The 144,179-nt window shown below is 46.3% G+C and overlaps 1 protein-coding gene and 3 pseudogenes across 2 annotated transcripts; all 4 read left to right on the top strand.

Annotated features, from left to right (window-relative positions):
- The first annotated feature begins 39,218 nt into the window (after positions 1-39,218).
- ERCC3 (ERCC excision repair 3, TFIIH core complex helicase subunit) lies at positions 39,219-127,824 on the top strand. Of its 2 annotated transcripts, none has more exons than XM_089662395.1 (15): positions 39,219-39,318; positions 45,031-45,233; positions 48,890-49,126; positions 51,148-51,197; positions 56,394-56,529; positions 56,624-56,788; positions 64,090-64,294; positions 70,747-71,061; positions 72,260-72,444; positions 89,030-89,232; positions 99,128-99,224; positions 101,491-101,608; positions 119,756-119,874; positions 121,953-122,218; positions 126,765-127,824. In XM_089662395.1, the coding sequence occupies exons 1-15, from the start codon at positions 39,291-39,293 to the stop codon at positions 126,787-126,789; spliced, it is 2,352 nt and encodes a 783-aa protein (XP_089518521.1). In that variant the 5' UTR covers positions 39,219-39,290; the 3' UTR covers positions 126,790-127,824. The 2 variants fall into 2 exon arrangements, with proteins under 2 accessions (XP_089518521.1, XP_089518520.1); XM_089662394.1 differs by having other exon boundaries at positions 121,953-122,108; positions 126,765-127,821.
- On the top strand, positions 89,749-89,864 carry LOC149435816 (U2 spliceosomal RNA; annotated as a pseudogene).
- LOC149435815 (U2 spliceosomal RNA) lies at positions 90,687-90,803 on the top strand (annotated as a pseudogene).
- Positions 91,694-91,810, top strand: LOC149435814 (U2 spliceosomal RNA; annotated as a pseudogene).
- Positions 127,825-144,179: the final 16,355 nt, after the last annotated feature.

The raw sequence follows: 144,179 nt of genomic DNA, 5'->3' as shown, positions 1-144,179 counted from the left end.
GATTGGTAAGCTGCAATATATCACATTTTTGGGTTTAATACCAAATTAACTTTTGTTGGCACCTGGGGCTCTAATGGTCTCATCTGCCATGTGAACCTTCTAGTCTGAGAGACTTCCCATCCCCCTCTGCCTGCCCCTTCAATCCTGACTCCAGACAAATGTTTTATTACTAAAGCCATTGTAATCCAAGATGTTCTTGCAGATCTTGGGAAATCCTTCCGAAATCAAATTACGCATCCATTTATTAAAAAAGAAAAAAAAAAGCTATGAATACCATTCTTCTTTGCCTTTGACCCAAGTCACATGACTGCCTTTCGCTCTCTGATCCAGATAGGCCAGGCATTGGGCAGGCCTGCAAAGAACAGAGGAGCCTCTGTCAATCAAACAGTCTTACCCGCCCATCAGGCTCCCAGCTGCCTTTGTCACCTAAGAGGGGCAGGTAGGAGTGTTTGGTTGACAGCAGCTTCTCCTGTCATTGCAATACATGGCGGGGTAGCATGGTCCCGCCCACCTGGACTGTTGGGATTTGAGAGCTAGGCAGAGTAAGCCATAGATGCAGGGGTTTTATTATTATTATTCAGGATTTATATGGCGCCAACAGTTTGCTCAGCGCTTTACAATATAACGGGAGACAATACAGTTCAATACAAGAGGGATAGGAGGGCCCTGATCCCAGGAGCTTACAATCTAGGAGGGAGGGGCTAGTGGTACAAAAGGTAGTAACTGTGGGGGATGGACTGGTAGGAAGAGTAGAAGATTCCATTATTCGCTGAGGGCAGGATAGGCTTCCCTGAAGAGAGAGGTTTTCAGAGGTCGCCTAAAGGTGAGCAGAGTAGGCGATAGTCTGATAAATTAGGGTAGAGAGTTCCAGAGGATGGGGGATGCTCTGGAGAAGTCCTGGAGACGAGCATGGAAGGAGGAGACAAGGGAGGTTTTTGGGGGTTTTTTTTATCCAGAGCATGCAAGCAGAGATAGGTGAGTCCACAGGTCATTGCCACCTCTGACAAGAAAGAGAAGGTCATTGGCAACACAGTGGGGGGGGGGGGATTTTATTAAAACTGGAGCAACCTGAATATGGAGCAGCCATGCATAACAACCAATCAGCATCTATCTTCATCTCATTCAGTTAAAGCAGAGCTAAGCCCATGAATTTACCTGTTTCCCAAAACATTTATGGCGTGCCAGGTATGCGAACTGTCATGGTTGCTCGTGCCTTCAACTGAACTGTCAAGACCTCAAATAGCTGGTGTCCTAACCAAACTTGTGCTGCACCATGGCCACTGCAGATCATACAGGGGCTCAGATGGCTGCTTCTTTGGCTGTGAAGAATAGGAGGGTTTAGTTCCAACTTAACCCTTTCGCTGCCATTGACATATGCCATAGGCATAGGAGGAGGTGGGAGGGGTTTACACACCGCTCCTGGGAACATGTGTAATACAGGCCATACACGGGTCGAATTCCGAACAAATTTGTCTTTAGAAAATCTGAACTTTCGTGCGTTTTGTAATGCAATGGCGCCACCAATGATTTCGAAATTCGGCCAACCAAGTCTTCAATTTCTCATGTTGCTACAGAAAAGAATTTTCGTGGCCAAGAATTTTCTTTAATTTCCAAGTCACAGCTTTAGATTTCTTGCACAATTCTCCCATCATTGATTCGAAATTCGTTGGTTTTTCAAAAAATTTCCAACATACCCAATCACTCAAATTCGATGGTCACACAAAAATCGTCTGTTTCTGTGACCCACTAATGATACAAAATTCGAACGAAACGTCTTAGAAAGATTTTCTAAAGAAAATTCTTTCGGAATTCGACCCGCGTATGGCCGGCTTAACTCTGGCAAGCCGACTGTCAGGTGTACAGCCGCCAGATTGCTTCTACGCACCCCGGTAACACTGGAAATGGACAACTGCTACTACCAATTCCTTACGGTTTCATGGGCACGCACAATTTTCATGTTTGACAGGTTGGGTATCAATTTGCTTGGCTCAGAATCTTCTTTTTTTTTCTTTTTTTTTTTTTATATTTTACCAAAAATCGGCTAATATATTGCATATGGGTGCCATCAAATGACATTGTATTTGTGAGGCTGTATTTTGTTTTTTCACTGAAACTTACACTAATATGTGTGACCACAAAATCTGAGACTACCACTCTTTTATTCTCCAGGGTCTCTGCTTTCAGAAAATGTATAATGTTTTCAGGGTTTTAATTAATCTTCAGGCTGAAAATTATTATTATTTTTTTTTTTTTTTTAAAACATGCAAAAAAAGAAAAAAAAACTCAAGGTTCTGGCTGATTGGTTGCCATGCGCAACTCCTTCAGAGTCTGGCTGCTCCAATTTTGATGAAAGGATAAGTTCACCTTCGGTAACGTATTACATGTTACAGCTGTATTTAACCTCTTCATGCCGGCCGAACACAAATGTGCGGCCTCCCGGCGTCTGGGCCTAGACGCCGAGCGGCTGCACATTTGCGTTCTATTAAAAAAGGACATATGTGCCGAGAGCGCGCGCCCTGCCCGCTCCCAGCACACATGTCCGGTACTCACGGAAAGGTCCCGATCTCCTCTTTCGATCGGCACCTTTTTCTGATCATGTGACGGCGCATCACGGCGGTTACATGACCCTAAACCCCGCCCCACCTCCCGGCTTCTGAAACTCTTCAAGGGACGGGAGGCGCCGGCGTGAAGGGGTTAAGATGTAACCTATAACATGTTACCAAAGGGCACCTGCCTGCACCCTCCGAAACCCCGCTGTAACAGTGGGCAGGGGAGCTTCTTCCCTCACCTACCGTCACAGTTGTATGGGCCAAGCCCATACAGCCCTGTCATTGATTCGCGGTGATCTGCGAATGAAATCAAACTACCATCTGCCATTGTGGCAGACTGCTTGTAGCTCTCAATGGACTATGGAGGGCGCTGGTGAGCACTCAGTTCATTGATCCCCCTGCTCTATGGTACCTGTCTGCCGGTACAGGAGGTATGGATCTGCTGATCGCAAGTGCAATGCTCTGCATGCTCCAGGTAAAAAAAAATGTCTTAATGTTTTTAAATGGTTAAATTGGCCTTTAATTATTTAGATATATATATATATATATATATATATATATATATATATATATAGGCACACCATGTTATATAAATTTATTGTGGAGTCTATCATTGGTTTTTGGAGGGAAATATTGTGTCTTCTCAGTAGGAGCGTAGATACCAGTAAAACCCTTGCAGAGGCTCTAACCCTTTCTCACTTCAAAGCAGAATCGATTTTGGCTGGAGTTGGGATTTATTCTTCGGTGTGTCGGGGAGCCCAGAAGCAAAATGTTATTTATTGAACCTCACTTCCGGTCTGCTAGTTGTCACGCGATGGATTTTACAATGTTTTTACACTGTTCTTTAAAAACGTAGCGCCATGATTTTGTAGTCTTTGTTTACAGTCAATGGAAAATGTGTATCACTGTTAAATGGTGTCATTGGTATGATTTTGGTGGTGAGGACACACAGTCACATGACAAGTAAGTCACCCATTCCAATCTATGCGACTTTTGTCAATGTCTTTTTTTTTTTCTTTTTAAAGGTTCCTGCGCTACTTTGATGTGACTTGAGTGTCATAGAGTGTAACGTTGCATGAAATGCGCATGAACGTTGCACTCCAAAGTCGCACTGGATAGCGTGCGATCACACTAGTGTGAACCGAGCTTTGATGGTGTTGTGAAATCTTTACATCATTTTCATAAACGAATTAATCTATACTGTCTCCTGAAGTGACCCGCCGTTAGGCTCTCCTGCTGCCCAGGCCAACTCTTTAATAGAAATCACCCCCTGAAGTCTGCTGGGAAGACAACTCTTCTGGCAGCATCGGTCACCCATGCCCCCCCGTGTTGCAAAGTGGTTCCTTCCACCCTCCTTCAGGTTAGTATTGAACACAGTACTGATGTGAAAATTGGCAGGCAGAACCATTGAGTACAGTGGGGGCCATTGTATTGACGCTCACGAAAGTGTCGGCCTCCCTACGGAGACGATTCCTCATCAGAGTAGAGTTCTGAGCCGGGAGAGGTACAGGGGTTGGACAAAATTATGGAAACACCTGGTAAAAAAACAAAATCATGACCCAATATGGAGTTGGACCCCTTTTGGCATCCAAGACAGCCTGAATTGACAAACTATAAGTCTTGGATGGTAGATAATGGAATCTGATGCCACTCTGTATGCAAAAATTGTTCCAGTTCTCGAAAATGAGCCCGGACCTTGTTCTCAATAAGTGACCATAGTGGCTCTATGACACTGAGGTGCAGTGCCCAGGGAAGGTGCGAGACTTCGTCTGAATGCTTGTTAAATTCGCGATTTGATAACATCGTCTTGGTAAATGGCGCTGTCTTCGGGAAACAATATCTGCACCATGGGGTTGCACAAGGTCGGACAAAATTTGTAGTCGCTGGCAGTGACTCTATCTTTCAAGGTGATGATGGGGCCTGCAGAATACCGAATAGGGCTGCCCAATCCATGATTGCACCACCGCCATGCTTTACAGTTGGCACAAGACAGTCTTGGTGGCAAACTTGGGACGGTGGTCACCACACATAAACATGTCTGGTGTTTGGGAACAGTGTGAAGCTCAATGTATCGGATCATATTCCAGTCTTCCATTGATTGATAGTCCACGATTTATGGGTGTTGCACCACTCTCTCCTCTTCTGAGCATTAATATCGGTCACTAGTTGTGTAGTTTTTGCAGACACGGACTTTAGAAGACTGGGATTGAGCTCTGCAGTCACTTTTGAAGCAGTTGTTTTCTTATTCCTGGTCACAATCCTGCGCAATGTCCCTTTTTGTCTTCCGGTCAGTGGACCATGTTTATCAGACAGTTTTCCCGGAGACTCTATACGCCGCCATAACCTTTGATACTGTCCCTCGCAACACGGCAAATAAATCGGCAACTTCAGTCACAGAGGCACCAGCTAAGCGGCACCAACAATTTGCCCTCTTTGAAGCTCGGTAAGCTCTGACATGACCAGACGCAGTGAATGACGAAAGTGATGCTTCCCACCTGTTAGGTGTCTCATAACACAGCGAAAGCAAGGTGTGTCACCACACAGCGGAAGCAAAAGAATGTTGAATCACTACGCAGTGAATGACGACAGTGATGCTTCCCACCTGTTAGGTGTCTCATCACACAGCGGAAGCAAAAGAATGTTGAATCACTACGCAGTGAATGACGACAGTGATGCTTCCCACCTGTTAGGTGTCTCATCACACAGCGGAAGCAAAAGAATGTTGAATCACTACGCAGTGAATGACGACAGTGATGCTTCCCACCTGTTAGGTGTCTCATCACACAGCGGAAGCAAAAGAATGTTGAATCACTACGCAGTGAATGACGACAGTGATGCTTCCCACCTGTTATCAAATCATGATTTAACAAGCATGCAGACGAAGTCTCGCACCTTCCCTGGGCGCTGCACCTCGGTATTATAGAGCCACTATGGTCACTTGTTGAGAACAAGGTCTGGGCTCATTTTCGAGAACTGGAACAATTTTTGCATACAGAGTGGCATCAGATTCCATTATCTACCATCCAAGACTTATAGTTTGTCAATTCAGGCTGTCTTGGATGCCAAAGGGAGTCCAACTCCATATTGGGTCATGATTTCTTGGCAATCTAGATTGGTGATTGGGTCACTTTAGGCGAAAAAGGCCCAAAGCAGACATGGTTATGTACCAGGTAGCTCCCCCTAAATTAGCAATTGCATCACCATTTCCAATACTAAATAAAGTTGATCAGGCTTTGGTAGAGGAAGGCAGGTATGCGGAGTGCAGGAATCTCTGGTGGTGTCACTCGCTGTTTGTGGTGTTTGTGCATTACATTACACTGTCTGGGTCTTTAGCATTTTGCACAGTTTCTGCTCTTCTTGTACAGTTTATGTCCTCACTAAAGATTTGTCAGACTGTTATATTGGAAGCTTTGATCGGTTATTTACACCGTACAGTGGTTTTTTTTTTTCCCAATATCTTGAAAAAGCCAAGTGTCTCCACGTTGAATATTTATTTCAGGTACTTATATAGCGCTGTCAATGTACACAGCGCTTTACATATATATTATAAACATTCACATCAGTCCCTGACCCTCAAGGGGTGTACAATCTAAGGTCCCTGACCCTCAAGGGGCGTACAATCTAAGGTCCCTGACCCTCAAGGGGCGTACAATCTAAGGTCCCTAACTTACATTCATACATACACATACTAGGGCCAATTTAGACAGGAATCAATTCACCTACCAGCATGTCTTTGGAGTGTGGGAGGAAACCGGAGTACCTGGAGGAAACCCACGCAAGCACAGGGAGAACATGCAAACTCCATGCAGGAGGTGCCATGGTTGGGAATCAAACCCATGACCCATTTACTGCAAGGCAGATGTGCTAACCATTACGCCACTGCCATATATTGTATCACATGTACTATTGTCACCTATACATAGAAAAGTATTTTGAGGTGAGGCGGTGCTTGGCCAGTCTGTTTACCAGGAATAAAAGCCCCTTGTTTCTACAGGACCACCACTTTTGGGCTCCTCTTAATCTGGGAAACAAAATTTATGGGAGGGTCTCGGCTAGCTACCCAGGCAGACTTTTTAAAAATTGGTTGCGAGTCTGAGATCGTTGGAGCCCAAGCCTAAATAGACATCTTGGCTATCCAGCCTTACTATTGATGTTTGGCCAGCTTGGCCTTCTAGAGTGGCTTGCACTTGAATTCAGGGAACAAAACCGTCCTGATACCATTTCCATGTAGATGTAGGATGGTGGGCCCTGTGTTCTAGTTGCTCCCAGTAAGTAATGACATAGAGCCTTTCTTTTGTATCTTAGCTTGGGGTGGGCAGAACTGGCGGCTGTAGTAGATCTGGGGGTCCTTTGCATTTGAAGCTATATAGTTATGAGCTGGAAACCTTTACAGAAGTGGGGTTACTCTTAAAGTGGAATTGCCTAAGAACGTCATTTAAAATGTTACCTCCCTCTACTCCTACTTATCCTGCCTACCCTGTAAAAACAGATCTGTGTACTTACCTTTTTTTGTTTTGCTTTTTATTCAAACCTTTTCCAGGTATAGGCCTACATGGATATATACAATTAGTGCTCCAAAATGAATTGTGCATTTGTCCAGGTTACCCCGTATAACACCATAGGAAGAGATCTATGTATACTTAACTTTTTTTTTTTTTTTTAGTCCACCCTTATCTGGTCACGTGAGCAGCTGCTACAGGGAAAAAAGGGGAGTGCAGACATTAGATGGTCCATATGAGTGATGTCAAACTCCTGGATCCCCGGGAAAATTTACCTTGTGGGGTTTTTTTTTTTGCTTGTTTTTTCTTTTTCCTGTCCACCCTGGTCCGGTCACGTGGGCCTACAGCTCCAGCTATCCTGTATTAGTGAGCAGTTGCTGCAGGGAAGCGAATGGGGTGCAGACAATAGATGGTCCATATGAGTGATGTCAGACTCCTGTATCCCCAGGTATATTTACCTTGTGGGGTTTTTTTTCCTGTCCACCCTGGTCTGGTCACGTGGGCCTGCAGCTCCAACTCTCCTGTATTAGTGAGCAGTTGCTGCAGGGAAGCAAATGGGGTGCAGACAATAGATGGTCCATATGAGTGATGTCAGACTCCTGTATCCCCAGGTATATTTACCTTGTGGGTTTTTTTTTCCTGTCCACCCTGGTCTGGTCACGTGGGCCTGCAGCTCCAACTCTCCTGTATTAGTGAGCAGTTGCTGCAGGGAAGCAAATGGGGTGCAGACAATAGATGGTCCATATGAGTGATGTCAGACTCCTGGATCCCCGGGTATATTTACCTTGTGGGGTTTTTTTTCCTGTCCACCCTGGTCTGGTCACTTGGGCCTGCAGCTCCAGCTCTCCTATCTCAGTGAGCAGTTGCTGCAGGGAAGCGAATGGGGTGCAGACAATAGATGGCCCATTGGAGTGATGTCAGACTTATGGATCCCCAGGTATATTTTTTTTTTTTTTTTGTTCGCTCTGTTCCATCATGTGATTTTGTAACAAAAGCGCACCAACCTTGCGCTTTACCTCAGTGAGTAATTTATTAAATTGAGATGCATACTCACAAAGTAGCTATATTAAAAGCATATAAAATCCAATCTCAGCGCACTAGGATAGCAGACACGTGCGGGTCCCATCAAGAGGGGAGACTCTCAGGATGAAGCTGACGCGTTTCAAAGGGTGATCCCTTCTTCCTCAGAGCTCTTAACGTGATCCTCCAGCTCCCCTGTATTAGTGAGCAGCTGCTGCAGGGGGAGGAGGAAGGAGCGCCAACAACGGCTGCATCATGGGAGACATCACAGCTCTCGGCACTCCGTGTTGAATATCCCTCCTGCCGCCGTCCCACAGTTTTGGGGAGCACGGCCCGATCGGTTGTCTTAGCCATTACCCAGCCCTTGTTCAGTGCTCCATGATACAGGAGAGCTGGAGCTGCATAATCACATGAAAGGACCGAAGGTAATTATACAGATCTTTTTTATGCAGGATAAGAGTTAGTGTGAGGCTTGGTGGCTTCTTTAAATATCGGCTTCTCATTAAAGTATTATAGTTTTTGTTGAATTATCTAAATATATCTGTTGTCACCTTCATCCTGTATGTGAAAGTCATCCTGTAGATTGGGTTTATCGGTCGATGTTCTGTTCTGGCGCACTCACAGTTGGTAGTTTTTCTCATTGCAACATGCGTTTATTTAGGAGACCATTGCATCGTTTATCTGACTGACTCTGTGAAATCAGGTTACGTGTAACGGGTTACAGGTCCTCTTTGTTGAAGAATTTCTTGCTTCAAAGTATAATTATTGCTTGGTACAATCCTAAGGTGGCCATACATGTAGCCCTTTCTCATCGATTTTAGGTCCAAGCGATTGCAAACAAATGATTCATCGCTGATTTAAAATTTGGACTAATGCAGCACATGTGGAATTTTTCTGCAGTATTCTATCACCTGAAGATCTCAAAATGCAATGTATTAAAAATGATCACCATGCTAGATGAACAGCAGCGATCGACCTCTCTCTACTACAGCCTGTCGTCTAATTCAGGGGTCTCCAAACTACGGCGGGGGCTGGGGCAAGATATGAGCAGATGATTCTTTTATAAGGGGGCTTTGATGGGGACTCTGATGGGCTCAAGTTTATTTGGAATTTCTTAACTTTGTGTTACTGAAGGTTTTTTTTCCCCAAATAGTGTCTAGACTACAAAAAAAAACTTCGAAAGAAAATTTATTCGTTCATTTAAATTTGCGGTCATTCAGTTATAAAACTTTTTTTACTTTTTTATTTCGGCTCAAGAAATAAATGTTAGTGAGATCTCTACTATTTAGATCAGAGGCTCCCAAACTGAATTGAATGGAAGACCTTTTGTTTGTGATTTCAGGGATTCACAACTCCTTCATCGGGGCTTTACTAACTGAATCGAATGGAAGACCTTTTGGTTTGAGATTCTTCTTCATTTAGATAAGGGGTTCTCCAAACATGTAAAACAAAGGGCCAGTTTACTGTCCTTCAGACTTTAGGGGGCCGGACTGTGGCCATCAGGAGTAGGAAATGTCCCAGCATCCGTGGGAGTAAGCCATGCCCCATCTTTGGTGTCCGTGAGAGTAATTGTACCTCGTCAATGGTGTCTTTTTGGGGAATTGTGCCCCATTGTTGGAGTCATTGGGAGTGATTGTGCCTAATCGATGGTGTCATTGGGAGTGATTGTGTTGGCGCTTTATAAATACTGTATAATAATAATAATTGTGTCCCATCGATGGTGGCATTGGAAGTGATTACGTCCCATCCATGTTGTCAATGGGAGTGAACTGCGTCCCATCCATGTTGTCAATGGGAGTGAACTGCGTCCCATCCATGTTGTCAATGGGAGTGATCGCCTCCCATCGACGGTGTCTAGTAGGAGGGATGGCCTCCTCTCGACGGTGTCTAGTGGGAGGGATGGCCTCCCCTCGACGGTGTCTAGTAGGAGGGATGGCCTCCCCTCGACGGTGTCTAGTGGGAGGGATGGCCTCCCCTCGACGGTGTCTAGTGGGAGGGATGGCCTCCCCTCGACGGTGTCTAGTGGGAGGGATGGCCTCCCCTCGACGGTGTCTAGTGGGAGGGATGGCCTCCCCTCGACGGTGTCTAGTGGGAGGGATGGCCTCCCCTCGACGGTGTCTAGTGGGAGGGATGGCCTCCCCTCGACGGTATCATTGGTAGGAAAAATACCCCTTTGTTGGTGTCAGTGGACAAAATGGTCCCCCGAGGGCCAGATAAAAGCAAGCAAAGGGCCGCAGTTTGGAGACCACTGATTTTATATAATTTTAGTTGCATTGAAATAAATTGTATGATCATATCAATACGTGTGTGGCCACCTTTACATCTTCCAGGGCAGACTCACCATCATGAGAACATAAAGCCGATTTAAAAATGGTAGACACGAAAAGTGAACCCAAAGGGAGCGCAATCTGGAAAACCATTCTAGCAGATGGCACCATTAATATTGTGACCTGATCCCGGCCACTAGTAACCCCACCCATGGTTTGCATTTCATCTGCCCACTTTAATTGGGCCTGGTGAAGCCACACCCACATTAATCGGGCCCGCCTCTAAATATGCTGAGACCCGCTGACACCCCAGATCCCCCACAATGAATGCCTCGTGTACAATAACTCCTATAAGATTGATGCCTTGATCCCAGGACACAGAGGACCAAGATGCAGGACTGCTCCAGAAAATCCAGAACAGTACGCATATGTGCCCGAGTCCTCACTTCCTCATAATGGTTAATAGCCCCTCCCACCGGGGCGGGGCACGGCCCAATCAATTGTCATTGGCCATTATTTCTGAGGGGGTTGAGCTTCCGCTATGAAAATAATGACTTTGAGAAAGTATAGAACAATATTGAATACTGAAGGAGTAATTCCTAAAAGAAAAAAAAAAAATTCTACTGTCCATTATCTGCTCATGTATTCCATGGTTTTCTTCCACGGGTTCGCTTTAAAACGTTACTTTTATATCGAATGACTGTAAGGGCATCTTTTACTTGTGTGATTGCGTTTTGTGGGCGGGGCAAGAAATGTTGCTAGGAATATGTGGGTGGGCTTGAAGATATCGCTAGGAATTTGTGGGTGGGGCTAAAGATATCGCTAGCAATATGTAGGTGGGGCTAAAGATATCTCTAGCGATATGCGGCTCCATCAGATCTTCCCGTTCTGGGCAATTTTTACTAAATGGCTTCCTCCGCTTGAAAATTAACACATTTTAATAAAGGCGTATCGAAGGTTCTGTTATTTTTGAAAGCTAATTCTAGGGAAATGGCATTCTGTTCCGTTTTTCGCATATTCGTTATTAAGGATCCGCTCCGTATAAAACTGATATTGGCGTTTGGGCGGGCATTGGTCGATTTCGATTTACATGCCAGCTTCTTATCGCTCGAAAAGGGGCCATACCTCTAACGATGTAGTCTGATTGTAAGTACAAATGACCAATGATAAATGTCATTTTTTTTATTTTTTTTTATATGTATTACGATTGGTGGAGTCTAAGTCGGTCAAGAGTTCTCAAAATCGATTGGATACAGGGTCCCTAGTTTGCACATTTTTTTTTAATTTGATCAGATTAGTCACATTCAATGATCGATCGACTGATGAAATTGATGTGTGTGGACACCACAAGACCTTGGTGTGGGTTCTGCAGTTTGTCTGCCCGGCAGTAATTGGGGAAATAGGTGATGGTGCAAAAATAATGTTTAATTTCCAGTTCTAGGAGGCAGCTGTATTACCCCCGGGGCTGGGTAGACCTGGAGAAATCCAAAGAAAGTGTAGAGGACAACGTTTATGGTAAGTCCTGCATAGATTTTTTTTTTTTTTTTTTTTTTTTTTTTTTTTTTTAACCTCGATAAAAGATCAGTATTTAAAGCCGACACATTTCAGGGATTCACAACTCCTTCATCGGGGCTTCACTAACTGAATCGAATGGAAGACCTTTTGGTTTGTGATTTTTCTTCATTTAGATCAGGGGTCTCGAAACAAAGGGCCAGTTTGGTTTCCTTTAGACTTTAGGGGGCCGGATTGTGGCCATCAGGAGTAGGAAATGTTCCAGTATCAGTGGGAGTAAGCCATGCCCCATCTTTGGTGTCTGTGTGTCTAATTATGCCTCGTCAATGGTGTTGTTGGGGGGAATTTTCCCCTATCGATGGTGTCAATGGGAGTGATTGCAACCCAATCGATGTTGTCAATGGGAGTGATTGCGTCCCATCGATGGTGTCAATGGGAGTGATTGCGTCCCATCGATGGTGGCAATGGGAGTGATTGGTGTCATTGGGAGCGATTGTGTCATTGGGAGTGATTGTGTCCAATCAATGGTCTGAATATGGGGTGGGTGGGAGTTGGAAAGAAAATAGCTCTAAACCTTGTATATCGGTTTTACTGGTTCCACACCCCTAAGGAAAATAGTTTGGATGAAAGAAACCCTAACCAACTATCAAACTATTTTCCTTAGGGGTGTGGAACCAGTAAAACCGATATACAAGGTTACGTAGAGTTATTTTCTTTCCAACTCCCACCCACCCCATATTCAGACCATTGATTGGACATTACAACTCCCGTTGACACCATCGACGGGACACAAGCGCTCCCGTTGACACCATCGATTGATAGTTGGTTAGGGTTTCTTTCATCCCATCAATCGATGGTGTCAATGGGAGTGGTTGTGTCCCATCAGTGGTGTCATTAGCAGGATAGGATATCATTGGGGTTTTTTTTTCTCTTTATTATGATTGGTGGAGTCTAAATGAGTTCTCAAATTGATTGGATGCAGGGTCCTTAATTTGCACATTTTTATGTTTTGTTTTTTTTTTAATTTGATCAGATTGGTCACATTCAATGATTGATCGACTGATGAAATTGATGTGTGTGGACACCACAAGACCTTGGTGGGAGTTCTGCAGTTTGTCTGCCCGGCAGTAATTAGGGAAATAGGTGATGGCGTACCTTCATCAGGGCTTAATTGCTGACGATGATAGGAGAAAATACTTGGCTTAGTGCAAGGTTCCATGGAATCCCAGGGTTCCTCCAGAGGTTGCCAGGGGTTCCTTGAACAATGAGCAACTGTGTGAGCATTCAGAAAAAAGGGGGGGATGAGCTGAAGTCACACTCAGTGAGGAGAGCTCTGGGAGCTGATTGGGGGGAAGGGACACACCATAGAGCTGAGGCTGTCAGTCTGTTGGAGGTCCCTCCCCTGTCACCATTTTTTTTTTTTCCTCTTGGTGTCAGGAAAACTTGTCAGAAGTGATTCATGCTGATAGCAGCAGACAGAAATGACACTTAGTGCTCTGGAGTGAGACAAGTACACATTACACAAGGATTGGCTTTGTTCATATTTCATGTCTGAGGTTTACACCCACTTTAAGGGGGCAGTAAAAAGCGGCTCAACCACAAGTTTTTACCGACCACCTAACCACAAGTGTAAACTAGGCCTGATCCTCAGGGTAGACAGGTGTGAATGTAGAGTATAAAGAGGTCTGTAAATTGTTGGCGCTATATAGATACCTACAGTAAATACTGGACAATGTGAGGAAAGGTTCGAGGATTCGTGACGGTCTGACATCATACTAATCCTTGAACCTTTGCTCACATCATCCAGTTTTGTTTCCTATCACCACCAGCATTAAGCCCTGATGAAGGGGGGGCGTCGTGAGCCACCCGAAACGCATCAACTATACCAGGGATGGGCAAACTGCGGCTCTCCAGCTGTTGTAGAACTACATTTCCCATGAGGCATTGCTGCCCATCCCTGGACTATACTGATCTTTTATCAGGTTGAATAATTCTGTACTAGCCGTCCCATAAACTTGTCCTTTACACTGTCAATAGACAGAGGCAACATTTTCTCTTAACCCCTTCACGCCGGCACCTCCCGGCCCTTTAAGACTTAGTTTCAGAAGGCGGGGTTTAGGGATCATGTGACCGCCGTGACGTGTCGTCACGGCGGTCACATGATCGGGAAAGGTCCCGATCGAAAGAGGAGACCGGGACCTTTCCGTGAGTACCGGACATGTAAGCTGGGAGCGCGCTCTCGGCACATATGTTTTTTCTTAATAGAACGCAAATGTGCGGCCGCTCGGCGTCTAGGCCCAGACGACGGGAGGCCGCACATTTGCGTTCGGCCGGCGTGAAGAGTATGGAAAACACCGAGGGCTGTGGGGTAATACCATGGTTTTTTGGCTCAATGCTTTCAGCCTTCTAACAGAACGGTGCAAAAAAAAAACCACACACTAAAGTACCTGAGACGTCCAATAAAAACATTCCGCCAGGTGAACCGCCTCGCCAGCAAACGCACGGAACAGTAGGATCAATTTTGAGCGTCAGCCTTTTATGCAGTTCTACTTCTTGTGATTGTATGCCAGTCTTTGGGCACTAGATATGTATATCTTACTGTACAGCATTTTTATTACTCTGTAAACGTTTTGCACTTTAAAAAAAAAAAAAAAAAAAGATTTTATTTGAATGGATTCATTGATTGTAAAAAAAAAAAAAAAAAAAATAGGAAAAAAAAATTCCGAGCAGCAGCAAATGTTGTGCGAATGGAAGAGATTGTGCGATGTACTACTGTCTATGCTTGTTGGAAACATGGAGATTTTATTATACTGAGCTACTTCATCGCTTCTGGGTGTTCTTGTACCTTCATAATGTACTGAGGTTTATAATCGGACTTGCTGCCGCGACGGCCGGCGTTTAGTTGGCCGCCGTTGTGGCAGCAACCGGAAACCTGTCATAGCGAAAAAAACTTAATCAACTTGAATACATATTATATAATGTGTCTAAGGCTGGATCCAACACTATTTTGTTATGTTTTATGATGAAAATGATGTTTTTGTTTTTTATAAAAACTTATTTTTTTTCCCCGTTTTTCTTACTTCTTACTGAATGGTTGCACTTGATTGAACTGCTTGGCTGAATTAATATAGCAAAGTAATTTGACATGCAAGCGCCCTTATGTCCTGTTGTGTTTTATTAGCATTAAATAAATTGGATTTACCCCCCAAAAGTGTCTGTTGGTGATTGATAAATATTCTACCTATCCATTCAGTTCGACCCTTGGCGATTGCACGGACCGTCCCTCGTAAACGACCTTTTCCATGAATTCTCTTAGCAGTTATCTTACAGGGTAGGTTGCCAGGTCTTTCCCCAACCCCCTTCCATGCAGGAAATCCTGTGTGACCAGGGATGAAACTAGGGACAATTTAGACAGGAGTCAATTAACCTACCAGCATGTCTTTGGAGCGTTGGAGGAAACCCACACGAACACAGGGAGAACATGCAAACTCCATGCAGGAGGCGCCATGGTTGGGAATTGAACCCATGACCCAAATACAGCAAGGCAGAAGTGCTAACCACTAAGCCACTGTGCCGCCCTGATAAATATTACTGATGGGATTTCTTTAAAATATACAACCTCTTTCAGAGTTTGTATATCGGTCAAAGAAGAATTCCAGGTATGGATATTTGTATATGTAGTTTCTGTGCATTGGTCCAGCTTGCCATGCCTGGCTGATGCTTTTGCAAGCTGGAAATCGCTGAAGTAGACTCCGCTACTACACCTCTACTCCAGTGATCTCCACCAGCTTCCAGGTCTCGCGTCCAGAAGCCAGCCTGGTGAATTCTGAATACAGGAGGTCGGCCGATCAGCACGGGTACCAGAGAATGCTTTGCATTTTCTGAATGAATACAAAACATTCTCTGATTGGATGAGGTGGAAAGGCAGGGTGGTGATGTCTCGCACTTCACCTCATCCAATCATTCAACCAAATATTCTCTGAATGGTGTCTGTGCCAACTGACCGATCTCCATGTCACTGTGCTACCTCTTCACCTCCTCCAATCAGAGAATGCTTTATGTGTTCAGAAAATGCAAAGCATTTGCTAAAAACGGTGGCCGAGCTGAGCAGCTGACTTTCTGTGTTCACAATGCAACAGGGCATTCGTTCTGCATGGGATCCAGAAGTGAAGTTTACTAGGGCAGTGGTGTCTACTTCAGTGATTTCCAGCTTCCAGGGGCACCAGGCCAGTTATGCTATATACATAGTTACATTGGTGCAGCTTGGACCATTATATAAAGTATCCATACCTCAAATTCCTCTTTAATTCTATTTAGATCTGGGTTCATGCACGATTTAGATGTGTTTCATGATGCCTTGCCATTCCTATCCAAAGCCCAGATAACCGGGGTGGTCAACTTCCTTTATATAAGGGGCTCAAGTGTGGCCTCTGACATCACCAAAGGCCAGCACACAAGATAGGGCATTCTTCCCACTGACCACCAATGTAAGGGACATTCTTCCCACTGACCACCAATGTAAGAAGCATTCTTCCCACTGACCCTTAATGTAAGGGGCATTCTTCCTACTGACCCCCAATGTAAGGGGCATTCTTCCCACTGACCACCAATGTAAGGGACATTCTTCCCACTGACCACCAATGTAAGGGACATTCTTCCCACTGACCACCAATGTAAGGGACATTCTTCCCACTGACCACCAATGTAAGGGACATTCTTCCCACTGACCACCAATGTAAGGGACATTCTTCCAATTGACCACCAATGTAAGGGACATTCTTCCCACTGATCACCAATGTAAGGGACATTCTTCCCACTGACCACCAATGTAAGGAGCATTCTTCCAATTGACCACCAATGTAAGGGACATTCTTCCCACTGACCACCAATGTAAGGAGCATTCTTCCAATTGACCACCAATGTAAGGGACATTCTTCCCACTGATCACCAATGTAAGGGACATTCTTCCCACTGATCACCAATGTAAGGGACATCCTTCCCACTGACCACCAATGTAAGGGACATTCTTCCCACTGACCACCAATGTAAGGGACATTCTTCCCACTGACCACCAATGTAAGGGACATTCTTCCCACTGATCACCAATGTAGGAAGCATTCTTCCCACTGATCACCAATGTAAGGGACATTCTTCCCACTGACCACCAATGTAAGGAACATTCTTCCCACTGACCACCAATGTAAGGAACATTCTTCCCACTGACCACCAATGTAAGGGACATTCTTCCCACTGATCACCAATGTAGGAAGCATTCTTCCCACTGATCACCAATGTAAGGGACATTCTTCCCACTGATCACCAATGTAAGGGACATTCTTCCCACTGACCACCAATGTAAGGGACATTCTTCCCACTGACCACCAATGTAAGGGACATTCTTCCCACTGACCACCAATGTAAGGGGCATTCCTCCCACTGATCACCAATGTAAGGGACATTCTTCCCACTGACCCCCAATGTAAGGAGCATTCTTCCCACTGACCACCAATGTAAGGAGCATTCTTCCCACTGATCACCAATGTAAGGGACATTCTTCCCACTGTTCACCAATGTAAGGGACATTCTTCCCACTGACCACCAATGTAAGGGACATTCTTCCCACTGTCCACCAATGTAAGGGACATTCTTCCCACTGTCCACCAATGTAAGGGACAGTCTTCCCACTGTCCACCAATGTAAGGGACATTCTTCCCACTGATCACCAATGTAAGGGACATTCTTCCCACTGTCCACCAATGTAAGGGACATTCTTCCCACTGATCACCAATGTAAGGGACATTCTTCCCACTGATCACCAATGTAAGGGACATTCTTCCCACTGTCCACCAATGTAAGGGACATTCTTCCCACTGATCCCCAATGTAAGGGACATTCTTCCCACTGTCCACCAATGTAAGGGACATTCTTCCCACTGACCCCCAATGTAAGGGACATTCTTCCCACTGTCCACCAATGTAAGGGACATTCTTCTCACTGATCACCAATGTAAGGGACATTCTTCCCACTGATCACCAATGTAAGGGACATTCTTCCCAATTTTTCTTTATTAAAATTCTTGCAATCAATAAACATAAAATAATATACAAAAATAAATTATATACATATTTACACAAAAACGGAAATAAATATAGCAAAATCAGCTGTCAGACAAAAGCAAAACTCAGAAATGAACCTGTCATTACTGGGGGAAATATATCTTACTACAACTCCCATCACTACACCAGACATCAAACCTGAGAGGTCAAAAAACAACCTCACCCCCATTATGCATGCAGCCCTTCTTCAAAAAGAAGTTTTTAACCAACAAAAACGGAGTGAAAAGAACAGCATACGAAATGAGCCCCTCACCCAGAGATGGACAGTTCACAATAGGCAGGTCTGATATTTCTCCACGCCCTTATCCAGATCGCCCGAGACTCCCTGCCCTTCTCAAGACCCCGAATCTTCCCAACCTCACCCAAAATATTGTGCCACCTCCTCTACAGGGAGGACTTTCTTCCGCAGGGTGATCTGACACCGTGCGTTCCATGTGAAGTAACGAAAAACTATACTGATTTGGATACACTTTTTCTAAAGTCCCAGCGAGGTGGGAATGCCCCGTACACCCACTCTGCATAACTCATGCAATAGAGAAAGGGGATGCCCAGAACCCTCACCACCCTTTTATACACCTCTATGTTAAAGGGACACAGGAGCAGAAAGTGGTCCATAGACTCCACTTTACCAACACACTCTGCTCTAGGACAATCCCGATCATCCACAGGGTGGAGCTTCAGGTTTCCTCTCACATAGAGCCTTCCATGGAGAGAATCCCTTTGAAGTTTAGAGATCAAGCCTGGCTCGCTTTCCAAGTTAATTAAACACAATCCCTCCCTCGTTACTGAGCCTGGGCAATCCTTTAAGGCCAGTGACACACTGAAAACAGAAGCCAAAATCCTCTTCTCCAGAAGCTTCCTGGGAAGGGACCTGATCTTCTCCAATGTCACCTGCCACTGCTGAAATATTTTCAGACACGGGGCAACATAAGCCTGGAGCTTGCCATGTCGGACTCTCAGACTTTTCACTGGCCTGCCATCTTCCCAGCAATGCAGAAAAGGCCTAAACCAAGACTGAAAAATACCCACCCATCCCGGCGGGGTCTCTGTTACCATATTACCAAGATTGCTCTTTTTAAAGTATTTTCTGGTTAATATTTTAAAGTATAAAGAAAAGTATCAGGTTGACCACACCTAGGCCACTCTCCCGCATGGACAGGTAAGTTGCATTGCGTTTGATCACGCTGAGCCTATTTCCCCATAACAGTTGGAAAATAAAAACCCGTGCATAGAGAGATATCGGCAAGATACAGACGAAGCTGACATATAAAAAGATTGGGATCAGGTACGTTTTGATCAAGTCAACCCTCTCCCTCAAGGAGATCCTTCATCTCTTCCAGCTCGCTACTTGGGAAAGCAGGTTGGTAGATGCCAATGCCAAAGTTTGATGACCATAGTCGCAGAACCATATTTGATGCCCAAAACTTTAATATCCTGCTGGGGCTCCGGGAAAGCATCCGGAAGTTTGAAACTTTCACCCATCCAGAAAACTTAACTTTTCATGGTTAACTTTACTGCTCTATCACAGAGACCACCTCCTGCGCCTCCTCAGTCCCAGAGATAACAGACACATCATCAGCATAGGTCATGACCTTCAATGGCGGCACACCAGCAATGCCCAGAAGCACCCCGCACAATGATGCACCCTCTAACCTTCTAACAAAGGGGTCAATTACGAAAGCATATAGCAGGGGGCGCAAAGGACCTTCCTTGTGCACACCAGAGCCAACTTCAAAAGGCAGTCCAAAACAAGTGGGAAGCTCTTAACCCCTCTATATAATGTCTTCAGCCAATCTATAAACCTCCCCTGCAGCCCGTATCTACCAAGTAGCAACCACAGATTTATATATTTTATGAATAACAACATGCAGCGCTCAGCTGGACAATAATTGCCATAAATAGTTATTATTATGATGTGCCTCTAAAAACCGTGTATTCTACGGATATAAATAACGTCTCTAAATACGTGACAGTCTTGCCGGAAGTCAGGATATTAATGGTGACATTGGTGGTAGATATAGATTGCACTAACCAGATAGCGCTTATTATTGCGCATATAATTGATGATAATGGGTCATCTAAGGTTGTACATCTGGTATTCGGATCAATTGATGAAGAGCCCCCGAGATTGTAGCATATCCGCCAGTGTTTCCAGATACTGGAGATGCGGTCTGAATCCACCAGAGGGAACCAGCGATCAAGTTGTCATCAAGGATCTTTAGCCCAGTGTCAAGGTGAGTGTAGTGCAAAGGAAATCCACCAGAGGGTACCAGTAGTTTAAGGTGTCATCAAATGGTCTCCTTAAAAAGCAGGCTCATAGGGAAATGAGCCCAAGCACAAAAAATTCCATAGTGCAACACAGCTTTATTGGAGTGAAATAATAGTAGAAGGAATGCCACTTACATTTGCAAATGCCTATTTGGCACCTGGCCAGATGAAGAGTCCACGTGGTAGGGTCACTGAGAGCAACTTCCTTAGGAGAGACCAAAAGGAGGGACCACATCTCCACTCCCTTTTTGCTAGATAGACATTGGCCAAAGTATTGAGCCAGCTCTCCTGCAAAAATAAAATCTCAGCATCAAATTCACTGGGCAAAAATAAGTCTGAATCACGAGCTCTTGCAGATTTAATGCTGGTGACATTAATGGTCGCAACCTTTAACAGAGAGGGAACTGTGTAACGGAACCCAGACACCCACGACTGGGTATCTCCATCAAGAATCTGCTTCTCAGGCTCTGGAACATGAGACTAGTGATTCTGGCTATTGCTACCTTAAGATCCAGACGACACCAGATTTGAAGTAAGCCAGAGGTGGACTAGCTTATTTTAACACAGATACAAGATATATACACTCAAGGGAACAATCCCCCCTTCCCTGCATAATGACACAGGGCGGGGCAATCTACATTTAGTAACAAGAGACATACCAACAGACAGTCCCATCAGGAGGGAGGGCTGCTGGAGACACCCTCCACCAAGCCAATACACATAAACACATACATCCCATAATAGTTTGCTCCCAAGCAAGACACACAATAGAACAATGGGATGCAACCACATAACATCAAACAACAACCCCCCACCCCAATATTAGGACAGATCACCCTGTACCCCTAACAGGCACAGGGTGATTTACACATAAGAGGGATATGGGAAGCTGAGACAGGGGTCTCCACACCTCTCCAAAGTGAGCTTGGTTCCATGGGCCCCCCACCCAAAGCGACTCCCGTCACAAACTGCCATCAGGATGATTAGGGTAGTCAATTCTTAACCTCTACCACACTCTCATCACCCAAAACAGCTCTCTTCAGAGTATCCGACTCCCCCCACATCCATAGATGATAAAGAAATTTATAAATCAGACTCCATCTCATCACCTGACAAAATTGACTAGGTGTTGCCAAGAGGTACCCATCCTGGGTCTGATTCTGAGGAAGAGAGGACCGCTCTTCTCATCCTCTTCTTCACCCTCTCCCACCCCTCATCAGCTGAACCCCCCCCCCCCCAGCAGGAAGTGAGACATGGGACGTGGACACCCCTCCCTGAGCCCCATCGGCTCCCCCCCTATACTCCTGACCACATCTGCGCTGTCGTGGGACAGGTACCGGAGGTGGAGTAGGCCGAGAGGGAAGATCTGTTAAACCTGCCCCCCCACCAGCTTCCGCTAGTCTGGAGGATCATTACTATAGGAATAATCAAAATCTGACACAACAGATGGAACAGATTCAGGAGGGGCAACAACAGTTTCCTCCCTAGCACCAGCTGCCTCATCTTCTTTATCCAGCCTCTGCAGCTCAGCCTCCGATCCCGGTAGGTTGTGTAGTGCCTCTGGGCACTGATTATGCGGATGACCCAGCTGCTGGCACAAATTGCTCCAAATCTGGGTGCATTCTTTGGCCAAATTACCTAAATCCTGGCACAGCGAGCACCTCTTGATGGTGCAGGATGATGCAAAGTGGCCTTTCTCTCCACATTTATTACAAACCCTAGGATGACCTTGATAGAAAATGGTCAGCCTATCCCTCCCCAGAAAGGCTGAGCAGGGCAGGTGCTGAACAATTACCCATTTGCAGTGACACTGTCCAGGCCCCTCTCCATATCCCATGCCAAATCAGCTTCTGGTATGAATTCATTACAGAAAAGGATCGTCACCAATTTTATCCAAGGCTGCCTTAAAACCACCTTAGCCACCAAGCCTCTCCACTGCTGAAGGCTCCTGCACTTCCTATACCTCTCCCAAAAAAGATCCAGACCTTCAGGTTTTACAAACTATAAATCATATTCATAACTGCCAACTGGGCAGATCAGCACAAAAACATCACAGGCTTTAAACCCCATCTCCAGAATCAACTCAGCCACCCTCCCCTTTACTGGTGGGGTTCCTTCCCCCTCCCACCTCAACTGCACAACATTCCTCCTTCTGAACCCACCAACCATCCCACCACCAAACCTCCCCAAATTGTGACCATTAGCATTTCCAACACTCCCTCCACTCCCCAAAACAGACATAGCTCCCCACATTCCTCCCAGCAACAGAAACATTTGTGTGTTTGGAAGCATCTGGTGCAACTCTAGCAGATAGCAGATACGAGATTGGATGGTGAATCCTCTCTCTGCTGAGCAGGGGGAGAAATTACATTTTTACTCTCACCAGCAAGATTAACCTCTTCACCACCGTCCCCAACCACCAACACATCCATTGCTTTACCAGTCATATTACTTGCTGGCACAGCCATAGAGTTCACAGAAATGTACGTACTTCAGCTTCTGCTGTCATCTCCTCCTCCAGGAAAGAGCTATCAGCCCAGAAATGTATGGGCTGTTCAGAAGCAGCAACAGGTAAAACATCACAGACATCCATGTTTGCTGCTTGCTCTCCACGTGGTGCAGTGTGCTGCTCCCCTCCCAAACCAGCATCAATCAGCTCTGGAACACATGGGAGTTCAGGTGCAGCAGACTCCTTACCGCCAGTGGCCATCTTGCCTGCAGCATTCCCACAGGCACTACTGGTCTCAGCAAAGGCAGGAGCAGCAAAATCCATATCCGAGTTGTTTGTTGCAGATCCATCCATATTCCTATGATGGTCTGAAGACATCTCTGTCAGGGATTTTCCCTCCATGTCTGCAGAGGGTTTCCCCACAGCAGAAGCTTCCACAGCAGGTTGTTTGCAGAGTTCCTTCTCTTTCTGTTTCTCAGCCGGGACACCATCCACCCCAGCCGGTGGGGCAGACATGCTGGAAGCAGCCTTCTTGGTGTAGTGGGACCTCTCCACCATTACAGGCTTTGCTGATCTGTACCTCCTCTGTCCATCCTCAGGAACCTCTGAAGGGTCATCAGAGAATGCAAACTTGTCTGCTCTCAGGGGTGACTCCATCTGCTGGATGAACTTCAAGGTTCCATGCTCACTCTCAACCCCCTGGCTGGTTGCCGATGGTAATTCCGCAGCCTGACACGGGGGGAGAGATGCTGAGGTAGATGGAGCCGGGTCATCCATTACTTGAGGCTACTGATCCACAGAACTCACTGATGTCTGGCTGGCAATTCTCCTCTCAGTTTCAAACTTTTCTGCAAATGCTCCACTTCTTTTCCTCCATCTGCTGTAGCTCTGGCTTCATGGCTTATCTGTTCTTACTCCAGGCCTGGCATTATTTGTTTCTGAAGGACTTGTGCTCAGCTTTTAAAATTTGAAGTTTTTCGTCAGCTCTCCCAATAGCCAAGAACCAATCGATAATCCTCTGACTGAAGACATCAACATCCTCACCAGGGCCTGGACCCACAGTCAGGTCCTCTACCTCCTCCTCCTCACTAGGCCCGGTGTCATCAGGGGAATCCCTCCCAGGGCCTCCCCCTGGATCAAGCATGGTTCCTGGGACAAGCTAGCAGGCAAGGCTCAGGTTTGAAAATGCTGGTTCTCAGGGAGAGATCCTTCAGTGGGTCTTCCTCCTCCCACTGACCACCAATGTAAGGAGTATTCATCGACTGACCAGTGACCACCAATGTAATGGAACATTCTTCCCAGTGATCACCAATGTAAGGAGCATTCTTCCCACTGACCACCAATGTAAGGGACATTCTTCTCATTAACCACCAATGTAAGGGGCATTCTTCCCACTGACCACCAATGTAAGGGGCATTCTTCCCACTGACCCCCAATGTAAGGAGCATTCTTCCCACTGACCACCAATGTAAGGGACATTCTTCTCATTAACCACCAATGTAAGGGGCATTCTTCCCACTGACCACCAATGTAAGGGGCATTCTTCCCACTGGCCTCCAATGTAAAGAGCATTCTTCCCACTGACCACCAATGTAAGTGGAATTCTTCCCAATGACCACCAATGTTAGGGGGATTCTTCCCAGTGACCCCCAATGTAAGGAGCATTCTTCTCAGTGACCACCAATGAAAGGGACATTTTTTTCTATTGCCCCTTGGTTTTATTAGAGGTTCCTCAAGACCTTAATGTTTTTTAGGGGTTCTTTTGAGGGTAAAAAGGTTGAACTGTTACGTTTAGGCCCCGTTCACACTTGAATGAAGTTACCACAACACGTTTTTGAAGCATTTTGGAGCAGCACCATTTATTTGCATGGGTCTCCTTACTCTCCAAAAATGCGCTAAAGAAGTTTGTGTACCAAATTTTGGCACTGACGCAAGCGTGTTTTGTGTAGTACATTTTTTTTTTGCACGGCAGCTACCTGCATTTGGTGTGCCACTATGTAATAAGCGTTTTGTGCCTTTTTTTTTTGCCCACATTTCTGCTCCGCCCAGGTGTGAACGGGGCCTTAACAATCAAAAAGCAAGGTTTTCTATTTTTGAGGCTTACCACTGTCATGGAAATTTTCTATTTACAGGTTGAACTTTAAATGTGTCATATATGAGTGTTATTCATATGTCTCTCATGTGGCTTCATTAAAGCTCTGAAGGCTGCAAATAGGCCATGCGCATGTACAATGTATGTATTACAGTACTCAGCTCGGTAATGGATGAGATGGCAGATATGCGCTTATAGACCGGCGTGTATACCACCACGGCATTCGATGCGAATGCTGCCGGCGGGAGGCCGCGGGCCTGTATCCACATATCAGCAGCATAGTACCACATGGAGTTTGTATAGCCAGGCGCCGGGCAGTGCAAACTCCGCATGTAGGCTCATGGATATCTCTACAAGCCACTACTGACCTGAACTGTATCTGGATGGATGTGTTTTAATAAAGATCGTATCGGGCCCATTCAGATACAGACTGGCACTGTTTAATCTAGGGGATGCTTGTACAGAGAATGAACATACTGCTAGGAACTGATAGCATGTAAAGGATGGGAAGCTTGCTCTCCAAAGAGAGCTCACCAGAGGGAGGGGGAGGACTAGTTTGACTGGCTTCCAGTATAGGTAAGAGGAAACGTTACACTCCAACCAGGATGGACATTCTTGTGTATGGACACTCCCTATACATTGTTCTGTGGGAGGGGATTGACCTGACCCTCGTGTGGGGGGGGCGTGTGTGTTTCTTTGTAAGTGAATAAAAAAAGAGTCTGGGGTTAGAGCCGGACAGAGAGTGGATTCAAACTCCAGCCTGAGAGTATCGTCTGATTATTCCTGGGTCACGGGAGCTCCATTTTTCCCCACATCTCAAAAGAGCTAAACTTTTGCATACCCGCTGGAAGCGCAGGAATCGTGGGGCTAGTCGCGGTAAGTAGAGGGCGCAATACGGCTGCAGCAAAGTTCGCCCAGCTTTACGGGGGATTGCTGCGCATCCAACTGCGGGTACTCACGGTAAGGAAAAATTTGTTGATAGCGAATTTCCAAGACACCACCCTTTCAAGTAATAAAAAGTTCAAATAAACGTCAAAAAAAAAATTAAAGAATCCCTCAGACTCTGACTTTTCCTTCCACATTCAGGAGGCAGCGGTGATATTACTCTGCCTTACTAATGCCTTTTCGGATAGCTGGGTGCTAGAAATTCCCTGAGACAGCACTCACAGGCAGTGCAGGAGCACATTCTGAGGGATTTTGAGCACCCAGTGTTCCCTGGAGACTGCAGTGCCTCCAGGAAGCGGACAGAAGAGGAGTCCAAGGTAAGAATTTTTACATTTATTTTATTCCACGGTTTTTCTCTATTGCTCATTTTTTATTTGGGGGGAGCTCCAAAATAAAGCAAACCTTGCATTGTAATGTGAGGTTTGCTTTAAATGCTGCGTACTCTCTGAGCAGAACTGAAGAAGTGGTTTGGATAATCTAACTAACGTCATAATTACAGAATGTGACCGACTTCTAGATATTTCTTCCCAGAGTTCTACTTTCATCCAAATGTCATTGAAGTTCACTCCGCTTCCTCCAGAAATCCGAGGGTGAGACCTCCTAAGTAGCACCATCACCTGGCTGGGTGTTCCCAATTAGGCTCTGCTGGTGTCACCTCCCTGAGCTTCCTTGGTCTAGGCGGCCTGGCTCCTCCCCATCGCTCACAGCGCCGACCACTGGCATGCAGGAATCCGAGCGACGATGCGGTCCACACTATTTGGACCTACAGTGATATGGAAATACAACTCCTGTCTTGGAAGGAATCTCAAGATAAACTGACTGGACTTTATCATCACCAACTGACTTTATAGTAGCCTGGAATCTCCTACTAAAGTAGGATTCTGCCCAAAGCACCTTCAAGGGCTCGTTCTCTCTGAAGAGTAATCCATGCAGATGGTATGGAGGCAATACAGTGCCACCTGCTTGAACCTGGTGAAGCCCACTTGTAGTTGTGGGGCGCTTGGAGAGCAGCCCCATTCATTTGAATGGGCTACGTTCGGTGGGTGCTTCGCAACAGGTGGTATAATTCAAGCCGTGGTCGTGAAGCAAAGCATTGTGGCCTCAGCATGTGAACATTGCTGGTTGCTGTAGCTAAAAGGGGCGGTGGTTGAGAGGAGATAAAAGCACAGCTCATCCACTGAGTTTTAATGCTCCCCCCCTTCAATCGTATGTTGTGTGTGAATGAGCCCTTGTCATTTTTCTGGGGAGTGGGGAAGGGTTAGGACCTACGTCACACTTGTATTGCTGTCTGTGTCCCCAATGAGGAAATCTACCCCTTACTTTCTGAGGGGACATCTGAGACAAGACATGAGGGCAACATGAATACATACTGCAATAAAAGCCCCTTTTTATAGTGGAGCGTGTTTTTTTTCTATTGTCCGTGGCTCTGTGCCTCCAGAGACACAAAAAAAGTGGAACTGCATTGTATCGGAGCACCACCAATCAAAAATGCTATTTAATTTATTTATAACATTCAAAGCAAACTCCTCCCATCCATCCCTGTCCATGCTTTATTTTACTGAGAATTGAAAAACTCCCTCCTAGCATTGCTGGCCGTGGCCATCTTGAGTAAGGGCAGATGATTCATGTAGCATTTACTTCCTGGAATCCATCTTCCCTTAACTCAGGCATAGGCTAAGCTGAGAACCCTCCCTCCCCTCCTGAAGACTGATGGAATGTATGACATCATTTGTCTAGGCATGGAAGTAACTGTATCATATTTACTTGTTTCAAACTTTTTATTTTTACACATTTCTTCACTTTCCTGCCTATTTATTAATGCTGTAAGGATTAAAAATGTCCCATGTTGATTCAGAGAGTGAAGGTCTGATTTAAATTCACCGCAGTGGGGGCAAAGGAAGCATTACACATTAGTATCCACTATCCAAAATTAACTGATTACCCGCCGCTGTATAGCAGATATACTGCTACACAGCAGCACAGGTGCGCGAAATCACACACATATATATATGTATATATGTGTGTGATTTTGCATTTCTGGGTAAGGGGTGCGCATGAGCCCTACCCGCGCCGCCATTCGCAGCCATGGATGTCAACTGAATGGTGATTACCCGCCGGCGCCCGGTGGTTACCGACAATTACCGACTGGGGGGAAGACTGTTATGATTACAGTCTTTCTCCCTGTCAGCTCGGGCATACTGCACAGCACTGCCATCCCAATCAGTGTGCTTACAGTGAAGCACACAGACACCGCCCCCTAGTAAATCACTCCCTGTACACAGTTAACCCTTTGATCGCCCCTCACATTAACCCCTTCCTGCCCAGTGCCATTAGGACAGTATCAGTGCTGTTTTTTAGCACTGCTCACTATATTGGTGTCACTGGGGATGTCAGTGACACCAAGTTAGTTCCCCCCCCAGTTTCAGAATGCCCGCCGCAGTCCCGCTAAAAGTCGCTGATCGGCGCCATTACTAGTAGGAAAAAAAAAATCCCAATATCTATACCGCCATTTGTAAACGCTATAACTTTCACGTAAACCAATTAATTTACACGTATTGGGATTTTTTTGTTAGCAAAGACACGGAGCAGAATACATTTTGGCTGAAATTTATGACAAAATTTGATTTTTTTAAATTTTTTCTACTGGACATGTTTTATAGCAAAAAGTCCAAAATATATATTTTTTTTTTTTTCAAAATTGTCGGTCTTTTTTTGCTTATAGTGCAAAAAATAAAAACTGCACAGGGGATCAAATACCACCTAAAGAAAGCCCTATTTGTGGGGAAAAAAAGGACGTAAATTTCCTTTGGGTGCAGCGTTGCATGACCGCACAATTGTCAGTTAAAGTAATGCAAAAAATGGCCTGGTCAGGAAGGGTGGTAAATTTTCTGGAGGGCAAATGGTTACAAGAAAAAAAGTTTTTACTTCTATATTATACATTCCCCGGGAGGTAAACAGATTTAAGCAACCCATAGATTATGCAGTCAGTGTTGGTGGGGGAATCCCTCCCATGGAGCTATTGTGTTCTGTCGGTGGGGAGCCTTACCTGCCGACAGAACACACCAATCACCGCTGGCACGTATAGCCACCGGCAGTGATCACATGAAAAAAAATCCAACAGGCTGGTTGTACTGAATACGATCGATGGGTTGCCTTCAGTACAACCAGCCTTCCCGTAGACTGATGGAATCTCGGCTGGTCCCTGCTCAAGGGACTAAGATTCAGTCCATCGATGGATGACTTTATTTAGCAGAAGGCACGCTCCTGTCACACCCGCACAATCACCAGCCACTTTTTTTGGTACACCTTGCTAGTCCCGGGTTGGACCCCTTTTTGCTTTCAGAACGGCCTTCATTCTTCATGGCATAGATTCCACAAGGTGTTGGAGACATTTCTCAGAGATATTGGTCCATATTGACATGAGTTACTGTTGCCTTTCTATCATCTGGAACCAGTCTGCCCATTCTCCTCTGACCTCAACAATGCATTTTCCTCCACACAACTGCTGCTCACTGGATATTTTCACTTTTTTGGACCATTCTCTGTAAACCCTAGAGATGGCTGTGAGTGAAAATCCCAGCAGATCAGCAGATTTTGAAATACTCAGACCAGCCCATCTGGTACCAACAACCATGTTCAAAGTCACTTAAATCTCCTTTCTTCTCCATTCTGATGCTCGGTTTCAACTTCAGCAAGTCGTCTTCACCAGGTCTCCATCCCTAAATGCATTGAGTTGCTGCCATGTGATTGGCTGATTAGTAAAGTGTGTTACCAAGCAATTGAAAAGGTGGACTAAATAAAGTGGCTGGTAAGTGTACATCATTTCATTCCCATCAGTACAGCTCTCCATATACCACAGACTGGTCTTCACCAGCTACAGACACCAACAGTCGGGGTTAGAGTTTTGGCCCGTAGTTATGACTCGGACATCAATGGGTGCATTTGACAGAGGCGGTGCCACCTGTCATACTGAACAAGTCAGGTTAAATTAATTATGTCATGTGAACAGTCCCTTCCAGCTGCCATGTTGGGCTTTTGGGGGATGGTAAAAACATGACCAGACAGCCTGCAATAGTAGTACTGTTCAAGTACACGGCTCAAAAAAACTGAAAGGAACACTTTGAAAACCCATCAGATCTCAATGGGGAAGAATCTCCTGCTGGATCTCTACACTGACATGGACGGGGTGATGTGTTAGGAATGTAATGACGCCCCATCGTTTGATGGAAATGAAAATGATCGACCTACAGAGGACTGAATTCAAAGACACCCCGAAAGTGAAAAAAATGATGCAGCAGGCGAATCGATTTTGCTGAAATGTCATTGCAGAAACTCAGAATGGTCCTCAATAGTTTGTATGGCCCCTTGTATGCATGCCTGACAACATCGGGGGGAGGCTCCTAATGAGACCACGGATGGTGTCCTGTGGGATTTCCTCCCAGATCTGGACCAGGGCATCACTGAGCTCCTGGACAGTCTGAGGTGCAACCTGGCGGCGTCGGATGGACCGAAACATGACACCCAGAGGTGTTCTATTGGATTTCGGTCAGGCGAGCATGGGGGCCATTCAATGGTATCAATTCCTTCATTCTCCAGGAACTGCCTGCATACTCTCCCCACATGAGGCCGGGCATTGTTGTGCACCAGGAGGAACCCAGGACCCACTGCACCAGGAGGAACCCAGGACCCACTGCACCAGGAGGAACCCAGGACCCACTGCACCAGGAGGAACCCAGGACCCACTGCACCAGGAGGAACCCAGGACCCACTGCACCAGGAGGAACCCAGGACCCACTGCACCAGGAGGAACCCAGGACCCACTGCACCAGGAGGAACCCAGGACCCACTTCAACAGCGTAGGGTCTGACAATGGGTCCAAGGATTTCATCCCGATACCTAATGGCAGTCAGGGTGCCATTGTCTAGCCTGTAGAGGTCTGTGTGTCCCTCCATGGATATGCCTCCCCAGACCATCACTGACCCACCACCAAAACGGTCATGCTGAACCATGTTACAGGCAGCAGAATGTTCTCCACGGCTTCTCCAGACCCTTTCATGTCTGTCACATGTGCTCAGGGTGAACCTGCTCTCATCTGTGAAAAGCACAGGGTGCCAGTGGTGGACCTGCCAATTCTGGGGTTCAATGGCAAATGTCAATTCAGCTCTATGGTGCCGGGCAGTGAGCACAGGGCCCACTAGAGGACGTCGGACCCTCAGGCCACCCTCATAAAGTCTGTTTCTGATTGGTCAGAGACATTCCAACCAGTGGCCTGCTGGAGGTCATTTTGTAGGGCTCTGGCAGGGCTCATCCTGTTCCTCCTTGCACAAAGGAGCAGATACTAGTCCTGCTGATGGGTTAAGGACCTTCTATGGCCCTGTCCAGCTCTCCTAGAGTAACTCAGTATTATAACCTTTTTGAAATTACATAAACCCACTCCTAAAATAAATATTAAAATTCAAAAAATTCGAAAAAATTCAAAAAAACAAAAATCAAAAAAAGTCCAATATAAAGTGTCCCAAAAAAATGTCCTAATATAAACAAAAATACAAATAAAAATAGTGTCCAACAGATTAGTGTCCAACAAATTATCCCAATGTTCAAACTTTATTCTCCAATAGGAAGAAATTCCATTTCATCCCGTGGTACCTCAAAAAAACAAATTTGAAAAATCTAGTGCATTACCTTTATAAATGATATATTCACTCTGTGCAAAAACACAAAACCATAAAACTGTGCAAAAACTATATATATATCTCTCCTCCGTGCACATATGAGTTAGCTGTGACCACTCTGTGAACACTGCAACACTGTGTATCCACCAACACCAATAGTATTAGATACTATTACCCTCTGTATCCATATACCAGCATCCAATGAGATCTTCTAATTTGCTTCAAAGAAATTATTCCAAGGTCCTCAAAAGACAGGAAGGGTCTCAAGGCTCATATTCAAGGTATGGTAAAGAAATTTTAATAGCCACTTACATTAAAAATTCATTAATCCAGCTTCCAACATGTTTCTCCTATGAGTTCCATCAAACAAATGCAATCTGCCATGTGTTGATAACCCACAAAATGGCCGCGGCGACACTTCCGGTCTGCGTGCGGGCGTCACGACGTCACACCCTTAACGCGTTTCGTCACTTCCGGACTTCGTCTGAAGGGATCATGTAATTTCAAAAAGGTTATAATACTGTGTTACTTTCTGGGGAGAAAGTGTGACTTTTTGAGGGGTTTGGGGGAAGGTGATTATACATATACTTAACTCCTAGAGTAACTGCCTGTCTCCTGGAATCTCCTCCATGCACTTGAGACTGCTGGGAGACACAGCAAACCTTCTGGCAATGGCACATATTGATGTGCCATCCTGGAGGAGTTGGACTGCCTGTGCGACCTCTGTAGGGTCCAGGTACATTGGACTACATTGTTTGGTTCTATGTGGATTTGGGAATTTATGCCATAGTGCATTTTTTTTTTTGGGGGGGGGGGGTTAGCACTTTTATGTGCAGTCCTACTTTGGACTCCTTGCCATACGGTATTATTTTCACATCACCTTTAGATCCAATTAAGATCTTTTTGGGCACTATTGATTCCATGGTCCCATTTGGACTTTTTCTTGGCACTTTCATTGTTTGTCTTTGTACCCAGGTTGGTGTGAGCGGCACTTGTCATTGTTATCACCTCGCAGGATTTGTGTATTCAGATTTTTTATTTTTCATATATTGTTACTATTTTGTATTCACGCTTGTGGGTTTCACATGGTATTGGTGCCACATCATTTTTTGCACTGTCTTCCCCATGACACCCCCCCCGTCACTGTCCTCCCTGTGTCACTTTCCTCCCCATGCCACTGCCCCCCCCCCATGTCACTGTCCTTCCAAAGTGTCACTGTCCTCCCCATGTCAGCCCCCCCATGTCACTGTCCTTACAAAGTGTCACTGTCCTCCCCATGTCACTGTCCTCCCCATGTCAGTCTCCCCCCCCCTCATGTCACTGGCCCCCCCATGTCACTGTCCTCCCCATATCACGGCCCCCCCCATGTCACTGACCCCAGCACGCCACTGTCCTTCCCATGTCAGGCCCCCCCCCCACCACCACTGTTTTCCCCCCACGTCACTGTCCTCCCATGTCAGTCCCCCCCCCCATGTCACTGGCCCCCCACATGTCACTGTCCTCTGAATGTCATGCCCCCCCTTGTCACTGCCCCCCCCCACATGTTATGGCCCCCCCATGTCACTGAACCCCCCCACGTCAGTGTCTTCCCCATGTGTCACGGCCCCCCCATGTCACTGAGCTCTCCACATGTGACTGTACTCCCCATGTCAACACCCCCCCCCCCCCATGTAACTGTCCTCTCTCCGATCCATGATGCTCCCCAATACCCATCTTGCTGGAGCGGCTAGTGATCTGCGGGATGAGCGGCGTGTCAGTGTAATCAGCGGTGCAGCAGAAAAGGGGGTAACTGTGGCAGCTCTGTGCTATGGATGGCGATCGGCTTCTGATGCCTAAAACTGTGACATGCGCAGTTGCTTCAAAGGGGACAGATCTACATGGCGAGACAGAACTTGCCGCTACAAGGGCAGGGATGTGGTTTTTGGCTGCATTTGAATTCCAGCTGCCTGGATCCGGGGTGTCCGACCTTCTGGCCTTCCATCGGGAGAAGACTAATCGATTTGGGCCTACACATAAAAAGAACAAAAAACATTCACAATTTTTAATCGCGGGCAAAAATCATCACCCTCAGCCCATAATCCTGAGTCGCTCCGCAATCGCTGCAAAATGCACCACACATGCTCCATACCTCCCGTCACTGATTCCGAACAAGTCCCGCTGTCCTCATTTGTCCCCCTGCGTCCTCCTGCCCCTCTGTCCTCCTGCCCCTCTGTCCCCCCGTCCCCCTGCCCCTCTGTACCCGTCTCTCTGTCCCCCTGCTACTCTCTCCCTCTGTCTTCCTGCCCCTCTGCCCTTCTGTCCCTCCGTCTCTCTGTCCTTCTGGCCCCCTGCTCCTCTGTCCTCCCTCATTCTGGTCTGATCTCTGTAGTTGTATATAAAATGTACTACTTATCAAAAAGTGTTTCCCAGTACAAATCTTTCATCCATCTTTTATTTGGAGGGGAGATTTGTGCTAGGAGGGGGGAATTGGGGGGAGGTTGTGCTATGAGGGGTGATTTGTGTTAGGAGGGGTGATTGGGAGGAGTTGTACTGGGAGGGGGGATTGGGAGGGGTTGTGCTAGGAGGGGGGATGTGTGTTAGGAGGGGGATTGGGAGGAGTTGTGCTAGGAGGGGGGGATTGGGAGGAGTTGTGCAAGGAGGGGGGATTGGGAGGGGTTGTGCAAGGAGGGGGGATTGGAAGGAGTTGTGCAAGGAGGGGGGATTGGGAGGAGTTGTGCAAGGAGGGGGGATTGGGAGGAGTTGTGCTAGGAGGGGGGATTGGGAGGAGTTGTGCAAGGAGGGGGGATTTGGGGGAGGTTGTACTATGAATGGTGATTGGGGGGGGGAAATTTGTGCTAGGAGGGGGGGGGGGATTGGGGGAGAGGATTTGTTCTAACATTTGAGGGTAAAGAGCATGTGTGCTAGGAGGGGTGAAGTAGAACTATAGGGGAATTTTTTTTTTCTTGGTGGAGGTGGGGATTTGTGCTAACAAGGGTGATTGGGGGGATTTGTGCTTGGAGGGGGATTGAAGGGAGGTTGTGCTAGGAGGGGTGATTTTTTGGGGTTGGAATTTGTGCTGGGAGAAGGGATTGGTGGGAATTTGTGCTGGAAGAGGGGATTGGTGGGAATTTGTGGTAGGTGGGGAGATTTGTGGTAGGAGGGGGGATTGGGAGGGAATTTGTGCTAGAAGGGGGGAATTTGTGTCAGGAGGGGGGATTGGGAGGGGTTGTGATAGGAGGGGGGATTTGTGCTAGGAGAGGGGATTTGTGCTAGGAGGGGGGATTGGGAGGGGTTGTGCAGAGGGGGGGGGATTTGTGCTATGAAGGGGGATTGGGAGGGGTTGTCTCCATAGACCTGCATAGTTGCCAACTCTCATGAATTGCCCAGGACATGCGCAGATTTTTGAATGCTGTCCCGAGCGGTCCTTGTCCCGGGCAGCATCCCAAAAATCAAAGCAGGTCACAGACAGTGAAGCGCTGGCTCCTGCACCTACGTCCAGATAACAGACACATGGGGCAAGCTGCGACTGTGTGCTCCATCCACACTGCCTAGAGGAGTTTGCTTTCATGCTGACACTACTCTCCAGGGTCCTGAAACAACCCCCCCTCCCCCACATCTCCCCCACCAGCGATCCTTATCTATATCTCTACATTCCTTGTATACAGAGGGAGGAAAGAAGATTTCTGCCTCCCCCCGCCATGCTCTGTAATCTCTGGATGGCTTCAGCTGGAGGGGTGAGTGTGGAGGGGGGGCAGAAATTAAGCTGCTGAAAGCATTGGGGGGAGTGAATGTTCCAGGAGCCGGCTGGAGTTTGCAAGCAGAGAGTAGGCCGGGATGGCTGTGCCCCCATGCAGCCGGCTGCATTTGCAGTATGTGGGTGTCACTGCAGCTCAGGGGGTCAGTGAATGCGCCTCTCCCTCCCATTTACAGACATATCTGCCCAGCCATTTCCGTCCATCACCTCCAAGGGCTCTTTCACAGGGGGGCTGCTGAGCCGCAGTTTTACCGCCACCCCTGGCTGCATGCCCAATCATGCTTTACTCTGCAGCAGCTGCATGTTGAAGACTGCAGGGTCTGACAGCCGGCATTGCTGGTCAAACTCTCCCATGGAGGAGAATGGGGCTGCTCTGTAGATGTGAGACAAATGCCTGGCTCACAGTCCCAGCACAGTCCCGCAATGTGACACTGACATTCTGCAAAAAAAAAAGTAAAAAAAAAAAACAGGCATCAGGAGGTGGTGGGAGCACCCGCCTGAAAGCATCTCAGCTGCTGCTATACCGCCCTCTGAAAAGTGATCACAGATCGCTTTTCAGTGAGCGGCAAGCAGTACCACAGATGTTAAAGAGATACAATCTGACATACAGGAGAAACTCGGAAAATGAGAATATGGTGCAAAAGTTCATTTATTTCAGTGCAGCAACTTAAAAGGTGAAACTAATATATGAGACTCATTACATGCAAAGCAAGATAGTTCAAGCCGTGATTTGTCATCATTGTGATGATTATGGCTTACAGCTCATGAAAACCCCAAATCCACAATCTCAGAAAATGAGAATATTACATGCAATCAATAAAACACGGATTGTACATAGAACAATATCGGACCTCTGAAAAGTAGAAGCATGCATATGTACTCAGTACTTGGTTTGGGCCCCTTTTGCAGCAATTACTGCCTCAATGCGGCGTGGCATGGAAGCTATCAGCCTGTGGTGAGGTGTTATGGAAGACCAGGATGCTTCAATAGCGGCCTTCAGCTCTTCTGCATTGTTCGGTCTCATGTCTCTCATCTTTCTCTTGGCAATGCCCCATAGATTCTCTAAGGGGTTCAGGTCAGGTGAGTTTGCTGGCCAATCAAGCACAGTAATCCCACGGTCATTGAACCAGGTTTTGGTGCTTTTGGCAGTGTGGGCGGAGCCAAGTCCTGCTGGAAAATGAAGTCAGCATCCCCATAAAGCTCGTCTGCGGAAGGAAGCATGAAGTGCTCCAAAATCTCCTGGTAGACGGCTGCGTTGATCCTGGACTTAATGAAGCACAGTGGACCAACACCAGCAGATGACATGGCTCCCCAAATCAACACAGACTGTGGACGCAACGCGTCAGAATGTGGTGACGCACTTCCGGTCTGGACGCCATATTCCTTTAATAAATGGTATTACACTATGGAAGTGTTTATGTTTCATGATGGAATGATTGGCCGTCACAAAGGGTTTATTATTATACAGATTTCAGGTGTTATTCATCACTCTGGACTTTTCATTTGCAGTTTGTGTTCAATATACACATTTAGTGGGATGCGTTTTTTTTTCTGTGATTTGATGCACGTTTATGTGATTATTTGTTGTTTATTATCACGTGTGCACCAATTAGGTGCGTTATGTTAGTTCTGTGTCACATTGTTTGTTTCTATGTGGATTTGGGAATTTGTTAATGGGGGGTTAGCACTTTTATGTGCAGTCCTACTTTGGACTCCTTGCCATACGGTATTATTTTCACATCACCTTTAGATCCAATTAGGATCTTTTTGGGCACTATTGATTCCTTGGTCCCATTTGGACTTTTTCTTGGCACTTTCATTGTTTGTCTTTGTACCCAGGTTGGTGTGAGCGGCACTTGTCATTGTTATCACCTCGCAGGATTTGTTCAGATTTTTTATTTTTCATATATTGTTACTATTTTGTATTCACGCTTGTGGGTTTCACATGGTATTGGTGCCACATCACTTCCCCATGTCAGCCCCCCCCCCCCCATGTCATTGCCCCCCACATGTCACTGTCCTCCCCATGTCACTGCCCCCCACATGCCACTGTCCTCCCCATGTCACTGCCCCCCACATGTCACTGTCCTCCCCATGTCACTGTCCTCCCCATGTCACTGCCCCCCACATGCCACTGTCCTCCCCATGTCACTGCCCCCCACATGTCACTGTCCTCCCCATGTCACTGTCCTCCCCATGTCACTGCCCCCCACATGCCACTGTCCTCCCCATGTCACTGCCCCCCACATGCCACTGTCCTCCCCATGTCACTGTCCTCCCCATGTCACTGCCCCCCACATGTCACTGCCCCCCCCACATGTCACTGTCCTCCCCATGTCACTGCCCCCCCACATGTCACTGTCTTTCCCATGTCACTGCCCCCCACATGTCACTGTCCTCCCAATGTCACTGCCCCCCACATGTCAGGTCCCACCATGTCACTGACCCCCCCACATGTCACTGTCCTCCCCATGTCATGCCCCCCCCCCAATGCCACTGTACTCCCAATGTCACTGCCCCCCATCATGTCACTGTCCTCCACCTGTCACGGCCCTCCCATGTTACTCCCCCCTCATGTCACTGTCCTCCCCATGTTGCAGCCCCACACATGTCACTGTCCTCCCCATTTCACTTCCCCCCCAAATGTCACTGTCCTCCCTATGTCACTGCCCCCCCCCTCGTGTCACTGTCCTCCCCATTTCACTTCCCCCCCAAATGTCACTGTCCTCCCTATGTCACTGCCTCCCCCCTCGTGTCACTGTCCTCCCCATGTCACTGACACCCCTACATATCACTGTACTCCACATGTCACTGACCCCCCCCACATGTCATGGCCCCAACATGTCACTCCCCCTTTCATGTCACTGACCCCCCCCCCAAATGTCACGGCCCCCCCATGTCACTGTCCTCCCATGTCATTGGCCCCCCTCATGTCACTGTCCTCCCATGTCAGTTCCCCCCCCCATGTCACTGTCCTCTCATGTCAGTTCCCCCCCCCATGTCACTGGCCCCCCACATGTCAGTGTCTTCCCCATGTCACTGACCCCCACACATCACTGTCCTCCCCATGTCACTTCCCCCCCCCCCAAATGTCACTGTCCTCCCTATGTCACTGCCCCCCCTCGTGTCACTGTCATCCCCATGTCACCGACCCCCCTACATATCACTGTACTCCACATGTCACTCTCCCCCCCAACATGTCATTCCCCCTTTCATGTCACTGACCCCCCCCAAATGTCACGGCCCCCCCATGTCACTGTCCTCCCATGTCATTGCCCCCCCTCATGTCATTGTCCTCCCATGTCACTGTCCTCCCCATGTCACTTCCCCCCACACACCACTGTCCTCCCCATGTCACTTCCCCCCACACGTCACTGTCCTCCCCATGTCACTTCCCCCCACACACCACTGTCCTCCCCATGTCACTTCCCCCGTCATGTCACTGACCCCCCCCCCCCCAAATGTCACTGTCCTCCCCATGTCACTGTCATCCCGTGTCAGTCCTTCCTTCCCCCCCCACGTCACTGTCATCCCATGTCAGTCCCCTCCCTCATGTCGCTGACCCCCCCACATGTCACTGTCCTCCCCATGTCACGGCCCCCCCACATGTCACTGTCCTCCCCATGTCACAGCCCCCCCCCCCCCCCCATGTAACTGTCCTCTCTCCGATCCATGATGCTCCCCAATACGCATCTTTGATCCACCTTGCTGGAGCATCGGCGGCTAGTGATCGGCGGGATGAGCGGCCTGTCAGTGTAATCAGCGGTGCAGCACAAAGGGGGTAACTGTGACAGCTCTGTGCTATGGATGGCGATCGGCTTCTTATGCCTAAAACCGTGACATGCGCAGTTGCTTCAGGGGGACAGATCTACATGGCGAGACAGATCTTGCCGCTACAATTGTATAGAAAGCACAGCGGAGCGCGCTGTCTCGCAGTGCGCATGCGCCCGTAGGCAGAGTAGACAGCGCATGCTATCCAGACAGTCCAGCCCGACAGGCGGAGAAACACGGACCCGGCCACGCCTCCTCTCTGAAACCTGCCTAGCGCACGTGACCGCTCATGCCTCTGAAGCCGGAAGCTGTCAACAAGGGGGCGTGGCATTCATAGGAAGTGCATGGTTTGCGGAAGACGTTGCTACGAGGAGAGGAGACACCGGCGGCCAGTGTGATGGGGAAGAAGGACAAGTCTGATAGGGGTACAGCGAGGAGGGAGCCTCGGCCTACATTACATCGTCCTGTCTGGTGGAGGCTGAGCAGTGCATGCTGGGAGCTAGAACCCGCAGTGGAAGCTGAGACTTGGGGGGGTCACATTAGTGGCTGTAGAGTCAGAGCATACTGGGAGTTCTAGGGGGGTCGGAGCATGCTGGGAGTTGTAGTGTGTCGGGGGATGGGGGTTGGAGCGTGTTGGGAGTTGTAGTGTGTCAGGTGTCACCGTATACTGGGGATTGTAGTGTCAGAACATGCTGGGAGTTGTAGTGTCAGGAGTGGCGTCACCGTATACTGGAGGTTGTAGTGTCAGAACATGCTGGGAGTTGTAGTGTCAGGAGTGGCGTCACCGTATACTGGGGGTTGTAGTGTCAGAACATGCTGGGAGTTGTAGTGTCAGGAGTGGCGTCACCATATACTGGAGGGTGTAGTGTCAGAACATGCTGGGAGTTGTAGTGTCAGAACATGCTGGGAGTTGTAGTGTCAGAACATGCTGGGAGTTGTAGTGTCAGAACATGCTGGGAGTTGTAGTGTCAGGCATCACTGTATACTGGAGGTTGTAGTGTCCAAACATGCTGGGTGTTGTGTGTCAGATGTCACCATATACTGGAGGGTGTAGTGTCAGAACATGCTGGGAGTTGTAGTGTGTCAGGAGAGGCATCACCGTATACTGGGGGTTGTAGTGTCCGAGCATGCTGGGAGTTGTAGTGTGTCAGATGTCACAGTATACTGGAGGGTGTAGTGTCAGGACATGCTGGGAGTTGTAGTGTGTCAGGCGTCACAGTATACTGGAGGTTGTAATGTCAGAACATGCTGGGAGTTGTAGTGTGTCAGATGTCACAGTATACTGGAGGGTGTAGTGTCAGGACATGCTGGGAGTTGTAGTGTCAGATGTCACTGTATACTGGAGGTTGTAGTGTCAGAACATGCTGGGAGTTGTAGTGTCAGATGTCACAGTATACTGGAGGTTGTAGTGTCAGAACATGCTGGGAGTTGTAGTGTTTCAGGCGTCACCGTATACTGGAGGTTGTAGTGTCAGAACATGCTGGGAGTTGTAGTGTCAGATGTCACCGTATACTGGAGGTTGTAGTGTCAGAACATGCTGGGAGTTGTAGTGTGTCAGGAGAGGCATCACCGTATACTGGGGGTTGTAGTGTCAGAACATGCTGGGAGTTGTAGTGTGTCAGGCGTCACAGTATACTGGAGGTTGTAATGTCAGAACATGCTGGGAGTTGTAGTGTGTCAGATGTCACAGTATACTGGAGGGTGTAGTGTCAGAACATGCTGGGAGTTGTAGTGTGTCAGATGTCACAGTATACTGGAGGGTGTAGTGTCAGGACATGCTGGGAGTTGTAGTGTCAGATGTCACTGTATACTGGAGGTTGTAGTGTCAGAACATGCTGGGAGTTGTAGTGTCAGATGTCACAGTATACTGGAGGTTGTAGTGTCAGAACATGCTGGGAGTTGTAGTGTTTCAGGCGTCACCGTATACTGGAGGTTGTAGTGTCAGAACATGCTGGGAGTTGTAGTGTCAGATGTCACCGTATACTGGAGGTTGTAGTGTCAGAACATGCTGGGAGTTGTAGTGTGTCAGGAGAGGCATCACAGTATACTGGAGGGTGCTGTAGCACAGATCAGGCTGTCGAACGCTGGGAGTTCAGTGGAGCTGTTCAAGGTAGAAATTAAAGCGGAGTTCCGGCCCCCGCCACCTCCAGGAAAAAAAAATTAAAAGCCGCTACAAATCCTGTAGCTGCTGACTTTTAATATTAGAGCACTTACCTGTGCAGGGATCCAGGCATGTCCTCACCCGAGCCCATTCTACAGTCGGGTGCTGGCTCCTCCATCTTGACTAAGAGAAACTAGCAGTGAACCCAAACTGAGCGGGAGGTGGGAGCGAGTACCCGTCAACAGGCACCCCCCCCCCCTCGAAGGTACCAAATGTGGCAGCAAAGGGGGCAGAAAAGTGGAGCTTCCACTTTTGGGTGGAACTCCGCTTTAAAATACTCTGAATAGCATTGGGATTTATTGCAACCTCTGTCAGGTTTTTATTGCTGTCTGTGGCCCCCACTGGATAGATCCTCTCCGTTCTGGTGACTGTTGTCACTGAGATATAAATCGATGAAACATTCACAGTTTACGTGTCACTAGAAGTAGAGGTGAGAGGAAATCTTTCAGCGGGGACACCTCTTCTGGTGACCATTACCCTCCGATGGGATTTCGTCTCACTTTTCTAGAGGTTTCTTGTGATTTCTGTCAGAATGTTTGCTCTGCGAAAATAATCTGTATATAATTTATGAAGACAGGAATCTGGAATTGAGGACATTTCTTACTAATTTTCAAAAACCAACTGATAATTCGAGTTCTTTATTTGCACTAATTGAAGACAAAATAAAAAGTAATAATGTGCAAAAATATATATTAACCGCCATAGAAGAAATTCTGCTACAGGGCGGCACGGGTGCGCATAATCACGTATATATGCGTGATTTTTGCATTTCCGGGTAGGGGGGCACACGGTCGTGGCTATCAATCACCAGGTCCCAGCCTATGATTACTCGCCAGCGCCTGGTGATTGCTGAGTATCTCCAATGGGGGGGGGGGGAACTGCTTGTTAACAAAATAGTTCTACCTCTCGGCTCCTGCACTGCTTTGGATGGCTGTGAAGCACACAGACACAGCACATAGTAAAACAGCACACAGTTAACCCTTTGATTGCCCGAGATGTTAACTCTTTCCTGCCCAGTATCATTAGTACAGTGTCAGTGCTCTTTTTTTTTTTTCCAAAACTGATCACTGAATTGGTGTCACTGGGGATGTCAGTGACACCAAGTCAGCCCTCCCCAGTGTCAGAATGCCCGCTGCAGTCCCACTATAAGTCGCTGATCGCCGCCATTACTAGTAAAAATAAAAAACTAAAATATATATATATATCGCCATTTGTAGGCACTATAACTTTCACGTAAACCAATTAATTTACACGTATTGGGATTTTTTTTAGCAAAGACACGGAGCAGAATACATTTTGGTCTAAATTTATGCCGAAATTAGATTTTTTTTTTTTTTGCTGGACATGTTTAATAGCAAAAAGCCAAAAATATTTTTTTTTCTCAAAATCGTCGGTCTTTTTTTTTTTAATACACAGACGATCAAATACCACCGAAAGAAAGCTCAATTTGTGGGTAAAAAGAACATAAATTTCATTTTGTGGGTAAAAAGAACGCAAATTTCATTTCGGTGCAGCGTTGCGTGACCGTGCGGTTGTCAAAGTAACGATGCGCTGTATCTCAAAAAATGTCCTGGTCAGGAAGGGGGGGGGTTAGTAAATCCTCTGGAGGGCAAGTGGTTAATAATAGAATCAGTGCAAAAGTTAATTTAGATCTAATAGGTGAAGATAAATAATACAATCAAAATAAAAGTACAGTTATCTAATTAAAATGTATTGGTTACAAATTCCAACCAGAAAATATCCGATATTAATGAAAGTGGACACATTCTACAATGCAGTGTAGGAAACTCGGTAACATATGACAAAATCGACCGCGTGTTCTCTCTACAACCAGATATTCAAAAGCTCAACATGTACCTTTTGTATTAATTGATTTAGAATACCTTACACAGGACAATACAATAAACTTAGAATCTATCTGTGGTCAAGAAGAAATGTTACACTAAGTTATCTACACGGCTCAAAAACATGAAAGGAACACTTTGTAATCAGAGTCTAGCATCAAGTCAATGAAACTCCTGGGACATTGATCTGGTCAGGTAAGTAGCAGAGGGGGATGGTAATATGTTTCGGCTGCTTTGGTGTTAATGAAATTGACAACAGGTGCACTAGGTGGGCAACAATGAGACGACCCCCAAAACAGGAATGGTTTTACAGGTGGAGGCCACTGACATTTTTTCCCTACTCATCTTTTCTGACTTTTTCACCAGTTTTACATTTGGCTAGGGTCAGTGTCACTACTGGTAGCATGAGGCCATACCTGGATCCTGCAGAGATTGCACAGGCAGTCCAACTCCTCCAGGATGGAACATCATTATGTGCCATTGCCAGGTTTGCTGTGTCTCCCAGCACAGTCTCAAGAGCATGGAGGAGATTCCAGGAGACAGGCAGTTACTCTAGGAGAGCTGGACAGGGCCATAGAAGGTCCTTAACCCATCAGCAGGACCGGTATCTGCTCCTTTGTGCAAGGAGAAACAGGATGAGCCCTGCCAGAGCCCTACAAAATGACATCCAGCAGTTTGCTGGTGTGAATGTCTCTGACCAAACAATCAGAAAGACTTCATGAGGGTGGCCTGAGGGCCCGACGTCCTCTTGTGGGCCCTGTGCTCACTGCCTGGCACCATAGAGCTTCATTGGCATTTGCCATTGAACACCAGAATTGGCAGGTCCACCACTGGCACCCTGTGCTTTTCACAGATGAGAGCAGGTTCACCCTGAGCACATGTGACAGACGTGAAAGGGTCTGGAGAAGCCATGGAGAACGTTCTGCTGCCTGTAACATGGTTCAGCATGACCGTTTTGGTGGTGGGTCAGTGATGGTCTGGGGAGGCATATCCATGGAGGGACACACAGACCTCTACAGGCTAGACAATGGCACCCTGACTGCCATTAGGTATCGGGATGAAATCCTTGGACCCATTGTCAGACCCTACGCTGGTGCAGTGGGTCCTGGGTTCCTCCTGGAGACAGTGCCTGGCCTCATGTGGGGAGAGTAAGCAGGCAGTTCCTGGAGGATGAAGGAATTGATACCATTGAATGGCCTCCACACTCTCCTGACCTAAATCCAATAGAACACCTCTGGGATGTCATGTTTCTGTCCATCCGACGCCGCCAGGTTGCACCTCAGACTGTCCAGGAGCTCAGTGATGCCCTGGTCCAGATCTGGGAGGAAATCCCCCAGGACACCATCCGTGGTCTCATTAGGAGCCCCCCCTGACGTCAGGCATGCATACAAGCACGTGGGGGCCACACAGACTACTGAGGACCATTCTGAGTTGCTGCAATGACATTTCAGCAAAATGGACTCGCCTGCTGCATCATTTTTTCACTTTGATTTTCGGGGTGTCTTTGAATTCAGTCCTCTGTAGGTCGATCATTTTCATTTCCATCAAACGATGGGGCATCCTTACGTTCCTAACACATCACCCCGTCCATGTCAGTATAGAGATCCAGCAGGAGATTTGTCCCCATTGAGATTTTCAAAGTGTTCCTTTTCATTTTTTAGAGCAGTGTACTTTGTCATCTATACCTAACTAAACCATTGACTAGAAACTGAAATCGACTTTGGGGATATTTAAAAGATAATCCTCACCCCAGAGGATTAAAATGAAGATAATTTATACTCCGGAGCGAACCATAACTGATATCAGACTAAACTGTTTAGCTGGAGATATAAGGCGAGTACAAATTGCCTGAAGGAAAATGAAAGTTCTACGTTACCAATATAAATGTCAGGGATGTCCGCTTTCGGTCTGCTCACTTCTATGTGTGTGAGTCCATCTGTTGTCTTCTGTCCTCTATTATCACCCCAAAAAACGTAGGCAGGCACAGCTTATCTCGCCGTGGTTTTTTGGGAAGGAACTCTCCCCGATGGCTTCAAAAAATAATCTCGAAGGGGTCATCACTCTTCCCTACTCTGTCCAAATCTAATAAAAGTTTTGATTCTTCATATAACTGTATTTTTCCTGTGTTCCAGAGAAAAAAAAGTCCAAAAAGCGTCACTATGATGAGGAGGACGATGATGATGAAGAACTCCCAGGCAATGATCAGGAGGCTGTGCCGTCGGCGGCTGGGAAGCAGGTGGATGAAACCGCCCAGAAAGTGGACGAGTATGGAGCTAAAGATTACCGATCCCAGATGTCCCTGAAGGCCGACCACTCCTCCCGTCCGCTTTGGGTGGTAGGTGTCAGAGGAGACCTACAGACTGTCATGGCTGACCCCTCCTGCGCTAGTCGTCCGGCTCTCACGCCGACCTTCTTGGCTCAGTATTTTGAGTCACGGACACTTTGTATACTCTGAGCAAAATGACAGCCAGGAAACTAGCATTTTCAGGAGGTGGTCAGCAATTTAGTACTTGTATTATTCCAATGAAAGGTTTACATTTATCTGCTATATTTTGCTCTGTCCGGCTCCTCCATTCCTCATCAGTATGCTAATGAAACATTTTTTAATAAAACCTTTCCATTTTCATTAAATGCATCATTTTAGATACAGTGCCTTGAAAAAGTATTCATACCCCTTGAAATTTTGTCACGTTACAACCAAAAACGTCAATGTATTTCATTGCGATTTGATGTGATTGACCAACACAAAGTGGCACATAATTGTGAAGTGGAAGGAAAATGAGAAATGGTTTTTTGAACATTTTTTACAAATATCTGAAAAATGTGGCATGCATTGGTGTTTAGCCCCCTTTACTCTGATATTCCTATCTAAAATCTAGTGGAACAAATTGCCTTCAGAAGTCACCTAATTAGTAAATAGAGTCCACCTGTGTAATTTAATCTCAGCATAAATACAGCTGTTCTGTGAAGCCCTCAGGAGTTTGTTAGAGAACATAAGTGAACATACAGCATCATGAAGGCCAAGGAACACACCAGACAGGTCAGGGATAAAGTTGTGGAGAAGTTTAAAGCAGAGTTAGGTTATAAAAAAATTATCCCAAGCTTTGAACATCTCACAGAGCACTGTTCAATCCATCATCCGAACATGGAAAGAGTATGACACAACTGCAAACCTACCAAGATATGGCTGTCCACATAAACTGACAGGCCGGGCAAGGAGAGCATTCATCAGAGAAGCAGCCAAGAGGCCCATGGGAACTGTGGAGGAGCTGCAGAGATCCACAGCTCAGGTGGGAGAATCTGTCCACAGGACAACTATTAGTCGTGCACTCCACAAATCTGGTCTTTATGGAAGAGTGGCAAGAAGAAAGCCATTGTTGAAAGAAAGCCATAAGAAATCCCGTTTGCAGTTTGTGAGAAGCCATGTGGGGGACACAGGAAACGTTGAAGAAGGGCCTCTGGTCAGATGAGACCAACATTTTGGCCTAAATGCAAAACATTGTGTGGTGGAAAACTAACACTGCACATCACCCTGAACACACCATCCCCACCGTGAAACATGGTGATGGCAGCATCATGTGGTGGGGATGCTTTTCTTCAGCAGGGACAGGGAAGCTGGTCAGAGTTGATGGGAAGATGGATGGAGCCAAATACAGGGAAATCTTAGAAGAAAACCTGTTAGAGTCTGCAGAAGACTTGAGACCGGGGCGGAGGCTTCCCTTCCAGCAGGACAACGACCCGAATCATCCAGCCAGAGCTACAATGGCATGGTTTAGATCAAAGCATCTTCATGTGTTAGAATGGCCCAGTCACAGTCCAGACCTAAATCCAATGGAGAATCTGTGGCCAGACATGAAAATTGCTGTTCCCAGACGCTCTCCATCCAATCTGACAGAGCTTGAGCGATTCTCCAAAGAAGAATAGGCAGAAATGTCCCTCTATAGATGTGCAAAGAGACATCCCCAAAAAGACTTGCAGCTGGAATTGCAGCCAAAGGGGGTCCTACAAAGTATTGACTCCGGGGGGCTGAATACAAATGCCGCCACACTTTTCACAGATTTATTTGTCAAAAATGTTGAAAACCAATTTTTCATTTTCCTTCCACAATTATGTGCCACTTTGTGTCGGTCCGTCACATCAAATCCCAATAAATACATTGATGTTTATGGCTGTGACATGACAAAATTTGGAAAATTTCAAGGGGTATGAAGACTTTTTAAAGGCACTGTACAGTGGGTATCATCGCTCCTCTATGCAGTGCTGCAGATTATGGCAGGCGGGAGATAAACCTACTACCTTTTTAAACTACTTTAATTTCTCATATGTTGCCATCCATGGTTCCTTCCTCCCCCCCCCCCCCCCCCCCCCATCAACATGCCAATGAAACATTTGCATAAAACCTTTCCCTTAGTGATGCACAGATATATCAGCCACCAAAAAGTGGACTATTGGCGTCCTGATGGGAGGAAGTGCCAGTAGTGATTGACAATGCAAAATCGTATCTCATTGACTTCAATGCAAAATCTCGTCTCATTGACATCAATGCAAAATTGTGTCCCATTGACTTCAATGCAAAAATACCTTTATTTTAAGTTTTATACATATTTCAGTTTATTTTCTGTCCAATTTTTGTGTTACTTTAAATAAAAGTTATTTTACAATATTGGTTTGTATTTTTGAAATTCATATTCATTTAAATTCATGATATTAAATAGTCGAATATAATACAATTATTTAATATTAAAAAAAATATTTATTTTTTTTTTTCAAAAAAATGTCCATTTTGGTTTTTGGCAAAGTGCATCCTGAGGCGGTCTCTGTCTGACTTGCTGCAGTTTCTTATGCACATTATGAGAAGCTCACAGTGTGCAGTGAAATCATAGTAAACTATCTCAGTCCAGAAGAGCCGGTACACCTGTGCAAGACTGAAGGGAGGGCTGGAGGTCAGATTTAAAACTGAACCTTGCCTAAGTATAAAAAAAAATTGTAGAGGCTGTCAGAGCATGCTGGGAGTTGTAGTGTCCCGGGAGAGGCTGTCAGCATGCTGGGAGTTGTGTCCAGGGAGAGGCTGTCAGCATGCTGGGAGTTGTGTCCAGGGAGAGGCTGTCAGCATGCTGGGAGTTGTAGTTTCCCGGTAGAGGCTGTGAGCATGCTGGGAGTTGTATTGTCCAGGGAGAGGCTGTCAGCATGCTGGGAGTTGTAGTGTCCTGGGAAAGGCTGTCAGCATGCTGGGAGTTGTAGTTTCCCGGTAGATGCTGGCAGTTGTAGTGTCCAGGGAGAGGCTGTCAGAATGCTGGGAGTTGTGTCCAGGGAGAGGCTGTCAGAATGCTGGGAGTTGTAGTGTCCCGGTAAAGGCTGTCAGCATGCTGGCAGTTGTAGTATCCCGGGAGAGGCTGTCCGCATGCTGGGAGTTGTAGTGTCTGGGAGAGGCTGTCAGCATGCTGGGAGTTGTAGTGTCCCGGGAAAATCTGTCAGCATGCTGGGAGTTGTAGTGTCTGGGAGAGGCTGTCAGCATGCTGGGAGTTGTAGTGTCCCAGGAAAAGTCAGCATGTTGGGAGTCGTAGTTTCCCGGGAGAGGCTGTCAGCATGCTGGGAGTTGTAGTTTCCAGGGCGAGGCTGTCAGCATGCTGGGAGTTGTAGTGTCCCGGGAAAAGCTGTTAGCATGCTGGGAGTTGTAGTTTCCCGGGAGAGGCTGACAGCATGCTGGGAGTTGTAGTGTCCCGGGAAAAGCTGTTAGCATGCTGGGAGTTGTAGTGTCCCAGGAGAAGCCGATTTAGAAAACTTGTCTGACCGCTATCCTTATTTCCTCCATGATGATTGGCCCCAGGGATCATCTGCCCCCCTATGCTTAACCCTGTACATGCTGAGAGTTGCAGTGTCCCAGGAGAGGCTGTCAGAGCATGCTGGGAGTTGTCCTGCTCTGCACCCTATACACCAGATTCTGATTTTTCCATCTGATTTCAGCATTCTTAATGTTCTTTCTCTTCACAGGCACCAGACGGGCACGTCTTCCTGGAGGCCTTCTCCCCGGTCTATAAATATGCCCAGGATTTCCTGGTGGCCATCTCTGAGCCGGTCTGCAGACCTCAGCATGTTCATGAATATAAACTCACGGCGTATTCGCTGTATGCCGCAGTCAGTGTGGGCCTACAGACCAGTGACATCATTGAGTATTTACAGAAGCTCAGCAAGACTGGCGTCCCGGAGGGCATCGTACAGTTCATCAAGGTGAGGGCCCGCTCCCACTGAGGGCCCCTTTGTTGTGTCTGGCACTTTCTTGCATTGGGTTCCCTCTTGTAGCTGTATCCTGCACTGGTCAGCAATGGAGGGTGCTGGGGAGGGTTTCTCCTGCAGAACATACTATGAAGTGGAGGGTTCTGGGTGGGTTTTTTTTTTTTTGTGTGTTCTCAACATTGCATGCTAGGTGGATTCATTTTCTAGGTATACAGTGGATATAAAAAGTCTACACACCCCTGTTAAAATGGCAGGTTTCTGTGATGTAAAAAAATGAGGCAAATCATTTCAGAACGTTTTCCACCTTTAATGTGAACTATAAACTGTATGACGCAATTGAAAAACAAACTTAAATCTTTTAGGGGGGGGGGAGTAAACATAAACAAAATAATGTGGTTGCATAAGTGTGCACACCCTCTTATAACTGGGGATGTAGCTGTGTTCAGAACGAAGCAATCACATTTAAAATCATGTTAAATAGGAGTCAGTACACACCTGCCATCATTTAAAGTGCCTCTGATTAACCCCAAATAAAGTTGTTCTAGTAGGTCTTTCCTGACATTTTCTTAGTCACATCCTACAGCAAGAGCCATGGTCCGCAGAGAGCTTCCAAAGCATCAGAGGGATCTCATTGTTAAAAGATATCCGTCAGGAGAAAGGTACAAAAGAATTTCCAAGGCATTAGATATACCATGGAACAGAGTGAAGACAGTCATCACATGGAGAAAATATGGCGCTACAGTGACTTCACCAAGAACTGGACGTCCCTCCAAAATTGAGGAGAAGAAAAATGGTCTGGGAGGCGGCCAAGAGGCCTACAGCAACATGAAAGGAGCTGCAGGAATATCTGGCAAGTACTGGCTGTGTGGTCCATGTGACAACAATCTCCCGTACTCTTCATATGTCTGGGCTATGGGGTAGAGGGGCAAGACGGAAGCCTTTTCTTTCTTATGAAGAAAAACATCCAAGCCCGGCTACATTTTGCAAAAACACATCTGAAGTCTCCCAAAAGCATGTGGGAAAATGTGTTCTGGTCTGATGAAACCAAGGATGGACTTTTTGGCCATAATTCCAAAAGCTATGTTTGGCACAAAAACAACACTGCACATCACCAAAAGAACACCATACCCACCGTGAAGCATGGTGGTGGCAGCATCGTGCTTTGGGGCTGTTTTTCTTCAGATGGAACTGGGGCCTTAGTCAAGGTAGAGGGAATTATGAACAGTTCCAAATACCAGTCAATATCCGCACAAAACCTTCAGGCTTCTGCTAGAAAGCTGAACATGAAGAGGAATTTCATCTTTCAGCATAACAACGACCCAAAGCATCCATCCAAATCCACAAAGGAATGGCTTCACCAGAAGAAGATGGAAGTTTTGGAATGGCCCAGCCAGAGCCCAGACCTGAATCCGATCGAAAATCTGTGGGGGGATCTGAAGAGGGCTGTGCACAGGAGATGCCCTCACAATCTGACAGATTTGGAGTGTTTTTGCAAGGAAGAGCGGGGAAATATTGCCAAGTCAGGATGTGCCATGCTGATAGACTCCTCCCCAAAAACACTGAGTGCTGGAATCACATCAAAAGGGGCTTCAACAAAGGATTACTGTAAGGGTGTGCACACTTATGCAACCAGATTATTTCAGTTTTTTTATTTTTACTTCTACCTAAAAGATTTCCGTTTGTTGTACAGTTTATAGGTCACATTAAAGGTGGAAAAAGTTCTGAAATTATTTTTCTTTGTCTCATTGTTTTACAACACAGAAACCTGACATAGTTACATAGTTAGTCTGGCTGAAAAAAAAAAGTCCATCCAGTTCAACCATTTAAAAAAATGTTTTTTGAACAGGGGTGTGTAGACTTTATATATCCACTGTAAATGCATTTCAATCAAGCCTCACTGAGCAGTGTAAGGGCTCTTTCACCCAGACCGCTGGGGAAGGGGGGGGGGGGGGGTGGTAAAAAAAACCCAGGTTGTTGGCTCTTTTCATCATCTATATTTCCTTTTACTTCTGCAGCTCTGTACTGTCAGCTATGGCAAGGTGAAGCTGGTTCTGAAGCATAACAGGTAATTGTTACCCCCCCCTTTTCTGATGCAATAATATTACAGATTTGATTATTCAGAATACTAAATTCACATAATTCACATGATCTCCGCAAGATTCTACATGAGAAAACCAGTCAGGATACAGAGAACAGATCCAGTAGTTTTGTCAGATGTACATTTTGGTCTTGGCTTGTCTCTAAGCTGGAATTGGGAATGAAATACAATGTGGAAATAAATGTATGTTTTTATGTAAGATCATAGATGCACAATAAGGTGTTACTAAACCCCCAACAGTACAATCAGTCTGTAGATGCAGTAAAGCATGCTTGTTATACTCAATGTGGAACCTAAGGGGTTAATCCTCTGCATTGTGTAAAAAGGCTGTTTGATCCTGCCTTCTCTGATCCTCCCCTTTTTCCAGTGTCCCCCTCTTATCTTCTGATAAGACATATTGTGTGGAGACACTCTGCAATTGTTCAGTTTGGTGTGTATTGCTAGAGAGGTTTTTTTTTTTTCCCCTTGGGAGAGTGCATGTGATCAGCACAGGCCCAATCAGCACTGTCCAGAGATCAGGGGTTCTGCGTCCTCCTAGAGCAGAAAGAAAACGCCTCCTACGAGCTTTAACCAGTACTCTGCTGAACCACTGATAGAAGTCACAAGATTGCTACATACTGCTGATGAGAAAAGGCATTTAGAAATTTATGTTTACTAAAATAATTGCATTTCCACGTTCTGTGTACTGTGGGAGACCAGATATAGTGAATGCAGGGTCCGGGGAGAGCGGATATAGTGAATGCAGGGTCCGGGGAGACCAGATATAGTGAATGCAGGGTCCGGGGAGACCAGATATAGTGAATGCAGGGTCCGGGGAGACCGGATATAGTGAATGCAGGGTCCGGGGAGAGCCGATATAGTGAATGCAGGGTCCGGGGAGAGCGGATATAGTGAATGCAGGGTCCAGGAGAGCGGATATAGTGAATGCAGGGTCTGGGGAGACCAGATATAGTGAATGCAGGGTCCGGGGAGACCAGATATAGTGAATGCAGGGTCTGGGGAGAGCAGATATAGTGAATGCAGGGTCCGGGGAGAGCGGATATAGCAAATGCAGGGTCCGGGGAGAGCGGATATAGTGAATGCAGGATCCGGGGAGAGTGGATATAGTGAATGCAGGGTCCGGGGAGAGCGGATATAGTGAATGCGGGGTCCGGGGAGAGCGGATATAGTGAATGCGGGGTCCGGGGAGAGACCAGATATAGTGAATGCGGGGTCCGGGGAGACCGGATATAGTGAATTCAGGGTCCGGGGAGAGCGGATGTCGTGAATGCGGGGTCCGGGGAGAGCGGATGTCGTGAATGCGGGGTCCGGGGAGAGCGGATGTCGTGAATGCGGGGTCCGGGGAGAGCGGATGTCGTGAATGCGGGGTCCGGGGAGAGCGGATGTCGTGAATGCGGGGTCCGGGGAGAGCGGATGTCGTGAATGCGGGGTCCGGGGAGAGCGGATGTCGTGAATGCGGGGTCCGGGGAGAGCGGATGTAGTGAATGCGGGGTCCGGGGAGAGCGGATGTCGAGAATCCGGGGTCCGGGGAGAGCGGATATAGTGAATGCGGGGTCCGGGGAGAGCGGATATAGTGAATGCGGGGTCCGGGGAGAGCGGATATAGTGAATGCAGGGTCCGGGGAGAGCGGATATAGTGAATGCGGGGTCCGGGGAGAGCGGACTTAGTGAATGCGGGGTCCGGGGAGAGCGGACTTAGTGAATGCGGGGTCCGGGGAGAGCGGACATAGTGAATGCGGGGTCCAGGAAGAGCGGATATAGTGAATGGCGGGGTCCAGGAAGAGCGGATATAGTGAATGGCGGGGTCCGGGGAGTGCGGATCTACTGAATGCAGGGTCCGGGGAGACCGGATACAGTGAATGCAGGGTCCGGGGAGAGCGGATATAGTGAATGGCGGGGTCCGGGGAGTGCTGATCTACTGAATGCAGGGTCCGGGGAGACCGGATACAGTGAATGCAGGGTCCTGGGTTTAGTAACACTTTAAAGTTTTCTCTTAGTCCTCTTGCAAGATCTTAAAAATACATACTGATTCCACACAGCTTCTTGTGATGGGGTGGCAACTTGGCTGCACTGCTCCTGAATTCAGTGCAGCGTTGTCACCTTCCTGTGCCTGCTTACATCACAGTGGCATGAAATGATTTTGCAGAGGGCATAGCTATCTGCATTGTCACTGCGGATTGACAAGCCTGTAGTTTATCAATCAACAGCAGGGCATATCTAGCCCCGCCTACTGTGTTTTAGAATGACAGGATCATCACTGCTGATTAAACCCCCCCCCCCCCCCTCCTACTGTAAGCTGTCATGGGGTAAGCACGCTTTGATAACTGGTGAAGTATTGTAGAACCCACAGGAGAGGAGGAGGAAGTACAGATCCACAGAATGGATGAAGCAGGAAGATCCTTGCACTGCAGCTCCTGAGGTACAGCTTCCTTTCCAGCAAGGAGAATAGAGCGCGGCACAGTAGTGACATCACCAAATCTCATTCCAATTCTGGTGACACTAGCAGTCAGAAGCAGCAGTGCCTTGGATGATTTCACGCTGCAGATATACAGCTATATATGAGGCTCAAGTGACAGTTGTGTCTAGGTGTGCTGCTATTTTTTAGATGGAATGAAAGGGAAAAAAAAGCACATTGTTTAGAGTACTTTTTTTGTGCACAATTATCATTTTCTAGATGTCTTGTAAGATAGCAGATCTTCACTTTTTGCATTCAGGTCCACTTTAAGTGTAGTGACCACACTGTCCATAGGGTCTGCTTTAACACCCCGGTCACACTGGGTGCGATTTGCATGCCATGCGACTTGCAAATCGTAGGCCAAGCCGCACCCTATTGTCCTCAACTACAGCAGTTCCAACTTGGTCGGAACCGCACCGATTTCTAAAGTAGTACGTTCTCTACTTTTGGTGCGATCTGCATAGACATCTGTGTCAGACGTCTTGCAAATCACACCTGAAATCGGCATGTCCCCCGACTTTGAAATCGTGCGACTTCACTGTAAGTCGCACGATTTCAAAGTTCTGGCTTGAGGTGACCGGGGTGTAAAGTGGAAGTCAAGCCTATACCTAACAAAGCTTAAATCTGCCCTCACCCCCCCATTCTAAACCTTTTCTATATATCCTGTAAAGGAAAGATGTCCATGCTTTTTTTCATGGTCATGTGATCTCCCCAGCGGCTGGCGTCCGTGAATTGGAGAGATCGCTGACAACTTTTAGGCTTGGTTCACATCTGTGCGGGTGGTGCCGTTGCGGATCCGCATGAAAATCCACCCACACAGAGGAATGCGGACCCACGGGCGGGTGCCATTAGTTCTAATGGCATGCCGCCCGCACTGGAAAACGCAACCGTAGTGAGAACCGAGGTTCCCGTGCGGTCTGCGTTTTCAGAAGACATGCAGGGACTCTTCCCTGCGTGTCATGGGGCACGGGAGTCCATTCAAATGAATGGGCTCTTGTGCCCGGTCAAAACGTGGCCCGCATGTATGTGAACCCGGGGTTAGGGGTTGTGTTGTCGGCTGTCCCTCTACACTGAAGCCGTCGCTGACAGCTCTCACATGGGTGACCGGAGCAGATTGCTCTCAGAATGGGTAAGTATGGACATCTCTTCACAGGGTAGATAGAATAGGATTTAGAAGCGGGGTGGGAGCAGGCATGAGGTTAGTTAGGAATAGGCTGTAGTGATCAGGGATTTATTTATTTATTTTATTTCAGGTACTTATATAGCGCCGTCAATTTCCGCAGCGCTTTCCATATATATTGTACATTCACATCAGTCCCTAACCCTCAAGGGGCGTACAATCTAAGGTCCCTAACTCACATTCATACATACACATACTAGGGCCAATTTAGACAGGATCCAGTTCACCTACCAGCATGTCTTTGGAATGTGGGAGGAAACCGGAGTACCCGGAGTAAACCCACGCAGGCACGGGGAGAACATGCAAACTCCAGGCAGGTGGTGCCGTGACTGGGATTCGAACCAACGACCCGAGTACTACCAGGCGGAAGTGCTAACCATTTAAAAGTTCATAATCATCATCTTGCCCCTCTGGCAATTCGACAAATGCGTCCAGGGCCTTGCCTCGTAGTCCTGGTGTCAGGTACCGAACCCATTGAGCTTGGGGCACATGGTACTGACGGCACGTTTTTTCAAAGGACATTAAGTAGGTGTCAATGTCACTGTCTTTGTCCATCACTGGAAATTTGGCTGCGCCCACGGAAAGAGTGCCGTCCCTGTGATCTAGGGACCCGAGGTTCTGACCCGGTCGTTGTGGCTGGAGCCTTGCCATCTCCAGCTCGTGCCGACGATCAGCTTTCCTCTGCACCGCCTCTCTCTCAGCCGCCCTTTCAGCTTGGCGTTCCGCAGCTTCTCTGTCAGCTGCTGCTTGGCGTTCAAGGAACTGCAAGTATGCCATAGGATCCATATCCATAACACGTTTCAGGGCTTTCTGCATCTGAGAAGAGTCCCTGCTGGTTACAAGTACCACGGTGCTAACGCGCTGAGGCGGTGGTGTGACGCTAACATTTGGTGATCCTCCAGTGTCCGTCTCTGTATGCCCATCCTGTGAGGCCGTCTCTGAGCCACTGGCAATGTGGGTATCGGGAACCCCTCCATGTTCAAGTTCCCCCGAGTTCTGATTTCAGCACTTTACATATATATTGTACATTCACATCAGTCCCCAACCCTCAAGAGGCGTACAATCTAAGGTCCCTAACTTACATTCATACATACACATACTAGGGACAATTTAGACAGGAGCCAATTAACCTACCAGCATGTCTTTGGAATGTGGGAGGAAACCGGAGTACCCGGAGTAAACCCACGCAGGCACGGGGAGAACATGCAAACTCCAGGCAGGTGGTGCCGTGGCTGGGATTCGAACCAACGACCCTAGTACTAGCAGGCGGAAGTGCTAACCATTTAGCCACTGTGCTGCCCCATTGAATATCGCTGTCCATAGACACAGGAAGAAGCAGCCACAGAGCACTATGGTAAAACTGGCTGCTGGCTTTGCAGTTCAGGCTATACACTGGATACATTCACTCGTGGTTCTCTGTAATGAGTGAAAAGTCTTCACTGGTGGAATCAAGGAACACAAGTCATGTGAAGGTGCAGTAATGTTGTAACATAAGAGTTTCTTACAATGCTCACATATTCCCTTCTCAGGTACTTTGTAGAGAGCACCCACCCAGAAGTCATCCAGGACCTCCTACAAGATGGTATCATCCGTAGCTGCAGACTGCGCAATGCGGAGGGCGAGGACACGGAACTGATCACCGAAACCTTTACCAGCAAGTCAGCTGTAAGTGATGCCCATTGATGGGCTCTCCTTACCCCGGGTTGAACGGCTTCATCCCATTATTACTTATAACTCTGCCTGCGCTCTGGTGTTGCAGATCTCCAAGGCCAGTGACCCCGCCAGCGGACCCTCCACCTCCCAGGTTCCCGAGGAGCAGAACAAAGCCGATGTCCCTGCCGACTTATTTGACTTTTACGAGCAAATGGACAAGGAGGAAGAGGAGGAGGAGGAAACGCAGACCGTGTCCTTTGAGGTCAAACAGGTAAAATTCGGTGGCAAATGGCAGCTCTTTTAACCATTAGCCGCCCGGCCTATAGCCGTTTGGCGGCGGCAAAAATGCTTCACCATTCCGGGTGCACGCCATTTGGCGTGCTCCCGCACATGCGCAGTTTGCGCGGTTGCAGAGGCGCGCAGCGGCGCGATCTGTCACCGGCTGTGTACCTCGGACACGGCCGATGACAGATCTGAGTACCAGCCCCCGTTGCCGGTGCCATGTGACCTGCTGTGACCAATCACAGCAGGTCACATGACAGTTGTACACAATGGATGGCTTCATTCATGCCATCCATTGTATACTAGTGCCTAGCTGTGAATGGTCACAGCAGGTCACATGCACATGTCATGTGATTAGCTGTGGCCAAATCACAGCTAAGCACAAAAAAAAAAACAAAAAAAAAAAAAAACGGGAATGAATCGATTTCATTCTGGTAAATGCTTGCTTATAGCAAAGTAATTCTTTGCTATAAGCAAATTCTGTAAAAAAAAAAAAAAAAAAAAAATACTGATCACTTCCCCAAAGTAGTACGTTACTATGGTAACATTGTACTACTTTGGTCATAGTAAAACATGAAAAAAAAATCTTAAAAAAAATTAAAGTAATAAAAAATATTTTTTTTTTTTCATACTGTCACCAGTCAGTGTCCCTGTTCACCGCCATGCCAGTTATATGATGACGCTGTACTGCACTGGTGACAGTATGTAAAAACAAAATAGTGAAAATAATTTTTTTCATTTTTTAATTTTCCGAAAAAGTATGACAAAAAAATACAACTTCAAAAAATGCGCCATGCCTCTTATGAAGTACGTCGGACTGTCTACTCTGCAAAAAGGGGTCATTTGGGGGATATCTGTACTGTCCTGACATTTGGGGGATATCTGTACTGTCCTGACATTTGGGAGATATCTGTACTGTCCTGACATTTGGGGGATATCTGTACTGTCCTGACATTTGGGGGATATCTGTACCGTCCTGACATTTGGGGGATATCTGTACCGTCCTGACATTTGGGGGATATCTGTACCGTCCTGACATTTGGGGGATATCTGTACTGTCCTGACATTTGGGGGATATCTGTACTGTCCTGACATTTGGGGGATATCTGTACTGTTCTGACATTCTTGGACCTCAAGAAATTAGATTGGCTGTCAGTACTTCAGGATTGATCAATATTCAGATCTATACCATAGTTTGTGAGCTCTATAACTTTCCTACAAACTAAATAATACATCCTAATTTGGGTTATTTTCACCAAAGACATGTAGCAGAATACATCTCGGCCTAAATTTATGAAGAACAATTATTTACAAACTTTTATAACAGAAACAAAGAAAAACGTGTTTTTTTTTTCAAAATTTTCTGTCTTTTTTTGTTAATTTAGCAAAAAATAAAAACCCCAGCGGTGATTAAATACCACCAACAGAAAGCTCTAGTTGTGTGAAGAAAATGATAAAATTTTAGTTTGGGTACAATGTTGTATGACCGCGCAATTGTCATTCAAATTGTGAGAGCGCTGAAACCTGACAAATGGCCTGGGCAGGAAGGTGTAAAATTGCCCGGTATTGAAATGGTTAAGGCAGGTGTTGGTTCTGGTTGGCTACAAATTGATTTGGCTCTGCCCTCTTGAAGGGGCACTTCAGACCAAAATTCGTTGTCGAACTAGACACAGCTGGACAGAATGGTGCCAGTAATATTCATGCTGACATTTACATGATTTTACTCACCTGGCCTCTCAGTTCTGCAAATACCTCTGATGGTATTAGACCACTCAGATCACAGACGCAATGTACAGAGCTGATTGGAGTGGCTCCATGCCTTGTGATCCATGTGATGACCAATCACAGAGATCACAAATGTAAACACACTCTAGTGTAAGAGGAACTCCTAAACGAAGGATCATTCATTAGGATCAGATCACATCCTATCTCTGTATGTGACCTGTATATTAACCCCTCAGCTCCCTTATCCTGCACATTAACCCCTTCACCTCCTGCTCCCTCTGTTCCTGCATGTAAATTTGACCACTTGCCCTCCTGCGGACTTACCCCTCCCCCCCTTCCTGACCCGGCCACTTTTTGCATTACGGCGCTGCATTACTGTAACTGACAATTGTGCGGTCATACAACGCTGCACCCAAATGAAATTTATGTCCTTTTTTTCCCACGAATTGAGCTTTCTTTCAGGGGTATTTGATCACCTCTGCGTTTTTTAATTTTTGGGCTATAAAAAAAAAAAAGACCAACAATTTTGACTTTTTGCTATTAAACATGTCCAGTAAAAAAATGTTAATCTAATTTCGTCATAAATTTCGGCCAAAATGTATTCTGCGGCATGTCTTTGCGAAAGCAAAATCCCAGTACTTGTAAATTAATTGGTTTATGTGAAAGTTATAGCATCTACAAATGGCGGTATATATACTGGAATTTATTATTAGTAATGGCGGCGATCAGCGACTTATAGTTATTCCTTGTGTGCTCCAAATTGTAATATTAATATGCGCTCACCTGCATGAAAGCCTAATATTAAATTTAGGCAGACATTACTTTGTGTCCTTAATTGTGGTTTGGTATATTCAGTTGCTGTACAATTGGGATCTGCTAGGTCAGGGGTAGGCAACCTGAGAGCCGCAGGACTACAAGTTCCATCATGCCTCTGCAAGTCATAGCTGTAACTGTCAGTTTTGTAATCTTTGCAATGCCTCATGGGAAATGTAGTTCCACAACAGCTAGAGAGCCGCAGGTTGCCCACCCCTGTGCTAGGTGATGGATTTCCTAAGTAATCCACTCCTTAATTGCAGGTATGGGTGCAGAGACCTCCTCCCTCCTTGCACTGCGGGATTACTCCTCCGTCCCTCCGTTTTTTCTCCTTAATTCTCCACCGTTTTGAATATGTGAAAGAGAGGGAATATAGTGCCTTATCCTTTTAAAACGTTTTATCTGGTGCCCAATATACTTATGCACTCACATTGTATAAAAACATAACACGCTTTGTAAACACATGAGAGCCTCCTCTGTGTGTGTACCGCACACAGCCTATATTCGCCATCTAGTCCTTGGGTGCGTGGTGAAATCAGAGCTCCTCCCCTACGCGTTTCGGCACTGGGTCACATGGCTTCGTCAAGGGGATGTGATACGCAAATGCGAAAAAAACGCCGCTAAACAATAATGCAAAAACGCTGAAAAACTCACCTTTTTAACTCGACTTTTCACAGCTAACATTACCAGCATTATTAATACGCCCCGTGTGCATGGAGCCTTAATGTTTGGTCGTTTTTTCATTTGTATAGTAAGAAAACAAAAACAAACAAAAAAAAAAAACCTTGGTTATTAAACACCAACTAAAGAAGACTCTGTTGGTCTCAAAATCATTTGGGTACAGTGTTGTATACTCAAATAATTGTCAGAACTGTGAAATGTTCTGTAATGGAGGGGGTATTACAGGCTAGTGCTCAAGTGGCTGAAGCTGAACTCTGGGGGAGGGGGGGGGGGGGGGGGGTATTCAGCTCCTTTGTAAAAAGTGAAGGCCCACAGAGTTAAGTCTAAGGAGGTGCATAACCTCTCCTGGAGTTATCGCTTCTATTTATATCTGACCGGTTTATAGAACCCTCGGAAGACAGCTATCTCTGTATTTCCAAGAGCCTGGCGCTGATCCTTCTGATCTCTCCATCATTAAGTTAATCACAGCAGCTGCTGTGCCTGCTTCTCCACTCCTCCTGGCCAGTCACAGAAGCCTTTGTATTTTTTTGGAATGTGCTCACATAATACCAAGTCTTCTGTGGGCATTAGAGGGGAGGAGGGGTGCTCTGTGTGCTTCTTTTCTCAGACCCTGGAGTGTCTCTCTGGCAGAGCAGTAAACCTGTCAAATTTAAACAGAGAGAAGTCCAGGAGATGTCATGCACCTAATTAGACTTAACTCCTAGCGTACCTTCACTTTTTACATAGTAGCTGAATTCCTGAAATTCAACTTTTAATTGCTTGTTATACTTCGGGAATAATGAATAAATGCGATATACTTACATTATTCATCCCTCTCCTCGTATCTTCCTGGGATGAGAGTGGACCAATGCTGTCCTCTCGTACAATGCAGGACTGCTGGTTCTCCATTGTATGGGATGATGACGGAGAGCTGTGACCGGCCAGGCAGTAAAGGAAAGAAGCTTTGGGACCAGGAGAAACTGATGCTGCAGACAAGTTACAAGATTCTCTGAAAAAAGTGAAATGATTTGAAGCAACTACTCAGAACTGTAGGAATAATTTACCATAGAGAAGGCCATGCATGCTAGAGCAAAGAGTAGGAATGACATTGTGATTAGGCAGGTCGGCAAGGGAGGAAGTGTTGTAGTCCTTAACCACTTGACCTCCAGAGGATTTACCCCCCTTAATGACCACGCCTCTTTTTGCTACTCGGCGCTGCACTAATTCAACTGATAATTGCGCGGTCATGCAATGCTGCACCCAAACAAAATTTACGTCCTTTTTTTCACACAAATAGAGCTTTCTTTCGGTGGTATTTGATCACCTGTGCGCTTTTTATTTTTCACGCTATAAACAAAAAAAGGGCAAAAATTTTGAAGAAAAACAATATTTTTTACTTTCAGCTATAAAAAATATATAGTAAACTCAAAGTTGGTTATAAATTTAGGCCAAAATGTATTCTGCTCCATGTTTTTGGTAAAAAAATCCCAATAAGTGTATATTGATTGCTTTGTGTGGAAGTTATAGCGTCTACAAACTATGGTATAAATACTGCAATTTACGCCATTTTTTTGCTATACAGCGCTGCGCTAGTTTAACGGACAATTGCGCGGTCATGCAATACGGTACATAAATGAAATTTACATCCTTTTTTTTTCCCACAAATTGAGCTTTCTTTCGGTGGTATTTGATTGCCTGTGCTTATTTTTTGCACTATAAAAAAAAAGGCTGACAATTTTGAGGAAAAAAACTATTTTTTGGACTTTTTGCTATAAAACATGTCCAGTAAAAAAAATTTAAAAATCAAATTTAGTCATAAATTTCTGCCAAAATGCATTCTGCGATATGTCTTTGCTAAAAAAAAAAAAAAAACCCAATACGTGTAAATTAATTGGTTTACGTGAAAGTTATAGCGTTTACAAATGGCGGTGAAGATACTGGGATTTTTAGGTTTTTTTTTTTTATACTAATAATGGCGGAGATCAGCGACTTATGGCGGGACTGCGGCGGACATTCTGACATTGGGGGGTACTGACTTGGGGTCACTGACATCCCCAGTGACACCAATACAGTGATCAGTGCAAAAAAAAAAAAACAGACACTGTACTAATGGCAGTGGGGAGGAAGGGGTTAAGTTTATTTTTCAGGGAAAGGGTTAACTGTGTGAGGGGAGTGTTTTACTAGGGGGAGGCGGTGTGTACTGCAGGGGGCACTGCTGATCGGGAGAGAGAAACTCTTCTGTCCTGATCAGCTTGTTCTGGAGCTGTCAGGCAACTGACAGAAAGCACAGCTACTGCAGCTGTGCTCTCTGTTAGGGATTGCCGCCGATCGCCGGGAAACAGCCGGTAAGGACCGGCTGTGACCCGGCGACTGACATCCGCGGCTGTGATCGGCGAGAAAGGTAGGGCGCCTCGCGCGCGCGCCCCCCCTACCTGTTTACAAAACACACATTTTAAAACGTGGTTTTGCCCAGCCGTGCCGCCCTGCCGCCGTATTTATACAGTGACTGGGCGGCATGTGGTTAAGCCCGCGTTCACACTGATGCGGTGTGGAATTTGCAGCAGTTTCTGTGCGAATTATGCACTGCATCAGAATTGCACCCCGTTCATGCGAACCGCTGCAGGTGTGTATGTTAAAGCGGAGTTCCACTCACTCTGTCAAAAAATAAAAGTCAGCATCTACAAAAACTGTAGCTGCTGACTTTTAAAAAACAGCCACTTACCTGTCCCTCTTTCCCGTGGTGTGTCCCCCGCAGCCTGTTTCACCTGCCGTCCTGTATTCCAGGAGGCCGTTATCTTCAGTGTGGGCACCCGGCTGTGACAGCTTGCAGCTTCACAGCCGGGTACCCACTGCGCATGCGCGACAAGCGCTGCGCTTCATAAATGGTCCTGTAGTCTTCTGGGACCTGTCACATGTCCCAGAAGACTATGGGGAGGGAAGGAGGGAGGACAACTTCCGTTTCCTTTCGCCTAGGCAGTCCGACCGCAACGGGGAGCCGGTACCTGTCAAATTCAGGTACCCGCTCTCCCCCCCCCAAAGGTGCCAATCCTTAATGGGGAGCGGGGGAGCAGTCCTTAAAGCGGAACTTCCCCTTTTGGGTGGAGCTCCGCTTTATGTTAACAACACCCTGAAATCGGTCCTCAAAATATGGTTCAATGTGCGGAATCGTATCACATAGGTGTGAATACCCATGCGATCTGATTCTAGTGCAGACCAAAAAAAGGGTCCTGCACCTTTTTGGTGCGAATGCGGTGCGATTTGAGCCATACAAAATGTATGGTTCAAATCGCACCACACACAAATCGCATGTGATTTGCACAGGAATGCGGTGCGGTTCCTGTGCGAATCACATGCGATACGCCATACAAGTGTGAACCCGGGCTAATACAACGCAGGAATGAAGCCATCAAGCTTCTCTCAGACAAAGATACTTACATTTTCTAAAGATCCTAAATATTTGTGTATAAAATACGGATAAAATGCAGTCTGCTTGAGATTTACGGAATGGGATCTGAGCCTTATGGTCACTGAATGCTGCTGTTTACCTGCATTAGAATGAATTATGTTGTCTATCTATCCATTCAGTCATATCTGACCCTTGGCGATTGCATGGACCGTCACTCGCAAGCAACTTTTTCCATGAATTCTGTTAGCAATTATTTTTACAGGGTAGGTTGCCAGGTCTTTCCCCAACCCCCACCATGCAGGAGATCCCGCATGACCAGGGATGGAACTGGGACAATTTAGACAGGAGCCAATTAACCTACCAGCATGTCTTTGGAGTGTGGGAGGAAACCGGAGCACCCGGAGGAAACCCACGCAAGCACAGCGAGTACATGCAAACTCCATGCAGGAGGCGCCATGGTCGGGAATCGAACCCATGACCCATTTACGGCAAGGCAGACGTGCTAACCACTAAGCCACTGTGCCGCCCGAATTATGTTGTATTGTGTTTTAAATCCTTCGATCTGTAGACAATACCAGCTACCGTATGACCATTATTACCAAATGGTATGTAGTAATATAATATGGACTTGTTTCCTGTATTGTGAGTTGCTGATCACTTGTTTGGCGCTCTTCTTTATCCAATAGGAGAACATCGAGTTGCTCCAGAAACAGTGTATCCACCTGGAGTATCCCTTACTGGCTGAGTACGACTTCAGAAACGACACCATGAATCCCGACATCAACATTGACCTGAAGCCCACCGCTGTCCTCCGCCCGTACCAGGAGAAAAGTCTGCGCAAGATGTTTGGCAATGGGCGCGCTCGGTCCGGTGTCATTGTCCTGCCGTGTGGTGAGGCATTTAGTATTGTGCTTATGGCATGCATGCCATTGGTCACATGATCTCAGCTAGGCGGTTTAGGCAAACCCAAATGCTCCTATGCTTAGGGATGATCTCTGTGTGGGTAGGACCACATCACAAATTTCTTGGGATATACAGTGGGGCAGTCAGCCACCAATTGTGCAAGTTCTCCCACTTACAAAGATGAGAGAGGCCTGTAATTGGCATCATAGGTAGACCTCAACTATGAGAGACAAAATGAGAAAACAAATCCAGACAATCACATTGGCTGATCTGGAAAGAATTTATTTGCAAATTATGGTGGAAAATAAGTGTTTGGTCAATATCAAAAGTTCATGTCAATACTTTGTTATATATCCTTTGTTGGCAATGACAGAGGTCAAATGTTTCCTGTAAGTCTTCACAAGGTTGGCACACAATGTTGCTGGTATGTTGGCCCATCCTCCATGCAGATCTCCTCTAGAGCAGTGATGTTTTGGGGCTGTCGTTGGGCAACACGGACTTTCAACTCCCTCCAAAGGTTTTCTATGGGGTTGAGATCTGGAGACTGGCTAGGCCACTCCAGGACCTTGAAATGCTTCTTACGAAGCCACTCCTTCGTTGCCTGGGTGGTATGTTTGGGATCATTGTCATGTTGGAAGACCCAGCCACGTTTCATCTTCAATGCCCTTGCTGATGGAAGGAGGTTTGCACTCAAAATCTCACGATACATGGCCCCATTCATTCTGTCCTGTACATGCATCGGTCGTCCTGGTCCCTTTGAGGAGAAACAGCCCCAAAGCATGATGTTGCCACCCCCATGCTTCACAGTAGGTATGGTGTTCTTTGGATGCAACTCAACATTCTCTCTCCTCCAAACACGACGAGTTGTGTTTCTACCAAACAGTTCTATTTTGGTTTCATCTGACTATATGACATTCTCCCAATCCTCTTCTGGATCATCCAAATGCTCTCTAGCAAACTTCTGACGGGCCCAGACATGTACTGGCTTAAGCAGGGGGACACGTCTGGCACTGCAGGATCTGAGTCCCTGGTGGCGTAGTGTGTTACTGATGGTAGCCTTTGCTACGTTGGTCCCAGCTCTGTGCAGGTCATTCACTAGGTCCCCCCGTGTGGTCCTGGGATTTTTGCTCACTGTTCTTGTGATCATTTTGACCCCACGGGGTGAGATCTTGCGTGGAGCCCCAGATTGAGGGAGATTATCAGTGGTCTTGTATGTCTTCCATTTTCTAATTATTGCTCTCACAGTTGAATTGTTCACACCAAGCTGCTTGCCTATTGCAGATTCAGTCTTCCCAGCCTGGAGCAGGTTTACAATTTTGTTTCTGGTGTCCTTCGACAGCTCTTTGGTCTTCACCATAGTGGAGTTTGGAGTGTGACTGTTTGAGGTTGTGGACAGGTGTCTTTTATACTGATAACAAGTTCAAACAGGTGCCATTGATACAGGTAATGAGTGCAGGACAGAGGAGCCTCTTAAAGAAGAAGGTACAGGTCTGTGAGAGCCAGAAATCTTGCTTGTTTGTAGGTGACCAAATACTTATTTTCCACCATAATTTGCAAATAAATTCTTTCCGAATCATCCAATGTGATTGTCTGGATTTGTTTTCTCATTTTGTCTCTCATAGTTGAGGTCTACCTATGATGCCAATTACAGGCCTCTCTCATCTTTTTAAGTGGGAGAACTTGCACAATTGGTGGCTGACTAAATACTTTTTTGCCCCACTGTACACGCCTTGCTTCCCTCAAATGACCGGGGATGTCCAAGTATACTGAGTGGAGAAAAACAAAAAGAGGGCGCACCAGCTAAGTGCATTACCTTAAAAAATGTGTTCATTAAATGTTAATGACAATACAGTCAAAGGTACATCAAATTGGAAGCGCTCAGTCAAATCTGCACTACGTTTGTGTCCATGATGAACTCTGGACCTCCACCAGGTTGACGCGTTTCGAGGACTTGCCTCTTCCTCAGAGCCAACTCTGAAAGCTCTGAGGAAGAGGCAAGTCTTCGGTATCATTTAATAAACACATTTTTTAAGGTAATGCACTAGACCGGTGCGCCCTCTTTTTGCTTTTCTCTACTCAGGAGGTTTAGGCGCCTGGTGTTCAGGCAGAGACACTGTGTGGCCATCTTTGTTGGATTTCCGGTGCCCAAGCCAGAGACTCCCTAGTGCCGTAATGCTGGTCTCCTGAATTGTGCCAGAGCAGGGGCTACAGAAGCCAAGAGCTCTGCTTGAAAACTGACCACTAAACATCCCCCCTGTGTAATTTCAGAAGATGTGGATGGAGTTGCAGGGCTTCTAACAGTCACACGTGGATTACAATGGAGCTCCAGGGGAAAATCACATCACACAGCAAAACGCTTTTCTGAATCCCCCTGTAACGTTGTTTTATTACCCGGTGATCCTGCCAGAAGGTCGCTTATTTTTCTACTTCCTTTAACCATTTCTTGTCCGGTCCATGTACATAAATGGCGGGACGGGAGCAGTGCAGGAGCGGGTTGCCATTCGTAAACGGCGCCCGCATTTACAGCCTGTGAGCGCTCCCTGGGAGTGCACGGCACCACGATCTACTGGAACACAGATCACTGTACGGGACCTCTGTGTGAGGTCCCGATCATGTGATCATGGATTGGCCAATCCGTGATCACGTGAATAGTAGTAAGCAAGATGTCACTTCTGACATCATTGCTTATTACGTGTGAAATCTGTGAATGATCACAGAGATCACATGTTACAGGGCTATTCACAACAGCCTTGTACCATGTGACAAGCTGTGACCAATCACAGCTCTCACAGTATTTCTCAATGGCTGCAAAAATGCAGCCAGAAAGAAGGAGAAATGATTGCTTTTACAGCCTTTATGGGTGTAAAAGCAATCCGTGTAATAAAAAAAAAAATCTTCTTCACCCCCCTCAAGTAGTACAGTGTCACTATGGTGACACTGTACTGCTAGTATGTTAAAAAAATATAAATAATAATATACAAAAATAAAAAAATTTTGAAAAATTATAATTTTTGGTCATAAACTAATTTGGGTTAGTTTTTTTTTTTTTTTACTAAAAAGATAACGGAATAAATTTTGGCCAAGATTTATGAAGAAAGATTATTTATTTGCAAAACTGTATAAGAAAAACACTCTTTTTCAACATTTTTGGACTTTCATTTATATAGCACAAAAAATAAAAATCCCAGTGGTGAATAAATACCACCAAAATAAAGTTTTATCTGTCTCAAAAAATTCATATGGGTACAGTGTTGCATGACCGCGCAATTGTCATTCAAAGCGTGACAGCGCTGAAAGCCTGGACAGGAAAGGGGTGAAAGTGTTCGGACTTGAAGTGGTTAAGGTTAAGATGTCCAGCCAGAGACATCTATGTGAAACAAATCCTATAACACTGTTGTGGTGCTAACAATGGTCCGCTTTTATTATGTGTCAACCTTCTTTTCCCCCTTTAACCACTTCCAGTCCGGACACTTTCACCCCCTTCCAGTCCGGACACTTTCACCCCCTTCCAGTCCGGATACTTTCCCCCCCTTCCAGTCCGGACACTTTCCCCCCCTTCCAGTCCGGATACTTTCACCCCCTTCCAGTCCGGATACTTTCCCCCCCTTCCAGTCCGGACACTTTCCCCCCCTTCCAGTCCGGACACTTTCCCCCCCTTCCAGTCCGGACACTTTCCCCCCCCTTCCAGTCCGGACACTTTCCCCCCCTTCCAGTCCGGATACTTTCCCCCCCTTCCTGTCCAGGCCAATTTTCAGCTTTCAACATTATCACACTTTGAATGACAATTGCGCGGTCATGCAACACTGTACCCATATGAATTTTTTTGCATTTTTTTGAGACAGATAAAGCTTTATTTTAGTGGTATTTATTCACCGCTGGGATTTTTATTTTTTTTTGCCATTTAAATGAAAAAGTCCAAAAATTTTGAAAAAAAGTGTTTTTTTTCTTATAAAATTTTGCAAATAAATAATATTTCATCATAAATCTTGGCCAAAATTTATTCCGTTCTCTTTTTAGTAAAAAAAAAATAACACAAATTAGTTTATAAACAAAATTTTTTTTTTATTTTTACATACCGTCACCCTAGCAGTACAGTACAGCACTGTACTACTTGTGGGGGGGTGATGAAGATTTTTTTTTTTTTTTTTTTTTTACACTGATTGCTATTACACCCATAAAGGCTGTAAAAGCAATCATTTCTCCTTCTCTCTGGCTGCATTCTTACAGCCATTGAGAACTACTGTGTGAGCTGTGATTGGTCACAGCTTGTCACATGGTACAAGGCCGTTGTGAATAGCCCTGTACCATGTGACCTCTGTGATCAGTCACAGATTTCACACGTAGTAAGCAATGATGTCGCAAGTGACATCTTGCTTACTACTCTGCATATGATCACTGATTGGCCAATCAGTGATCACATGATCGGAACCTCACACAGAGGTCCCGTCCGACGATCGGTGCTGCGCGCTCCGAGGGAGCGTGCACAACTAGAAAATGCGGGTGCCGTTTATGAACGGCAACCCGCCCCTAGAGTGACACCGCCCTGCCGTTTAAAAACAGTAGGTGGACGGCAAGTGGTTAAAAACAAACAAACAAACTAGTGTTGCACCAATAGCAACATTTTTTGATCGTCGAGTACGAGTACTAATACTTTCAGTCAAATGCTTGATACTTTGCGGTGCGATTTGCGTCAATAAAAAATGTGGTCGTAAATTGCACTGCAAAGAATAGCATACAATTTGAACAGGAATGTGATTGCTGTCCAAATCGCATGTGATTTCCCCACGGCTCCTGTGTGAACCCTGACTTGTCATATCCTGAGTTCACACAGGAGCCGTGATGGAAACCTCCCTGCACCAATCCCATATTGAGCGGAAAGTGGGAGAGAAGGGTGTGGGGCTGTATACCCTTGGTGTCAGAGGATGGAGGCAGATGTTCCAGATTCTCAGTAACAGCTGACAGAGCTGATCCCGGGCGATCGGTGGTTCCCCGGAGAGATCGGCGGGGCGCACACTGCACAGAGCTGTGTAAGGAGGACGATAGAGATACTGCTGTCCACTGAGGATTCAGAGAGGGAACCCCAGACCAGGCTGTGCATACCCTTAAGAGGATCTCTGGCTGACCATTGAGAGTTTATATCTTTAATGCGTGATTTTATTGCGCATCTGGTGAGTGCGCAATTCTTCTATTTACCCGGCACATCACCATATTATTGGATATAAAAAGTCGATCACTTTACTCTGAGATCATATTACTGGATCTTCAATTGCATCACTTTCCTTTTTGGACATTGTCACTTTACTTAGCACCATTAGTCACCTTGAGTGACAGTATATACAGTTATCACTTTGTCACTTTTTGGACTCATTTATGTCATGATTTATGGTCACTTTACATGCACTTCTATCACTTTACTTATTATTTGATACAGTGATCCAGGGGCGGACTGACCATTTGGAAACTCGAGCACTGCCCGAGGGCCCGGGGTCAGTAGGGGGCCCCATGAGATGCCCCTGATACCTTTTTCATAGGCTTTTTTGAGTTTGGGCAAGGACACAGGGGCCCCATGATCCCCTATTGCCCGGGGGCCCCATGAGTTGTCAGTCCACCCCTGCAGTGATATGTATATTATTAATACTTTTTGCTGGTTGATATGTATTTTAATATTGCCTCTGCACTTTTTGACTTATTGCACTTTATTTGATATTTTGACTTTCTGATCTCAGCGCTGCACCTGCTTTTTATATTACTGGTTTGGAAGGTTTTTTGGTACCTTTTTGGTGTCACAGCAGCTAGCCTATAGCGCTCACTTTCTCATTCTGTGTTTTTAGCTCCAGATTCTCAGCTGTAGTAGAAGAGAGAAAGCCGCGGCAATGCTGCTGTTTCTCCGTAGAAGAGGATAGAAAGCCTCAGGGATTTGAAATCCCCACGGCTTTCTCTCCTTTCGTTGCATGGATGACAGTACGGGCTTGACAGCTTCCGATTGGTCAGCAATGTGGCAGTGCTGACCAATCGCTGTGCTGTCATCCCTGGACATAAACCCATGGGGATTTCAAATCCCCGCAGCTTTCTCTCCTCTCCTACTGCTTAGAATCTGGAGCATCCTCCGCCTGATAGCCAAGCTCCAGTTTATACATCCCCACACGCTCTTCACTCCCACTCTTCGTTCAGCATGGTTTCTTTGCAGGGAGGTTTCCCCCACTTCTCTTGTGTGAACTTAGGCTATGTTGTTGCTGGGCTCACGCAGGAGCAGCGGGGAAACTGCATGCGATTCGGACAGGAACTGAAGAAGTTTTCTAAGGAACTTAAAAAAAAATTAAAATTGAGCCCAGACTTTGGCCTCAACCACAAAGCCGCCATGGTCTGATTATTTCTGCAGTCCAGTTACTAATAGTAAGATATGGGAAAAGGTAAAATTGTTGACCTCTGTATTTTTCCAGGCGCGGGAAAGTCTTTGGTTGGCGTGACAGCCGCCTGTACAGTTCGGAAGAGGTGTCTCGTGTTGGGGAACTCTGCCGTTTCAGTGGAACAATGGAAAGCACAGTTTAAGATGTGGTCAACCATTGATGACAGCCAGATATGTCGTTTTACCTCCGACGCCAAAGACAAGCCCATCGGCTGCTCTATCGCCATTAGTACCTACTCTATGTTGGGACATACCACCAAGAGGTCATGGGAGGCCGAGAAGGTGATGGAGTGGCTGAAAAGTCAGGAGTGGGGACTCATGATTCTGGACGAGGTGCACACCATTCCAGGTAATTTTAAAGCAGACCTTCACCCTAAAGAATGTCATGTTGCCCTTCCCATTCACTTACAAATGGACACCCCTTCTTTTTTTTTTTTTAATGAAATTTATTTGTGCTGCCACATTTTAGTGTAGGCCAGTGGTCGGCAAGCCGCGGCTCGCGAGCCACATGCGGCTCTTTACACACTTTAATGCGGCTCTTCACACACTTTAATGCGGCTCTTCTGTGTGCCGGGCGCCCGCTCCCCTCCCTCCTCTCGGGCGGCTGCTCCAAAAGTCAGGACTCTGCAGCTAGCCCAGCAATGGGCAAACTACGGCCCGGCGGACCTTTTAATCCGGCCCGCGGAGCGTGATCCAAAAAAAAAACAGCCAGGGCAGCGCGCTCAAATGCAATGATTGGCCAGTCTCGCTGCCACTCACATCCTGATAGCCAGTGATTGGCTGTCAGGATGTGTGTAGGCGGGGCAGCGTGACAAACGTGAGAGGAGCTAGGCTCCTCTCACAGTCCGCCCTGAAGACCAGAACGGCGCGGGAACACGGCGAGAAGAACGTGCGGAGCAAAGGTAAGTGAATTGACACAGGGGGGACTTGGCTTACTACTTGCTACTTACTTACTACTACTATATGGGGGATGAATTACTATGGGGGGGATGAATTACTATATGGGGGATGAATTACTATATGGGGGATGAATTACTATGGGGGATGAATTACTATGGGGGATGAATTACTATATGGGGGATGAATTACTATATGGGGGATGAATTACTATGGGGGATGAATTACTATAGGGGGGATGAATTACTATATGGGGGATGAATTACTATATGGGGGATGAATTGCTATAGGGGGGATGAATTGCTATAGGGGGGATGAATTGCTATAGGGGGGATGAATTGCTATAGGGGGGATGAATTGCTATAGGGGGGATGAATTACTATGGGGGATGAATTACTATATGGGGGATGAATTACTATATGGGGGATGAATTACTATGGGGGATGAATTACTATAAAAACTTATTGAAACTAAAAACAGTGTACCATCCTATGTATTTTCAGTTTTAAAAATGTGGCTCTCAAAATAAATTTCAATCGTGGTTTTGGTGAGATTTGGCTCAGTTGAAAAAAAATGTTGCCCACCACTGGTCTAGGCGAAAAGGGTAGAGTTCTATTGAATAATATTTTGTTCTATTTGCCCTCATCCAGCAAAGATGTTCCGTCGTGTCCTGACCATTGTCCAGGCTCATTGTAAGCTTGGGCTCACCGCCACATTGGTCAGAGAAGATGACAAAATTGTTGACTTGAATTTCCTGATTGGTCCTAAATTATATGAGGCTAACTGGATGGAACTTCAGAACAACGGCTACATCGCTAAAGTGCAATGCGCTGAGGTGAGCATAACAGCAAGGCTAGGCCAAAAAAAGTTTTAAAAGTTTACACATTTGCACTGATGTTTTCTATCCCTTTTATTTAAAAAAAAAAAAAAATTATGTGTGTGTATGTATATATACAGTTGTGTTCAACATAATAGTAGTGTGTTGAAAAAAGTGTATGTATATATATATGATGTATGTGTGTGTGTGTGTGTGTATATATATATATAGAGAGAGAGAGAGAGAGATATGATAGATATATCATAGATATATATCTATATATATAATATATGCTAGGCCAGAAAAAGTTTTAAAAGTCTACACATTTGCACTGATGTTTTATATCCCTTTTATTTAAAAAAATAATTGTGTGTGTGTATATATATATATACAGTTGTGTTCAACATAATAGCAGTGTGGTGAAAAAAGTGAATAAAGCTGAAAATCCTTCTAATAGCTTTTATTTCCATCCACACAAATGCATTGGGAACACGACACATTCTATTCCAAATCAAAACATGTAGAAAAAGACATCAAATTTGTGTTGTTCCTCTAAAAAAATGGAAGAAAAGTGAATATTAGACGGTTCAAAAAAATCGCAGTGTTTGTATTCTTCTTTACAAACTCAAACATTCACTATATAAACTGAGAAATGTTTGAAGATTTTGCTTTCCTTTGAATGACTTCATGAATATTTGGTTGTAGTCGCACTGTTTCTGAGAACTGCTGTACATCTGTGTTGTATGGAGTCACCCAACTTCTGGCCCCTGTGATCAGGTATTCCAGCCCAGGATGATTGGACTACATTCCACAGTTCTTCTCTATTTCTTGGTTTTGCCTCAGAAACGGCATTTTTGATGTCACCCCACAAGTTTTCTATTGGATGAAGATCCGGGGATTGGGCTGGCCACTCCATAACGTCCATCTTGTTGGTCTGGAACCAAGATGTTGCACGTTTACTGGTGTGTTTGGGGTCGTTGTCTTGTTGGAACACCCATTTCAAGGGCATTTCCTCTTCAGCATAAGGCAGCATGACCTCTTCAAGTATTCTGATGGATTCAAACTGATCCATGATCCCTGGTATGCGATAAATAGGCCCAACACCGTAGTATGAGAAACATCCCCGTATCATGATGCTTGCACCACCATGCTTCACTGTCTTCACAGTGTCCTGTGGCCTGAATTCAGTGTTTGGGGGTCGTCTGACAAACTCTCCGGCCACTAGACCCAAAAAGAACAATCTTACTGTCATCAGTCCACAAAATGTTGCGCCATTTCTCTTTAGGCCAGTCAATGTGCTCTTTGGCAGATTGTAACCTCTTCAGCACACGTCTTTTTCCCAACAGTGGGACTTTGCGGGGACTTCTTGCAGATAGCTTGGCTTCACATAGGCGTCTTCTAATTGTAACAGTCCTCACAGGGAACGTCACACCTTCTTTCATCTTCCTGGGGCTGATTGTTGGCTGAGTCCGCGCCATTTTGGCTATTCTTCTATCCATTCCAATGGTAGTTTTTCGCTTTCTTCCACGTCTTTCAGGTTTTGGTTGCCATTTTAAAGCATTTGCCATCATTTTAGCTGAGCAGCCGATCATTTTCTGCACTTCTTTATATGTTTTCCCCTCTCCAATCAACTTTTTAATCAAGGTACGCTGTTCTTCTGAACAATGTCTGGAACGACCCATTTTCCTCAGAATTTCAGAGAGAAATGCACTGTAACCAGCATGTCCAACATTTGCTGCCTTCCTTCCTTAAATAAGGGCAATAATTGCCACCTGTTTTTCAAAGAATGAATGACCTCACTAATAGAACTCCACACGGCTATTATTTTGAACACGCCCCTTTCAATGAGTGATTCAATGACACAGAATCAGCAGCATGCATGTCATGACTGTTGGGTCTGTTGGATTTCTATTACTCTACTACACCTGCTAGGAAATGATTTGCCATGTAGAAATATCATTTCTACCAAAAACAGCGATTGATCCGGTTAGTGATGTCTGACTGCTATTATTTTGAACACAACTTGTATGTGTGTATATGTGTGTGTGTGTGTGTGTGTATATATGTGTGTGTGTGTGTATATATGTATGTATGTGTGTGTATATATGTATGTATGTGTGTATATATGTATGTATGTGTGTATATATGTATGTATGTGTGTATATATGTATGTATGTGTGTATATATGTGTGTATGTGTGTATATATGTGTGTATGTATGTATGTGTGTATATATGTATGTATGTGTGTATATATATATGTATGTATGTGTGTATATATATATGTATGTATGTGTGTATATATATATGTATGTATGTGTGTATGTATGTATGTGTGTATATATGTATGTGTGTATATATGTATGTGTGTGTATATATGTATGTGTGTGTATATGTATGTATGTGTGTGTATATGTATGTATGTGTGTGTATATATTGCATGCCATTATTAAGCTTGTGATCTACCAGAACTCCCAGATCCTTCTCCACCATATATGTTTGTTTTACTTGATTTTGGATCTTGTTTGATATTCATGCAGACGACATATGGGAGTCTATAATTGACACACATTAATTTACGTCCTAGTAATTGAGGGGATTTGTTTCCTTCACTTTATGTGAGGAAAGGATTTGATATTTATTTTATGGAACTTAATTTTTTTATAGCATACATTGGTTGGTTTATGGGATTATATATTAAACCATGTGCAGCGCTACCCTTGAGAAATTATTTAGAATAGGTTGTAGATTTAATACAACAGGGAGGCAGCAGCATCATTTGTATTTTTGTGAAGGTGGTAAATACATTTTGAATTCATTAAAGTATACCACAAAAATGTAGTGTGGCGCAAATCCCTGATTTCTTTTCTTGACAAAAGTTTTTTCTATTAAAGTTTGCAAAATGGTAAAGTATTTTACATTCTTTTTTATAAACTGTAATACTGCAATAACTGCAATATGCTATCCCACCATGAGAGGGAGCAGTGTGTCTGCACATTTCCTCTCTTGGCTGCGGGTGTATGAACATGTTCTGGGAATCTTTTCCCGCATGCTGAGATTGGCTTTGTTTTCTTTTTCTGAAGCTATGTAACTAACGTTTCCAAAGTCTCACCAATCCCCTTCCTTTCCACTCTGTATTAGTCAGTGTAAGGGCAGACCAGCCGACTATAAGACATGAATGTAAACGGCTTTATATACCTGAGGGGCAATATAACTATTGTTATTAAACCAGAGGCACCCTGTCATTGTGTCCGGCTGACCCATCTGTGAACCAATTGCCCTCCTGAGGATTCCCCCCCCCCCCGCCCCCTTCCTGACCCGGCCATTTTTTGCGTTACGGCGCTGTGTTACTTTAACTGACGATTGCACGGTCATGCAACGCTGCACCCAAATGAGATTTGTTTCTTTTCCCACAAATTGAGCATTCTTTCGGTGGTATTTGATCTCCTCTGCGTTTTTTGTTTGCGCAATAAAAAAGAAAAGACTGACGATTTTTAGAAAAAAAAACACTTTTTGCTATTAAACATGTCCAGTAAAAAAATGTAAAAATTCAAATTTCATCATAAATTTAGGCCAAAATGTATTCTACGACATGTCTTAGCTACAAAAAAAAAAAAATCCCAATACGTGTAAATTAATTGGTTTATGGGAAAGTTATAGCGTCTACAAATGGCGGTATAGGTATACTGGGATTTTTTTTATTTTTACTAGTAATGGTGGCGATCAACGACTTGTAGGGAACTGCGGCGGACATTCTTACACTGAGGGGCAACTGACTTGGTGTCAGTCACAAGACTGCTCTAACTGCTGATGAGAAAAAGTATTTAGCAGTTTATATTTACTAAAATAATTGCATTTCCATGTTCTGTGTACTGTGGGAGAGCGGATATAGTGAATGCAGGGTCCGGGGAGAGCGGATATAGTGAATGCAGGGTCTGGGGCGACCGGATATGGTGAATGCAGGGTCCGGGGAGAGCGGATATGGTGAATGCAGGGTCCGGGGAGAGCGGATATGGTGAATGCAGGGTCCGGGGAGAGCGGATATGGTGAATGCAGGGTCCGGGGAGAGCGGATATGGTGAATGCAGGGTCCGGGGAGAGCGGATATAGTGAATGCGGGGTCCGGGGAGACCGGATATAGCGAATGCAAGGTGTGGGGAGAGTGGATATAGTGAATGCAGGGTCCGGGGAGATCAGATATAGCGAATGCAGGGTCCGGGGAGATCAGATATAGCGAATGCAGGGTCCGGGGAGATCAGATATAGCGAATGCAGGGTCCGGGGAGAGCGGAGATAGTGAATGCGGGGTCCGGGGAGATCAGATATAGCGAATGCAGGGTCCGGGGAGAGCGGAGATAGTGAATGCGGGGTCCGGGGAGAGCGGGTATGTCAAATGCGGGGTCCGGGGAGAGCGGAGATAGTGAATGCGGGGTCCGGGGAGAGCGGATATGGCAAATGCAGGGTCCGGGGAGAGCAGGTAAGGCGAATTCGGGGTCCGGGGAGAGCGGGTAAGGCGAATGCGGGGTCCGGGTGAGTGGATATGGCGAATGCGGGGTCCGGGGTGAGTGGATATGGCGAATGCAGGGTCCGGGGAGAGCGGAGATATTGAATGCAGGGTCCAGGGAGAGTGGAGATGGCGAATGCGGGGTCCGGGGACAGCGGATATGGCGAATGCGGGGTCCGGGGGCAGCGGATATGGCGAATGCGGGGTCCGGGGACAGCGGATATGGGGAATGCGGGGTCCGGGGACAGCGGATATGGGGAATGCGGGGCCCGGGGACAGCGGATATGGGGAATGCGGGGCCCGGGGACAGCGGATATGGGGAATGCGGGGTCCGGGGGCAGCGGATATGGAGAATGCGGGGTCCGGGGAGAGCGGATATGGAGAATGCGGGGTCCGGGGAGAGCGGATATAGTGAATGCGGGGTCCGGGGAGAGCGGTTATAGTGAATGCGGGGTCCGGGGTGAGCGGATATAGTGAATGCGGGGTCCGGGAAGAGCGGATATGGTGAATGCAGGGTCCGGGGAGAGCGGATATAGTGAATGCAGGGTCCGGGGAGAGCGGATATAGTGAATGCAGGGTCCGGGGAGAGCGGATATAGTGAATGCGGGGTCCGGGGTGAGCGGATATAGTGAATGCGGGGTCCGGGGTGAGCGGATATAGTGAATGCGGGGTCCGGGGAGACTGGATATGGTGAATGCTGGGTCCGGGGAGAGCGGATATAGTGAATGCAGGGTCCGGGGTGAGCGGATATAGTGAATGCGGGGTCCGGGGAGACTGGATATGGTGAATGCTGGGTCCGGGGTGAGCGGATATAGTGAATGCGGGGTCCGGGGAGACTGGATATGGTGAATGCTGGGTCCGGGGAGAGCGGATATAGTGAATGCGGGGTCCGGGGAGAGCGGATATAGTGAATGCAGGGTCCGGGAGAGCAGATATGCTGAATGCAGGGTCCTGGGTTTAGTAACACTTGAAAGGAAGTAGTAAAATAACAGACTTACTGACAGCATCCACTAGTGCTAATAAAGGGGGAAAAAAGCCTTTAAAAAAAAAAAAACTAATATACTGTATATGTACTGAACATAGTGCACTGTGTTGTCTTCTAAGTATACATTATACAATTTTTCCTTTAGATTTACCAAAACCACATAATATAAGGTCAAACCTAAACATTCTCCATTTGTATGCCATCAGGCAGGCCCTTGCAGTGCATAGCTGAAGGTAAATCTAAAGGAAATTGAAATTGGAAGAACATTTGTATAATGTATGGCCAGCTTAAGGGTGATAGCATAGTAGCCAGATAGGTAGCCATGTTGTACACCACCATCTCTTTTCCACATAAAATGCCACTTTAACATCTCTGCCCCAGCAATTTGGCAACCATTCACACCTTTTGGCCATGTAAATTAAGAAACAAACACCTATGCAGGCTTCCTGACACCAACAATGGGGTCATGTCATTAGGACAGGATGTCACCACAACTTCCTTCCCAATCAAACATTTACACATTCCATGGTGGTTGGATAAAGGTGCGAATACAATGTTGGAGTCATTTCCTGACACACCAGGAACTGAGGAAGCGGCTTGGTGAGCTCCGAAATGTTTTCACCTTTTGTGTAATGAGTCCAGTAGAATGTAGCTTATATCTCCTTAGAGTACATTATGGGACACAGGTTAAGGCTGACCATGGATGGATCGAAATTTAGCTGGTTCATCAAGAACAGGCCAAATTTCGATCCATTTATGGGCAGGCTGATTGTACTGAGTTCGGTCGATAGACTTCAGTACAATCTATCAATCGACTTCAGTATAATCAGCCTGTCGGGGGGGGTTTCTTGTACAATCACTGCCAGTGGCTATAGCTGCCAGCAGTGATCATTGTGTCTTGCTGATGGATATGACTCCCCGCCAGCAGAACACAATAGAGCAGTGGGAGGGAGATTCCCCCATCAACACCAACTGGGAATTGAACAATTTTGTTTCCTTCAACAAAATTGGAAAGAATTGTGCATAATGTATGGCCAGCCTTAGTCTTCATGTACTTTTGGTTATGCTGCTGCCTTCTAGAGATGGGGCCCTGGAAAAACAAAGCTGCAAGGTCAGTTCATATAACCCTTCCCACTTCTAGCACATCAGGATTTTTGCTAGTGTCCTATGAGCACTCTGAAAGAAGAAAAAACATTTATTAAGATTTATTTTTTAGCACGTTTCTTAAAGCGGAGTTCCACCCAAAAGGGGAAGTTGCGCTTTAAGCCTTTGTCCTCCACTCCCCATTAAGGATTGGAACCTTTGGGGAGCAGGGGGGAGCGGGTACCCAAATTTGACAGGTTCTCACTTCTGCTTCGATTGCCTAGGCCAGTGGTGGGCAACCTTTTTTTTCAACTGAGCCAAATCTCGCCAAAACCACGATTGAAATTTATTTTGAGAGCCACATTTTTAAAACTGAAAATACATAGGATGGTACACTGTTTTTAGTTTCAATAAGTTTTTATAGTAATTCATCCCCCATATAGTAATTCATCCCCCATATAGTAATTCATCCCCCATATAGTAATTCATCCCCCATATAGTAATTCATCCCCCATATAGTAATTCATCCCCCATATAGTAATTCATCCCCCATATAGTAATTCATCCCCCATATAGTAATTCATCCCCCATATAGTAATTCATCCCCCCTATAGTAATTCATCCCCCATATAGTAATTCATCCCCCATGTAGTAATTCATCCCCCATGTAGTAATTCATCCTCCATATAGTAATTCATCCTCCATATAGTAATTCATCCCCCATATAGTAATTCATCCCCCATAGTAATTCATCCCCCATATAGTAATTCATCCCCCATATAGTAATTCATCCCCCATATAGTAATTCATCCCCCATATAGTAATTCATCCCCCATATAGTAATTCATCCCCCATATAGTAATTCATCCCCCATATAGTAATTCATCCCCCATATAGTAATTCATTTCCATATAGTAATTCATCCCCCATATAGTAATTCATTCCCATATAGTAATTCATTCCCATATAGTAATTCATCCCCCATATAGTAATTCATCCCCCATATAGTAATTCATCCCTCATATAGTAGTAGTAAGTAAGTAGCAAGTAGTAAGCCAAGTCCCCCCTGTGTCAATTCGCTTACCTTTGCTCCGCGCGTTCCTCTCACCGTATTCCCGCGCCGTTCCGGTCTTCAGGGCGGACTGTGAGAGGAGCCTAGCTCCTCTCACGTTCGTCACGCTGCCCTGCCTACACACATCCTGACAGCCAATCACTGGCTATCAGGATGTGAGTGGCAGCGAGACTGGCCAATCATTGCATTTGAGCGCGCTGCCCTGGCTGTTTTTTTTTGGATCACACTGCAGAGTCCCTGCCGCCCGAGAGGAGGGAGGGGAGCGGGCGCCCGGCACACAAGAGCCGCATTAAAGCGTGTAAAGAGCCGCATGTGGCTCGCGAGCCGCAGCTTGCCGACCACTGGCCTAGGCGATCAGAAGCGGAAGTTGTCCTCCTCCCCCCTCCCTCCCCGTAGTCTTCTGTGACACGTGACAGGTCCCAGGAGACTTTGGAGCCATTCACAAAGCACAGCACTTCTCGCGCATGCGCAGTGGGCACCTGGCTGTGAAGCCGCAAGCTGTCACAGCCGGGTGCCCACACTGAAGATGCCGGCGCCAGGGAGAGAAGATGGCCGGTGAAACCAGCCGTGTTGAGGACACCGCTGGACCGAGGGACAGGTAAGTGTCTGTTTTTGTAAAAGTCAGCAGCTACAGTTTCTGTAGATGCTGACTTTTATTTTTTTTTTTCCAGGTGAAACTCTGCTTCAAGTTGCTGTACAGCCAGAAGGGGCTTATCTTGTAGTTTTCCAGATCGGCTCAACCTTGCCATTACCATGGAAGCCGTACTGGACCCCACTGAGAGGAAGAAGTGGGGCCAACATTTAATGTATATTTGACAACGGACTCAAGTCACTTGCCTCTTGTGCAACATGTTGAGTCAGCTACAGAGTGCTTTACAGGTCAAAGGCCGCAGAGTATCCATTTCTGAAGATCCCTTAAGGGGGTATACCTGCTGGAGGGGTGAAGACTGCTCAATGGATCCTGCCAGTCTCTCCTCTATTGTCCTTGTAGGGGGTGTGGTAGGACCCTTGGCAGAGCTCAGCTGCTGTACGTAGGTTTTGCCTATGTTTCACAGGAAGCCTGTTTTAGTACATTCAGTCCAGTTAAGGAGTTATTTCGCTGGGCTGCAGACAGGGGCGGACTGACAACTCATGGGGCCCTCGGGCAATAGGGGATCAGGGGGCCCCTGTATCCTTGCCCAAACTCAAAAAAGACTATGAAAAAGGTACCAGGGGCATTTCATGGTGCCCCCTACTCACCCCGGGCCCTCGGGCAGTGCCCGAGTTTCCAAATGGTCAGTCCGCCCCTGGCTGCAGTCACAACACAATTTGTTGCATGGCTGGTGGGAAAAAGGGAGAGCTGCACAAATGTTTTAGTTTTGCACTTAAGTGATCCGCTTTCTTTTGCTGTGCGGTCTCTGGGCCCTTCTTCTCCTGCGCAACTTCCCCCTGTGGTGGTCGTACTGCGCATGTGAGTGCCATTTTCTAGGAGCTGGTGCAGACCTCGTTGCCATTCTTCTCTCTCCTTTTGCACATGCATCAGTTCTAAGCTGGGGTCTCTTACAAGTGTCTGGTCACAGGTGGCATTAACACTTCCTATTTTAGCAGCAAATTTTGAATATTCAGGCAGGCTCTCAGTCTATATTATTATTATTATTATACAGTATTTATAAAGCGCCAATGGTTCGCTCAGCGCTGTACATTACAAAGGGGGACAGAACATGTGACAGAACAATACCAATACAATGCAATACATGAGGGGATCGAGGGCCCTGCTCTTTGGAGTTTACAATCTAGGAGGGAGGGGATGGTGGCACAGGAGGAGATAACTGTGGGGGATGGAGTGGTAGGAAGAGTGGAGGAGGTCGGCAAGTTAGCAGGGGGTGGGGTAGTCTTCCCTGAAGAGATGGGTTTTCAGGGTGCGCCTAAAGGAGAGGAGAGTAGGTGATAATCTGATGGGTTGGGGCAGGGAGTTCCAGAGGATGGATGACACCCTGGAGAAGTCCTGGAGGCGGGCATGGGAGGAGGAGACCAGGGAACTAGAGAGAAGGAGGTCTTGTGAGGAGCGGAGTGTGCGTGTTGGGCGGTACTTGGATTTTAGGTCAGTGATGTAGTTCGGGGCAGTATGGTGGACGGCTTTGTACGTCAGTGTTAGGATTTTGAATTTGATCCGTTGCGCAATCGGAAGCCAGTGGAGGGATTGGCAGAGGGGGGTGGCGGAGATGGAGCGGTTGGAAAGGTGAATGAGTCTGGCAGCCGTATTCAGGATGGACTGAAGCGGGGATAGCCAGCGGCGAGGCAGGCCAGTGAGGAGGGAGTTGCAGTAGTCGAGTCGTGATATGATGAGGGAGTGGATGAGCTGTTTAGTGGTTTCTGGGGTTAGGAACGTGCGGATTTTAGCGATGTTGCGGAGGTGGAGTCTGCACGAGTTAGTTAAAGATTGGACTATATGTCTCACCCTGTACTAGTATGGCAGATAATAAGCGCAAGGACTGCGATCCTGGAGGTCTAGCCAGTTTGTGTCCTGCTACTAGTGCGGGGGAATCTTTGGGGTGTCCCCTCTATAAGATCTGACACCAGTAGCCCAAATCGCTCTCCCCTACATTAGTTGCAACACTCCTCTGAATATTCCTTAACCTCCAGGGGTTGAGCTTTTTCTTAGTATTGTCTAGGGAAGAATCCTTAGCTACCAAGTCTGCGTTTATGGGCAATATTGAAGCCATGATAGCTGACTCAGGACGTAGGGGACCCAAGTCTGCTTCCACAACCTCTCCTCTAGAGTCTGTTTTTCCCTCAGACTGCAATTGCTTCTGCACAGTCGGCTGAAGGTGAAGAGGATTGTATCTTATCCTTAATGCAGACAATTTAAAGATACCGTCTTGGTCCTTTTTGATGCAGTCCACACATGCCTAGATTTGGAGCTGCCTATGTTGGTGACACCTTAAATGACTAGTCTTAGTTCTCTAAAGAACTCTCAACCTCTTTAAGACTTTTCTGGTGCATTCCCTACTGCATCCCGTCCTTTATATGATTGGCTAAACCTGACAAAGGTCTCTCCACCCCCTAAGGGTTTTGCCCCGCAATACCCTTTAAAGGAGGTTTTCTAAAGTGGTCTGTCCTCTTTGTAGACCCAGACATTTTTTGTCTAAGGCTTTATTCTCACTCACAGGTCTTGCCCTACAACCTGCTGTTGGCATCTGCCAGACCTTAGCTGTCTGGTCCAAGGTTATGTTTTGGGATTCTGGCTCTATCCTGATGAATCCTTCTGTCCTCCAGCAACTGGAGCTCATGCCATTAATCATACGTTACTGTGTTGATGGGCTAGTGGATTATTATATGCCAAATAATCATAATGGGCCTCTTTTTAGGTACATATGCAAAGGATCATTTTGGTCAATGGTTGGTCTGCGTAGCATCCGTGAAGGAAATGCCTCCTGCATATGCCTTTGATGGGGAACACCCTTTTGGCGAATCCCTGGACTGGTTCATCAAGGAGGCCACTGAGTAGGGAAAGTACCCTTTTGCCCTAAAGAAAGGCAAAATCTTCATCTGGGAAACCCTCTACTCCTAAGGCTAAACAGAATACCTTTTGTTTCTCTCAGGTCCAAGGCAAAGCCTGAAACTCTATAAGGTCCACCATAAGTCCTGGACCCCAAGTCCTCCTCACAATGAGGGGATGACGCCTGCTGGCCATCATGGTACTCTGGTTCCAGGCATTTCAGATGTTTGGGTCCAGAAATTTGTATCCAGGCTCTACAAAGTGTAATTTTAATTTCTGCCTCCAACCCAGTTCGTGTTGTCAAACTTGCGACATCCCTGCAATGATTGGAGGGCCTTCTTGCTGCTCTTGAGCATTTCCTCTCTCTATGGCTCATAGGCTTTGTCTTGGAAAAAGAGAGGTTTCTAATTCAAACCTGTGTTAGGCCCCCAAAGCAAAAGGGGGCATCTGCCACCTACTGGATCTGTAAGTTCTCAACACCTTCCTCTGGATACAAAAATATATTGATGACCATCTGGGAGAACAGTTAATTTAGGCTGTCAGCCACTGTCCAAGAGACCATGCAGACCCAACAGGGAATTAGTTGGGCCATAAATCGCCAAAAATCTGCACTGTAACCATCTCATCCCTAAGGGTGGTCCTGATTCTAGGCTTGGCCCTGTCCACAATTTCCTAGCCTTGGGCAAACTCCATATCCTCTACTCCCATGTTTGGACTCTGCAGTCAAGGAGCCAAGCAACCCTCTTTTTTTGCATGAGAGTCTTGGGCTTAGTGGTTTTCGCCTTTTGCAACCATTACATATGCCCACTTTAATTGACTCCGGGGGGCTGAATACAAATGCGCGCCACACTTTTCACAGATTTATTTGTAAAATATGTTGAAAACCATTTCTCATTTTCCTTCCACTTCACAATTATGTGCCACTTTATGTTGGTCTATCACATCAAATCCCAATAAAATATATTGATGTTTTTGGTTGAAACATGACAAAATGTGGAACATTTCAAGGGGTATAAATTCTTTTTCAAGGCATTGTAAATACTCATTCTGTGTTCTGTAATTTACAGTTAAGGTCCCTCCCTTGTGTTCTTATGATCCACTCCTAGTATTTCCAGCTAACAAAACTGAGCCATGTTATGAGTGGTAGGACCTATAGTGGGCTGGCCTTACCACTTTGGTTTTGTTAGTGTTCAATTGTCTGAAGGCAGCAGCATAACCCAGTGTACCTGAATATTCATCCTGAGTCTTGTAATGTTCTCCAAGAGAAGAACTTTATGGTAAGTTAAAAAAATTATTTTTATATCGTTGATTAACCGCTTCCCGTCCGCCCTATTATTATTATTATTATACAGTATTTATAAAGCGCCAATAGTTCGCTCAGCGCTGTACATTACAAAGGGGGACAGAACATGTGACAGAACAATACCAATACAATGCAAAACATGAGGGGATTGAGGGCCCTGCTCTTTGGAGCTTACAATCTAGGAGGGAGGGGATAGAGGTACAGGAGGAGATAGCTGTGGGGGATGGAGTGGTAAGAAGAGTGGAGGAGGTCGGCAGGTTAGCAGGGGGTGAGGTAGGCTTCCCTGAAGACATGGGTTTTCAGCGTGCGCCTAAAGGAGAGGAGAGTAGGTGATAATCTGATGGGTTGGGGCAGGGAGTTCCAGAGGATGGGTGACACCCTGGAGAAGTCCTGGAGGCGGGCATTGGAGGAGGAGACCAGGGAACTAGAGAGAAGGAGGTCTTGTGAGGAGCGGAGTGTGCGTGCTGGGCGGTACTTGGATATTAGGTCAGTGATGTAGTTCGGGGCAGTATGGTGGATGGCTTTGTACGTCAGTGTTAGGATTTTGAATTTGATCCGTTGCACAATCGGAAGCCAGTGGAGGGATTGGCAGAGGGGGGTGGCAGAGATGGAGCGGTTGGAAAGGTGAATGAGTCTGGCAGCCGTATTCAGGATGGACTGAAGCGGGGATAGCCAGCGGCGAGGCAGGCCAGTGAGGAGGGAGTTGCAGTAGTCGAGTCGTGATATGATGAGGGAGTGGATGAGCTGTTTAGTGGTTTCTGGGGTTAGGAACGTGCGGATTTTAGCGATGTTGCGGAGGTGGAGTCTGCATGAGTTTGTTAAAGATTGGACTTGGGGCTGGAAGGATAGGTTGGAGTCTAGAATGACACCAAGTACTCTGGCCTGCGGGGCGGGTTTGATGGTAGCGTTGTTCGTTGTGATAGAGAAGTCAATGGGGGGTGGTGTCTGGGCTGGGGGGAAGACAAGAAACTTGGTTTTGGAGAGGTTCAGTTTAAGGAAGTGGAGCGACATCCAGTCTGATATGTCGCTCAGCAGGTGTGTGATTCGGGCGGAGACCGAGAGGGTGAGGTGGGGGGTTGAGAGATAGATTTGTGTGTCGTCGGCATAGAGGTGGTAGTTGAAGCCGTGGGAGTGTATGAGTTGGCCAAGGGAGGAGGTGTAGATGGAGAAGAGAAGGGGCCCGAGGACAGAGCCTTGAGGGACCCCAACAGAGAGGGGGAGTGAGGGGGAGGTGGTAGCATTATAGGTAACGCTGAAGGAGCGTTGTGACAGGTAGGATGAGAGCCAGGAGAGAGCAGAATCTCTGAGGCCGAGGGAGTGTAGTTTTTTGAGGAGGAGGGGGTGGTCGACTGTGTCGAAGGCTGCAGAGAGGTCAAGGAGTAGGAGCACTGAATAGTGGCCATTAGCTTTGGCGGTTAGCAGGTCGTTGGAGAGTTTGAGTAAGGCGGTTTCGGTGGAGTGTAGGGGACGGAAGCCGGACTGTAGGGGATCGAGGAGGTTGTTGTCGTTGAGGTGAGAGCATAGGCGGGTGTAGATGAGGCGCTCAAGGAGTTTTGATGTAAATGGGAGCAGGGAGATGGGTCTGAGGTTGTTCGGGTTATTGGGGTCCAGGGAGGGCTTTTTAAGTATGGGGGTGATGTGTGCATGTTTCAGAGGGGAGGGGAAAGTGCCAGAGGAGAGGGAGAGATTGAAGATGTGGGTGAGGGAGCGTAGGATGGAGGGGGAGGGAGGTCGTAGGCGTTGTGAGGGGATAGGGTCGAGGGGGCAGGTGGTGAGGCGGGCATCAGAGAGGATCTTGGAGACTTCCTTGATGGTAGTAAGGTCAAAGGTGCGGAGTGTTGGGGTGGCTTCAGTATGAGGAATGTAGGGTGGGGTGGAAGAGGAGGTCAGAGCAGTGGTGGGACCGTGGGAGAGGGGTGATGAGGGGGTAGCTGAGTGAGGGGGAAGGGGGTTGGAGGGAGTTTGAGCAGCGACGAAGTCCCTGCGGGTTATGTCGAGGGGGAGGGGGGATGAGGGGGTAGCTGTGTGAGTTGCGGCGATGTCCTTGCGTATTGTGTCAATCTTGTTTTTGAAGTGATTGGCAATCTCAAGGGCAGTGAGTGAGGTGCTAGCAGTAATACTGCTACAGGGCGGCACGGGTGCGCAAAATCACGTGTGTGTGTGTGTGTGTGTGTGTATATATATATATATTTGTATGTGTAATTTTTGCATTTCCAGCCAGGGGGCGCGCGATCCCTACCCATGCCGCTTTTCACGGCCTCGGCTGTCAATCACCGGGTCCAGTCCGGTGATTACTCCTGGTGATCGAGGAGCTTTACCGACAGAGGGAGAGAACTGTAAGTAAACAATACATATCTCTCCCCTGTCAGCTCCTGCATACTGCTATCCATGGCTTTGCATAACAGAGCCATACAAAGCAGTGTGCTTACAGTGAAGCATGCACACAGTTAACCCTTTGATCGCCCCAGATGTTAACCCCGTCCTGCCCAATGCCATTAGTACAGTGTCAGAGCTTTTTATTAGCACTGCTCACTGTATTAGTGTCACTGGGGATGTCAGTGACAATCAGTTCCCCCCCCAGTGTCAGAATGCCCACCGCAGTCCCTCTATAAGTCGCTGATTGCCGCCATTACTAGAATTTTAGAAAAAAAATGCCAGCATATATACCGCCATCTGTAAACGTTACACGTATTGGGATTTTTTTTTTAGCAAAAACATTTATTTATTTCAGGTACTTATATAGCGCTGTTAATTTCCACAGCGCTTTACATATATATTGTACATTCACATCAGTCCCTAACCCTCAAGGGGCGTACAATCTAACATGGAGCAGAAAACATTATGGCCTAAATTTATGACGAGATTTGATTTTTTAATTTTTTTTTACTGGACACGTTTAATAGCAAAAAGTAGAAAATAGTATGTTTTTTTTTCTCAAAATTGTCGGTCTTTTTTTTTTTTTTTCTTATAGCACAAAAAATAAAAACCGTACAGGCAATCAAACACCACCAAAAGAAAGCTCCATTTGTGGGAAAAAGGACACAAATTTCATTTGGGTGCAGCATTGCATGACCACGCAGTTGTCAGTAACATAGCGCCATAATGCAAAAAATGGTCTGGTCAGGAAGGGGGGGGGGGGAATCCTCTGGAGGGCGAGGGGTTAAAAACTCCACACTAAACACTTCTAGCTCCAGGTTAGCACCACTAAAACTAATGGACTGATTGAAATTGCAGTATAAATAGATGGATGTGTTTCTATAAAACTATATGATTTTTTTTTTATTGCTTTGAGGTTAGCTTCAACTATTTCCCCTTCCATACCTTTCTCCCCTTTTTTTTTTTTTCTTCTTTTTTTTTCTTCTTTTTTTTTCTCCTTTTTTTCTCTTGTTTCCTTAATTTTTCTTTTTTTTTCTCCTTTTTATTCTTTTGTTTCCTTAATTTTCTTTTTTTTCCTCCTCTTTTGTTTCCTTAATTTTTCTTTTTTTTCTCCTTTTTATTCTTTTGTTTCCTTAATTTTTCTTTTTTTTTCTCCTTTTTTTTCTCTTTTGTTTTCTTAATTTTTCTTTTTTTTTTCTCCTTTTTTTTCCTCTTTTTTTTCTCTTTTGTTTCCTTAATTTTTCTTTTTTTTCTCCTTTTTTTATCTTTTGTTTCCCTAATTTTTTTTTTTTCCCCTTTTTTTTGCTCCTTTTTTTTCTCTTTTGTTTCCTTAATTTTTCTTTTTTTTTTCTCTTTTGTTTTCTTAATTTTTCTTTTTTTTTCTTCTTTTTTTTCCTCCTTTTTTTTTTTCTTTTTTTTCTCTTTTTTTTCTCTTTTTCTTGTTTTTTTTTTTTTTTTTTTAATTTGCATGGATTTAATCAGCTTTTTTGTGTTTTTTCTATTTGTTTTGCTTTTCCACTCCATTGTGCGTTTCTGAAAACATTGTAATCGCATCTTCAGTCACCGTTCCAAGTTAAGCTCCTGAAAGCCGCGATTAAGATATTTATATTCTCCGCCACCCGGGAAGGCTGTTACCGCAATAGAAAACGTTATTGTCCCCCGCACTTATCTTCCATCCCCAATTAGGCGATTGCCGGCTTCTATTCACCCACATCCTCTCCCGTACAAATTAAAGTGTTGTGCCTAGGATGTCCGCCCAACTTCCGTTAACCAGGCCGTGCTCCCTGCCTTGTCTTCCCTCCGCAGGTCTGGTGCCCTATGTCGCCCGAATTCTATAGGGAATATGTGGCCATCAAGACAAAGAAGCGGATTCTTTTGTACACCATGAATCCGAATAAGTTTCGTGCTTGCCAGTTCCTGATAAAGTTTCATGAAAGAAGAAATGACAAAATAATTGTGTTTGCAGATAATGTGTTTGCTCTTAAGGAGTACGCCATCCGACTAAACAAGTAAGTGGACCTGCATCTCAACGAGATTCGGGGGGGGGGGGGGGTTGTGAGCGGTTTTAACCATGAATAGTTACTTTGTATTTTAGGCAACGGCTTCAAGGGGGTCCTTGTGTTGGCTGGCAGTCTCCTGGAGGTGGAGGGCAGGAGGATCTTATTTTTGCCTGAGATTCGTGGGCCGCCATTCACTTTGAAAGAAAGGCCTTTGCAACCAATTTGGGAAATCTCAATTTCCTTTTTTTTTTTTTTTTCTTTTTTCTCTTTCTGTTGAGCTATAAATAGGAGCCACCGCTGGCTTTGTAAGGAAAGTAGATCCTTCAATTGTCTATTTAAAGGCCACTATTCTGTTTATAGGGTGCCAGCAGTGTGGTGTCAACAAGATGTAATTAGGTGGAGCAAATGTTTTATAAGCACGCCCGTCAGTCTCCCTGGGTTTAAATAGCCCTCAGTAGTGTGAGCATTCTAAAGGGGTTTACGTAGGCAGAGTTGGTGCTTGTCTGGGCTATAGAGCTGAACTCCATCGCTTCTCCGCCTTTTGGCTAAGATCAAGTGTAGTATCTGTTCTTATCAGTGTCCAATGGGGGTGCTCCCGGCCATTCTAGCTTTGCGGGGATGGCTGTTGTATAGTACCCTCACTGGTATGATGGGGGTCTGGAAGGCTAGTACTGGGGGGACAGAAACTGGGGAGCGCCACAAGTTAAGCTGGGGCCCTGGGAGTAATTCCCCTGAGAAAACTGGAAGGACCAAGTACCTCCTGATTTGGACGGATCTACCTTGGTCTGGCCAGGGGCTGAGGAGGCAGAAAGTCCGCAAACACAGTGCCCCCTGAGTAGTCGCCTCAGGGGTGCTCTGAGTAGCACTTGGGTGTGGGACCCCACGTTGTGAAAGAGCACATGGTCACCGAGTTTAAAACACTTTTTGCACTACGCCTCTAGGACCGGGCCTTTTGGCCAAGTCCTGGGCAATTTTTTTGCTACAGGCCTAAGGGCCTGGTCAGTGCACAATTTGGGCACAACACTTTTTTATTATTTTTATAGATTATTTAATTATTTATTTATTTTTTCTCACCCCACGTTTGTCACTTTTACTTATGTGTGTGTTTTTCTCACAGGATGGAGGGTGTGGGTCCTCGGGCCTGCCCTGAAGTCTAGGGGGAGGATGTGTGGCCTTTTGGTTCCTTCCTCCCCTTTCCCTGGGGGGTTTTCTCTTCGGGAGAGCCCCCCGACCAAGTACTGGATGTCCGGCTTCGGCTGGACATAAGGAAAGGTGGTCCACCAGGCCTTTTGGCCAGGAGGACCAAACTGGAACCTTGTCCCTGTCAGGAGCTTCGTGCCCCGGGGGATCAGGGTAGTGGTCCAATCCCTTTTTTGTGAAACACTTACGGGTTTTTCGTTCTAGTTTGCACGTTTGCAGACTTAAAAAAAAAAAAAAAAAAATAGGACCAAATACACAAATTAATCGCTTCTCGGCCTTTTGGCTAAGATCCAGTGTAGTATGTGTTCTTATCAGTGTCCAGTAGGGGCGCTCCACCATTATTCCTGCTTGCGGGGATGATTGGTTGTATAGTACCCCTGCTGGTAGGATGGGGGTCCTGATGGTTAGTACAGGCTGGAACAGAAACTGAGGTGCCCACAGGCTGTTGGGACCCGGAGTAATTCCCCCTGGAAAACCGGAGGGGCCCAGTTCCTCCTGATTTGAACAGATCTACCTTGTCTGGCCAGGGGCCGGGAGGCAGAGAGTCCGCGAACCAGTGCCCCCTGAGAGTGGTCGCCTCAGGGGTGCTCTTAGTAACACTTGAGTGTGGGACCCCAACGTTGTGAAAGAGCACATGGTCACTGCGTTTAAACACTTTCTGCACTGCGCCTCTAGGACCGGGCCTTTTGGCCAAGTCCTGGGCAATTTGTTTGCTACAGGCCTCAGGGCCTGGTCAGTGCACAATTCGGCACGACCACTTTATTATTTTTATAGATTTATTTGATTTATTTAATTATTTATTTATTTATTCACTCCCACGTTTGTCACCTTTTACTTATGTGTGTGTTTTTCTTCACAGGATGGAGGGTGTGGGTCCTCGGGCCTGCCCTGAAGTCTAGGGGGAGGATGTGTGGCCTTTTGGTTCCTTCCTCCCCTGATCCCTAGGGGGTTTTCTCTTCGGGAAAGCCCCCTGACCAAGTACTGGATGTCCGGCTTCGGCTGGACATAAGGAACGGTGGTCCACCAGGTCTTCTGGTCAGGAGGACCAAATGGGAACCTTGTCCCCGTCAGGAGCTTCGTGCCCCGGGGGATCAGGGTAATGGTCCAACCCCTTCGGGGACAAAGCACACCCCTAAGTGCACTTTTTGTGTGGTGTTTTTGCACTTGCACTTTTTTGTGAAACACTTACGGGTTTTTCGTTGTAGTTTGCACGTTTGCGGACTTTAAAATTGAGCTGAACTCCAGGCAATAGGACCAAATACACAAATTAATCGCTTCTCGGCCTTTTGGTTAAGATCAAGTGTAGTATCTGTTCCTATCAGTGTCCAGTAGGGGCGCTCCACCATCATTCCTGCTTGCGGGGATGACTGGTTGTATAGTACCCCTGCTGGTAGGATGGGGGTCCTGATGGTTAGTACAGGCTGGAACAGAAACCGAGGTGCCCACAGACTGCTTGGGCCCGGGAGTAATTCCCCCTGGAAAACCGGAGGGGCCCAGTTCCTCCTGTTTGAACGGATCTACCTTGTCTGGCCAGGGGCCGGGGAGGCAGAGAGTCCGCGAACCAGTGCCCCCTGAGAGTGGTCTCCTCAGGGGTGCTCTTAGTAACACTTGGGTGTGGGACCCAACGTATGAAAAGGCACATGGTCACTGTTTCAACACTTTTTCTGCACTGCGCCTTTTAGGACCGGGCCTTTTGGCTAAGTCCTGGGCAATTTTTACTATGGGCCTCAGGGCCTGGTCAGTGCACAATCTGCACGGCCACTTATTTATTTAATTTATTTTCTCCCACGTTTGTCACTTTTCACTTTTGTGTGTGTTTTATTTCAGGATGGAGGGTGTGGGTCCTCGGGCCTACCCTGAAGTCTAGGGGGAGGATGTGTGGCCTTTTGGATCCTTCCTCCCCTGTCCCTAGGGGATTTTCTCTTCGGGAGAGCCCCCTTACCAAGTACTGAGCGACTGGCTTCGGCTGGCCACAAGGAACGGGGTCCGCCTGGTCTTTTGGCTAGGTGGACCAAATGGGAACCTTGTCCCTGTCAGGAGCTTCGTGCCCCGGGGGATCAGGGTAGAGGTCCATCCCCTTCGGGGGAAGGACAAAGCACACCCCTAAGTGCACTTTTTTGTGTGGCGTTTTGCACTTGCACGTTTTTTGTGAACACTTACGGGTTTTTCGTTTTTCGCACGTTCGCGGACTTAAAAAAAAAAATTAGGACCAAATACACAAATTAAATTTATAGATGGCTGTTTTGCCTGCCAAAAGAATGTGTATTTCATAGTGGTGCACCGAAATGAAAATTCTGGTGCCAAAAACAAACATTCAAAATGCACTTGGCCAAAAACCGAAACCGAAATGCGAAGTTTTTAAAAATGAATACATACTTTTTGGGAAAACAAATACACTTTGATTAAAAAAAGCAATATATACCCCCATTTTTTTTGTAAAATATGGATGTTACGGCAAGTAAATAGATACCCAACATGTCACGCTTTAAAATTGTGCACGCTCATGGAATGGCGTGAAATTGCGGTACTTAAAAATATCCATGGGTGATGCTGTAGCCTCCCTAGCGGTCTGATTATGTCAGTATTTCTGTGCTCAAAGCGGTACTTTTTTTGCATGGAAATATCTTTTTTTTTTTTTTTTTTTTTATTATTGTAGGCCTGTAATTTTTAGGAATAACTCACTGAAATCTGTCCGAACAAGAGTCTAGTAAACATCCCGGGGATGATAAAATTTGAAACACGAAATCATAAATTATAATTTAATAAATAATCATAAAAAATAATATAATAATACATTTAATTCAATAATATAATCAAACCAAAAACACTGAAATTTGAAATAGAGCGCCAAGTTCGCACATCGCTGAGCAAAGTCGCAGAATCGTTTTCAGTGTCTGATGAGGAATTTCCCCCACGAATCATTATCACTCAATTCTGCAAGTGGTTCTGATTTACTATCGCTGTTCTCTAGCTGGTGTGTGTATGTATATATGTGTATACACACACGGTTTGCATCAGTTCATATCCGTTTTTCGTCAGTTCACATCCGCTTTTCGTCAGTTCACATCCGCTTTTCGTCAGTTCACATCCGCTTTTCGTCAGTTCACATCCGCTTTTCGTCAGTTCACATCCGCTTTTCGTCAGTTCACATCCGCTTTTCGTCAGTTCACATCCGCTTTTCATCAGTTCACTTTCGTTTTTTCATCAGTTCGCATCCGTTTTTCGTCAGTTCGCATCTGTTTTTCATCAGTTCGCATCTGTTTTTCATCAGTTCGCATCCGTTTTTCATCAGTTCATATCCGTTTTTCGTCAGTTCACATCCGGTTTTCGTCAGTTCACATCCGGTTTTCGTCAGTTCACATCCGCTTTTCGTCAGTTCACATCCGCTTTTCGTCAGTTCACATCCGCTTTTCATCAGTTCACATCCGCTTTTCATCAGTTCACTTTCGTTTTTTCATCAGTTCACATCCGTTTTTCGTCAGTTCACATCCGTTTTTCGTCAGTTCACATCCGTTTTTCGTCAGTTCACATCCGTTTTTCGTCAGTTCACATCCGCTTTTCGTCAGTTCACATCCGCTTTTTGTCAGTTCACATCCGCTTTTTGTCAGTTCACATCCGCTTTTTGTCAGTTCACTTTCGTTTTTATCAGTTCACTTTCGCTTTTCATCAGTTCACATCGGTTTTGCATCAGTTCACATCGGTTTTGCATCAGTTCACATTGGTTTTGCATCAGTTCACATCGGTTTTGCATCAGTTCACATCTGTTTTGCATCAGTTCACATCTGTTTTGCATCAGTTCACATCTGTTTTGCATCAGTTCACATCTGTTTTGCATCAGTTCACATCTGTTTTGCATCAGTTCACATCTGTTTTGCATCAGTTCACATCCGCTTTTCGTCAGTTCACATCCGCTTTTCGTCAGTTCACATCCGCTTTTCGTCAGTTCACATCCGCTTTTCGTCAGTTCGCATCCGCTTTTCGTCAGTTCGCTTCTGTTTTTCATCAGTTCACATCTGTTTTTTTTTTTCACATCCTTTACCAATGCAAAAACGAACCGTATGTCCGCTGTACGTCCATTTACATCTGTTTTTCATCTGTTCTGGGTCTTTTTTTGGGGAAGAAGACTAGGGTTTTCTTCCATTCAAAGAAACGGATGTTAACCGATGTAGGCATTAAATGAATGATCATCCATTTACATCCACTAGTCTATAGAAATACATGGGTGTCATATGGAACGCCCGTGTTAAAGGGCCCTTTATGTTACTTGTTGGCCCTGATGAAGGGGAGGAGGTACAGCCCCGAAACATGTTGGAATTTGCAAACAATTAGCCATTGGAATAAACCTGTGTTGGATTTGAACATCACAATGTGGCACTTCACTTCAAATTACTTTCATCCATATCACAATCCATGGTGACTGGCGGCCTTACGGTGTGCAGAAGCTTCCAACCCAACAGTCAGATTTTCTACATTGGAACCACCAAATGCAGAATCTTCCAGGTTCCAGCACCTCTTATCCACTTTCGTAAGCATCCTCACTGGATGGCCGAATTTCCAAGCTTCTCACCCCTCCATAGAGTGAAAAAGCAGCACAAAAATATGGGCAGCACAGTGGCTAAATGGTTAGCACTTCCTCCTGGCAGTACTCAGGTCATTGGTTCTAACCCAAACCACAGCACCTCCTGTCTGGAGTTTGCATGTTCTCCCTGCGCCTGCGTGGGTTTCCTCCCGGTACTCCGGTTTCCTCCCACACTCCACAGACATGCTGGTAGGTGAATTGGCTCCTGTCTAAATTGTCCCTAGTATGTGTATGTATGAATGTGAGTTAGGGACCTTAGATTGTACACCCCTTGAGGGTTAGGGACCTTAGATTGTACGCCCCTTGAGGGTTAGGGACCTTAGATTATACGTCCCTTGAGGGTTAGGGAACTTAGATTGTACGCCCCTTGAGGGTTAGGGACTGATGTGAATGTACAATATATATGTAAAGAGCTGCGTAAATTGACGGCGCTATATAAGTACCTGAAATAAATAAATAAAAACACTTCCCCCAGAATCTGGCAGTCTGTGAAGATGACACATTTATGCAAGCCATAGGTAGGTCGAAAACCGTCCGTTTAAAAAAAACCAAAAAACAAAACATTGGTCGTTCAATCGGCCGTTGTTACCACCAACGGTAAAAAAAATCAGCCGATTTTCGCCCCGTCTACGGCCGGCATTTTTACTTCTGTCCCTTGCAGAGAGCTCCGCTATTATGTTTTACATGAAAAAGTCTTGCGGTTGTATCCATTTTGGATACAGATGTTTTTATTCAGATACAAATGGATACATTGTTGCAACCGCAAAACTTTTCATATAAAATATAATAGCGGACTGGAATTCTTCTTCTTTTTCTTCTTCATTTTCTTCTTTTTCTTCTTCATTTTCTTCTTTTTCTTCTTCATTTTCTTCTTTTTCTTCTTCATTTTCTTCTTCATTTTCTTCTTTTTCTTCTTCTTCTTTTTCTTCTTCTTGCAGGTCAATGCTCATGCACAGATTTTTTTATCGGTAAAACGATTGGCCGATTTGCCCACCATTGCTGGGAAAATCGGCCGCAAATTTTCCAACTTGACCGATAAAAAAAAAAAAATGTGCCAAAACCCCAAAAAATGGCCGACCACTAACGGTGCGAATATTGTCCGATTCTTTTTTTTTTTTTTTTTTTTTCGGCCGATTTTCGACTCGTCTATGGCCTGCATTAGACAGATGCGGGTGGCCCATGTAGGTGCCAACCCCCCCCTCTTTGTTTGGGGGGGGTCAACACAGCGACTATTAAAGCCCCCTAATGACTGCCTGATTTCAGATGAAATATCCCTCAACGTTTTGCTGCAGATAATCTGCTTCATCCATGACCACTTGTATCCCCCATCCGCTGACCCATAGAGATGAGAGCAGATTGTGTTCGGGTTTTGTTTTTTTGTCTCATGCACCCATTTATTTTTTTCTAGTTCCCAGATGGAAAGTTTCAATGCTGAGGAAAAAAAAAAAATCATAATTCGTCTGGCAATCTTTTATTTTCTGCCCGCAGTATTGATTTCCAGGTGCAATTTCCAGTCATTTAAGTTCTGCTTTGTGCGGAATTCCAGCTGAGATGGATCCTGTGTGAGACCCTTTAATCTGTCTGAGAGGAGATTAGAAATGCAACTCGAGGAATGTCAGTTTGGTGTGATCACTGTTCCGTGCAAGTGGGCAGACGGTGAGCTGGAGCCTCTGAGTTTTATAAAGTGTCACATTTACATCCCACTTTGGGGCCCCGGAGCTGCCCATCCTCCGTTCCCCAACACAGACCAACTCACAGGGAAGGTTTGGCTGAAGATGAGACTTCTGAGTCCCCCATGGTATAGTTTTATTACCCGTCGATTCTATCATTAGATCCCGTCTTGTTTAATTTCCTTAACTCTATGACAACGCTGTTCATTTTGCAGTGAAATCACACGGCAGTGTTGTCACCCTATAGCAGGGGTGGGCAACTGTGGCCTGCCAGCTGTTGGTGAACTACAAGTCCCATCATGCCTTTGGGAGTCATGCGTGTAACTGTCAGTTTTGCAATGCCTCATGGGACTTGTAGTTCTACAACAGCTGGAGGGCCACAGTTGCCCACCCCTGCTATAGGGTGACAACACTGCCGTGTGATTTCACTGCAAAATGAACAGCGTTGTCATAGAGTTAAGGAAATTAAACAAGACGGGATTGGTTGCCCACCACTGCCCTATAGACAGGGTAGTCTCAGACTTACTCAAAGTGTTATATGAAGTTATCTCGTGTAAAGCATCATATGACATTCAAAAACTCTGACATTGTCAACTATTTTATTTAGGCTTCATGCACCCTGGATGTTTTACCCCAGTGCATGAGATCCCAGCATTTAGTTGGCGATGGAAGGTAGGAGGCAGGGGCGGACTGACCATTTGGAAACTCAGGCACTGCCCAAGGGCCCGGGGTCAGTAGGGGGCCCCATGAGATGCCCCTGGTACCTTTTTCATAGGCTTTTTTGAGTTTGGGCAAGGACACAGGGGCCCCATGATCCCCTATTGCCTGGGGGCCCCATGAGTTGTCAGTCCGCCCCTGGTAGGAGGTTGACAAGTTTATTTCCAGAATGCCTGCTGCTAGCCCTATGGTAGTGAGTCGCACAGCCATTTGTGCTCGAGCAGGTTCTGACTTGCACTCTCTTGGGCCGCAGACTAGCGGACTCGGTCTATACGGAGTAGTCGAAGAAATAACACGTGTGTGTGTTGCACTTTTGGCAGAAAACGACAGACAGGACTCTGGAGCAAGAGATTAACATGAAATTTGCATGAAATTTGGCAAGTGTGAGTGGATCTTTATCTCTTTCACCCCCTTCCAGTCCGGACGCTTTCCCCCCCTTCCAGTCCGGACGCTTTCCCCCCCCTTCCAGTCCGGACGCTTTCCCCCCCCTTCCAGTCCGGACGCTTTCCCCCCTTCCTGTCCAGGCCAATTTTCAGCTTTCAGTGCTATCACACTTTGAATGACAATTGCGCGGTCATGCAACACTGCACCCATATGAATTATTTAGCATTTTTTTGAGACAGATAAAACCTTATTTTGCTGGTATTTACTCACCAGTGGGATTTTTTTTTTTTTTTTGCTATATAAACGAAAAAGTCCAAAAATTTTGAAAAAAAAGTTTTTCATAGAAAATTTTGCAAGTAAATAAAGTACTCGGGTCGTCGGTTCAAATCCCAACCATGGCACCACCTACCTGGAGTTTGCATGTTCTCCCTGTACCTACATGGGTTTCCTCCGGGTACTCCGGTTTCCTTCCACACTCCAAAGACATGCTGGTAGGTGAATTGGCTCCTGTCTAAATTGTCCCTAGTATGTGTATGTATGAATGTGAGTTAGGGACCTTAGATTGTACACCCCTTCAGGGTTAGGGACTGATGTGAATGTACAATATATATGGAAAGCGCTGCGTAAATTGATGGCGCTATATAAGTACCTGAAATAAATAAATATGGGCCGATTGGCTCACCCCGGTGCGCATGAAAACCCGAACCTTTGTGCGCATGAAAGCCCGAACCTCGGTGCACATGAAAACCTGAACCTCGGTGCGCATGAAAATCCGAACCTCGGTGCGCATGAAAATCCGAACCTCGGTGCGCATGAAAATCCGAACCTCGGTGCGCATGAAAATCCGAACCTGCACCATTTTATGAAAAGATGCACTCTGGCTCCCAGTGTGAGTTGTGGTATTTCGTAGTGCTGTGGTCATGTCAGCTCTTTCATGTGTCATAGCTGCTCAATCATATTGGATAGGCTGTTTGGCGCACCTCGGCGCGCGTGACGACCCGAAATCTCGGCGCGCGTGACGACCCGAACCTGCAGCATTTTATGAAGAGATGCACTCTGGCTCCCAGTATGAGTTGTGGTATTTCGTAGTGCCGGGGTCATGTCAACTACTGAATCTGTACAACACGCATAGTACTGCACAGTACACACACAAGGCATGTAGTGCCACATTAGCATGTTCTGCGTTAACACATTCTATGCAGCAAGTTACCATAAAGCCAGCCGAAAGGGCCAATAGGGACACTTTCGGGGGATGGGGAGCGGGGCCAGGTTTGACTTTTACAGGAAATTTTAATGCGTTCTAATATCTTTTTCTCTGCATATTGCCTCAATGTTGGTTCTGTTCATTTTTCAGGCCTTATATCTACGGCCCGACCTCCCAAGGTGAGAGGATGCAGATCCTTCAGAACTTCAAGCACAATCCGAAAATAAACACCATCTTTATATCGAAGGTGAGTGAAAGGGGTGAGAGAACCAGATGGTGTAAGTGTCAGATACGTAACTAGAACCGTCAGGGCCCCGATGCAAGACACCACAAAGGGCCCCCCTGACCCACTGGGCTCCTTTCCATCGGTCCCTTCCCACTGATCCTGTGGCTCTTTTCCCCTGCAGCGGGACCTTTCCTGCTGTCTTGGGCCCCCCACAGTGGTGAAACCTCAGGACCCAGTCGCACGTAAAACCTTTGCAACCTGGCAGTTCCACCAGTCTCACCTCCAATGAACACACAGGGCTCACCTCCACCGATCGCTCAAACACATACAGTGAAGGAAATGCGTATTTGCTCCCCTGCTGATGTTGAATGTTTGCCCCTCACAAAGAAATGATCGGTCTAAAAATCGATTGTTCAGTGTATTGTAACACTGAGAGACAGAATAGCAACAACAAATTCAGCAGAAATGCGTCTAACAAATGATGACTGATCTGCATGTTCATGAGGGAAATAAGGATTTGATCCCCTTCACAAAACATGACTTAGTACTTGGTGGCAAATCCCTTGTTGGCAATCACAGAGGTCAGACGTTTCCTGGAGTTGGCCCCCAGGTTTGCACACATCTCAGGAGGGCTTTTGGCCCACTCCTCTTGGCAGATCCTCTTAAGGTTTGGTGGCTGACATTTGGCAACTCGAACATTCAGCTCCCTCCACAGATTTTCAATCGGATTAAGGTCTGGAGACTGGCTAGGTCACTCCAGGACCTTAATGTACTTCTTCTTGAGCCGCTCCTTTGTTGCCTTGGCCGTGTGTTTTGGGTCACTGTCATGCTGGAACACCCATCCACGACCCATTTTCAATGCCCTGGCTGAAGGAAGAAGGTTCTCACCCAAGATTTGAGGGTACATTGCCCCGTCCATCGTCCCTTTGATGCGGTTCAGTTGTCCTGTCCCCTTAGCAGAAAAACATCCCCAAAGCAAAATGTTTCCACCACCATGTATGACAGTTGGGATGGTGTTCTTGGGGTCATAGGCAGCCTTCCTCCTCCTCCAAACACGGCGAGTTGAGTTGATGCCAAAGAGCTCGATTTGGTCTCATCTGACCACAACACTTCCCACCCGTCCTCCTCTGCATCATTCAGATGTTCAGTAGCAGACTTCAGACGGGCCTGGACATGTGCTTTCTTGAGCAGAGGCACCTTGCGGGCACTGCAGGATTTCAGTCCTTGTCGGCGTAGTGTGTTACCAATTGTTTTCTTGGTGACTGCGGTCCCAGCTGCCTGGAGATCATTGACAAGATCCTCACGTGTAGTTCTGGGATGATTCCTCACTGTTCTCATGATCATTGACACTCCGCGAGATGAGATCTTGCATGGTGCACCAGACCTAGGGAGACTGACACTTGTTTTGTGTTTCTTCCATTTGTGAATGATTGCACCAACTGTTGTCACCTTCTCACCAAGCTGCTTGGCGATAGTTTGGTAGCCCAGTCCAGCCTTGTGTAGGGTCTACCATCTTGTCCCTGACATCCTTGGACAGCTCTTTGGTCTTTGCCATGGTGGAGAGTTTGGAATCTGATGGTTTGATTGCTCCTGTGGACAGGTGTCTTTTATACAGGTAACACAATGAGATTAGCAGCACTCCCTTTAAGAGACTGCTTCTAATCTCAGCTTGTTACCTGTATGAAAGACACCTGGTATCCTGCAGAAACCCAATCCTTTTTTTTTTTTTTCCGTTTTTTTTCCCTTTTTCCTTTTTTTTTCCCTTTTTCCTTTTTTTTTTCCCTTTTTCCTTTTTTTTTCCTTTTTTTTTCCCCTTTTCTCCCCTTTTTTTTTTCCTTTTTTCCCCTTTTTTTTTCCTTTTTTTCCCTTTTTTTTTCCCCCTTTTTTTCCCCTTATTTTCTTCCCTTTCCCCCCTCCCCCCCCCTTTTTTTCTCTCCTTTTTTTCCCTTTTTTTCTCCTTTTTTTCTCCTTTTTTTCTCCTTTTTTTCTCCTTTTCCCCCCTCCCCCCCCCCCTTTTTTCTCTCCTTTTTCTCCTTTTTTTCTCCTTTTTTCCTCCTTTTTTCCTCCTTTTTTCCTCCTTTTTTCCTCCTTTTTTTCTCCTTTTTTTCTCCTTTTTTTCTCCTTTTTTTTTCTCTTTTTTTCCCTTTTTTCCCTTTTTTCCCCCTTTTTTTTTGCGGTTTTGTATCCCCAGTTTGGTGAAATGCTGCCTATATGTTAATGGTGTCAGAAACCATCCTCCTCCTCCATGTGGATTTTGAAGATTTCTGTACTCTGTTCCGTTCCCCAGGTTGGAGACACATCCTTTGATTTACCTGAAGCTAATGTTCTAATCCAGATTTCCTCTCATGGTGGATCCCGCAGGCAGGAAGCTCAGCGTCTGGGCCGAGTCCTAAGAGCAAAAAAAGGTAAAAACCCAAAACATTTGTTTTTTTTTTATAATTCTATAACAATCAGGACAAGGGATCTTGCATCTCATTTAAAGGGTCCGTTGTGCTGATACCAACTGTACTAAAGGAAATCTTGTGACCTGTGATAGCAGGCACAGCTGCTGTCATATTTGAAATCTGCATAACAATGTGGGGCTCCACCCACACAGCCATGTCACTCATTCACAGCAATCTGTGAATGAATAGACTACCAGTCCCTTGTATTTCGGTGGATCACAAGCATGCTGATCAGCGCGCCCGTAGTCCAATCAGACATCCTCCAGCTTTCTAACTGAAAGGCCATACAGAGGTACGGGTAGAAAGCTGGAGGATGTCTCTGCAGGAGCCTGACATTGCACCTGCGATCAGTGCAGCTTTGCAGGCTCCTGTAAAAAAAAATAATAAATGCACTTATATTTAATTTTTTTACAAATGATGACTGATCTGCATGTTCATGAGGGAAATAAGTATTTGATCCCCTATCATTCAGCAGGATTTCTGGCTACCAGGTGTCTTTCATACAGGTAACAAGCTGAGATTAGAAGCAGTCTCTTAAAGGGAGTGCTGCTAATCTCATGTTGTTACCTGTATAAAAGACCTGTCCACAGGAGCAATCAAACCATCAGATTCCAAACTCTCCACCATGGCAAAGACCAAAGAGCTGTCCAAGGATGTCGGGGACAAGATTGTAGACCTACACAAGGCTGGACTGGGCTACCAAACTATGGCCAAGCAGCTTGGTGAGAAGGTGACAACAGTTGGTGCAATCATTCACAAATGGAAGAAACACAAAACAAGTGTCAGTCTCCCTAGGTCTGGTGCATCATGCAAGATCTCACCTGGTGGAGTGTCAATGATCATGAGAACAGTGAGGAATCATCCCAGAACTACACGTGAGGATCTTGTCAATGATCCATTGCATTCAGTCGCCCGTAGTCCATCCATACATCCTGCGGCTTTCTAAGTGAAAGGCTATTCAGAAGTTCGGGTAGAAAGCTGGAGGATGTGTCTGCAGGAGCCTGACATTGCACCTGAGATCAGTGTAGCTTTGCAGGCTCCTGTAAAAAAAAATAATACATGCACTTATACTTTTTTTTTGTTTACCTGCAAAAATATTACGCATTCATTTTTTACTAAAAGGTGAACTTTGTCTTTGTTGATATAATGAGGAGCATCTCAGAAAAACGACGCTGTTGCTGTATAATGTGACACGTTGTTCATGCAAACCTGTAAAGATGATAAAAATAATTACAGGTGTACCTCAGTTTACGAACGCCTCGGTTAACGGAATTTTTAGTTTACGAATGAAAATCCATTGAAAATAATGCACTGGTTTACGAATTTTTTTCGTAATACGAAGTGTAGGTCGGTGCCAATTTTTTAATGCAATTGCTGGCTTTTTTTTTTCTTCACTATAACTCACGGAATTAGCTGTCACTTTCTCTGGAGCTAATGGAGACTTTGTTTCTTTTATCTCAGGAAACAAACTAGAAGGAAACATTGTTCCTTTTAACATGGGGAAATGAACTAACAGGAAACGTTTTCTTTTTCGCGGGGAAATAAACTAAAAGGAAACGTTGTTTCTTTTACACGGGGAAATAAACTAAAAGGAAACTTTTTTTTCTTTTTCGTGGGGAAATAAACTAAAAGGAAACTTTGTTTGTTTTACGTGGGGAAATGAACTAAAATGAAAGTTTGTTTCTTTTTTGTGGGGAAATAAACGAAAAGGAAACTTTGTTTCTTTTACGCGGGGAAATAAACTAAAAGGAAACTTTGTTTCTTTTACACGGGAAATGAACTAAAAGGAAACTTTGTTTCTTTTACGTTGGGTAATGAACTAAAAGGAAACGTTGTTTCTTTTACGCGGGTAAATAAACTAAAAGGAAACTTTGTTTCTTTTACGCGGGGAAATGAACTAAAAGGAAACTTTGTTCCCTTTAACGCAGGAAATAAACTAACAGGAAACTTTGTTTCTTTTATCTGTGGGGACAGTGACAGCTGATTCTCTGAGCTATAGTGAAGAAAAACAAAATGCCGGTAATGACATTTAAGAACTGGCACTGAACTATAGTGACAGCCACTTTTTTAAAACTTTTTTTCTGACCTCCGGAACGGATTAATAGTTTTTTTAATGCATTCCTATGGGAAACCGCGTTTCGGGTTACGACTTTTTCGCAATATGAAACATCCCAGAGAATGGATTAAATTCATAAACCGAGGTACACCAGTACTAAATATTTTTGCTTTTAAGAGTATGTAAATCCAACGTTTCATATTCCCGATATGCGCCGGCTGTACCATGTACTTGTATGAAAAAGTCTCCTGTTCTTTGTATTGCTTCCGTTGTTTGAAATCCCTGGTAGGCCCGCCAGTCCCTCTGCTTTCCTAATAAAACTGACCACACTAGACATGACAGCACAGCATGATCAGTACTCTAGCTGTGCTGGGAGCTCTCCTCCAATCATCAGACCTGTTCTGACATGCCCCCTCTGCACAGTCATTCACTGGGAAGACCAGTGTGCTGCTGTTTTCCTCCCCCCGCTGTTATGCAGCTGAGAACAGAGGGAATATGATCACTTTTTTTTTTTTTTGTTTTTATATCAAATCGAATGGCTGGTTTTACAAGGTGAAGGTTTATAATCCCTTTAATGTTCCCCACTACATTTACACAAGTGCATGCTCGCTTGTATCCCTCGTAGTGTAGGCTTTTAAACTGGTGGTATGTTTACGGTTGTGGAAGGCGTCGTTAACATCCAGAGAAGTCCACACAGTTTGGGGAAGAGCTCAGCACAGATACTGCCCTGGGGGGCACCAGTCTGAGGGTCTGTATGCCACAGTGCTGGTCATACATACTGTATATAGGGTTGCATCTTCCTGCCACTTCAAGGATGGGGTTTCTGTCCTGCCGCAGCAAGGATGGGGTTTCTGTCCTGCCGCAGCAAGGATGGGGTTTCTATCCTGCCACTTCAAGGATGGGGTTCCTTTCCTGCCACGGGAAGGATGGCGTTTCTTTCTTGCCACTGCAAGGATGGCGATTCTTTCCTGCCACGGGAAGGATGGCGTTTCTTTCCTGCCACGGCAAGGATGGGGTTTCTTTCCTGCCACGGCAAGGATGGCATTTCTTTCCTGCCACGGCAAGGATGACGTTTCTTTCCTGCCACGGCAAGGATGACGTTTCTTTCCTGCCACGGCAAGGATGGGGTTTCTTTCCTGCCACGGCAAGGATGGGGTTTCTTTCCTACCACTTCAAGGATGGGGTTTCTGTCCTGCCACTTCAAGGATGGCGTTTCTTTCCTGCCACGGGAAGGATGGCGTTTCTTTCCTGCCACAGGAAGGATGGCGTTTCTTTTTTGCCACTGCAAGGATGGGGTTTCTTTCCTGCCACGGGAAGGATGGCGTTTCTTTCCTGCCACAGGAAGGATGGCGTTTCTTTCCTGCCACAGGAAGGATGGCGTTTCTTTCCTGCCACTTCAAGGATGGGGTTTCTTTCCTACCACTTCAAGGATGGGGTTTCTTTCCTGCCACTTCAAGGATGGCGTTTCTTTCCTGCCACTTCAAGGATGGCGTTTCTTTCCTACCACTTCAAGGATGGGGTTTCTGTCCTGCCACTTCAAGGATGGGGTTCCTTTCTTGCCACGGCAAGGATTGCGTTTCTTTCCTGCCACGGCAAGGATGGCGTTTCTTTCCTGCCACGGCAAGGATGGCGTTTCTTTCCTGCCACGGCAAGGATGGCGTTTCTTTCCTGCCACGGCAAGGATGGCGTTTCTTTCCTGCCACGGCAAGGATGGCGTTTCTTTCCTGCCACGGCAAGGATGGCGTTTCTTTCCTGCCACGGCAAGGATGGCGTTTCTTTCCTGCCACGGCAAGGATGGCGTTTCTTTCCTGCCACGGCAAGGATGGCTTTTCTTTCCTGCCACTGCAAGGATGGCTTTTCTTTCCTGCCACGGCAAGGATGGCATTTCTCAGGCTGTGATTTCAGCACATCTGCCAAGTCTTATCTCACATTTGACTCCCTGTATTTATGTCAGGAATTTATATAGTGCCAACAATTTAGCATTTTTACACATTGTACATCAGTCCCTGTCCTCAAGGAGCGTACAAGATAACCCCTTCACACCTAAGGGTAAAACAAATCTTAACGCCTAAGCACAATTTTGCAACATTAACATGTGTTAGTAAAACCGTCCATATCATCACAACTACTTTGTACATCCAGGTGGATTATACCGCGTTTTTTTCAGGACAAATTGGGCTTTCATTTGGTGGTAAATGGTAATGGATATCTCCTGATTTTTTTTTTTATTAGCAAAGGAAAACTGGCCCAAAATAGTAAAAAAAAAAATCATTTTTTTTTATTTAGCTGTGTGTTTCTTGTTACTACCATAACCTACCACCAAAGAACAACCCAAAATAAATTCTCCAGCTCTTGACGATCGCAGCGATACCATATATGTGTATGTTATTTGTTGTTTGTATCCGTAGTACAGCCCAGAAACAATAGTGCGCATTTTGTTTTTGTCTTTTTTTTTTTTTTGTTACCTAAAACACGCCGACACTGATACCAATTTTTTTTTAAATCCTGACTTTTGACCTTGACCTTGACCCAAACACTAACCCTGGTACTGAACTAGATCAAAGCTTGATCTAGGTATTTTTTTTCTTTTATTTTCTATTTATTTATGGTATTTTTTTTATTTTATTTTTATTTTATTTTCTAATATTTATTTATATTTTTTTTTTTCTTTTTTTTTTTTACAAACTTTTTTTTTTTACAAATTTTTTTACAAACTAACTTTTTTTTTCTCTCTATGCCAGGAGTTAGAGAGATACAATGTATCTTTCTTCTCCATTCATAGAGAGAGAAAAAAAACAAGGGGGCCCGGCTGTACAGTGACTGATCATTGTGATAGCCAATCAGAGGCTATCACAGCGATCATGTGACCCGGAATCGGGAGTCCCGGGTCCTGTTCATTAGAACAGGACTCGGGGCTCTCAGTGACACCGCGGTCTTTGTGCTGGGAGTGTGCAGTGCTCTCCCGGCACAAAGACAGGTACACAAATATGCGGCCGCACGGAAAAAAGCCAGATCTGTGAGGCCGCATATTTGTGTGACGTCGGTGTCAAGGGGTTAAAGTGGTACTTCGGTCTGAAAAAAAAAAATACTGTGCAAATACTGTAGTTGCTGATTCTTTAATAAACACGTACTTGCCAGTGCAGGAATCTATCGCGGTCCTCACCTAGTTCAGTTATTTGTTGGTCTTTAGGTCGCTGGCGCTGCCATTTTGGATGTGGGAAGCCAGCTTGGACATCCTGCAGGGTCACGCTGTGAATGCGCGAGTCGAGTTGCGTATTTTTCATAGACCAGCAGCCTTCTGGGACCAGAAGGTTGCGGGGGGGGGAGTTGTATGGGGTGGCAAAAACTTCCTATCAGATCGCCTAGGTCAGGGGTGGGCAACTGCGGCCCTCCAGCTGTCATGGAACTACATGTCCCATGAGGCATTGAAAGGCTGACAGTTGCATCATGACTTGCAGAGGCATGATGGGACTTGTAGTTCCACAACAGCTGGAGGGCCACAGTTTGCCCATCCCTGGCCTAGGTGATCTAAGCAAAAATGGAGCAGGTACCTGTCAGAAATGGGAATACACTTCCTTAAAAAAAAGAAAGTGTTACAGGAGGGGGAGGAAGATAATAAAAAGCACTTCTGCTTAAGTTCCATATCTCACATTCATTCATACACATAGTAGGGCCAGTTTAGACAATTAACCGCTTCCCGACCGCGCTATAGCCAAAAGACGGGTACAGCGCAGTTGTCCAGTCCTGGGAGGGCGTCCATGGACGTCCTCCCAGAACATGCCCCCTGCGTGCCCCCAGCGGTGTGCACCCGGCGCTGTCGGTGATCACTGTATCCTGCGGACAAAGCTGTTCATGTTATGAGGTAAAAGGTCAATCACAGCGCCCTTTTACCATGTGATCAGCTTTGTCCAATGGCACAGCACCAGGTAAATACAGTTGCCGGTTATCGTCTGCACATTCCTCACTGTCACAGCATGAGCAAAGTACTGCAGATAACCGGCAAATGTGATAGGGGAGATCTGCTCTGATCAGGGCATGGATGATCAGTGTCCTAATTATCAGTGCCGCCCAGCAGTGCCACCCATCACTGTCACCCAGCAGTGCCGTCTGTCAGCGTCCATTAGTGCCGCCAGTCAGTGCCGCTCATCAGTGCCCATCATTGCTGTATATCAGTGCCCATCATTGCTGTATATCAGTGCATCATCAGTGCCCATCATTGCTGCATATCAGTGCCCATCATTGCTGTATATCAGTGCCCATCATTGCTGTATATCAGTGCATCATCAGTGCCCATCATTGCTGCATATCAGTGCCCATCATTGCTGTATATCAGTGCCCATCATTGCTGCATATCAGTGCATCATCAGTGCCGCTCATCAGTGCCCATCATTGCTGCATATCAGTGCATCATCAGTGCCGCCCATCACTGTCACCCAGCAGTGCCGTCTGTCAGCGTCCATTAGTGCCGCCAGTCAGTGCCGCTCATCAGTGCCCATCATTGCTGTATATCAGTGCCCATCATTGCTGTATATCAGTGCATCATCAGTGCCCATCATTGCTGCATATCAGTGCCCATCATTGCTGTATATCAGTGCCCATCATTGCTGTATATCAGTGCCCATCATTGCTGTATATCAGTGCATCATCAGTGCCGCTCATCAGTGCCCATCATTGCTGTATATCAGTGCCCATCATTGCTGTATATCAGTGCATCATCCGTGCCCATCATTGCTGCATATCAGTGCCCATCAGTGCCCATCAGTGCTGCATATCAGTGCCCATCATTGCTGTATATCAGTGCATCATCAGTGCCACTCATCAGTGCCCATCATTGCTGCATATCAGTGCATCATCAGTGCCCATCATTGCTGCATATCAGTGCATCATCAGTGCCCATCATTGCTGCATATCAGCGCATCATCAGTGCCCATCATTGCTGCATATCAGCGCATCATCAGTGCCCATCATTGCTGCATATCAGCGCATCATCAGTGCCCATCATTGCTGCATATCAGTGCATCCGTGCCCATCATTGCTGCATATCAGTGCCGCTCATCAGTGCCCATCATTGCTGCATATCAGTGCCTCCTCATCAATGCCCACCAGCGCCGCCTCATCAGTGCCCATCAGTGTTGTCTATCAATGCCCATTAGTGCTGCGTATCAGTGCAGCCTCATCAACACACATCAGTGAAGGAGGAAAATTACGTGTTTGCAAACTTTTATAACAGAAACAAAGAAACCCTTTTTTTTTTTTTTTTTTTTTTTTTTTATTGTGCAAAAAATAAAACCCTCAGTGGCAAATAAATACCACCAAAAGAAAGCTCTATTTGTGTGAAAAAATTATACAAACTTCATATGGGTACAGTGTAGCATGACCACGCAATTGTCATTCAAAGTGCAACAGCACTGAAAGGTGAAAACTGGCCTGGGCAGGAAGGGGGTAGAAGTGCCCGGTAGGGAAGGGGTTAACTTACCAGCATGTCCTTGGAGTGCGGGAGGAAACTGGAGTACCGGGAGGAAACCCACGCAAGCACAGGAAGAACATGCAAACTCCCCGCAACTAGCGTCCTGGCCCCAAGGGCCCCAGTGCTACAAGGCAGGAATGCTAACCACTAGCCCCTCTATCTGTCTGGATGGAGGGTGTTGTCCTGACAATTTCACACATCTGTCCTGTGATGTTGTTTAGTGGAATCTCTACAACCAGCCGTGGCACTTCCATAACTTATTAAGAGCAGCTAATTGGCTTGAAGGTTTCTCACGCCCTGGAACATGACCATTGAGTCACCCTGCGGTGGCAGCGGTAATACTGTTTATAAGGTGGGGGGGGATTTAATCACCGCTGGCCCCCTTAGTCCTCATCTGCAGCACACTTAACTCCTTGTCTCCTTCCTGCACTGCCTATACGGCCGTCCACCGTACCGCCTGATTCATGCAGCGCCAAATCAACAATTAAAAACGAACGTTCGAAGCTTTTTGCGTTGCATTATTCTGATCAAATGTCTCGCGGTTTTACTTTTCAAGAGTGCAACCTTCTAGTATTTGGAAAACTTCCAAGTCCCAAAAAGCAGACCTTCCCTCTCGTTGCTAAAAGTTTTGGGAATCTCCACATTAAAGATCTTTAATAATTACCTCTCCTGCTGCCCGTATACCTGATCTCTAGGCGTGGGATCCAAATCACAATAGTAACACATTGCAATGAGTCTGAAATACATTGTAACGAAAACCGTGAACTCCTTCGGATGACAGGATGCGATAGTTTGGGCCTTTTTTGGTGATGTTTGAAGCATCTAAAATAACGGGACATAACGAATGATCCAAATTGATTCGGATTCATTCGTTTTATTCAGATGCGAGCGGCACGGTAGTCTTTGGCGGTTGAATAATCGGCCGATTTTTCTTTTTGCATTAACATTTTTCATTTTTATTTACAAAAAAAAAATGCACTGCAAATGAAATGGAAACGTATTGCAGCAAATGCAGGAAGGTATAAACGTGAAATACCGTATTTTTCGCTCCATAAGACGCATCTGGATTTTAGAGAAGGAAAACCGGAAAAAAAATATTGTGAACCAATGGACTGCAGACATAGTACAGGAGATGACCAGAGACTGTGGACACAGTACAGGGGATGACCAGAGACTGCGGACACAGTACAGGAGATGACCGGAGACTGCGGATATAGTACAGGGGATGACCAGAGACTGCGGATATAGTACAGGGGATGACCAGAGACTGCGGACACAGTACAGGAGATGACCAGAGACTGCGGACATAGTACAGGAGATGACCAGAGACTGCGGACACAGTACAGGAGATGACCAGAGACTGCGGACATAGTACAGGGGATGACCAGAGACTGCGGACACAGTACAGGAGATGACCAGAGACTGCGGACACAGTACAGGGGATGACCAGAGACTGCGGACATAGTACAGGGGATGACCAGAGACTGCGGACATAGTACAGGAGATGACCAGAGACTGCGGACACAGTACAGGAGATGACCAGAGACTGCGGACACAGTACAGGAGATGACCAGAGACTGCAGACACAGTACAGGAGATGACCAGAGACTGCGGACACAGTACAGGGGATGACCAGAGACTGCGGACACAGTAGAGGAGATGACCAGAGACTGCGGACACAGTAGAGGAGATGACCAGAGACTGCGGACACAGTAGAGGAGATGACCAGAGACTGCGGACACAGTAGAGGAGATGACCAGAGACTGCGGACACAGTAGAGGAGATGACCAGAGACTGCGGACACAGTAGAGGAGATGACCAGAGACTGCGGACACAGTAGAGGAGATGACCAGAGACTGCGGACACAGTAGAGGAGATGACCAGAGACTGCGGACACAGTAGAGGAGATGACCAGAGACTGCGGACACAGTAGAGGAGATGACCAGAGACTGCGGACACAGTAGAGGAGATGACCAGAGACTGCGGACACAGTAGAGGAGATGACCAGAGACTGCGGACACAGTACAGGAGATGACCAGAGACTGCGGACACAGTACAGGAGATGACCAGAGACTGCGGACACAGTACAGGAGATGACCAGAGACTGCGGACACAGTACAGGAGATGACCAGAGACTGCGGACACAGTACAGGAGATGACCAGAGACTGCGGACACAGTACAGGAGATGACCAGAGACTGCGGACACAGTACAGGAGATGACCAGAGACTGCGGACACAGTACAGGAGATGACCAGAGACTGCAGACCTTTGGGGAGCACGGGGGGGGAGCGGGTACCCAAATCTGACAGGCACTCGCTCCCACTTCCGGCGAAGTTGTCCTTCCCCCCTCCCTCCCTGTAATCTTTTGGGACACGTGACAGGTCCCAGAAGATGACATGGCCAATCACAAAGCGCGGAGCTTTTCACGCATGCGCAGTGGGCACCCGGCTGTGAAGCCGCAAGCTGTCACAGCCGGGTGCCCATGCTGACGCCGGGGAGAGAAGACTGAGGACACCGCTGGACCGAGGAACAGGTAGGACCGCTGGAGGTCTGCAGAGAAGAGTTGAGCGACCGGCCCGGTATTCTAACATGGGAAGGGAATACCGGGCCGGACGCTCCATATTCTCTCCATAAGACGCACAAACATTTCCCCCCATTGTTTGGGGGGGGGGGGGGAGTGCGTCTTATGGAGCGTAAAATACGGCAAGTAAGATTCCTACTTGTTTTGGTTCGGATGGAGGTGGATCCATAAGAATCTCTGAATCGTAACATAACGAATGAATCTGAAATTAATTTCCTTCCATTCGTAACTCGTATTCGTATATAAGACTAAAAAAAAAATACAGGAAGTCAAAAAATTACGCAATTTTTCATTTTTACTGGATTAAAAAAAAATTTGAATTTTTTTTAATGCAGCCTGCAGATGGAGCTGTTGGCTTCTTTTCACTTGTTTGCCTACCATTAACTGCAAAAGCTTGTTTATAGTGGTTCTAAAGTCAAAATCTGTTTTACCTTAACGCATTCCCAGCTTTAATATTATTATTATTATACAGTATTTATAAAGCGCCAATAGTTCGCTCAGCGCTGTACATTATAATGGGAGACAATACATGAGACAGTACAATAACAATACAATACACGAGGGGTTCGAGGGCCCTGCTCCTTGGAGCTTACAATCTAGGAGGGAGGGGATGGTGGTACGGGAGGAAAAGCTGTGGGGGATGGAGTGGTAGGAAGAGTGGAGGAGGTCGGCAAGTTAGCAGGGGGTGGGGTAGGCTTCCCTGAAGAGGCGGGTTTTCAGGGTGCGCCTAAAGGAGAGGAGAGTAGGTGATAATCTGATGGGTTGGGGCAGGAAGTTCCAGAGGATGGGTGACATCCTGGAGAAGTCCTGGAGGCGGGCAGTAGTCGAGTCGTGATATGATGAGGGAGTGGATGAGCTGTTTAGTGGTTTCTGGGGTTAGGAACGTGCGGATTTTGGCGATGTTGCGGAGGTGGAGTCTGCATGAGTTTGTTAGCGATTGGACTTGGGGCTGGAAGGATAGATTGGAGTCAAGAATGACACCAAGTACTCTGGCTTGCGGGGTGGGCTTGATGGTGGCATTGTTGGACGTGATGGAGAAGTCAGTGGGGGGGGGGGGTGCGCGGGCCGGGAGGAAAACTAGGAGCTCGGTTTTGGAGAGGTTCAGTTTAAGGAAGTGGAGCGACATCCAATCTGATATGTCGTTCAGTAGGCTTGTGATTCGGGCGGAGACTGAGGGGGTGAGGCGAGGGGTCGAGAGATAGATTTGCGTGTTGTCGGCATAGGGGTGGTAGTTGAAGCCATGAGAGTGTATCAGTTGGCCAAGGGAGAAGGTGTAGATGGAGAAGAGAAGGGGCCCGAGGACCGAGCCTTGAGGGACCCCAACAGAGAGGGGGAGTGAGGGGGAGGTGGTAGCGTTATAGGTAACGCTGAAGGAGCGTTGTGATAGGTAGGACGAGAGCCAGGAGAGAGCAGAGTCTCTGAGGCCGAGGGAGTGTAGTTTTTTGAGGAGGAGGGGGTGGTCAACCGTGTCGAAGGCCGCGGAGAAGTCGAGGAGTAGGAGGACTGAGCAGTGGCCATTAGCTTTGGCGGTTAGCAGGTCGTTGGAGAGTTTGAGTAAGGCAGTTTTGGTGGAGTGTAGGGGACGGAAGCCAGACTGTAGGGGATCGAGAAGGTTGTTGTCATTGAGGTGGGAGCTTTGGCGATTATAGACTAATCGCTCAAGGAGTTTGGATGTAAATGGCAGCAGGGAGATGGGTCTAAGGATGTTCGGGTCAGTGGGGTCCAGGGAGGGCTTTTTAAGTATGAGAGTGATGTGCGCGTGCTTCAGAGGGGAGGGGAATGTGCCAGAAGAGAGGGAGAGATTAAAGATGTGGGTGAGGAAGCGTAGGATGGAGGAGGAGGGAGGTCATAGGAGTTGTGAGGGGATAGGGTCGAGGGGGCAGGTGGTGAGGCGGGCTTCAGAGAAGACCTTAGTGACCTCCTCAGTGGTAGTAAGGTCGAAGGAGTGGAGTGCTGAGGGGGCTTCAGTGTGAGAGATGTTAGGTGGAGTGGAGGTCTGAACAGTGGTGAGGCCAAGGGAGAGGGGTGTTGAGGGGGTAGCTGTGTGAGACGCGATAGGTGGGGAGAAAGTCTGAGCAGCGGTGATGTCCTTGCGAATTGTGTCAGTCTTGTTTTTGAAGTGATTGGCAATCTCGAGGGCGGTGAGTGAGGTGCTGGGTGGAGGTGGGGGCGGAGAGAGTAGAGAGTTAAAGGTGGTGAGGATTGGAGGAGAGGGTATTGATGAGGGTCAGGAAGTAGGCTTGTTTGGCTGCGTGGAGGGAGGAAGTGTAGGTGTGGAAGGCGGATTTATAGTGGGTGAAGGCTAGTTGGGATCTGGTTTTGCGCCATAGTCGCTCCAGCGCACAACTGCGTCGTTTGAGAGTTTTGGTATGATCAGTCTGCCAGGGCTGGAGCGGTCGGGTTCTGATGTTTCGTGTGGTTAAAGGCGCTAGCGAGTCAAGAGCGGTTGACAGCGCGTTGTTATAGACAGTCGTGGCCAGGTCGGGGCAGGACAGGGGAAGGATGCTGTCGTAAAAGTTGATCAGCTGCAGAGTGGAGAGGGGCAGGGTTCAGGTTGCGAAGTTTTCGGCTGGTAGTAGTGTGACATTTGGAGGGGTAGGCGTTTGAGAACGAGGAGACAGAGAAGGTAATCAGGTTGTGGTCAGAGAGAGGGAAGGGGGTGTTAGTGAGGTTGTGGGGAGCGCAGCGGTTGGAGAAGACGAGATCAAGGATATTACCATCGGAGTGGGTGGTGGCTTGTATGCACTGTGCGAGTGCAAAAGAGGAGGTTAAGTGGAGGAGTTGGGATGTGGCCGGGTTGTTGATATTGACAGGGATGTTGAAATCCCCAAGGATGATGGTGGGTAGCTCGGAAGAGAGGAAGAAGGGTAGCCAGGCGGAAAAGTCATCAAAGAAGCAGGATACGGGTCCAGGAGGCCGGTAGATTACAGCAATCCTCGGGGGTTGGGGAGAATAATCGGATGCAGTGGGCCTCGAAGGAGAAGGATAGACGGGAGGTTTGGGAGGACTCGGAAGGTGCTCAGCAGTGACAGGAGCAGACCAACCCCCCATCTTTTCGACTGTTGGGTCTGGGTGAGTGGGTCCAGATGAGACCTCAATAGAAGAGTGCTGCAGGGGAGGTAGTCAGTGGCTTGGATCCAGGTTTCCGTGATCGCTAGGAGGTTGAGGGAGCGGAAAACAAAGAGGTCGTGGATCGCGGTGAGCTTGTTGCACACTGATCGGGCGTTCAGGAGTGCACACGAAAACGGTGGGGTGGTTTTGGGGAGCAGAGGGACAGGTACTAGGTTGAGGGAGTTGCGGCAGGATGTGAAAGTGGGAGGGTGCCTTGTGGGGGAGCAAGGTGGTGGAGGGCCAGGGTTTGTGGAGATGTCCCCCGCGGTTTGGAGGAGAAGGGTGAGAAAGGTGGCATGGGAGTGGGATGTGCAGGAGCGTGTAAGTCTACCAGTGGAGGTGTTCGGGTCAGTGGGACAGTGGAGTGTTAGGAGGAGGTGGTGGGTGCCGTAGAGGGGCAAGGGAAGCAGTGAGGGCACAATGTACAGTTGTTTGGGAGGAGCAGAGGAATCTAGAGAAGAGATTTGGGGAACGGAGGAGAGGAATATGAAGAGGAGGCATTTTAGGGAGGTACACGGAGTGGCGGACAGTGTGATGGGAGGCTTGGTTGCAGATAGTCTAGCGTGCAGTGCCGTATCTCGTCGCTGTGTCTTCCGGTAGCTAGAGTTCTCGTGCCTAGGAACAGGATGGGTAGAGTTCAGGTCGATAGGTTGTAGCCAGGGGTAATCCAGCTGCGAGTATCAGTTTGTGAAAGTCTCGGTTTGAGGGGTGAGGTTTGGTTTGCGGAGATGAAGGGTGGTAATCAGCAGCGGAGGTGTTTTCCAGGTGGTGGAGATGGGGTGTAGAGAGGGTTGTGAGAGGTGGGCATCAGATGTGGGTAATGGGCATAGTAGGGCTGGGGGATCGCAGAACCAGCAGTTGGGCCTTCTCCCGCACTGTATTCCCGGGGGATCAGGATGCTGGTATGGGGTATGGCGGTGATCAGGATGCTGGTATGGGGTATGGCGGTGATCAGGACGCTTGTATGGGGTATGGCAGTGATCAGGATGCTGGTATGGGGTATGGCGGTGATCAGGATGCTGGTATGGGGTATGGCGGTGATCAGGACGCTGGTATGGGGCATGGCGGTGATACATGGTGATCATATCCCCCTTATGTATTATACATGGAGATCATATCCCCCCTTATGTATTATACATGGAGATCATATCCCCCTTATGTATTATACGTGGTGATCATATCCCCCCTTATGTATTATACATGGAGATCATATCCCCCCTTATGTATTATACATGGAGATCATATCCCCCTTATGTATTATACATGGAGATCATATCCCCCTTATGTATTATACATGGAGATCATATCCCCCCTTATGTATTATACATGGAGATCATATCCCCCCTTATGTATTATACATGGAGATCATATCCCCCCTTATGTATTATACATGGAGATCATATCCCCCCTTATGTATTATACATGGAGATCATATCCCCCTTATGTATTATACATGGAGATCATATCCCCCCTTTTGTATTATACATGGTGACCATATCCCCCCTTATGTATTATACATGGAGATCATATCCCCCCTTATGTATTATACATGGAGATCATATCCCCCTTATGTATTATACATGGAGATCATATCCCCCCTTATGTATTATACATGGAGATCATATCCCCCCTTATGTATTATACATGGAGATCATACCCCCCCTTATGTATTATACATGGAGATCATATCCCCCCTTATGTATTATACATGGAGGTCATATCCCCCCTTATGTATTATACATGGAGATCATATCCCCCTTATGTATTATACATGGAGATCATATCCCCCCTTATGTATTATACATGGAGATCATACCCCCCCTTATGTATTATACATGGAGATCATATCCCCCCTTATGTATTATACATGGAGATCATATCCCCCCTTATGTATTATACATGGAAATCATATCCCCCCTCATGTATTATACATGGAGATAATATCCCCCCTTATATATTATACATGGAGATCATATCCCCCCTTATATATTATACATGGAGATCATATCCCCCCTTATGTATTATACATGGAGATCATACCCCCCCTTATGTATTATACATGGTGATCATATCCCCCTTATGTATTATACATGGTGACCATATCCCCCCCTTATGTATTATACACGGTGATCATATCCCCCCTTATGTATTATACACGGTGATCATATCCCCCCTTATGTATTATACATGGAGATCATATCCCCCTTATGTATTATACATGGAGATCATATCCCCCCTTATGTATTATACATGGTGATCATATCCCCCCTTATGTATTATACATGGAGATCATATCCCCCCTTATGTATTATACATGGAGATCATATCCCCCCTTATGTATTATACATGGTGATCATATCCCCCCTTTTGTATTATACATGAAGATCATATCCCCCTTATGTATTATACATGGAGATCATATCCCCCCCTTATGTATTATACATGGAGATCATATCCCCCCGTATGTATTATACATGGAGATCATATCCCCCCGTATGTATTATACATGGAGATCATATCCCCCCCCTTATGTATTATACATGGAGATCATATCCCCCCCCTTATGTATTATACATGGAGATCATATCCCCCTTATGTATTATACATGGAGATCATACCCCCCCTTATGTATTATACATGGAGATCATACCCCCCCTTATGTATTATACATGGAGATCATATCCCCCCGTATGTATTATACATGGAGATCATATCCCCCCCTTATGTATTATACATGGAGATCATATCCCCCCTTATGTATTATATATGGAGATCATATCCCCCCTTATGTATTATATATGGAGATCATATCCCCCCTTATGTATTATACATGGAGATCATATCCCCCCCTTATGTATTATACATGGAGATCATATCCCCCCTTATGTATTATACATGGAGATCATATCCCCCCTTAATCTCCTCTTATCAAGAGAGAATACATTCAGTCCCTCTAATCTTTCCTCATAGCTGAGCTCCTCCATGCCTCATATCAGTTTGGTTGCCCTTCTCTGTACTTTCTCCAGTTCCCCATACCAAAAGTGAATTGGTGCCCAAAACTGAACTGCATATTCCAGATGAGGTGTTACTAATGATTTCTACTGGGGGGGTGATATCTCTCTCTCGTCTATACCTCCCCTAATACAAGAGAGGATTTTGCTCGCATTAGAACCCGCAGCCATTATTAAGCTTGTGATATACCAGAACCCCCAGATCCTTCTCCACCATTGACCCACCCAGATCCTTCTCCACCATTGATTCCCCCAGTTGTACCCCCCCTAGTATGTATGATGCATGCATATTCTGAGCCCCCAAGTGCAGAATCTTACATTTATCAACATTAAACCTCATTGTCCCCATAGTCCCCCAATTACACAGAGCATTGAGGTCGGCTTGTAAGTTGGAGACATCCTGTAAGGACGTTATTCCCCGGCACAGCTTGGTGTCATCTGCAAAGACTGAAATGGGATTTTTAATCCCCGAGCCTATGTTGTTTATAAATATACTTAAAAGGGTCCCAACACTGAACCTTGGGGTACACCACTAATAACACTGAACCTTGGGGGTACCCCACTAACAACACTGAACCTTGGGGTACACCACTAATAACACTGAACCTTGGGGTACCCCACTAACAACACTGAACCTTGGGGTACCCCACTAACAACACTGAACCTTGGGGTACCCCACTAATAACACTGAACCTTGGGGTACCCCACTAATAACACTGAACCTTGGGGTACACCACTGACACCCCCAGACCATTCAGAGTATGAATCATTAACCACTACTCTCTGAATACCATCTTTTAGCCAGTTTTCTATCCATTTACATACAGATGTTTCCAGCCCATAGACTTTACCTTACACATTAGCCGTGTGTGGAGAACTGGGTCAAACCTTTGCAAAATTCAAGTATATTGGATTATCTGCAGCTCATCTCCTCATAAAAAGAAATCAGATTTGTTTGAAAACTTCTGTCTTTCGTGAATCCATGCTGTCTGTTGCCTAAAGTAGTTCTAAAGGCTCACATGAAGGTAAATAACCTTCTGTATATAGCAGCCCCCACCCCCCAACACTTACCTGATCCCCATCCTGATCCAGCGATGTCCACGACAGCCTCTCCGGGGACTCCCACTCCTGATTGGCTGAGGTAGGAGCCATTGGCTCCTGCTGCTGTCAATCACAGCCAGTGAGCCAATCAGGAGAGGGAGAGGGCGGGGCCGAGCCACAGCTGTGTGTGTGAATGGACAAGCAAAGCCGCAGCTTTGGGGCGCCTGCTCAAGTGCCCCCATAGCAAGCTTTTTGCTATGGGGGCACCCAACAGGAGGAAGGGGACAGGTATGGGGGTACTCCCAGAAAAGGTAGGGGGCGCAGCCTAAAGTTGACATTTTAAGGCTAATTTATTTCAAATAAGTGAAGAAGTTGTTAAGGAGAGCAAATAATAAAGGAGTTCATTGGGAAATAATCTGGGGATAAAAGGAAGGTCGGGCAAGCCTGTGATCTGCAGTAGCAGCAGCATTCATGCAATCAAACATGGATGCAATCTGGGGCAGCAGGAACTACTTTAGGAATGGCTGCAGCTCGCCCTGCAGGGATTTGTGTACAACAGGGGCAAATGAGAACCATTTTAGTAAACTTTAGTCCACCAGGGTATATGTATATACCAAAGAAAGTCAAAATCCATTCATGATGTGTCCATTTATTGGGGTTCCTCACGTGCTCACATTTGGGGATGGGGTGCCCCAAGGTTTTTTAGATTAAATGCAGATTGGCATCCTGATATTGCAAATGCCAGCGCAACAGGTAGTAGATTTTGTTAACATTTTCTTCAGACATGCAGAGTTTTTCATCTCACCCTGATGTGATTTCTGTGCTGTCCCTGTCTTCTAGGGATGGTGGCCGAGGAGTATAATGCATTCTTCTATTCTCTGGTATCGCAAGATACTCAGGAAATGGCGTACTCCACCAAGAGACAGAGGTTCCTTGTCGATCAAGGCTACAGCTTCAAGGTACTTTTTTTTTGTTTGTTTTTTTAATACTTTTACCCAAATAGTCAGCAGGAAAAAACGTGGTCCTCATAGAAAGACAGCTGATACCCTTCTTCAAGCTGAACTGGGTAAATGCAATGCTGTAATACATATGTATAAAATGTTGTACTGGCTAAAGGATTGGTGCTTCTGTTCTGTCCTTGTTGTCATTGAATATTAGCTGGCTAGACTTCCACTTTAAGATAAGTAGGATCTGTCATATTGTAGTAGAAGGTGTTTGGTTCCAACTCCTCTTAATCCTACTTGTATACTACATGGCCAGAAGTATGAGGACCCCCCCTTCAAATATTGAGTTCAGTTGTTTTCAGGGAAGGGTACTGTTAATACTGCAACGTGCAAAGCTGTTCTGGTGGTCTTTCAACCTTGTGGTAACAATTTGGAGAAGCCCCTTTTTTTGTTCCAGTATGATTATCCCCCTGTTTTCAAAGCCAGCTCCATAAAGACATGGTTTGACCAGTTTGGTGTGGAGGAACTTGAGTGTCTTGCGCAGAGCCCTGTCCTTGACCCTACTGAACACTTTTGGATTGAACTAGACGAAGCCAGGTCTTCTCAACCAATATCTCCATAAAGACATGGTTTGATGAGTTTGGTGTGGAGGAACTTGAGTGGTCTTCAGAGCCCTGACCTCAACCCTACTGATCACCATTATGGTAAACTGGAATAAGCCAGGTCTTCTCATCCAGCATAAAGATCTAGTTTGATGAGTTTGGTTTGGAGGAACTTTGTGTTCCGCACAGAGCCCTGACTTCAACCCTACTGATCACCATTATAATGAACTGGAATAAGCCAGGTCTTCTCAACCAACATCTCCATAAAGACATGGTTTGATGAGTTTGGTGTGGAGGAACTTGAGTGGTCTTCAGAGCCCTGACCTCAACCCTACTGATCACCATTATGGTGAACTGGAATAAGCCAGGTCTTCTCATCCAGCATAACCATAAAGATATAGTTTGATGAGTTTGGTTTGGAGGAATTTTGTGTCCCGTACAGAGCCCTGACCTCAACCCTACTGAACACCTTTGGGATGAATTGGAACACTAGCTTTGATCCAGGTCTTCTCCAACATCAGTACCTGACCTCACAAATGGTCTTTTGGCTGAATGGACCCAAATTCCCACAGATACCAGCAAAAACATGTGGAAAGTCTTCCCAGAAGAGTGGAGGCTCTTCACAAACGGAAGCAAACTTTTGTATTAATGCCCATGGTTTGGAATTGAGATGTCCAACAAGCTTGTATAGGTATGGATGATCAGGTCAGCCAATTACCCTACCAGCATGATTTTTGGCATGTGTAGGAAAGTCGAGAACCTGGAGGACACCCACACAAGCACAGGGAGAATATGCAAACTCCGTGCAGGTAGTGTTGTGATTGGGATTTGCACAGACGACCCCAGTGTTGCAAGGCATAATTACTAACCACTAAGCCATTTATGTTTGAAAAATATTCTAGGTTAGCTTTATACAGTCCCCATCCTCATGTAGCATCATGGAACACATAATTATATCTCCAGTGAAGTACCCACCATATGTGGCACCCAGGGTGGACCCTAAAATTAATGTCATGCACACTTTTGTGTGGCAGTAGCATTGGTGGACAGTGTCTGGCTGTAAAAGTACATCCGCCTAGCCTTGCATTGGTGGTCATTGACCAGCTGTAAAATAACCAGCCAGCCACTGACCACCAATGCAGCAGAACATTGCAGAACCTGGGGCACAGCTGCTCCTTTGCATGTTGCCAGCAGCTACACTAGGGCACCCTCTAAGTGGTGGTACCCAATGTAGATCCCTGTCCTTCAGGTATGTCGCTGTGCAGCTCGGCCTTTGCTAGAGCAGTGTCATACAATGTAGTTCCTTATGCCGTGTCCATATTGGATCGGTGATCACCAAGCTAGCCAGGATGCAGGAGAAGAGTCATAATCATCATATCTTTTACCAAGTTACAGGAATGGATAGCTGTCTTTTTGTGGAGTTTGGTCTTGGCCAGAGCAATGGGTGATGACTGACACCATAGTTCCTCATATTATTTCAATTTTTGTTAGGTGATCACAAAGCTTGCTGGGATGGAGGAAGAAGACCTAGCATTCTCCACCAAGGAAGAGCAGCAGATGCTCCTTCAGAAAGTTCTGGCTGCCTCTGATTTGGATGCCGAGGAGGAAGTGGTGGCCGGGGAATTCGGAGCAAGGTCTTCCACTCATGTAAGAAGAATAATCTTGGTGCCATGTTGGATCTCTCGGGTATTCAGACCATGTGTGTTGTTTGCAGTACATGCGTGTGAAAGAGAACAGATCTACCTTCAGGATCAAAGGTTATAAAATGATGTTGCAGGGAGATTGGGAAAAGTAAAAACCTGCTGATTTAGGCTTTGTTTTACTAAAGCGTATGGCCATGCGACTGCCGGTTTTACTCACACAGGGATGCAGGCAGTCCCATTCATATCAATTGGGACACAGTGGCTGCTGCTCCCAATTTGTGTTCAGAGCTATGCAACCCCACGGATGTCACCGTATGCATTCAGGCCATGCACTCATACAGTTGGCAGATTGGTAGCGGCATCTATGTCTGTGCAGCCGCAGTGTTCCAATTGCCATGAATGGTACTGCCTGTATGGAGTTGCATGGAACCCCTGCGCATCCTCATGCCTGTATGGAGTTGCATGGAACCCCTGCGCATCCTCATGCCTGTATGGAGTTGCATGGAACCCCTGCGCATCCTCATGCCTGTATGGAGTTGAATCAAACCCCTGTGCATCCTCATGCCTGTATGGAACCCCTGCGTATCCTCACGCCTGCATGCGTTGCATGCCACCCCTGCGTATACTCACGTCTGCATGAGTTGCATGGAACCCCTGTGCATCTTCATGCCTGCATGGAGTTGCATGGAACCCCTGCATATACTCATGCCTGCATGAGTTGCATGGAACCCCTTTGCATCCTCACGCCTGCATGCGTTGCATGGAACCCCTGCACATCCTCATGCCTGTCTGGAGTTGCATGGAACCCCTGTGCATCCTCACGCCTGTATGGAGTTGCATGGAACCCCTGTGCAGCCTCATGCCTGTATGGAGTTGAATCAAACCCCTGTGCATCCTCATGCCTGCATGGAGTTGCATGGAACCACTGTGCATCCTCATGCCTGCATGGAGTTGCATGGAACCCCTGTGCATCCTCATGCCTGCATTGAGTTGTATAGAACCCCTGTGCATCCTCATGCCTGCACTGAGTTGTATAGAACCCCTGTGCATCCTCATGCCTGCATGAGTTGCATGGCACCCCTGCATATACTCACGCCTACATGAGTTGCATGGAACCCCTGTGCATCCTCTTGCCTGCATGGAGTTGTATGGAACCCCTGTGCATCCTCATGCCTGCATGGAACCCCTGTGCATCCTCATGCCTGTATGGAGTTGTATGGAACCCCTGTGCATCCTCATGCCTGCATGGAGTTGTATGGAACCCCTGTGCATCCTCATGCCTGCATGGAGTTGCATGGAACCCCTGTGCATCCTCATGCCTGCATGGAGTTGCATGGAACCCCTGTGTATACTCATGCCTGCATGAGTTGTATGGAACCCCTTCGCATCCTCACGCCTGCATGAGTTGCATGGAACCCCTGCACATCCTCACGCATGTATGGAGTTGCATGGAACCCCTGTGCATCCTCACGCCTGTATGGAACCCCTGTGCATCCTCACGCCTGTATGGAACCCCTGTGCATCCTCACGCCTGTATGGAACCCCTGTGCATCCTCACGCCTGTATGGAGTTGCATGGAACCCCTGCGCATCCTCTTGCCTGCATGGAGTTGTATGGAACCCCTGTGCATCCTCTTGCCTGCATGGAGTTGTATGGAACCCCTGTGCATCCTCATGCCTGCATGGAGTTGTATCGAACCCCTGTGCATCCTCATGCCTGTATGGAGTTGCATGGAACCCCTGCGCATCCTCACGCCTGTATGGAGTTGCATGGAACCCCTGCGCATCCTCACGCCTGTATGGAGTTGCATGGAACCCCTGTGCATCCTCATGCCTGCATGGAACCCCTGTGCATCCTCATGCCTGTATGGAGTTGTATGGAACCCCTGTGCATCCTCATGCCTGCATGGAGTTGCATGGAACCCCTGTGCATCCTCATGCCTGCATGGAGTTGCATGGAACCCCTGTGTATACTCATGCCTGCATGAGTTGTATGGAACCCCTTCGCATCCTCACGCCTGCATGAGTTGCATGGAACCCCTGCACATCCTCACGCATGTATGGAGTTGCATGGAACCCCTGTGCATCCTCACGCCTGTATGGAACCCCTGTGCATCCTCACGCCTGTATGGAACCCCTGTGCATCCTCACGCCTGTATGGAACCCCTGTGCATCCTCACGCCTGTATGGAACCCCTGTGCATCCTCACGCCTGTATGGAACCCCTGTGCATCCTCACGCCTGTATGGAACCCCTGTGCATCCTCACGCCTGTATGGAACCCCTGTGCATCCTCACGCCTGTATGGAACCCCTGTGCATCCTCACGCCTGTATGGAGTTGCATGGAACCCCTGCGCATCCTCACGCCTGTATGGAGTTGCATGGAACCCCTGCGCATCCTCTTGCCTGCATGGAGTTGTATGGAACCCCTGTGCATCCTCATGCCTGCATGGAGTTGTATGGAACCCCTGTGCATCCTCATGCCTGCATGGAGTTGTATGGAACCCCTGTGCATCCTCATGCTTGTATGGCGTTGCATGGAACCCCTGCGCATCCTCACGCCTGTATGGCATTGCATGGAACCCCTGCGCATCCTCATGCCTGTATGGAGTTGCATGGAACCCCTGCGTATGCTCATGAGCAGGGCCTTCACACGGGTGTACGCTGTACTACACTTTTGTGAATGAATTCTTAACCCCTTGGCGCCGGCACCTCCCGGCCCTTTAAGGGTTTCAGAAGCTATGGTTTTAAGGTCATGTGACTGCCGTGATTCGCTGGTCACATGATCAGGAAAGGTCATGTTCGAAAGAGGAGATCGGGACCTTTCCGTGAGTACCGGACGTGTGTGCTGGGAGGGAGCTCTCAGCACATACAGTTGCAAGAAAAAGTATGTGAACCCCTTGGGTTTACGTGGAGTTTTGCATGAATTGGGCATAAAATGTGCTCTGAACGTCATCTAAGTCACAACAATAGAAGAACACAGTCTGCTGAACATAATACTACACAAACATTAGATGTTGCCATGGTTTAATTGCACATAACATGTAAACATTCACAGTGCAGGGAGGAAAAAGTATGTGAGTCCCTAGCTTAATGACTTCTCCCAGAGCTAATTAGAGCCAGGAGTGAGCCAACCTTGACTCCAATCAGTGTGATGATATTGGATGTGTTGCTGACACCTGTTTTGGGTTTACTGGTTTCAAGAAGCACTGTCTGATGTGAGCCATGCCTCGCAGAAAAGAGCTCTCAGAAGACCTACGATCAAGAATTGTTGACTTGCATGAAGCTGGAAAGGGTTACAAAAGTATCTCCAAAAGCCTTGATGTTCATGTGTCCACGGTAAGACAGACTGTCTACAAATGGAGAAAGTTTAGCACTGTTGCTACTCTCCCTAGGCGTGGTCGTCCTGTAAAAATGACTGCAAGAGCACAGCGCAGAATGCTGCATGAGGTAAAGAAGAATCCCAGAGTGTCAGCTAAAGACCTACAGAAATCTCTGGCACATGCTAACATTTTTGTTGACACATCTACAATAAGGAAAACATTAAACAAGAATGGAGTACATGGGAGGACACCACGGAGGAAGCCATTGCTGTCCAAAAAGAAGATTGCAGCACGTTTGAAGTTTGCAAAAGAGCACCTGGATGTTCCACAGCACTACTGGCAAAATATACTGTGGACAGATGAAACCAAGATTGAGTTGTTTGGGAAGAACACACAACACTATGTGTGGGGAAAAAAAGGCACAGCACACCAACATCAAAACCTCATCCCCACTGTGAAACATGGCGGAGGGAGCATCATGGTTTGGGGCTGCTTTGCTGCCTCAGGGCCTGGACGGATTGTTGTCATTGATGGGAAAATGAATTCCAGAGTTTATCAAGACATTTTGCAGGAAAACGTACGACCATCTGTCCGCCAACTGAAGCTCCGCAGAGGATGGGTGATGCAACAGGACAATGACCCAAAGCATACAAGTCATTCAACAAAACAATGGCTGCAACAGCACAGAATACGCCTTCTGGAGTGGCCCAGTCAGAGTCCTGACCTCAACCCCATTGAAATGCTGTGGCATGACCTTAAGAGAGCGATTCACACCAGACATCCCAAGAATATTGCTACACTGAAACAGTTTTGTGAAGAGGAGTGGTCCAAAATTACTCCAGAACATTGTGCAGGTCTGATCTGCAACTACAGGAAACGTTTGGTTGAGGTTATTGCTGCCAAAGGTGGGTCAACCAGTTATTAAGTCCAAAGGTTCACATACTTTTGCCTCCCTGCACTGTGAATGTTTACATGTTATGTGCAATTAAACCATGGCAACATCTAATGTTTGTGTAGTATTATGTTCAGCAGACTGTGTTCTTCTATTGTTGTGACTTAGATGACGTTCAGAGCACATTTTATGCCCAATTCATGCAAAACTCAACGTAATCCCAAGGGGTTCACATACTTTTTCTTGCAACTGTATGTTTTTCTTAATTGCACGCAAATGTGCGGCCGGTCGCCGTCAAGGCCCAGACACCAGGAGGCCGCACATTTGCGTGCGGCCGGCACAAAGAGGTTAATGATGGTGACAAGTTGCATCTTGTATGGCATTTTATTTCCCTTAAAAGTTCCCGTTTTCCGGGCTCTATCCCCTTACTATTTCTGTTTTCCACAGGTGGCGCGCCGTGTTGGGACAATGAGTTCTATGTCCGGAGCAGACGACACGGTGTATATGGAGTACCAAACACATAGAAGCAAGAATTCCGCCGGCAGACATGTTCATCCTCTGTTCAAGCGCTTCCGAAAATAAAATTCCTCGTCGTCGTCGGGACTATTCCACCTTCTTTGGCGCAGGATTCTGACAGTGGAGGGGGGGGGGGATGCACCTTATTTTGTGAGAATGTCATGCATTTCGTATGCAGCTACAGATTATTATTATTAATATACAGGAATTATAGAGCGCCAACAGTGTACACAGCGCTTCACATCATAAGGGCGGACCGTACAATACACAGGAATACAGGAGGGATCAGAGGGCCCGGCTCATCACAGCTCACAATCTTCTTACATTGCAAAAAGTTTCAACTGCAAATTAGCAAAGAATTCCTTCCAACACTGATCCCTGCACAGGTAATGGTGGAATAGGCGGCCCTCAGCCAGCAAGGCTCTGTTCAGACGGGCTCTTCCACCTGTCCTGAATGCAGGCTGTCTTCGTTATTGTATCTGCATCTGCCCCGAGCTGCATGCAGGCCGCCTATAGAGGGTTCTGCTTCGATGGTCTGCGGATGGAGCAGCTACACACACACCCCATATGGAAGGAAAATATATTTAAAAAATATTCTCCCCAAATATATTTACATAAATATTACAATTTCGGCCGTATTCTTTATATTTCAAAATATATTTTTATGTGTGTGTGTGTGTGTGTGTATATATATATATATATATGTGTGTGTGTGTGTATATATATATATATATATGTGTGTGTGTATATATATATATATATATATATATATGTGTGTGTGTGTGTGTGTGTATATATATATATATGTGTGTGTGTGTGTGTATATATATATGTGTGTGTGTGTGTGTGTGTATATATATATATATGTGTGTGTGTGTGTGTATATATATATATATGTGTGTGTGTGTGTGTGTGTATATATATATATATATGTGTGTGTGTGTGTGTGTGTATATATATATATATATGTGTGTGTGTGTGTGTGTGTATATATATATATATATGTGTGTGTGTGTGTATATATATATATATTTTGTATGTTGAAATGCGTTTTTATTACAAAGTATTTTTAAAAATACATTTCAATTATACTGTATGTCTTTAAAAATACAAATCTACATTTTTGGAATGCATCTATAAATATACGTAAAAGTATATGTTAAATGACTTTTTTTTTATATGTTAAAAAAAATCTGAAGAATATATATATATTTTTAACATATAAAAAAAGTCATTTTAACATATACTTTTACGTATATTTATAGATGCATTCCAAAAATGTAGATTTGTATTTTTAAAGACATACAGTATAATTTAAAATGTATTTTTGGTAAAATACTTTTCATATATTTTTGTAATAAAAACGCATTTCAACATACAGTGTGTGTATGTATGTATGTATATATATATAATTTTGGCCATATTCAATATATTTCAGTGTATGTGTGTGTGTGTGTGTGTGTGTGTGTGTGTGTATATATATATATATATATATATAGATATAGATAGATAGAATACCACCAAAATTGTATTATTTCAAATATATTTTTCTTCCATGTGGGACATGCACGCACCTCGAACGCACACTGTCTGCGTTTTAGTGAGGCATATTGGTTAAGATCTGGCTTATACTTGTTTGCACCCAGCCTGTCGGTAGGTGAATCGCATACATCCTTCAGACTACATATACACCCAGCCTGTCGGTTGATGAATCGTGTACATCGTGACCTAGTGCATTATCGTTTAAAAGTATTTATTGAGAGAAAAAAAGTAGGTATCATACTCACAATGGACATAAAAACACAGGCATGTCACACTGAACAAGATGTATGATCCAAACAACATCTGAGTCCATACGATGGAACCCTGGATGACCAACTGACTAACGCGTTTCGAGGACACAGCCTCTTCCTCAGAGTCTTCTTCGCAAGAATTGCCGGTTTACTTGCTAGTTTAAAGCAGAACTCCAGCCCCCCCCCCATACTGGCACAGTGGACTGGACTGAAATGACCTATTGTGATTTCCCCGCACACTGTGAGCTTGTTGCAGTGTGAAAAGGATGTCTGGCCTGTTGAGAAACAGAACGTCAGATGTTCCGTGGTTAAAGAGATAATAAATATCTCTGTAGATTAATGTAAAGTTTATTTCTAAACGTTTCATTAGGAGGTTATTATTCAATCATTTTATTGTGTACTCAGTAAAATGTGGTTATAGAGAAATGTTCCTTAAAGGAATCATTAATGCGAGGTTTTCTTTTTCCTTGTTTTCTGTTCTGCTGTTCATAGTTCATTCTGAACTCTTGGACAATAAATATTTAAATACATTTGTCGTGTGTATTTTTTTTTTTTTTTTCAGTAAAGTTTGTTTAATGTCCCCACATAATTACAGGTAAAAGAAGTATTCCTATAACAATAACGATGGCTGACGACACAACTAATACAATACCAAGCAGTGAAGGGCATTGATGGCAATTAGTGGGAGCGGGAAGACGGTGTACAGTACACAGCAACATAGCATATTCTTCCTGAATCTCGCTGAGATTTGTGTATTTCTTCCAGATCTGTGCAGTCATCCAGGGTGAGACTTCCTGGAATAAAGACCGCTCACTGCTGCCCTCTCTCCTTGTGCAGGGAGACTGGTCTGGTCTCCGCCCCCTCCTGTCATTTCTTTTTGCAGGCAGTCTGTGTTGGGCGGAACCTGCTGGGCTCCACCCACAGCCAGGGGTGTATTTAGGTTTTGTGCTGCCCTTGGCAACACAAAAATTGTCTGCCCCCACAGACACCAACGAACACCCCCTCCCTCCTTCCCCCTTCCATGGAGAGAGCCTGACATTGGCCGACAACACCCCTCCCCCTCTTTCGAGAGTGCCTTCCACTACACCTCCCCCGGCGATAGAGAGACACTCATCTTCAAAGCTTCAGACATCCCCGGGAACGAGAGGAAGGCTCTACATACACCATTAAGCAGCCCACAGCCTCTCTTGGATCCCACCTGGTTTCCATGGAGCGCGTGTCCCTTCTGTCCTCCCTTCTTCTGAGGTGCTTTCCCCCTGAAAAATGCCACCCTAGGCAAGTGCCTAGTTTGCCCTGTGGTAAATACGCCCCTGCCCACAGCCCTGTTCTTTGCACAGTAATGATGTCACTTCTACAAGGTAATAACTGGGCTTGCAAAGACATTTGGCACACAGATTTTTGTTGTTTTTTTTTAATCCTTTGTGGTTTTTGAGAAGTACATTCAAATGAGTTTTTAAACCTGAAATTCAGTTCTAAAATTGATCTCCGGTCCTTTTTTTTTATCTTAGATTGGAGAGTGGTTAGAACCTCTGTCAAGTTTTACTTTTCTATGGTGTCCTACTTTTTGTGCTGCAAAAATGGAAGGATAGGCTCACATTAAATAGAAATTGTAGTCCCCATCCGTGTGTCATCGTCCCCCACCTCCACCAGCACCACCCCCACCACTCCAGAAAAAAAAAATCTTAATTTTAAGAAAAGAGAAACTCTACTTTCCTTTCTAGCAGCCTATCAGACTTATTCATAATCCCCCCCCCATCCCCTCCCCCGTGTGCTGTGGTTTCATTCCTCCATCCCCTGCATCTCTATAGGACTGAGCAGTGAAATATGGGCTGAGGATAGAACCCCAGTATGTGACACCCAGCATTTCCAAAGTGTGAACTGCTAAAGCCTCAGGCAGGGTCTGTAATGCTTCGGCAGGGGGAAGGTAGAAAACACAGGTTGCCGAAAAGGTAAGTTAACATTTTGTATGCAGGGAACTGCAGGAACACTACAGTGGTGCATTAAGGCCGGGGGTGTAAAAAAAAAAAAAAAAAAAGCAAATGGGCAGATGTCTCCCCAGCGGGGATGCAGGCTAAAGGTATACAAATTGTTTTTCCTCGCACTCATGCTAAAACATAGTTAGTCTGGCTGAAAAAAGACAAAAGTCCATCCAGTTCAACCATAGAAAAAAAGTTAGAATCGGGTGGACTGACAACTCATGGGGCCCCCGGGCAATAGGGGATCATGGGGCCCCTGTGTCCTTGCCCAAACTCAAAAAAGCCTATGAAAAAGGTACCAGGGGCATCTCATGGGGCCCCCTACTGACCCCGGGCCCTCGGGCAGTGCCCGAGTTTCCAAATGGTCAGTCCGCCCCTGGTTATTATTATTATTATTATTATACAGTATTTATAAAGCGCCGATAGTTCGCTCAGCGCTGTACATTACAAAGGGGGACAGAACATGTGACAGAACAATACAATACAATGCAAAACATGAGGGGATCGAGGGCCCTGCTCTTTCGAGCTTACAATCTAGGAGGGAGGGGATGGTGGTACAGGAGGAGATAGCTGTGGGGGATGGAGTGGTAGGAAGAGTGGAGGAGGTCGGCAAGTTAGCAGGGGGTGGGGTAGGCTTCCCTGAAGAGATGGGTTTTCAGGGTGCGCCTAAAGGAGAGGAGAGTAGGTGATAATCTGATGGGTTGGGGCAGGGAGTTCCAGAGGATGGGTGACACCATGGAGAAGTCCTGGAGGCGGGCATGGGAGGAGGAGACCAGGGAACTAGAGAGAAGGAGGTCTTGTGAGGAGCGGAGTGTGCGTGCTGGGCGGTACTTGGATATTAGGTCAGTGATGTAGTTCGGGGCAGTATGGTGGACGGCTTTGTACGTCAGTGTTAGGATTTTGAATTTGATCCGTTGCGCAATCGGAAGCCAGTGGAGGGATTGGCAGAGGGGGGTGGCGGAAACGGAGCGGTTGGAAAGGTGAATGAGTCTGGCAGCCGTATTCAGGATGGACTGAAGCGGGGATAGCCAGCGGCGAGGCAGGCCAGTGAGGAGGGAGTTGCAGTAGTCGAGTCGTGATATGATGAGGGAGTGGATGAGCTGTTTAGTGGTTTCTGGGGTTAGGAACGTGCGGATTTTGGTGATGTTGCGGAGGTGGAGTCTGCACGAGTTTGTTAAAGAGTGGACTTGGGGCTGGAAGGATAGGTTGGAGTCCAAAATGACACCCAGTACTCTGGCCTGCGGGGCGGGTTTGATGGTGGCGTTGTTGGATGTGATGGAGAAGTCAATGGGGGGTGGTGTCCGGGCTGGGGGGAAGACAAGAAACTCAGTTTTGGAGAAGTTCAGTTTAAGGAAGTGGAGCGACATCCAGTCTGATATGTCGCTCAACAGGTGTGTGATTCGGGTGGAGACCGAGGGGGTGAGGTGGGGGGTTGAGAGATAGATTTGTGTGTCGTCGGCATAGAGGTGGTAGTTGAAGCCGTGAGAGTGTATGAGTTGGCCAAGGGAGGAGGTGTAGATGGAGAAGAGAAGGGGCCCGAGGACAGAGCCTTGAGGGACCCCAACAGAGAGGGGGAGTGAGAGGGAGGTGGTGGCATTATAGGTAACGCTGAAAGAGCGTTGTGACAGGTAGGATGAGAGCCAGGAGAGAGCAGAATCTCTGAGGCCGAGGGAGTGTAGTTTTTTGAGGAGGAGGGGGTGGTCGACTGTGTCAAAGGACGCAGAGAGGTCAAGGAGTAGGAGCACTGAATAGTGGCCATTAGCTTTGGCGGTTAGCAGGTCGTTGGAGAGTTTGAGTAAGGCGGTTTCGGTGGAGTGTAGGGGACGGAAGCCGGACTGTAGGGGATCGAGGAGGTTGTTGTCCTTGAGGTGAGAGCATAGGCGGGCGTAGACTAAGCGCTCGAGGAGTTTAGATGTAAATGGGAGCAGGGAGATGGGTCTGAGGTTGTTCGGGTCATTGGGGTCCAGGGAGGGCTTTTTAAGTATGGGGGTGATGTGTGCATGTTTCAGAGGGGAGGGGAAAGTGCCGGAGGAGAGGGAGAGATTGAAGATGTGGGTGAGGGAGCGTAGGATGGAGGGGAAGGGAGGTTGTAGGAGTTGTGAGGGGATAGGGTCAAGGGGGCAGGTGGTGAGGCGGGCATCAGAGAGGATCTTGGAGACTTCTTCGATGATAGTAAGGTCAAAGGTGCGGAGTGTTGGGGGAGCTTCAGTATGAGGAATGTGGGGTGGGAGAGGAGGTCAGAGCAGTGGTGGGACCATGGGAGAGGGGTGATGAGGGGGTAGCTGAGCGAGGGGGAAGGGGGTTGGAGGGAGTTTGAGCAGCGACGAAGTCCCTGTGGGTTATGTCGAGGGGGAGGGGGGATGAGGGGGTAGCTGTGTGAGAGGGGACGGGTTGAGAAGGCGTGTGAGTTGCGGCGATGTCCTTGCGAATTCTGTCAATCTTGTTTTTGAAGTGATTAGCAATCTCAAGGGCAGTGAGTGATGTGCTGGGTGGAGGGGGGGGTGGAGAGAGTAGAGAGTTGAAGGCAGAGAAGAGTCGGCGAGGATTGGAGGAGAGGGCCTTGATGAGGGTCAGGAAGTAGGCTTGTTTGGCAGTACGGAGGGAGGAGGTGTAGGTGCGGAAGGCAGATTTGTATCGGGTGAAGGCTTGTTGGGATTTGGTTTTGCGCCATAGTCGCTCCAGGGCACGACTGTGTCGTTTGAGGGTTTTGGTGTGATCAGTCTGCCAGGGCTGGAGCAGTCGGGGTCTGATGTTGCGTGTGGTTAAAGGCACTAGTGAGTCAAGGGCTGTTGACAGCGCATTGTTGTAGGCGGTCAAAGCCAAGTCGGGGCAGGACAGGGGGAGGATGCGGTCATGGAGTTGATCAACTGCGGAGTGGAGGGAGGCAGGGTTAAGGTTGCGGAGGTTACGGCTGGTAGTAGTGTGACATTTGGAGGGGTAGGCGTTGGAGGACGAGGAGATAGAGAAGGTGATCAGGTTGTGGTCAGAGAGAGGGAAGGGGGTTATAATCCTACACCCCCAGTTGATCCAGAGGAAGGAAAAAAAAACAGCAAAGCACGATCCAGTTTGCTCCTGCAGGGAAAAAATTCCTTCCTGATCCCCCGAGAGGCAATCGGATATTCCCTGGATCAACTTTCCCTATAAATATTATATCCAGTTATATTCTGTGTATCCAAGAAAGAATCCAGGACTTTCCTACAGCAATCCACTGAGCTGGCCACAACCAACTCTTGAGGGAGTCTATTCCACATTCTCACAGCTCTTACTGTGAAGAAACCTTTCCGTGTTTGGAGATTAAATTTCTTTTCTTCCAGATGTAAAGAGCGCCCCCTTGTCCTCTGTGATGATTTCACACTTTTTCATCAAATCGCTGGTTTTTTTTTTTTTCTTCACTTCTGGTCCCTTTAACACAACAGGAAGTGAATAGTTGTCACTGCTGTGGGGTTTGGACAGTCGTAAAACTTAGCAGAGGTTCTTGAGCTCTGTTCACACCAATGCGGGGACAACCGCTCCCGTACATTTTTGCGGGTTGCATCTAGGACATCCCATTCATTTTAATGGGCTGCACTATGAGCAACAATCAAGAAAAAAAAAAAAAAAAAAGTGCAAGACTTTTTTTTTTTTTTACTTTTATGGGGTGCGTTTTCACATACGTGTTACCAAGATGCATTGGGGTGTCATTAGGAGGTAATGGCAATGCCACACGTTTTTTTGTGCATTGTGGGAATGCGTGTGATTTTGAGCCAGTTCCCGAAAAACACAAATATGAACCTATCCTCTCCTTCCAAAAATAGTTCGGTCTTGAGGACCATTTCAATAAATCGTTACAAAAAAGGAGAAAAGAGATGCCAGTCTTTCCTGTAGCAACCAGTCAGCATTGAACCGTAGGGGAAGGAAATAAAAGCATCTGATTGGCCGTTGTAACACGACCCCGTCTCCTTTGTCTTCAGGATAATATCTGTAATAAATGTATTTGTGTTCATCTTCCGGAGGCAAATCAAATGCTCTAGAAAACTGTTTTGATACAATTTAACCCCTCCCCCCCTTTCCTGACCAGGCCATTTTTTGCGATACGGCGCTGCGTTAATTTTACTGACAATTGCGCGGTCATGCAACGCTGCACTCAAATGACATTTGTGTCCATTTATTCCCAAAAATAGAGCTTTCTTTCGGAGCTGCGTGTTTTATTTTTTGCACTATAAGCAAAAAAAGACAGAAATTTTGAAAAAAAAATATATATTTTTTACTTTTTGCTATAAAACACGTCCAGTAAAAAAATCTAATTTCGTCATAAATTTAGGCCAAAATGTATTCTGCTCCGTGTCTTTGCTAAAAAAAAAAAAAAAAATACAAATCCATGTAAATGAATTGGTTTATGTGAAAGTTATATCGTTTACAGATGGCGGTATATATACTGGAATTTTTTTTTTTTCCTACTAGTAATGGCGGCGATCAGCGACCTATACGGCGGGCTTTCTGACACTGGAGGGAACTGACTTGGTGTCACTGACATCCCCAGTGACACCAATACAGTGATCAGTGCTTAAAAAAAAAAAAAAGCACTGACACTGTACTAATGGCACTGGGCAGGAAGGGGTTAACACAGCCATCCCAAGCAGTGTCCCTGAGCTGACAGGGAGGAGAACTGTTAGTAAACAAAACAGTCCTCCTCCCCATCAGAGATGCTCAGTAATCACCAGGCATCGGCAGGTAATCACCGTCCGGGACCCGGTAATTGACAGCTGTGAATGGCGGCACGGGTAGGGTGCACGCGTGGCTCACGCAGCCTCCTACCCAGAAATGTAAAATCACTGTGTATGCATGTATGTATGTGTGTGTGTATATATATATATATATATATATATATATATATATATATAATACATGATTTTGCGCACCTGTGCCGCCCTGTAGCAGTATTTCTGCTATAGGGCGGTCGGGAAGCGGTTAATGACCCAGACCAGTTGGACCAACGATTAAAGACTTCACTGGAAAACTTTTAGGCAACAGTTCAACAGAACAATTCATTTTTTTTCCCTATCTAACCATAACTGTAGCTGTGGCTGGCCCAGCATACCTGCATAGATAGAGTCCATCGGTGGCAACGTTCAGGATGGCAGTGCTCCATGCTAATGGTGTCCCAACGAGTCGGTCTTCAGAGTGGGCTGCAAGTTGCAGAGGTTCTTCTCTCTCTCTCTCCTTTCACTCTTCCAACGGAGGGACTCTTGGGATCCGATCCCTGTTTCTTTTATGATGGTACAAGACTGGTGGGTCGGACCCAGAAGAACCTGCAAACTCGACCGGGGATGGCGGTAACCACATTAACCCCTTCCCTCTACCAGGGCAGACAAGACTTGGCTAACTACAGTAGGCAACCTGCCTACATACATAATCAGGGCTCCTGTGAGAAACCATTGGGCCTCATCCATACAGCCAACCTGACAGCCCCCCCCCAAAAAAAAAACACAGCTTACTATGCTTCAGTTATGAATGAACACCGTGAGTGATCACTACCGATCACTCATTGTCTTCATTCAGAAAAGAAAGGTGCTGGAAAATGTTTACTAGACCCTTCCCCCCACTCTACATTCTGCAGGGTCTGATTGTGTGCTTGCAACTGCCTCTGAGAAAAAGGGAAGCGGACAGCACTGCAGGGGTGGGGGCACACGGGGGGGGGGGCCTCAGCAGCAAGGGAAAATGTATGGTGTACAAGGAGGGTGATGGGTGCTGCGGGGGGCCATGCAGATGGGTGAATTGGATGTGGGCAGGGATGGTGATTGGCTTGGATGGGGGGGGCAGTTACTGGAACTGATCCCCTGTATGGCTCTCTCTCTGCAGCTTTCAACTGCTGCAAAGACAGCCATACAGGGGATTGGTTCCAGTAATTGCCATCACCATCCAAGCCAATCACCATCCCTGCCCACATCCAATTCACCCATCTGCATGGGCCCCCCCTGCTGCCCTGGGCCCCGTACAGGAAGACTGGTGGTACCCCCTTATCCACGACCCCGTATACAGTTATAAACATGGGGTACCAATACTTGAATGCATTGGGCTGTCTGTATCTGTGAGGCAGCAGGGAACCTGCAGAGGGATGTGTCTGAGAATCCTTCTCAGAGGGGAGCAAAAAGGATTCCCGGATCCCCACCATTCGGAATAGGGATGGACGTGTGCACTACAGCAGTACTTTGGTGAGAGGCTGATGCTCTGTTCTCTTCACCTGAAGACTTCATTTCCAATATTGTCTCGGGTGCTCCTGCCCCCACCAGGGGTGGACTGACCATTTAGAAACTCGGACACTGCCCGAGGGCCTGGGGTCAGCAGGGGGCCCCATGAGATGCCCCTGGTACCTTTTTCATAGGCTTTTTTGAGTTTGGGCAAGGACACAGGGGCCCCATGATCCCCTATTGCCTGGGGGCCCCATGAGTTGTCAGTCCGCCCCTGGTCCCCACTTCATATCCACAGGCTTTTTATAAACTGCTGGGAACTCAATGGGTTAGAACAAGCTCTTGGCTGCAGGATCTTGGGATTGTTTTATTCAGCCGGCTCCTGGCTATCCGGTAAAACTGATCTGGGCAGCTGTGGGGCCAACCAATCACTTTTATGCCTCATTTAGACTAGCAGTTGGGGGGGGGGCAATAAAAGCAGATAGTTGAGCTTTGTTTTTGATGCAGCCTGACTGTCCCCCGTCCCCAAAGTTGCAACGGTACCGAACAGACATGTTCACATGACACGGTCGCAGCAAAAACTATTCAGCACGTTTCATCTTGTGGGCAGCAAGCTTGCCTGATGGGAGCTATTTAAGCAAAAATGGGGAAGCGCTGCAAATGCTGCAATTATATTTCTTAGTTAAAACAGGCGGGGACCTCTGAAAAGTAATCTGAAAGTGGATCGCTTTTCAGAGGAATTGCAGGTTTAGGCACATATCTAAACCTAGTATGGAAAGTTGAATCATCTCCCCTCCCCCCGCAATGGTTTCCAGGCTCTCCCACTCCTCCAGGATGCCAGGACCATGGGAGATGCTGCTAGGATGGCGAGCAGGAGCAATCTGGGAACATTATTATTAGTATACAGGATTTATATATTATTATTATTTTTCAGGATTGATATATTATTATTATTCAGGATTTATATATTATTATTATTATTATTCAGGATTTATATATTATTATTATTATTATTATTTAGGATTTATATATTATTATTATACAGGAATTATATATTATTATTATTATTCAGGATTTATATATTATTATTATTATTATTGTACAGGATTTATATATTATTATTATTATACAGAATTTATATTATCATTATTATTATTATTATACAGGATTTATATATTATTATTATTATTGTACAGGATTTATATATTATTATTATTATACAGGATTTATATATTATTATTATTCAGGATTTATATATTATTATTATTATTGTACAGAATTTATATATTATTATTATTATTGTACAGGATTTATATATTATTATTATTATACAGGATTTATATATTATTATTATTATACAGGAATTATATATTATTATTATTCAGGATTTATATATTATTATTATTATTGTACAGGATTTATATATTATTATTATTATACAGAATTTATATTATCATTATTATTATTATTATACAGGATTTATATAGCGCCAACAGTGTGCTCAGCGCTTTACAATATAAGGGAGACAATACAGCAACAATACAGTTCAATACAAGAGGGATAGGAGGGCCCTGATCCCAGGAGCTTACAATCATTCACATTCATTCCCCAATCTGCTCTCTGAACACTGAAGTGCTCAGCTCTGCGCATCTCTGGGTTCAGAACTGTCAAAATATTATCCATTCATCAGTTCCCCCCCTTATGATTTCTGGGCTCTCCCACTCCTCCAGGACACCTAGGACCACAGCAAGTACTGTCAGGATGGTAAGCAGAAGCTGATCTGACAACATCACTTTGCCAACATGCTCTTCAGTCAGTAAAGCACTCAGCTTTTAGCATCCAGGTTCAGAGCTGTCAAAATTTTGTTCTGATATCAACCGTCTTGCTTCCCTATGATGGTGTCAGGAATGGACTGGCCAGCAATGGTGGGACTCACCTGCCTTTTGATCTGCAGTACCAGGGCTGGCCAGCGGGTGCTCCCAGCAATCAGAGACTCAACCTTTCAGCCAGCTAACACCTGGAACTGATGATACTGGTGTATTTAAGGGATGGCCAGACTTGCAGACTCTGCCTTGGTGTTGTGTTTGTCCTGGGCCCTGTATCTGTCCTGCATCCTGTTTCTGTTCCTTTGCTGACCCTGCCTGATCTGAACCGCTGCTGACTTCTCCTGCTCTGATCCCGGCTCGCTCCTGACCATCCCTCTGCCTGACCCTCTGTACCACGCTGCTTGCTACCTGTTCTGATCCCTGGCTTGTGACCCTGACCATCCCTCTGCCTGACCCTCTGTACTACGCTGCTTGCTACCTGCTGAACCTGGCCTGTGACCCCGACCATTCTCCGCTTGCTCCCCCTGTACCTACCTGCCCTATTGATATTGACTCGGCCTGCCTGACGACGCTTGCTTGTATGTACTGTTATCTGTGGGTGGTTGGTTTGGTTTGTTTGCACTGTATTATGTTTTAGTATTGCACTGCGTTTATGTTTGTATGGTTAGTGTTAATAAATTATATTGTTTATCACATATCTGAAGTCTGCGTTTCCCTGCGTCAGTCACACACCTCTGGTCACACCTGGGAGCCCTGACAGATGGTTTCTGGGAGGAGATCCTGGAACATTAGTTCCCCAATCTGCTCTACAATCCATGAACATGGAAGTGCTCAGCACCAAGCATCTGTGGGTTCAGAACTGTCAAAATGTTGTCCTGGCATCAACCCCCTTTGCTTCCCCATCATGGTTTCTGAGCTCTCCCACTCCTCCAGGACACCTGGGACCACAGCATGTACTGTCAGGATGGTGATGGTGAGTGGAAGGATATCCTGGAACATTCGTTCCCCAATCTGCTCTACAATCCATTAACATGGAAGTGCTCAGCTCCGAGCATCTGTGGGTTCAGAACTGTCAAAATGTTGTCCCGGCATCAACCCCCTTTGCTTCCCTATCATGGTTTCTGAGCTCTCCCACTCCTCCAGGACACCTGGGACCACAGTATATATTCTGTCAGAATGGTGAGAGAAACCAGATCTTGGAACAGCTCTTAGCATATGTGGGTTCAGAGCTGTCAGAATGTCATTTCGCCATCAACTTCCTTCCCCATCATGGTTTTTGGGCTCTTACTACCCCAGGACATGGACCACAGTGTGTGCTGTCAGGATGGCAAGAGGAACCAGATCTTGGAACATCAGTTCTCCAATCTGCCCTGAAATCTGTGAACATGGAATTGCTCAGCTCTTAGCATACAGTATATGGGTTTGGAGCTGTCAAAATGTCATCTCGCCATTAACGTCCTTCCCCATCATGGTTCCTGGGCTCTCTTACTCCCCCAGGACACAGGCCACAATGTGTGGTGTCAGGTTAGTGAGTGGAAGCAGACCTGGAAACCTCAGTTCCCCAATCTGCTCTGCAACCCATGAACATGGAAGCGCTCAACTGTGAGCATCTCTGGGTTCAAAATTTTATCCCACTCCCAATTTCATCTCCCATCATGGTTCCTGGGCTTTTCCACTTCTTCAGGACACCTGAGACCGCAGTAACTGCTGCCAGGATGGCGAACCTAAGCAGATCTGGGAACACGAGTTCCCCAATCTTCTGTACAATCACTGAACCTGGAAGTGTTTAGCTCTGAGCATCTCCTGGATAAGAGCTGTCAAATCTATATCCCAGTATTAACTCCCTCCCTTCCTGATAATGATTCCTGGGCTCTCCATCTCCTCCAGGATGCCTGGGACCATAGTAAGTACTGTCAGGATGGCCACCAGAAGCTGATATGAGAACATCTGTTTCCCCAACATGCTCCTCTATCCGTGAACCCAGAAGCACTCAGGTCTTAGCATCTCCGGGTTAAGAGCTGACAAAATTGACAGCCGTCATTAGCCCCCTCACTTCCCCATCATGGTTCCTGGGCTCTCCATCTTCTCCAGGAACCTTGGGACCACAATAAGTGCAGAAGCAGATCCTGGAAAATAAATTCCACGTTCCCCAAACCAATCAGTGAACATGGAAGCGCTCAGCTCCAAGCATTTATGCGTTCCGAGCTGACACAATTCCAGTTGGCCTATCAAGCTTAGTTGTGTGGAAGACATAAAAACCTGGAAAATGTTTTAAGAAACGGGCCGGGATTTGATGCAAATAGAGCGTGTAATTATCCCAACCCATGTCATGGAATCTTCAAGGCATTCCTCAGCGTTGGCACGGGCCGATATCAGCCGCCAACAATCCCCGACAAAGTCAATCATCCAGGCACACAAAGCTGCCGCTCAAGAGAATTCCTTATAAATGAAGGCAGAAGATGGCCCCGGCCGGGATGCTGACGTGTTTCATGCGTAAACATTCCGCCTTGGAGTCCTCTAACAACCTCGTAACAGAGGATAAAAAAACCTCTCTGACCCAACCGCGTTACAATCACACACATGCGTCCCGAGAATGTGATCACCAACAGCTGTGCTGGCGCAATTACCCCATTAACTGGGGAGCCCCCCCTGCCAAAGTACAAGTATGTACGGCAAAGCCTAACCACCTCCAGAGACGGTGACACCGAGGTCTCCTCTACCACCGCCGTCCTCTGCTGGATCTACTGCACCCCGCGTCTTCCTGCTACCTCCATTGATGGATTATCCCTGCACTCAGCTCCTGACACCAAGAGTGTACTCTGCACTGCACACAAAACATGTATATGGAGGAGTACAGGAATCACTTCTAACAAACTTACAATTTTCTTTACTTTTTACTCCAGCTCAGTGGTTTCCAAACTGTGGCCCGGGGGCCAGATGCACCCCTTTGCTTGCCTTTATCCGGCCCTTGGGGCACCATTCAATCCACTGACTCCACAACAGGGCATTATTCCTCCCACTGACACCAATGATGGGGCATTATTCCTCCCACTGACACCAATGATGGGGCATTATTCTTCCCACTGACACCAATGATGGGGCATTATTCCTCCCACTGATACAAACAATGGGGCACTATTCCTCCCACTGACACCAATGATGGGGCACTATTCCTCCACTGACACCAATGATGGGGTACTATTCCTCCACTGACACCAATGATGGGGCACTATTCCTCCACTGACACCAATGATGGGGCACTATTCGTCCACTGACACCAATGATGGAGCAATATTCCTCCCACTGATACCAACGATGTGGCACTATTCCTCCCACTGATACCAATGATGGGACACTATTCCTTCCACTGACACCAATGATGGAGCAATATTCCTCCCACTGACACCAATGATGAGGCACTATTCCCCCCCACTGACAGCAACAAAGGGGCACTATTCCTTCTACTGACACCAATGATGGGGCACTGTTCCTTCAAATGATACCAATAATGGGGCACTATTCCTTCTACTGATACCAATGATGGGGCACTATTCCTCCCACTGACACCAATGATGAGGCACTATTCCTGAAGACTCACAGGGAGGCAAAAGAGACTAAATATTTATAGTATTTATAAAAAAAAAAAAACAATTCAGAGCTATTCATCCTGTGAAGTTGCATGTTGTTCTGGGCAAAAACAAATGTTATTAGGCTGTTTCCTTTCCAGGTCGAATGTTCATCCATACAGAATAGAGTCAGGAAACACCGCATTATGGCCAATAGATGGAGCTGACAATCAGAATAAATAAGTCATTCTTTCCCTAGAGATTAGCTCCATCTAGTGGCCATGTTGTGATATTTTCCCAATTTTGTGTATGAAGAATAATATTGGGCTTGGAGAGATCATTGCAGTGAGCGTGTGACCTTGTAGCCACACCCCTTCCGGCCAGAACGAGTGATATACACAACAATTACCAGGAATGAGTATAATATATATATATATATATATATATATAAAATATAATCTGCAGAATTCTGGTTTCATGATCTCATTAGGCCAATCGACTTTTAACATTTGGATTTTTCGCTCGTTGTTACGAAGATTCCTTAGACATCAACATCCGGGTCATCTTCTGTTTCCGCTCATGCGTGATCGCGCTTGATAGATTTTTTTCCTACGACCGTCATACCACCGCATAGAAAATCGGTCGTTGGTATGCAAAACGACAACATTTTTCACTGTTGTTCAACCAGATTTTTTCATTCCTAATATCGTTATCGGTGAAAACATCCCGCTCATCAACGAAGAGAAAATCGTTCGATCGGCGGTTCCGCAAAATTTTTCAGACAATTTTCTTATTGTGTGTACGGGGCATTAGTGTCAGTCCGTTCTATGCTGGTTTGCTACTTGCTTCTGGTGAGCGCACAATGGTGGAGGGACAACACGGAAGTCACAGAAGTCACTAATATTTATTCTTCCATTGATCTCATCACATTTTTGGGACTATTGTTTGGTTCAGTTCCCTACTTTGGGACATAAAGCCATTTATAACTCCGACCCCAAATTACATCACCAATCTTGTCTCCAAATATCACCCAAACCGTCCTCTCCGCTCCTCGCACGACCTCCTGCTCTCTAGCTCCCTTGTCTCCTCCCCCAATGCTCATCTCCAGGACTTCTCCAGAGCTTCCCCCCATCCTCTGGAACTCTCTACCCCAATTTATCAGACTATCGCCTACTCTGCTCACTTTTAGGTGAAGCCTATCCTGCCCTCAGCTAATAACGGAATCTTCTACTCTTCCTACCAGTCCATCCCCCACAGTTATTACCTTTTGTACCACTAGCCCCTCCCTCTTAGATTGTAAGCTCCAAGGATCAGGGCCCTCCCAACCCTCTTGTATTGAACTGTATTGTTGCTGTATTGTCTCCCGTTATATTGTAAAGCGCTGAGCAAACTGTTGGCGCCATATAAATCCTGTATAATAATAATAATATATAAATCCTGTATAATAATAATATATAAATCCTGTATAATAATAATAATATTGTATATAAATCCTGTATCCTTCGAGGCCCACTGCGTCCGACTATTCTCCCCAACCCCCCTGAAGATTGCTGTGATATACCGGCCTCCTGGACCCGTATCCCGCTTCCTGGATGACTTCTCCTCCTGGCTACCCTTCTTCCTCTCCTCTGAGCTACCCACCATCATCCTTGGGGATTTCAACATCCCTGTCAACCTCGACAACCCGGCCACATCCCGTCTCCTCCACTTAACCTCCTCCTTTGCACTTGCACAGTGCATACAATCCACCACCCACTCTGACGGTAATATCCTTCATCTTGTCTTCTCCAACCGCTGCGCTCCCCACAACCTCACTAACACCCCCTTTCCTCTCTCTGACCACAACCTGATTACCTTCTCTATCTCCTCGTCCTCCAACGCCTACCCCTCCAAATGTCACACTACTACCAGCCGTAACCTCCGCAACCTTAACCCTGCCTCCCTCCACTCTGCAGCTGATCAACTCCATGACCGCCTCCTCCCCCTGTCCTGCCCCGACTTGGCTTTGACCGCCTACA

Source organism: Staurois parvus, unplaced genomic scaffold (assembly GCF_062004578.1).
Source record: "Staurois parvus isolate SC_StPar_1 unplaced genomic scaffold, SC_StPar_1.0 ptg001466l, whole genome shotgun sequence".
NCBI classification, from domain to species: domain Eukaryota; kingdom Metazoa; phylum Chordata; class Amphibia; order Anura; family Ranidae; genus Staurois; species Staurois parvus.
This window is presented reverse-complemented; position numbering and strand designations above follow the sequence as displayed.

Excerpts from the sequence above, each read along its gene's own strand:
- ERCC3 (XM_089662395.1), top strand. The coding sequence starts at position 39,291 with ATGGGGAAGAAGGACAAGTCTGATAGGG. Across the intron at positions 49,127-51,147 it reads GCATCGTACAGTTCATCAAG|CTCTGTACTGTCAGCTATGG; the intron begins GTGAGGGCCCGC and ends TTACTTCTGCAG. Across the intron at positions 71,062-72,259 it reads CGAGGTGCACACCATTCCAG|CAAAGATGTTCCGTCGTGTC; the intron begins GTAATTTTAAAG and ends GCCCTCATCCAG.